Source organism: Opisthocomus hoazin, chromosome 6 (assembly GCF_030867145.1).
Source record: "Opisthocomus hoazin isolate bOpiHoa1 chromosome 6, bOpiHoa1.hap1, whole genome shotgun sequence".
Lineage (NCBI taxonomy): Eukaryota > Metazoa > Chordata > Aves > Opisthocomiformes > Opisthocomidae > Opisthocomus > Opisthocomus hoazin.
This window is the reverse complement of record NC_134419.1, coordinates 74290114-74434292: the sequence shown is the minus strand read 5'-3', so window position 1 is coordinate 74434292 and position 144179 is coordinate 74290114.

The window sequence follows — 144179 nt, the reverse complement described above, 5'->3', positions numbered from 1 at the left end:
AAAAATGCATAGAAGAATGCTTTCATTCCATGTTCATGTTTTCATTCCATGTTCCTGGGACTCAGTGAGGGGAAAAGTTACTTAGAGGTTTTCTCCGGAGCGTTTCTAACCTTTAACATGTTTGAAAATGCACCAGTAACTAAAGCAACTGCCCAAAATGTTTTAATGGTTGCTATAATGTTTCTTTATGTCCCCTGCTGCACTAACCCATAGGCATTTTAATGAGCTTCGTGGAAAAGTCAGCTGACACATAACAGAAAATGATGTTCCTTTTACGGTATTTTATGAGATTAATTTCACAGGAAATTCTGTAGAGTAGAACTCTTTCACTAGTGTACTTTGCTACTTTATAAATAATCTTTGTACATACCTATTCCATCTCTATGCTACACAAGTCCAGAGTAAAATCAGTCTTAAGTCTTCAAGCAGTTTTTTGCACTTCCATACTGTGGCAGATTGGAGGTTGTGCAGCAGTTAATAAGCTAATAAATATAACATGAAAACACATAATACATTCTATCGTTAGCACAAGCTATCAATCCTGTTACAAACAGCTCTTAGAGAATAAAATTAAATCAGTGTTGCTGTCTTATATGTTGTTCATACAATAAGGAAGAGTCCTGCCCTAGGAAGTTTACATCTATTGGCAGGTCAGAGAAGAAACAGGGAAGGATTTATTATGCTGATGCCAGGTATAAAAAGGGCCAATCTGAAAAACATTTTTCATTTAAGTCCTGTTGACTTTCCTAGAAATTGGGATCCTAAAAAAACCTAGCTCTGAATGTTTATCTGAGAATCTGAATTCATCACGGTATTCATCTCACTGCGATTTGTCATCTCGTATGTTGTGTAATCTAAGATGGTCGTTTACACTCCCTTGATAGTCAATGTAGAGAGCACAGCATCTTTGGAGAGGAAGTAATCCTGTCTATTTCTAGTACAGATGTTATGATGGGATAAATTGCTTTATGAGGTCCCTATGTGACATGGTTGAGTATAATGCTATTCAGGAATATGAGAATAAAGGCAGATGAGCAGAAGCTAATTACAATATTTTAAGACTAGTTCTCATGAGGGTTACAATGCTTTCTAATTTGTCATTTTTTTGTGATTTCACTTTTGCTTTGTTTTAAGCTAGTCTGAATATCTGTTAGTAAGGCTTAAAAATAATCATGCTGTGAAATATATTTTAAAATATGTGTGGATTTTATACAATTAATTAATTTAAACCATAAGATTGTTAAACTCTAATCACCTATTTACATGTACAAGATACTATATGCAACCTAGTCTCATGAGTTTGGCCTGAAGAGTGACATTGTATTTGGAAGAGATATTTCAAGCTGACTTACAACTGCTTGAGAGAGAATGCAGTTGAACCTAGAGACTTTCGCTGTAGCACAGATTTTGGCAGATCCCAAGCATTACTAGCTATAAGAAAATGTTAGTTCACAGGTTAAAGGTAATGATTAAACGTCACTGTAAAAGGAGGTAGACTTTTAAAAGAGAGCTAAAATTCTTTTTGAAGATTTTACTTTTTAACATCAGGCAATCCATTCTCTGGCAGGGGCACCATTTCAGTTTTAAATCTCGGGCAATCACTGCTTCTCATAACTTGTTGCTAAGTTCTCAGCCCCTGTTCCTCACCAGGATGCCCAGCTTGCTTCAAATGAACTTGCTTCCTCTATTTAGGAACTCTTTCTTTCAAAATCAATACAACATAAACGTGCAGAGGCACCAGGCAGACTTTTGCAAACAACTTGCCATTTATTAGTCATTTGTAACGTGTTATTTTAGGATCCTTAAATCAGAAGGAAAAAAACAAAATTAAAAATATCTCTCTGCTTTTGACACTGCCTATCTCCTTGTTCTCTTCTTCAAACATTTCAGCTCCCCCTCTGTAATGTTCAAAATGTTTCCCTGGTTTCCTGACATATTAATTCTTTCATTCTGAGTGGCAGTCTTGCTGTTTTCAGAGGTTCTGTTCTTGTCTGCCAAAGGCTAAAAATATGTCTGGTCACCAGTGCATCCAAGGTAATCCTATTCATGTGTTGGTGGTCCTTGAAAAGCCCTTCATTCCAACCTGGCAATGCCTGCAAGTTACCTAATTCCCTTCAATTCTGCTTTTCTAGAATAGAAATTTTCCCTTAGTCCTGACAGCATCAAAGTAAATCGGTAAAATGAGACAATGCAGCAATGTTTAAAAAGATGAATGGGTAGAAGAAACCACATCCATCTTTCATGAAAGTAATGCTAAAATTCACCACCCTGTCCCAAAGCTACTCAAAAATGATGCCGCTGGTTTCAAAGTAATGAATTTTTTTACAGAGCAGCTTGGATTCTTTTGTATTCACACTGCAGGCATCCTTCCTTACTAGCAGGGGGTTATAGACCCCGCTCTGGAGCGGGGTGGTCCAGCGTGGTGCAGTGAGCTGGCAGCGAGGGACACAAACAAGGGCAAGAAAAAAGAAAGTTGTCTTGGCACTGGGATATTAATTCCTGAACCCTAATGCTCAGTATTCAACTTTTACTTAGAAGTGAAAATTTTCTGGTGAAATGTGAGAGGGCCCCGAGCGTGCCCTGCCTGCTCCAGGACAGCGCAGCGGAGGGCTGCCCCTTGCCGCTTGGGGAGATCCCCGACCCCACAGCAGCCAGCCCTGCCCCTGGGAGCTGCTTGGAGATCTACAGCTCCTGCCGCACCGCAGCCGCCCTCGCTGCACCCTGGCAAACTGTGTTCGCACAGCCAAAACCATCTTCCCTTACAGAAGGCAAGAATTTATTGTGTAAAAATGCAATTAAGCGTATAGCTCTGAAGAAAAATAGTTGTAGTACAGCCATAACTAACCATTATCTCTTAGCTCTGATAAATCATTGCAGAAACTAGTGTTAAAAAACTCTTGTAGTATTACCAGAATCACATATTGAACTGACTAAAGGCCCCACATGGTTTCTTCCTGAAGCACTTGCTCCTCACACGTTGGCTTCCTCAGTAGCAGCTCAGGTCTGCAATGTTACAAAGATCAGTCATCCTCCACATGTGAGCTTCTGTTCTGTTCATCCCTTGCCAGGGAGTGAGACTGTGTCAGAAAACATTGGGATCCCACAAAAAATGAATGCGGGTCATGAATTACTGAAGACGAGTATTAATATCTACAGAATGAATAATATATGTTGAGGCAAAGTCTCATTATTTTTCAAATCTCTTTTGTAACTTTACTCAGCTCTTTGCATGTGAAATTATACTCATATAAGCTACTTTACAATCAACTAAATAATATTTTCATAAATCCAAATATTAACTCACCTTTTTTTGACACTTCTGGTTAGTTCCGTGGAACCCACTGTAGCAGGAGTCATTATTTTTCCTGGTGGCCCAGGGACGGGCTTTGAGCATCCCTGAAGTTTTAGACAAAGGAGATTTGAAAAACATTACATTTGGATAATTTACACTTGAAAGGTGTAAATAAATGGAAGGTTAGCCAGGGAGCCATGACAGTCGGTCTAAACTTTTTTGGTGTGCAGCAAGTGCTATTGTGGTGATAGGTACCTGAGGATACTGAGAAGATAACAAGAAGTTGGAAAGAGGGCATCACAGCATGTCAGGAGGTGATAAGGCTGAGTGACAGTACATGTGTTAATAGTGACATTAAAGCTTTTTGCTTTGTCATATACAGCTCTAGAAGCATGACTGTGTGACAGCTTCCCAATGCAGCCCTTTTTGGCTCTTTGTGGAGATATAATCCTCTGAGAAAAACTACCATCACTCTGCATTCAAACATTTGGCAAGGATCCGGTGAAATAAATTTTGGTAAGGGACTAAATTGTGTAGTATTGAATCAGCAGATAAAGAAACACATTTTTAGAACCATATGGGCTAGCAGAGCAGAGCAGGGAAGAAGCTGTCACGTATGAATGTACATTTGTATTAGGCTTTTCCCTACAAATGACATTCTAACATCTGTTTTGAAGAATGTGCACTACATTTTGTAGTGTAACTGCAGTTGTCTAGAAGGTGAAAAACCCAAACCATTCTACGGTTCTGCAGTTCTATGATTCTATGACTGAGCTAGGTGCCCTAAGGTTAGTCTGACTTTGGAAATTCTTCCCAATCGCTTTCTCACACTCAGGTCCAAAGAAGGCCACATAATGTGACCACCACAGATCTGTGAACCACAGGTCCACATTTCTAAAGTAATCAACATGCAAAGGCTGTCCCAAAATTGTCTCAGAGGACAATGACAAAGCCATCTAAGCCTGCTCTGTTACCGAAAGGGACCATCTCATCCTTCCTCTTGATCCTGCTGCCACATAATTACCTTTAAGTTATTGCTAGTGTTATGTAGCTGACAGGGTAAATCCAGTCACTTCACTATTCAAATGAAAGTGAACCATTTAATTTTTGCAGGTTACGTTTTCAGTCTGATGATTCACACAAAACTGCATGAATACTAATGCTTGTTCAAAGAAGCGGGAGGGAACTCACAGCTGGAGGAGGTGAAGTCAGGTAACCCCTTGAGAAGATGAACCCAGTTCTGAAACTGCACCTTGATATTCTCAAAAATTCCTTTCTTCTGAATAGTAAAGCTCTGAAATATTGTGCAGAATACATAGCAGTTTCATATCTACAGATAATTTCAACTAAATAATTTCTAAAGAACATGAGTTTTTAACACAGATTCAATCATTACATCTTTCATTAAAGAAGTGCCCTGTATGACTTCACGTCAGAGCCAGCCATAAAACATACAGCTGCATATTCCATTTCAGGAAGGATTTCAATTTTTGTGTGGCTTGATTACTCTTAAAAAATGTTATGAAAATGGATAATCTTTGATGGAGGTACTAGGTGATTTTGTTTGCATGACTGTGTAGATTCCCTGTAGGATGATCAAAACAAATAAATGCAAGGACCAATATAATTCCCTGAAGTGCATGGAAAAACTGCAAATAATATTTCAAGTAAAATCTTTGCCTCCCAGCCATAATTATGCTGTGGATAAAGAAAAATACAATAGTTCCTCCAGCATGCTCAAGATTTCTGTACTCTGAAAAGAGCTTTGACATACTGCTTCTCTACTGCCAAAGAAATTTTTTAAATTAACTTTTCTTTGTAATTAATGTAAGCACAAAACGCTTCCCCCCTCTGTTTTTAATAGCAAGCTAACTTTAGTTTTGTCTGCTGTCGCTTCTTAAGTATCTAACTTATAAAATGACAAAGTTATTAACTTGCTTCCTGTGGTATAATGATGACTCTAAAAAAATATTAATAAATGCAACACCATGGTGTTCTAGGTTGGTCCACTTTGCTGTTTATCAAATGGAAGTAGATAAATTTATGTAGTCAACTTAGTCCTCAGTAATGCCACTACTCTGTTTTGGTCCCACAAAAATGAGAGTACTTTTTGAGTTACTGGAAGTCAATGCTCTTCAAATCTAGGCAGTTACCTCTATAATAAACGCAACTAATGTGAATTAAGTGTATTGATTTGTGTATCCAACCAGAAGGCTTTGAATAGGTATTAATTTATAATAATTTATTAAACTATACATTTTGTTAATAAATAAAATTCCAGTTACTTTAAGTGTATTAAATTGTGGTTTTACTTTTATGGATTATGGTAGCCCCATATACAGAATACAGAATATTCTCCTGGAATTGAACTGGTGAACTTTGGCTATGCGATTCACTTTCTGTTTCAGTATTAGTATAAAGCACCTTTCATATCTCAATGTCCAAATGGTGTATACACATGTTTACCTCTTCTTCATAATACTTAATTCACATTAGTTGAGTGTAGATTTAGTCTCTTGTAATCCTTGTGAAGTGATCAGACTGTAAAAAGTAGGAAATGCAACCCAAAATAAGGAAGGACAGGTTTTTGTTATTGAAACCAAATCAAAAGCAGACTGCAACAAATCTGGGTATAGCTTTTCTGTATTGCCACACTGCAATGTGTATAGCACCAGTACAAAAGAATTTTAAGGTAAATTAAATAAAACCCTTTTGATGTCTTCAAATGGGAACTCAATGTAATGTTTTAACAGAGGCAGACAAAGAATCCCAGCATTATGTTTAGCATTTAACCAGGTCCTTGAAATGCATGACCTCTAATAATTGTACTGATGTTTGCTTGCTCCCAGTTTGAAAAATCACTCTATACCTTCTGATATATTTTCTCTTTTGTTAAAATTAATGATCCAGCTCTGTAAAGATATTGTTGCAACATGCACTAGTACAGTGGATACATATCTCTCTGAATCAAGATAAATGATCTATAGCATCTGTTTCTAAGCTGCAGATTCTTTTAAGTGGCAGGAATCTGGGACTTTACAGTAGCTAAGCAGAATGGGCAGATCACCTAATCACTGAGATCAGATTTGTGTGTTTGTTTTTTTGCAGTATAAAGGCAAAGCAGCTAAGAAAATACAGCAATTAAGAGATGCTGTTCCTTCAGCTCTGCAGTTCATCTTTCCTAGCACCGTTTCCCCTTTGAATTCCATCTGGATCAGGACTTACTAAGTTGCTAGGAAAATTTTGACTTAGCTCCTCACAGAACAGATCGACTCTTCAGAAATCTCTCTTGATTGCCTGCCTTTGTACATATGACTTCTTCCAATCTCAGTTTCCATTAATCTGGCAATATCTTTTGATGTATCCTTTTGCCAGTTCTTGTACTTTCTTATTTCAAAGACTGCATTGTTTGACATGTAGTCCCTGCTTTTCTTCAGAAACAGTCTAACCGTCGTTTGCTTTTGGGTTGGGGGTTTTTTCTTTGTTTGTTTTGACAGAGAAGCTGTGGCTGCCCCCTCCCTGGCAGTGGTCAAGGCCAGGTTGGATGGGGCTTTGAGCAACCTGGTCTAGTGGAAGGTGTCCCTGCCCATGGCAGGGGGTTGGAACGAGGTGATATGTAAGGTCCCTTCCAACCCAAACCATTCTATGATTCTGTGATTCACTGATTCTAATCTTAATTTCTTGTACATAGTTTTGTTTTGTCATGGCCCTTTTGGGAGGATTCCCACCTACAGTGTGAATTTTAAGTTCTGAATATACTGGTGACTGTTCCATTTTCAGCTATCTCAGCGTCTTCAACTTGATCCTTATGCTCTGCAACTTACTAGAATTCTATATTTAAATATGTATCTTCATGTCCTTTGACACCTTGGAGTAAAATTTATAGCCTTTTTGTTGTTGTTCTTCTTCTCTCTTTTCGACTAACTTGTCAGTTCCACCACAGAGGCTGTCGGGAGCTACACAAACTACATGCATTTTGTGAATTAATGTTTATAAAGACAGGCAGTGGGATGTGATTTTCATTAAAGAAGTTTCATGCTAAATATAAAGTATTTCTGTGTTAAATTGTCCATCAACAAAGAACTAATGCATCAGGAATGACCTTTCCTTGTTCATCTATGCCATCAGTCTTAATTCAGAAACCCAGCAATACCCTTAAACACGATAATTGTGTAGTTACCCTCACGCATAAATCTTAAGTGTAAAAATTAGGCGTATGAGATGAATGATATTTTAGCTTTCAGTTTCCATTCTATCGTATTTTGTTAGGCTAATGAGAAAAAACAGAGGAATAGCTTGTAAATTCAGCGGACGTCATCCTAAGTCCATGCTTAAATTCAAATCAAGGCCAATAAATCTGTGAACAGAAATACCTCACATTTACTTGCTTAATTTTGCAAAAATCTGTGTAGCAGTTTAGCAAAAGCTCATTGTCTGTGTTTGTGTTGTAGGGAGCGTGGGATTGAAATGTCACGGCAGTGTATGAGTAACCTCAGCTCCCACCTCCCAGTATGTATTCTGGGATTCCTCTATCTCTCTGTGATGAAAGAAGGCTGATCATGCTTCCTTACAGAAACACACTTTCCTGAGAAAAGGGACCCAGAAGCAAATGAACCTCCTTAAAACAGCATATAAATGTTGAAGGTCCGTAACATTTGATGTTTCTGCCCTGGAATAATGAGAATTTTTCTTGTAGAGCACCTCCTGAAACGCACTGTACTGCTTCTCAACATGCAGTCCACCAAGGACATTGTGAGCGAGCCAAAGCACAGGCTGTCCACCCAAGGAATCACTGCAAGCATAAATGCCGTCAGCTTAAGGATTGTTACTCCCTCAATGGCTTACTCCAGGTTATGTTAGTAAAACAGAATTTCATTAGTAGAAATCAAGGTGCTGTCCCATGCTGTCACGATTTATGACTTATATTCGGGCAAGCTAACAAGACGCAAAAATAGCTTTAAATCGTATCTGTTTTCCATCCTTAGACCTGGTCAGGAATCAATGTGGATTTTTTTCAGTAATTACAAGTTTGAGTTTAAAAATTGGCCCTAAAACTAGCAGACAACCATCCTTCCTGAAAGGTTGTGCTGACAGCCAGGGACTGGCAGAATGCAACTCGAATACATCCATGCAGAGCAAATTCATGGGAGCCACAGTCCTGAGAACATTCCCTTCCTTTCGAAGTACAGCTAGATAATCTTTCTCTACTGCCCAGTATTTATTCAGTGATTCCTATTTCTGTGCCTGCACCTTTCTTTCTTATCCAAAAAGGAAGGATCTGGCCATGCTTTGTGACCAGATTCAGAAATCATTCCAGAGGTGATGTTTCTAGTTACAGGCATGCTATTTTCATACGTGTATATTGCTGCAGCTATTTCTTTCATCTGCCTTTCCTCCCCCGTAGACTCTACGATGTGTAGTCTTAACTTATAAATTCTGAATGAGTTAGCTGTGGAGCACTGGGCAAATGTTGGCTACAGAGTGACTCTAAGCTGATGCCTAGCGTAATTGCTTTTCACAATAGAACAGCTACACTTTCTCTTTTCAACCCAGAAAGCTTGGCATCCTTCCTTCTCCAGCTGAACCAGCAAGATCAATACAATCATAATTTCACTGATTATCATGTTCTTGTGATTATGAAAGGCTGCATTCTGTGAAACATCAGAACATGACAATCAATGCAAAGAGCTCCCTAAGTATTAGACTGATTCCCCATTTTTCTTTAAGTAAACCAAAACCCATATATTATTTATCTCATTCAATACAAATTCCATTAGATTCTACAGAGTTTGGGCTCTGTCTGCAAATGCAGCTGACTGTGCTTTCCTCGTGTAGATCTGCTAACTCCTACTTTCAGACAGCAGATTTAATCAGTGAAAATAAATTACTTGGGAATTAGCTTCACAGGAAAAGCTGGCTTAAAAATTGATCAATTTTATTGTTTCAGAAAGTTAATAAGTGTACCACTTTTCCCCAAAAGACACATCTCTCAGAGAGATATTAACTGTAATGGAGCAGGTTACATTATTCATATCTTTATAAGATGGGCAAGCTTATCATGATGTGAAATCAGTAAAATAGGTGAACTATGGAGTCTATGGAAGGTGATCTATTGTAATGTACTAGGTAACCTTTACATACATGCCCAAGTGTCTTTGATTAAGGGCTTTTCTTCCATAACTTATGATAAATGCTGGAGTATTAGTATTCATAAGCTTGTTACTGAAGACAGAGAGCATATTCGTAAACAGGAATTGGGCAGTAGCTAGAGAGAGAAAACTTTAAGCTTTCAGGAAAAAAAAATTAAAAATTGCCCATGAAGGAGAAGAAAATAGAGTTAGTTGTAGCAATGCCATTATAAGAGGGTTGTAAAAGCTGATGTAGGAAAAAGCTAATTTATTATAAGACTACTAAATTAAGCAAAGGATGTAACGGGAAAATAGTTGTTTAGTAGTTGAAGTCTGGGGAGTTCCAGCAGCACATAATATAAATAGGGACCCAGTCTGTTAAAAAAAAGATATCCGCTACAACTATGACATTTTTTCCCTCAGATTTTGTGTAGCTAGTGTGTGTAGCATTAATTAGTGCAAAATCATGTTGTTTGCCAAAGATTCATACTCTTTTAAAGAGAGCCCTCCAGGTGTATTTGGAAAAGTTCCACAAACTGATTGCTCATTTCTCTATTTATTCCAGAAACAGAGGTAACCTGAGTGCTGACAATCACTGCATTTGGAAAGTGAATTGATTTAGCTAAGGAAAACAGAACAGAGAGTGAGAGAGATTGAGACTGCAGGAAAACAAGGTCTTTGGACCTGAAATGATGCTAAAAAAATACCTGCAGGACTTACATTCCATTATTTTGCTCAAACATCTGTATGCTGCCTTGTATTTTTTATAGAAGACAGTTAGGGAATAAATATTGATACAAACATCCATATTTTCATGTGAATTTGAATTTTAGAAGCTGATGGAAGAATTAGCTGCTTATTTTCCATTCTCATGTTTATAACTTAAAAGGTTTCAGTTACTCAGACATCAGAAAGAATAACATGGGATATAGGTGATGAATTACTCATCAAAACCAAGGAACAAATATCCCTCAGGATATAAACTTCTTGTCTATGCTGTTCAGCTTTTGCCTTTGGGAAAATGAATGCATTTTCAAAATCTTGAACTGTTTTTTTCAATGATTAATTTGAAAAAAATAATTTCAGCAAGAACCTTGCAAGAGCAAGCCAATATGAACATTTTATTGTGCAATAAAATTTATTCTTTAGCAGAACTTACAGATAATATGTAAAGCCCCATCAAACCGTGTGCTGGAAAAACTTACTCTAGACAGTAGCTGTAAAACCTTCAGTTTGGCTCACATCCTGCTCTTTTTAGTCAGCAACGTAGTAGAGAGAACCTGATTAAGGCAGAAGCTGTTTGCAGCCTCATGTTAAATGCTTTGATATCATTCCAAGCAGCTGTGGTAAGCTGAAATAATGAATTGAGGTCATCTCAGTTGTCCACTCTCCAAAAATCAGAGTCGGTCATTTTCTTCATTAAAACCTGTAATGTTTTCTTCCAGGGCAGAACATATGGTTGGACTTGATGATTGATGGTTGGACTTCATGATCTTAAAGGTCTTTTCCAACCTATGATTCTATGATTCTGTATTACCATTTTAGCTCTCAGCCTCCTCTTCAGTCCCTATGAAAGCATGACAATTCTAGAATATGAAGGTTGATAGTGTTCAGCATTTTGAATCACTGCTGCTCTCCCAGCTATGCAACACATATTATTGCTGTTCCATCAGCTACATTTGGCTTTAAAGTTCTCAGATCCTGTGGCTTCCAGAAACCTGAGATGAGATTTCACATGAAATTCATCCCATGATCAGAGGGGACCTGTTTTGCTAAAACCTCATGCAGAGCCTAATGGCACTACTGGAGAGATTTATTTTGATTTTAACAGCTTTTGTGTTGCATCTCCTACCTATCCTTAGAAGATATCTCATCTTCCTCTTTGGCCAATGGTGGCTCAAGAAACAGCTTCAACATTACTACTCTTGAAATATCAGGGAAACCTATTCCGACACAAATTCCAAAATCTGGGAGTTATTCCTCCAAAATCAACACTTGACTGACTCTTTCTAGTACCAGTCCAAACTGCTGGGTCTTATACAATCCATTAAATTTCTCTTTTCTTGTCATTATAATGGCTTTCTTTTTTATTTTCTGTTCATTATGTATTTATTGTTTAGAAGATAACACTTTAATCTTTCCTTTCCCTCATTTCTAACTGTTCAGTCATGCTTATCCAGCACAAACTTGATTTAATTTCTTAGCAAGGGCCACAGGGAAATTGAGGAGGAGCCCTTCATTAGTCTCTCTTGTAATTATGTTTCTAACTCTGCTTTCTAAAATAGCTCTTAGACACCTTCAGTTCTGGGGCTGTGTTGAATCTGATCAGTGTCTCATTATCTGACATTTTTTTAAAACTGCTGAAACAGATAAACTAGCCTAAGCTGGAGACTGCTGCAATGTGTATGTGTGTCCAGTATTTTTCAGTAGGAAAAGGTGCGAGGAAATGCATTCAGTGGTATGTCCCTTCCAGGATGGATTTGGTTTATTTGAACTTTGTGATACTGCTGCTAGCGGATAATAACCCATACAGATTCAACTACTTATAACAATGTTCAACTCCACTGCATCCATCATAAGAACAGTATATACTTGATTACATAGGAGAGTCAATGTATAAATTTTGATTCAGTTGGCACAAATTTCCAGTCTATCAAATCAGCACTTCTTTCTTTTCTGTGTCTTCCCGTCAAACATAACCCCTTGGAAAGAGGTCTGTTCCCCCTTGATGAGCAAATCCAACTTAGGAAGGTACATCAGGGCAGAAATTCCTCAAAACTGTATGGCTGCATAGGGAAATCACAAGCATTAGCAGTAAATCCCCTTTGCTTTAAGGAAGAGTTCATTGCTGCCCGGAGGAATTCAAATGATAGAAAATGAATAAGAAAATAACCCTCAACAGAAAGCAAATCTGACCTCTTGAACTTCTTTCTCCTGGACTGATGGTGAGTCCCCTTGGTCAATGCCATGAGGGTCCTGAGGAACACACAAGAGTGGCATCCCTCAGGTCTCCACTTGGCCATGGTACAGATTGGATCCCTGTACATTTTTCTGTTCTCAAATGAATGGTCTTTGCTCCCTACACCTATAAAATCTGATGTGACTCTAAAAATGAGGGAGGAGGCAGGGGGTGGTCATCCCTCACATTTCTCTTGGAGCAGGCATCAAAATTGCCATTTATTTTTCTCCCTTTGCAATACTTTCTGTAGTGGCAAATCTACCATTGGAAACTGGATTGAGAGCAGGATTACTTTTTGCCTTGAGGTTAATTCATCAAATAAATAGCACCTATAAAAAAAGATGGTAGCTCCTTAGCCTACTAACTCCAGACTGTACAAAATCCAGCTCCATAAGCAAACCTGAGTGTTGGTGGCTAGTGGCATATAGTAAATGCACAGTACAGCAGTGAGTATACAGGTAGTATCTGCTAGGATTTTCAAATACTCTGTCTTTGCAACTACTTCAGCAATAAACGAGCAGTATCATTTGGCTCCTATTTTCTCCTCTACCTCCTCTGACCCAAACTCTCTGACATCAGGAAATTGTGGGTTAGAGTGACTTAGGTATATCCTAGTTTTTTCTGCTGGAGCTATTCCATAGCATATCAGATTCAATATTCCCTGCGTCTTTGAGATGCTTCTCAGACTCAGATCTCTGCCATGCCCTGAGAGCATTCCAACTCATAGGATGTAAACTCAGTTGTGGATATCTTTATTTCATTCCAAACTAGCGAGTAATTAATTTTTTTCACAAAAGCCTACAGCTATGGCAGATTAAGCCCTCTGCAAAGATTACCTATAGCGCTCCAGGAGCACTTTTCCGGGAGGTAAGGAATGTGGTTTAGACCTTATTTTCACACGTATTAGAGGAAAACCTTCTCTCACACCTCACAGAGATGTTTTAACAAATATGCCACGTAAGCAAAGGGTCCAACGCCTCCTTACAATACTTAACGTGTAACTACACAGAAAAAAATTATTCAAGTGTTCACAATCATGAATGCTAAGAAAGAGAGAACAAAAGCAATGATGTTCCCTTAGTTTTGGCCTCTGCGAGCTAGCTAGCTAGTGGCAGCTCCCTATTGAAATTACTGGCTTTCACCTTCCTATTAAGCACTTCCAGCCCAGGGATCCCAGGAACACTAGGACTCAGGGCTTTTATCAGCACTTCTCTACAGCTTTTCAGGACATCACTTCTGCACTTTCTCCACATGTTCTGATCCTTTACTCTCATGCCACCAGTTCTCTCTCCAAGTCTTATCACTCAATTACCCTTCTTTCCCAGATGCTGCACACATCTGGAACAGGAATGCTAGAAAACTACTGGAATTTGCATCCTACGTGTAGGCTCACATCAACCCTACAAACTACCCTAACTCAGGCGTCAATCCTCAGCTCTTCTTTGACATATCCGAGTGTGTCATCTCTTCCTTTACTTAAGACTTCCCCATTCTCGAGCAGGATCTTACTGCCTTTCGTAAGGAGTACAACAGAATCCAGTACAACGTTTTCCTGTCTCCTATGCTATCATTCTCCATCCTTCCTGCCATGTGCCTCCTCTCCAATTACACCCCTTCCCACCTTTTCAACCAAGTATGAGGGACAACCTGCTGCCCACTACAATCACACATAGTGAGAGACATGATCATCCCACGTGCTGTAACTGGTGGTTTAGCTGCATATAGTCTACTCATTTGTCTCTGTGAGTGAATATAAGCCTCAGCACACCAAGCATGTATTTCAGAATGCTTTTTTCTACTCCACCAGGCAAATGAATGAGACAACTCGACCCAGTTATAGCCAAAAACATGCTACTGTGTTGCTCATGACAAAAATGTAGTAGCCTTTATTCTCAAGGGAGATATCTGGGATTAATTCCTCCCCTTCACCCTGGTCATTTCCTCTTCTTCCACTGGAGGCCTATTATGTCTTTTAGCCAAGTCTCAAACTCCTGTGATGATTCCCATCACCTGGGCCTCTTTGTTTCACCATCTACTCTTCCACATCCTTAAAGGACTCAGGCATCCTGTCAAAATGCTTTTCTAGCTATTGCCTTCTGACTGGTTGGAAATCTTTAAAAATAATTTTCTGATTACCAGTAGAAGCCTCCCTAATTTCCTGCTAATTTATTCATCCAGCACAAAGTAACACTTCATGCCACACAGGTCATAAATATCTTTTGAAATTTGAAAATGATTGTGGAAAGAGAATTTGCATAGCAAGCTCTCCTGAGTATGCTTTGATATTTCAAAATCCAGTGGGGAACACAGGTACCCAAAACATTCAAACAATCCCAGTTCCATAACTAGAGACAAATTTGGATGTCTTCCTTGCTCTGAAAATTCTGAGAAGTACAGTTTAATCTGAGTGTGATTTGTGTCTCTCTCGGGCCAATTCAGCCTTTTCAGCTTTTATTTAGCAATGCAGAGTTTACATCCATTTACAGACATCTCTGGCTTTGGATCAGCAAGACTCAGTTACGAGGTGATTGAATTTATATTCATCATGGAAAGCAATTAAGTAAAAGCAAAGCATGATTAAGCACAAAGAGCAAAATATTAGGATGGAAGAAACAGAAACAGAAATAATGTGAATACCCTGTTCAGTCCCTTGAGTCCTCTTGCCTGCGGCTGTATCTTATCTTTTTTTTACCTAGGAACTGTCCTTACTCTCCTGTTCTTGGCAAAATCCATACTCATGATTTTATCCTGGTGTTAATATATTAGAATTGAATCCCAAGAGCACTACAATGGGATAATATGACATGATATTGTTTTAATCCCAAATGAATTAATTGCAATTACATAGAACAAAATATCAAATAAATTGTAAATATTAGAAAAAATAAAATAACATGATTTTGTTTTTCCTTTTCTGGGAGTTAGTCGTCTGATTTCATTTTTCATCTTGCACAGCACAGTTTTTCTGTCTGTCTGTTTCTACTGTTAGCGTATTGCTATTTTCACAGCCAGGAATATTGCAAAATTCATTACTCAGCTTTTTGCTTGCTTATTAATTTCATAAAATATTACAGTTTTATGGATTATCAATAAAGAAAAAAACTTTTTATTACAAGCATCTTAGAGGAGTTTAAAATAAAGTTATTGCTGTGTAACTTCAACCAAGTGGACTGCATCAATCCATATAGGCTAGAAAACACCTAATAATAAACCAAACCAAATTCCAGAAATATTGTCCTATTTGGCATCTTTTGTGGTCTAGCCAGTACCCGTGGAAAGACAGAGATTGTACCATCTCCCAGCTGCCAAAGCCACAGTGCTAGGACTAGTCCCAGTTTCAAACATAGAGTAACATCGCTGTCTGCATAGTGCAGCAAGAGTTTAAATAGACGGGGTTGTCGGGCACGTTCTTTCAGTGGGACTGTAGGCAGTGGTGCAGGTATCAGGGCTGCTGCTGCATGACCCAAGCCTGCCAGGTGTCACCCAGGAATACAAGCTACTGAGCTCCCCTCAGACAGGACCGTCAACCGGAAAGATGTCCACAAACACTGCGTGAAATTGTGATATAACTTCCCGTGATTAGTTCGAAACAAAAAGGGTGAGATTTTACATCAACGAAGCATTACAAAAGAACTCGAAGTTATTTCAGACAGTAGCAGTAAATGGAGCTGTTTCTGACTTTCTTCTTCCTCCAATCAGCAGGTGCAACTCTAGCAAGAGTATAAACTCTGATTACTTCTTCCTGTACAAACCTGTCCAAGAATAATATTACTGCAGTGGGGTGGGGTCCTGAAACGAGGGTTTATTTGCCAATAAATAGCACATTCAGATCAATGCAAGTCTCTGCACTGGGGGCTCTTGAATCTGCACAAAGGCTTAGTGGAGTCTGCAAATGAATCCCAAGCTTTAGGATCTGAGCAGGGGAGAACCCTGCAGCTGGAGGTCCTCACCAGGACTTCCATCTGACTTCACACATCTCACTCTGGGTACTCCTCTCTTTGGCAAGTCATTATGGTCATGAGTATCATTGTTATTACCCTTGATGCAGAACTTCCAAACAAAAGCTAAAAATATGCTGCTGGATTTAATTTTTGGTGTCTTTTGTCACTTGCATAGGTGTTAAAATTTTTAAAACTATGAGTTTCAAAACATCAGTAGTAAAACTCAGTGCCATTATTACTAATAGAAAGAAATGCAGCATTGCATAGGCAAAATTACTCAAGTGATTTAGGAAAGGCATAGTGCCTCTCTATATCCTCTATATGAAACTGGATTTACTGGAGCAAAGCTGTGGCTGGAGCCCCTGCATACTTCTTGGAGTCTGGAAAAAAGTTTGCCTGAATATGATATAGCAGATGGAGGAGGAGAAGACTCCATGCAAAAACAGTTGATTAAAAGACATTCATAAGATGATAGGGAACTGAATTCATTAAATGTTGCCTGGAGTGCATGTCAGTGAGCTGTTAATATTATTTTAAACAGAAGCATCAAGAAGAGAGCAAGTATTAAATTATAATATATGTGTATTAATGTAAATTATAAAATATTCATTAGCATATGGAAAATTAAAATAAGATAGCATCTAATTAATCTGTTTAACCTCTAAATGACTAATTAATCTCACTAATATAGTCAACATTTGCTGATAGATAACAAATTAACTGCAGTTATTTCCCCTTCCACGTTTAGGGACAGCTGTTAAGTCATAGGAAACATAGACATTTTAGAAGACCGACTTTTCCCTAAGTTTCTACATGGATATTTCTAAGATGTCTTCACGAAGAAGCAGCTAAAGGCAGCGGCTGCCTGGAGTACAGGAAACAAGCCTCGCTGAACAGCAGCATAGATGGGGCAAGTTCAGATTTCATATGGATTTATTACCTTGTTATTTGGGAGGCCTAGAGCCAAAGATATGGCTTAGAGCTTATAAAAGCAAATTGGTTTTCATACTTTTTTTCTTCTATATATTTAACAGCGATTCTTTACCTAGTTTTCTCTCTATACTTCAGCTGTGTTACATTTCCATATGATTGAAGCCCGTGATCTTTCAGTATAGTCCAGTCAGAGAAGAGACATGAGTTAGGATTTCACAGCCCTAATCATTATGTAGCCTGCTACTGTTTGGTAGTGATTATTGAAAAATATGTTGGAACTCCATTAGAAATCTTGTTTGGTCAGTAATTTAAAGATTAGCCATAAAATGCAGTGAGTGCTGAAACACTATATCACAACTCAGCTTACTGAGGTGCCATAAATATGCATGTACCATGGAAAGACCCCTACCCGGTGATTACTTTTTTCAATAGCAGCTCTGTATAAGCATCTTTGAAGAGGAACTGCTGAATCTAAAGAATATTTGAAAACTAGATACAGTATCAAACTTTAAATGTATTCTTATGCACCAACAATTTCACGAACCTCATTCCAGTTTTCCATTCACTGAGTCATTATAGGAAAAGGACCACCTTAGGCAAGAGACTTCAAACTCAAGCATTTTTACCATTTTTCAACATTTTTTTCCTCCTCAAAAATGCTGATTTGGCAAAACAGAGGGGCGATGATAAATTTCACAATTCAAAATACTCTGTAATTCTTTTTGTGTTATAATTGTCCCTAAAACTGCTTGGTGTTCACTGTATGCCTTCAAAAAGCTCTTGATAAAGTTCAGATACATTTTTATTCTGGAGAGTAAATGAAGAAGCAAATTCTGTTAGATGAAATCCAAAATTAATGCCAAAAATTGCCCTCATTTACTATGATATAAATACATTCAGCCGTTTCATTATCCCCAGTGGTGTAAGTAGTGTCCTACTTTGCTCTGGAAGGAATTAATTCCTACACAGCCTGGGAAGTGATTTGGGAGCTTTGAATAGACTGTGCCAGATGCAAAAGCAAAAAGCAGATGGTTGTTGTCTCCTTTAAGAATCAGAGGCTAGGGAAACATTCATGTTCCATCAAAATTATTTTCTTCTCGTGCAAAAAAAAAAGTTACTGCAAGATTAAGCTCTTGATATGTCAACCCTTTCAACACAAACAAAACTTCAAGCAAGTAATATTATCCCTGACTTCAGTGGAATTGTTAGTTTATATGCTTTTTTGGAGCAAAATCTTAGAGATTTTGACATAAGTTTTTCTCTGTGTGAAGAAAACCTGGCTTAGCTAATGTACCCATGTTCTATTCAAAATACAGCCATTAAGACATTTAAATTAAACATGATTGGTCAGCTCTGATTGAAACCTCAGCATTTGTAGAATTTTAATTATAGTACAGTATGTGAAATTCGTATAGAAATTTTGTTAAAGATGAAGTGCTCCAAATCCATGTAATGTCTTTTTCTCCTGCTCTAAATACTCCAGGAAGCTGGAACACTAACTTTGATTAAGCAAATAAAATTGCCTCATTATTGATCTCTCACATAGTTAAAAGAAAGTGGAACCTTCCTCATATCAGCAAATCTGTTCTGCTTTCTCCAGGAAGGGACTATTTTGTGCATCTCTAAAATTATACCGGTTCCAAAGATGAAACTCAGGCAGCTATAGCAAGGCCTAAAGAATCAAAGAGGAAAAATATTTTGCAGAGAAGTCCATCTGTTATCAGTCTAGAGGAGGACTTGTAATTTGTGAAAAACACCAGAGTGCTGTCTGAAAGGGTGCTGCTTATGCTCCATGTTTCCAAACACTACAAGCATTTCCCTTTCATCAGGGAAGCAATTACTAATGCGTTGTGGTCTGCTGTTTAGCAGCAGTGATGCAGCGAGCTACTGACAGAGAAAAACCGGGGCTCATCTATGAAGTCATTTGCTGTCCAGCAGCTCTGGTAAGGAAACTCCAATATACAAGACAAAGCAACTAAGATCTATTATTTCTAATGCGAAGTAAAGCAGAAACAATAAGATAGATTTTGAGAGAATATTAATAGTATTTAAACGTGCAACAAACGGTCATTAATGTGAGAATGCAGCTGTGTGATGCCAACCAAGAGTTTCCCAATACAGATATGAAAAGCAGAACAAATACTTTACGGCAGTGGACTGAGATGGGCTGTCAAATTGGCAATACCTGGAGATGAGTCTCTTACAGAAGCGCGTACACTGCAATTGTTTTCTGTCTTCCACTCTTAATTGAAGAGCTGGAACAAACTCATTGGAAAGGAATTTATTAAAACTTGTAGGAAAAAACTGAGATGTAGGCAAGGGGAAACTGCAGAACAAGGACAGTTTTTTCAAAACTTTTCTTTGTGTGCAATTAGCCTGATGCTAAACTAGCTTGTTTACAAGTATATTTTTTCAAGTTACTTTAATCAGCAACTTCCAAAGCTTCCTAAAAGCAGGAATGCCTAAATACTCATAAATTCCTAATATAACAGGGTTCATTGGGTTGACACTGAGGAGAGAAGAAACAAATCCCAGCTATCCAGACAGGTACTCCAGCTATGCAGACTAAGTATTCATGGCCACACAACTGCAGCCAGAGAGGCGGTTATCACAATAAAGCTTTTCAGCAGAAAAGCATTTAACACGGTCTACAGCTATACCCAGAGCTAAAACCACTGTGCCATATCCCTTCCCTCAGGTGCATCAGTTTTACATGAGGAAAGTTTCAATAACTCCATTGGCCCTGGTTTAAGTGGAACAAGAGTTTCTTGGCATTTTAATATAAGATGCACTGCATTGAAAAGATTTCCCTTTGCAGCTCTTAAATACTGCACCACAACTATAAATATTTGAAAATTCTAGTACCCTCCTGCCCGTGAACAAATAGTGATTTCAACTTGCCAGCACAGTCTGCTATATCTCTGCTCCTGTTGCACCCTGGTATCTATATCAGCCATTCTGGTGCCAAAGTGCAGATCGAGTGGAGAACATAAAAACATTGTGTAACAGTAAGATATTTCACATTTTGCTGCTTTCACATTGGTATAATTTCACTGACATTAGTGTAATTATCTCTGTTTTACTATGGTAAGGGGATACAGAATTGCATGCAACAGACAGATCGGTAGTCTTCAAGTTATAACACAATTCTTTCAAATTAAGCAACAGGCAACTGAAGTCTTTCCTTTCTCGTTTTAGACTGTATGCTTTAATGGCACCTTATAAATATTTATGAAGTTCATTAACAGACATATAATATTTGAGCTTTAATTGTTTAAGGACATTAAAACTTCATTTTAACAGACATAATATAATTTCTGAATTCTTAGTGTACCAGCTCCAGACGTTGCATTTTTAAAACTTAATGGCAATGATGGGTTTTCCATCATGGGGTCAGAGGGTTAGCAAATGTAATTTTCCAGACCCATCTAAAAAATCGTTAGTTCTGTCCCTTGCATATAAAACAAGCTGAGTTATCAGAGTCACAGTTTAACATATGGCAAATCCTTTAGACTCTCATCTTCTATTCCTCAAATAAACTCCTTAAGTTGACAAAACTAATTAAACTAGAACAGCGTGAAGTGATATTGGGAGACTACATTGAAAATCACAAGTGAGGTTAATGCCACATCATACTAACAGTTTCTTTAAACACAAACAGTAATGTGTTTTACTGGACACATTTGGGAACTTGTTCTGCCAGATTCCAAACCACAAGCTGTTTTGTCATCTTTTTTCATTTTTTATTTACAGAATTCTGCTGCCTGATTTACCTGCAGGTACTGCTCTTGAAAGTCAGTGTGTTCTCTTCAATCCTTCATGGGAGAATGGGTCTCAAGTGGTTTAGTTCTTCAGCCGGAGTAGGTGCAAGAACTTTTGACAATTTTGCTCTGTTTCATTTCTGCCAGCAGTTAAAGAAATACATTCTCCGAGTACTTTGGCAAGCTTTTATTGCACCTGGTTTAAAGAGTTTTAGAGGGGTTTTTGCTTCAAAGTGTTGTTTCCACAATAGTAAAACAAAATATAGTCCTTTCTCCCTTTTTTTGTTGTTTTGCAGCACAAAGAGTAACAAAATTTAGCTAGCTCTTATTTCAGTCAAGTTTCAGTGAAGAAACCCTCCCAAAGCGATTCTCTTGCCCTTAAACAAAATCAACAGACATGTTTATCATGATATTCCAGCTGTGTCCCACAGTTTTGCTGTGTTCTGCAGCAGGTGATAGCCTACCCCTGCTAGGATAGCCAAATTCAAAAAATGAATATGCACTGTCATTGGAGAAAAGAACTTGTGCTTCTTTCCAAGGTATATCCTTCAATGTCCTTAGTGGCATTTTTTCTGGACAAATTTTTATTGAAATAAACTATATCCTCTTTAGAACCTTTTAAGACCTGTGGGTCTTAAAAAAAACCCCATGAAAATGTAAAAATTAAAATGTGTGATCAGAAAGATGGCTATATTTGAATAGCATCTAAGACAAATAGAGCTGGTGGTCAGATTATGAATTCTGAAGGATGGCTATATATTCACATACTAATGTTAATTAGTACATTACTAATTAAGATTAGTACATTACTAGTTAACATACAGCCATTAAAATAATCTTATGAAACTAAACCATGTCTGACTAGGTGGACGAGGTAGAGAAAACTCATAAGCAGCCAGTACAATGAAAAGTCTAGGAGAGACCAGGTCTGCGGAGAAGGTTTCAATGGAATGAAATGCACTGAGAGGAAGTTATGTGGTAGTTATGATTACTTTTAAGATCCTAGAAATATTGATTAGAAAGGGTCCCTGGAGATCACCTACTCCAACCTTCCACTAGAAATGGGACCATTGCAAAGAACAGATGGTGTCAGCCATGGCTTTCTCAACCCACATCCCAAAAACCTCCATGGATGGAAATTCCACAACCTTTCTAGGAAATTTTGTTGTGATACCGCACACTGGTGGATCATGCTCTGCTTGAGGGCCACCATGAACCCCATGTCTTTTTCAGCACGACTGTTCCCATCCTATACTGATGCACAGCCTTACTCCACCCCATGTGCAAAATATTTTGGTTGAATTTCACAAGGTTCTCATTGTCCGGGTCCTCAAGACCCCTCTGAACTGAAACTCAACCATTTGGCATGTCTGTTATTCCTCCTCCTTTAGTATCATCCACAATTTTATAGAGGGTACACTATGTTTTTCTAACTACAACTTTCTAAATATGCTGCAATACATGGTTCTCCCTTGCATATAATTTACCCTTGTCATTGTTACAGAGGAAATTCTTTTGCAGTCAGAAACCACGTCACATCTGCCAGGATGATCACAGCTGAGTCAAGATTCCCTCTCAGTACCCAGCCTATGGGCAGAATAAATGTTAAGCCCAAGAAGTTACAGCACTTTAAGAAGTGACACTTTCAGAACACTTTGTTAAGATTTTCTAGAATGAAAAGTAGATATTGCAAAATTAAAAGCAGAGCTAAAAGTTTCCAGGAATTCTTTCAGTTTCTTCATATAATTCATTTAAAATGTAGTAAAACAATAAATAATAATAATAAAAAAATCTAAGAACTCTGTTTCAGTGTCTTCTAGATGAAATTATTTTATTTGCAGTTTAAAGCTGTGTTTGAATTTAGAAACTGTTTAGAAACCGATAAAGTGAAGAGAGTCAAAATATAGAAGTGTCTGGTTAGTTGAAAATCTATTTCTTGCTTTTAAAGGTAAGTTATCCTCAAACTGGTGGATCCACTATTGGTACATGATTAATTCATGACCCAAAACTGAAAGCCTGTCAAGGTATACTTCACAGTTCCAGGAGATGCCTAAGACTCAGAAGTCTTTTATGACCATGGTAGTATCCTCTACCATCTCTCGTTTCATCACTAGTTCTCTGTAATTTTTGTATGTCTGAATATGACTGAATACAAGTCAACAGCGAAATGGCAAATTGTTTCCCTAAATTGTAACAACCCTTCTCAAATTCATGGCAAATTTCTAGTATGATTTTACTGATCCTATACAGATTTCTATATTTGTATCTGTTTCAAACACTGCTCCCACAAGGATTTCAGGGCAACTAGTCCTTGGGAAAGCATGTGAACAAGAATCCTCAAGAAGGAGAAATCCAGGTGTAAAAGACAAAAGCAATGACTGATCTGTAGGCGTTGGAGCTGAGCCCTGTGCCTGTGCCCCACACTTCACAGATACCCCAGTTCCGTTTCTCCGTAGAGCCTGTAATCTCTGGGCCACAAAACTGCCAGCTCTGAAATGACGTAAATCGCATCCTGCTTCTAGATGGCATTATAGCAGCCTTGCTTTCTATACTGAAGGGCCAGCCTAATTCAGAGTGAAGTTTGGCTGACAGATAAGAAATAAACCAAGACAGATACAGTCCTGGAAAGTAACAACCATTATTACTTTAATGGAGCAATTCCAAAAAAAAAGTATTCAGGGGTTACTATAATGGAGCAAGTCCAATAAATGTATTCAGTGGTTGTATTTAATTGAACTCTTAGGATTTGTCTGCATTTGGAAGTTTACCAAAATAGCTAGTCAAGAATAATTACCATGCTAGGCTCTCTAAATCAGTTTTAAAGTGTCTTTTTCATATTTGTTATAACCTATGGTAGAATTGTGCCTGAAGAGCTGTTTTGGAAGAATTTTGTGAGTAGATAAATCCTTGTAATTATGAAAGAGCCACATAATGTAATACACAAGAACCAGGCAATGACCATCCAGCCCAGAAAAGACTCAAATTGGTATTTATCTCTGTCAAAGTAGCTTGGGGTGGACCTGCTGGAGAGCAGCTCTGTGGAGAGGGACCTGGGTGTCCTGGTGGACGACAGGTTAACCATGAGCCAGCAGTGTGCCCTGGCTGCCAAGAAAGCCAATGGGATCCTGGGGTGCATCAAGAAGAGTGTGGCCAGCAGGACGAGGGAGGTTCTCCTTCCCCTCTACACTGCCCTGGTGAGGCCTCATCTGGAGTACTGTGTCCAGTTCTGGGCTCCCCAGTTCAAGAAAGATGAAGAGCTACTGGAGAGAGTCCAGCGGAGGGCTACAAGGATGGTGAGGGGACTGGAGCATCTCCCCTACGAGGAGAGGCTGAGGGAACTGGGCTTGTTCAGCCTGAAGAAGAGAAGGCTGCGAGGGGACCTTATAAATGCCTACAAATATCTGAAGGGTGGGTGTCAGGAGGATGGGGCCAAGCTCTTTTCAGTGGTGCCCAGTGACAGGACAAGGGGCAATGGGCACAAACTGAGGCACAGGAAGTTCCGTCTGAACATGAGGAAGAACTTCTTCCCTCTGAGGGTGACGGAGCACTGGAACAGGCTGCCCAGGGAGGTTGTGGAGTCTCCTTCTCTGGAGATATTCAAGACCCGCCTGGACAAGATCCTGTGCAGCCTACTGTAGGTGACCCTGCTTCGGCAGGGGGTTTGGACTAGATGACCCACAGAGGTCCCTTCCAACCCCTACTATTCTGTGATTCTGTGATTCTGTGATTCTGTGAAGCATGACTAGATTATGCACAATGAAATGTGATTTAAAAGAAAAACTGAGAAGTGGCATCTCACATACCTCAGGTCTCTCGTGAAGGTCTTAAAACCTATGAGCTTTGCTTTAACTACATTTATAAGACTTCATTAATACTTGATAATTACCTTAAGATGACATGGATTTCATTTTATCCACAATCCCTTTCATTCAGTTTGGTTACTAAAGTTCATTTCTCGGCATGTGTTAATTCAAATACCTCAAAGGATTACTATGTTTTGTACTGAGAACATATCCACGTGGCATTTATAGACCATTCTTACACAACTAAGGCAGTGCTATATCAGTGAAAAAAAAATAATCCATGTAGAACCCATCTCTCAATGTCTCCTGAAAACTGAATAACAGAGATCATTGTTGACTTATATTCAGGTGGAAAACTTAGCATAGAAGGACCTACATTTACCTACAGAGACTAAGACCTTTATTCTCTGCTTTGGGATTCACAGGCGTCACAAGTCAGACTGGGCACAGGAAAACACAGTCAAGGCACATTAAGGAAAAAGTCAGCAACTCAAGCCCATTACGAACTTGGCAGAGAAGTATAGGTCTTGCATGTTTATTTCTGCTACTGGATCAGCAAAGGAATAAGAATACTGCACAAGAGAGACAAGAGAAGCACGTACAGGACTCCTTAGAGAATGATGCTTAATAGCCAAAGAATGTTTAACACTGACAAAGCAGCTGAGGGGAACAGGTTTAAAGCATTTTAATCTTTATTTTGACTTGATTTCTTGTAAAGATGTTCAGAAATGTTAGCAAACTAACGCTGAGAAGTGGCAATTATTTTCCAGTTGAAACAAAGTATAAATATGGTGCCTAATCATTAAAGCTCTAAGAAAGACTATACATGAATTCCAATGGAGTCCTGCATATCAAGAAGGCATCCCATTATATCTGGCATAGCAGTAGAGGTCTAAAGAAAAGGGGGTGAACCTAGAGGACCCAGGGAAACTGCAAAATTATTCAGTAGCTCTTTGGACAGAAGTCTATGTCACTCATATGGGTCTTCTGTTCCTGCCTGAGAACATCCAGGGGAGTTCACCCCCTCCCTTGTCCTGGAGATATCCAGGAGTGCTTCGATGGTTGCACTGTCTGGAGACTGTGGCTATGTGGGAAGCAGCATGGAGAAGGCAACAGCAGAACGGGACAGCCAGACAGCTGAGAACAGTCCTACAGATCAGTGAATTTAATAGGCACCTGGATGCTATTTTAGGAAGGAATAAGGAACGGTATCATTCTGTACACACTTTGAGTGCTCTGTCACTGTTTTTATTTTTATTAACACTTTTCATGGCTTGGGGGAGTTTTATAAAATAGCGAAAGGGTGAATTAAATGAAATTTGTGCAGCTCACTATGTCAGTTTAGGGCAATAACACAAGCTAGTTTTAGTCAGGTAATTGCATTGGACTTGTTGGCAGGAAATCACTACACATTACATACCATTATACACACAGTTGAGTCTGATGCTTTGGAGAAGACTAATTGATCTAGTTTTACAAGAAGGTAAATTGATTAATCTGGCATGGTTCACAACATGAAGTCTGGATGCATGTGTCCCTTTTTATGAATAATCACTGGATCCTGTAACACTGCAGGAGTCTGAATGTATGAATAACATTTTGAAAAGAGCAGTGATAATAACAAAGGCCAAACAAGCACTGCCACTTGCTTCTAACAGTCCACTAAAGCTCTTATATAAGAAGTCACCAGTTTCCTTATTATTCTACATATGTTTTCCTCTTTTCCTCAGGAAAATCAAGCCCTGATGAGTAGAGAAAAATGAGAAGTGGAAGTTTGCTAGGAGCTATGGTATTAATTTGCAGTAGCAGGGTCTCTGTTTGCTAAGCACCCCTAGCCCCAAAATGCTGCCCCATTGTCAAACAGTGTAAGCGCCTGCAGCTCGGTTCATTCCAAAACACTGCACCACTACATCTTTAGCACAACTATAAATAAGCCTTGGCTGCTACTTCTTGTTTTTTTTGTAGCTAGTGCAATGAAACTACGCAGTAACAATTCCAACAATGCAAAGGAAGTATTCTCAGCTAGTATCAGTTAGGGTTATTTCACAGAAGGCAATGGACTGAAGCTAGTTTATGGCTCCTGGAGATGGGGATCAAAACAGTGAAACCTGCTGCATGGAGTTACTTAGAGTTATTTGTGAAGTACCCGATCCCCAGAACCTTCTTTTGTGGCTATTAGTCACAATACACTTGTTATCCTGACCTGCTAATAGAGTGGTTGGGAAACGATTTCTCTCCTAGTACAAAATTCTGCCTCATCATTTCATACTATATATTGGTTTACTATTTGCTTTACAGTAAAAGAAATGAAGTCAAGCAAAGCCCACTTTAATATTACACAAACACAGAAATCTACCTTGGAAATCCTGTGGCCCATTATGGTTCTAATCAACAATTCTTTGTATATTTACAGGAGTGGGACTATAGATGTTTGACTTGTTATCACCAATTTTGACCATTACAGCATTCACTCCCAGATGCACAAGTAAGTTCAAATTTTTCAACCTTCCCTTTTTAAAAAATCTAGGTCATCTTGGGAATGGTATCAGAAAATTCTTATCATTTTTGTAGCTGATCCTATTTATAAAATACCAGATAATCACAAGATATGATGAAGATTATGGGATCTATTTGAAAACTAATTGAAAGAGATCCTTTTGTAGACCACATAGCTGACAGAATTCTGTGAGGCAGGTGTTGAGGAAAATGCAGCCTTCGAATTTCAGTGTCATCATAAGAAATTATACTTTGTGAGACTACATACGGACTACCTACTGATAATAATCACTGCCAGGCAGATACGTTCTCAAATGCTGGAAAGGGACATTTTTTCTCTGGCTGCTGAAGAGAAGACTTTGCCTTACGAAGTGCCAACTTCTTTCATCTTTCTTCCACGATATTGGAGTGGCTGGACAATTTGAAAATTTCTTCCTTCTAAATGGGCTGTTGCTTTCATACCCATGTAAGTGCTGAGGGTTTTAGCAAAATAGTGAAGATAAACTGAAGATACTGTGGTATAACATGGTCCTACAGCAGCCATTGAACTGTCTTGAAAATTATAATAAATGAACAGAAGCGATTGTCTTCTACCCTTTTTCTCTTTACTACTCATTTTTCCCTTCCTGGCATTTCTTCATTTCAGAGACAATGTAAAAGTGTACTTTAAGGTTGTAATTTAATTCTCACATTATGCCAATTATACAAATTTAGAGCATTTTTAATAGGTCGTGAACAATTGCACGATAATAATCTGTGCCTATCTGCAAAGATTTTTACATGAAGTCATAGGACATAACAATGTAATTTAAAAAACATGATGACTAAAGTTTTACTGCAAGCATATGTTGCTTAATAAATATATTATGCTCAAAACTCAAATCTATCTTTGGGATTAAGTCCTTCAGCATAGCCAGTCGGTAAGGAATGATCCATGATTTAGGCTAGACAGTAAGATAAATTCAATTGATGCAATTGTTCAGGGTCTTTTATGCTTTACATTGGACAGATCCATAAATGTACCTTCAAATATTTCTTCCTTCTAATGAGAGAAGCAAAGGTAATCCCAAACATATGCAAGGCAAGAACAAAATACTAAACTCAAACTCTGAGGTGAGTTATTGAAATAATAACTTTTAATGAAATAAATTACTGGGATAAATTTTTATTAAAATAAAAACTTTTCAATTTTCTCCAGAGGTATTTCTTCCTTGCATATTTTTGTAACTCAAATTGAGAATATGCTTCCAGCACTCAAGTTAGGATTACATTAATTCCTTCCCAACTCATTCATCTTGCCTGAAATTTTATGAAGAAGTTTAGCAATGGATGCCAGAGTGAACTGTAATTTCAGTTAGAGTCCAAATAGTGCAGCTTGTACAAAATTGTAGCAGAATTTTTACACATTGAATAACATGCCATAGTGTCACTGAGCCACCTCTATTGGTGAAGCACTACCTCAGCTTTGCCAATAGGTACCAGAAGCAGAGTAGCTAAATGATTTGTTTAAAGACAGCAGTGCAAGCCAATGGAGAAATGGGCAAGGAAGTAATTGTATTCATCTCAGGGTCAATTCTGCACTTCCATCTGCAGCCTTCAAACGAATTTTGCAAGACCGAGAACAAAACCACAAAACCAAAATTTTCTACCTGACAAATATGCTGCTAATATAAGAGTCCAGGAAGTGGGAGACAAATGGGAAAATCTTTTTACCCTCAGAAATTAAACTGAAGAATCATAAGAAAAAAAAAAAGAAAGCTAGGTTAAGTTCACTTTGGAATCACAAGTTTCTCAGGTTTGAGTAGACTGATCATTGGATACTGCAACATGGAATGCAAAAAACATAGGCACAGAGGTATGATAAATTTTGAGTCTTAGTGAAAGCTGGGATATAAAGGAACTTGCATATTTCTTTCTTGCTTTTTTCTATTTTAATAAACTTTTCTAAGTGGTATAGATCAAGCTACATTGCTGATACTGTTTTCAGAAAGATTTCAATCCATTACCTTAGGTTGGTTGCTTGCTTTGGAGAACAAAATGTTTTCTGGCAATTGGTTTATTCCTCTTTTTGTAGTGGAAAGTACTTGTATTTGGTTCTTGTAATCTTTTTTGCCTGAAGAGTGACAATGTCAGAAAAACAAAGCTCACACTTATAATGAATGTACCAGTTCACTGGTGATACCTGAGCCCCATTTTTGTGCACAGGGAAACTTTTGTGCATTTTTAAGCTATGCCACACATGTAGAATAATAATAGCCCATTTATTCAGGTTTTACTGACCACAGAATACTAGAAAAATGCTGAGAATAAATTTCCATGAAGTTAAGACTGCCTTCTACAAGTCCTCTTCATACTTTCTGAGGCTTTGGGATTGGTATGCTGGCTGCTCAACTAGTCTCCGAAAGGATGTGTGTGCAAAGCAGCTTTCCTACAGCACTGAGCTTTCTGGCTGACAGTTTCATCTGGAACAGTTCTGTGCCAGAGTGGGCTATTTTTCATTTTGACAAGCAGAAAGGCAAAAGAATACAGTAAATGGAAAACATTCATCTGGCACAAATCTTTAAACGCAGTCACATATCATAGAAATGCATGGTTGGCAGAAGCCTGACGAGGTCACAGAGTCCATGCCCCTGCACCAAGACAGGATCTGTTTTGACTGTCATTAGCGATAAATGTTTCTCAACTCAGCAGCACCAACAACACCAGACCTTGATCATACAGTCCATTCCAAAACTGCCATATCCTCACCATTAGAAAAGGGCTTTTCCTGAACATCAACCTTCAGTCTCTCTTTCTAGAATTTCAGTCGTATTCAGCACGAACAGGAGAACAGACTATTCCTGCACATCTTGCAACATGAAGACTCTGAGAGTCGTTTCTTTAATAGACTGGGGGGGCAGGCGGGTATATACTGGGAAATGCCTGTTTCCTTCAAGTCTTCTTTTCATCAGGATGTCCAAGTCTAATCCGTTTTTTCCCTCACAGACTGTAGTTTCTACACTACTGATCGACCCCCTCACTTTTCTGTAAACTTTCTCTACCTTTCTCGAACTGCAGTGGCCTAAACCAGACCGGGTGGGATCTTGTTTTGGGAACTGGGGCTGCTTAGTCTGGAGAAGAGGAGGCTGAGGGAGGACCTTAACGCTCTCTAGAACTACCTGAAAGGAGGTAGTAGTGAGGTAGGTGTTGGTCTCTTCTCCCAAGTAACTAGCGATAAGACAAGAGGCAATGGCACCAAGTTGCGTCAGGGGAGGTCCAGATTGGATATTAGGAAAAATTTCTTTACTGAGTTGGACTTCATGATCTTAGAGGTCTTTTTCGACCTACGATTCTATGAATTCATGACATATCTTGGTTTTGGTCTGCTCAGAATGTCTGTTACCTTGCCAGAGAGACAGATAGATTTGGGTGACATAGTTTGCTCTTGGAAAATTCACACATCCTATTACACACATGGTTACCTGCCAGGTATTTCACAAAGAGTATGTGATCATTTATTTTGGACTGTCATAGAAATTGAATTTTATCATATATTCTTGGAATTTATTTTCTTAGAATGTAACATTCTTTTCTCCTCTTGCTAGTTTTCTAAAGATAGAAACTGTATTTGCATTTCTTCTCTCCTGAAACACTCTTATTCTCCAGACCCTTTCTACTGTAATTATCTTAATTGCTTGCAGTTAACTGATGCAGAAAAATGTTGAAATATTGCCCTTTTTGGTGTCATGCACTGATAACTTCTGTTCTTCATTGACTAGATCAGCTTTTTCCTTGGTGATCTTTTTACTGTTAAGCTACATCTGAAGTGATTTCTTAATATTTCCTGGTAGTTATATCTTATTTTGCAAATGAACCTGTATCATCTTTGTATGTCTGTTTTATTCTTCATGGCATTTGCTTAATAATCTAGACTTGTTTTTCTTTGCCTCTTTCTTTTCATCTTCGCTGACAGGCCAATAAAGAGTTTATTAGCCTATTCCCATTTCTTTTTCCAAGAACCTAAAAATATTTGTAGAAATACACTAATCACCTTATCTTTAATCCAGCACTTTCCTTTTCAACATTGCCTGTTGCTCCTTCCTCACAGCCTCTTTTACTTACCACCTTATAAAATTTGTACTATGTCTTATCCTACCCAAATTAACACATAATTTCACAAGTGAAGAACAGTCTAATTTACTACAATTTCTTCGATTTCTTTTTCTGGATTATCAAAATCAATATCAAAAAAAAAGAGATGATTCTAACATACTTTCTGCAGAATTACATTACATTTTTCTCTTTTTCCCATTTTACTTCTGTATTTAAGCTGCTCTCTTCTACAAATCTGTTTCCAAATCTTTGTCTTCCATATAATTCAAACCATATGACTGGCCTGGGTCTTATCACTTTTCCCTCAACTTCTTTAATAATGTATGTATTGCATTTTTTATTTTCCTGCTCCAATATGCACTCCTAAACAGAAGTGTAATAAAATTATTTCTTGTTCTTAATGCAGAGTCCTGCTTCAGGCTTCCGTTTTCAGAATATTAGGGCGGAAATTATCCAGAACTCCCACTTCTCTGCAAGTAAACAGATATTTCTTGGGCCTGAGGGTAGTCAAAGTAATACAATTTTGTCATATAGTCTCAAGTACCCTTAAATCAACAACCCATATTGTATTCTTTCTTACTTTTGGATCTCCCATTTGATCAGACACTTGATTATTTTTGATGGGATACTGTAAATAGTTGCATAGAAACATAAAATGAAGATGTGATTGATGCTGCCAACAAATAAGACAAAGCATCACAGACAGAATTTCATGAGTTTACAATAAAAAGAAGCTACTTTTACCTAATTCTCTTCACAAGTAAGATATTTAAACATAATTAACCGTATGTTAATAGCATTCCAATTCAGAAGCAGAAATCCAATGAAAAGAAAAGATACATTCAGCAAGAGGAATACTGAAAAAACACGGTGCAAGGTACAAGGATGTCCCTCTCTTGTGAGTGAGGGGTGATTGGTGAGATGTTGAACAAAAAGCTATTCGTCTGTCTACAGTCTATATTATTTTTGTTATGCTGTTTTATTTAATCTGGCATTATGTACATACTTAGAAATTTACAAAACTGGAATGGGCTGCGATCTTCCTCACCTCTGTGCTTGAGAAGATCATGGAACAGATCCTCCTAGCAGCTACGCTAAGGCATATGGAGGATGGGGGGTGATTAGAGACAGCTGGCATGGCTTCACCAAGGGCAAATCCTGCCTGACCAACCTAGTGACCTTCTATGATGGAGTGACTACATCAGTGGACCAGGGAGGAGCTACGGGTGTCGACTATCTGGACTTCTGTAAGGCCTTTGACACAGCCTCCCACAACACCCTTCTCTCTAAACTGGAAAGAGATGGATTTGATGGGTGAACTCCTCGGTGGATGAGAAATCGGTTGAATGGTCAGAGCCAGAGGGTAGTGGTCAACAGCTCAATGTCCAGAAGTGATGTCCCTCAGGAGTCAGTACTGGGACCAGTGATGTTTAATATCTTCATCAGTGACCTAGCGAAATCAAGCACACCCCCAGAAAGTTTGCAGATGCCATCCAGAGGGACCTGGACAAGCTTGAGAAGTGGGCCCGTGTGAACCTCATGAGGTTCAACAAGGCCAAGGGCAAGGTCCTGCACCTGGGTTGGGGCAACCCCCACTATCAATACAGGCCAGGGGATGAAGGGACTGAGAGAAGCCCTGAGGAGAAAGACTTGCGAGTACTGGGAGATGGAAAGCTGGACATGACCCAGCAGTGTGAGCTGTCAGCCCAGAAGAACAACCGTCCCCTGGGATGCATCCCCAGCAACATGGGCACAGGGCGAGGAAGGGGATTCTGCCCCTCAGATCCGCTCTGGTGAGACCCCCCGGGAGACCTGCGTCCAGCTCTGGAGCCCTCAGCACAGGACAGACCTGGAGCTGTTGGAGCGGGGACCAGAGGAGGCCACAGCAATGATCTGGGGGCTGGAACCCCTCTGCTGGGAGGACAGGCTGAGAGAGTTGGGGTTGTTCAGCTGGAGAAGGGAAGGCTTCAGGGAGATCTCATTGTGGCCTTCCAGTACTTAAAGGGGGCTGGTGAGAAAGATGGGGACAGGCTTTTTAGCAGGGCCTGTCTCAATGGGACAAGGAGTAATGGCTTTAAACTAAAAGAGGGGAGATTCAGACTGGATGTAAGGAAGAAATTGTTTACTCTGAGGGTGGTGAAACCCTGGCATAGGTTGCCCAGAGAGATGGTCGATGCCCCATCCCTGGGAACATTCAAGGCCAGGTTGGACAGGGCTCTGAGCAACCTGATCCAGTTGAAGCTGTCCTTGCTCACTGGGGGGGGTTGGACTAGATGGCCTCTCAAGGTTCCTTCCAACCAAAACCATTCTGTGAGTCTATGATTCTATGATTCCTTAGTATTACGGGTTGTAATTTTGGGAACAGTACCTCAAATCTGATTGCAGCGAATTCTTGGTATTATTTTCCTAGGATAGATTCTGATGATTTCCTCATCCCTGTGTCTTCTCTTTGCCCATATGCTCAGTACCATTATCTTTACAGATTCACCAGCCTTGCTGAGCTCTGAGGCAATTTGTTAAGAACCATGTACAGCCCGTTCTTGCCACACAGCAGCCCCAGATTTTCCTGCTCTCTGCTTATTTATTTCAGAAAGTATTCCAACATATTTCCATACCCTCCACAAGGCCTATCCCAGCTTGATATTGGGTAATTCTCATTTTAGCCCTAAGCTGTTTGGACCATAACACGTCTGTGTAGTTTTTAGTCCTTGCAAAAATGCAGAGACTAAAAATGAGCCCACGCAATATCAACCAGATTCTTCTAGTTAGAAAGAACATTCTTTTCTGCTTTCATCACCTCCAGTCTTGACTATGGATTTATCAAGAGTAAATAGGAATGTGTCATATACATTACCAGTTTGGTGGATGCTTGCGGGTGGGATTAACCAGTGAAAGCATTATTCTGAAGAAAACACATTTAATGCAAGGCTAAATATATTTGTTTCAAAGTGCTATATTAGCAGAAAGGCTTTAAGACGACTAAGCCAGAAAAGTCACTAAGCAATCATCATAAAATCTCACTGACACTAACAAGGGTTGAGAGTTTCACTTGATTAAGGATATCCTGCTACCTTCCACACAGCATAAAGCTGCTGCTTAGAGAAAGCATCGTGGTTTGTGTTTGTTGGCTTTTTTTTGTTTTTCAGAACAAACACCTTAATAGTGTTAATTTATTTTAGCAATGTAAAACATGCATATGGATAATTCCATTTGCAACATCCAGTATTCAGTTTAAACTACTGTCCTTTTCAAGGATAGAGCTTTCCATTTTATGCATGCCAAGAGGCTTGATTAAAAATATAGGAGCTACCTACATTCGTGGGGCACTGGAGGAATCTACTGCAGAACATTTTTGTCACATTTACTAGCTCTTAGCAAGGTGATGAGCTCAGAGAACAAGAGCAGTGTTACTGGAAAAGTGTATTTCTTTATCCCCTGGTCTTTTCCATACTGCCTGTCATGGAAGTTTCTTGGCAATGACTGTTGTTCAGACTTGGCTGTACAGTCAAAGAGGACCCAACACAAGGTCAAAACTTTGACCTTAGCACCTCAGTCTTAAAGAAGTAATAAGAAAACTGCCATCTGCTGATGACTTCATCCCCTCTGCAGTGTACAGCTTCCAATTAGCTGGAGTACTTGTTGTTGTCTTCACCTTGCTTTTGCATGTAGCTAACATGCTCGATATTCGAATGTACTTTCCTGGAAACAAAATCTATTTAGTATTGCCTTTCAGGACACCAGGCTGGATCAGCATCTTAAAGGATACAACAACTGGGAAGCAGTGATTCACTGTACTGCCCATAAACACAGCGTAGAGCTGTGAATTGAAGCGTCTGTGAAAGATGAACCATGCTAACCGTTTCATTTTGCCTACTAAAATATGTGTGAAAGCTTCCAGATTCCTATACCGCAGCTTGAACCCTGGCGCAGAACTAAGTTGTGCTTCTCTGTTTCTCAGTGTATCAACAACATGAATTTGGCTCACTGCTACTGCACTTTTAGAGCTCTCCTCCCCAGGGCATTCACAGTTGTCTCAGAATTCACAAATGTTTCCACGAACAGTGAATTTAAAGTGATATTCCTTGGGAAATCAGACCTCTCTTTTACGAGTACCTTTTATGATGTGAGAAAAAGAACCTTTAAACAGCTCTGAGAATGGGGCTTTTTCACACCAACATCTCACCATCTGCTTGTGCAGTTAATTTCACATTATTTAGTGCCTGTTTAGCAATGACCCTATTTTAGATGTTATTGTGTATTGTGCTAATGTCTGTTGGTTTGCTGCCCTATAAAGTCAAAAAGTCTCACATCTCGGAATGTAACAGTTCTTATCAATTTAATGTTACACTTTTAGAACTGAGAAACAGAAAGAAATGATCAGAACAATCTAGTCCACTATTTCAGTGCTAATGGCAAGACACATGCCAAAAATAGACCAATAACTTATGTTGAAGGTGTTGTCTTTAACCCTTACACAAATAAATGCAGTGCTAGATCAAGTAAATCTTTACACAACTGCACCTAATGCACTTGTCCCACAGGAGAAGTTTCCAGTATCACACACTGCTAAGTGCCAACCTAGAGGGTGTAGAATAATCCACAATAGAAATTTCAGTTCATCGTTCTGAGGTCAGTTCAGCTCCACAAGTCTATCAGCTAGATCTGAGGCTATTCTTATTTTTTTATTATGCTGGGTTGTTGTTATTACAGCTAATTATGTTGGTAAGCCTGTAACCATTGGTAATACCACAAATTCAGGAAAAATCATACTGATACCTACTTGAGAGAACAAAATTCACCTACTGGTCCAGAGTAACCAGCTGAAGTTTCCACTGTAAAATTTCTGCCATCAAACTGAAGAGCAGAATGGTAAATACTTTGCACTGTGTATATATTTTGAAAATGCATTCAAGCCTTTGCACTCATCCTGTGCTTTATAAAGTACAATTCTTCCCATATCTGCAACACTTACTTATATTAAAGCCACGTCTACAAGCCTACATATAGAAAGAATATGATAACAACTCACTTCTGCTATTGACTGAAGCTTTAAAGCTGGTGCATTTTTTGTTATTTGTGAGGTTCTGTTTGATGTTGTTGGCTTATTTGTGCGGTTTTATTTGATGTTATTGGGTTAGTTTGAGTATGTTATAAGTACATTTTCCTTGGTGGCACAATCTGCCCTAGAAATATCAATAATGTAATAGCTGCAGTGAAAGACAGCACATTATTCTTGCAGTACTTATAAAGTAGACACAAATAATTTTTATGTACTATGGTTATATATAAATTATAGATAAAATCATTCTTTTTACTTGCAGAAATATCTAAAAGAACAGACCACACACTGAGGATAGGAACTGTCCTGTCCTGGCCATCTCTCTTCCAGTGAAAAATTACTCTTTATAGTATGTTTTCTCTTGATTTGCCCAGCCCCTAGCTAGGTATCTCTAGTGCCGCAGTTCTCCTTTAGAGATTAATAGGCTTTAGTAGTGAGAAACTTCTAATGGTAGTCACCCAGATTCCCCCTTTCTCCAGTCTATATGAGGACACCTTGATCTATACTGTCCTTCAGAGAGGAAACTGCAGGGCCTCAAGTTGCCTGGCACTCTCTTACTCAGTGCAACAACAGTCAAGCTTTCAATTTGCAAGAAAATAACTTTCCCTATGAAATTCGGCTTTAGCAAGTCTTTTGCTACAGCACGTATGCAAAAACCACGGCAGGGACACCGTTTTGTGTGAATGTTTCTCTGACTGGATACACTGCTTGGAGAGCATTGTTTTTTGGGATGGGAACTCTAGCAATTAATCTTGTCATTAAATCTAAGCGGTGCTTCAGCCTAATGGGATGCCTTTTGCTTGGTACTGTGTACTTATGCAGTAAGACGTCATCCTTACTGCAATTAACATTTATCATTACCAGTGAAACTCTGGAATTCCAGCTACAGGCTAAGACTGTGCTGTTCAAAGCCCTGTAGAGACAAAGAAGACAAAAAGCCCCAGGTAGCATTGTAAACAGACAAAAAGTGGGAATAGGAACGGAAAAAAAGCATTAAAATGATTTATCCAACATCATGCAGCAAGTCAAAGGAACTTTTGTGAATAAGATGCAGGTTTTCTGACAGCAGTGAGTAGACAGTTAAATTACTCTTAAGCACAGGCATGTCTGAAATTTTGAGGACATAATGGAGTCCTCAGATTTCTGCCAGCTGACCATGTTGCCACACAGTGTTTCAGACTTGGGAATTATGTATAATGTCAGATCACTTGGACTGAAGAAAGAATTTGCCTATATTTATCTAACATGTTCTCAGACGCCTCAGCTAACAGAAACTACACAACTTCCCCGGGCAATCTATTGCAGAATTTCACTGGCCTTACTCTTAGAAAAATTTCCTAATTTCTACCAGTCACTATCCAGCTATGGCACAGAAGTTATAAAAGAGGCTTTAATTTCCCCTGTAAATTGTGTAAGACCCCAGAAATCTTATAGCAAGGGATTAAGACAACAGCATCCTTAGTCTGCTATGAAAGAAGATGGCAAAAAAGAGTTTGCTTAGATTAGTCCCTCAAATACTCTAATGTACAATAATATAATAATAATCTGATGCGTGGGTCAGAGGAACTAAATTTTTTAAAACACCTCTCTCATTTGCACAGAAAACATTTATACCAGTAAATAATTAATTACATGAGACTCTCTTGGCAATTTTCACTATAAAATTCATGATTAAATTATATTTCACGTCTTGGGAAATGCAAACAGCTAACCAAGGTCAAGCCAAGTTTCAGCCAGTCCGGGAGGAAATTTGTCATGTATTTGCTAACTGAAAATTATGCTAAACTGCAAAAGCCAGACACTCAAACACTAGCTAGTGAGAGAAAGTAAAATTACCTCCAAGTCAGACCTCGGCCAATTCGGAGAACCCAGAAAAAATTCCAAGTGCTGGCAAGCACAAATTACATGCTCCCTGTGCATTCCTTACATGTAGAGAGTAGGTGTATGACCCTCAAGGGCTCTTGCAGCAATCCCCCTGAGATACTACCAGCTAATACTTCTTAGATGATTTGGTCTAAGTTGCTTATTCAAAGGAAATGCTAGTCTGTGTTCAATAATTAATGTTGGGGTTCTTAACTGTTCTTTGAGATGTGAGTAGAACCGGAAGGAATTTACACGTGCAAATACCACCTGCCCATCCCAACTCCACTGCCTGGAAAACATCTACCCTCTCCACCTCTTTTCTGCTGACCCTGCCCTAGCTGGACCAACGCCGCCAAGAGACTTTGAAACCGCTGAAAAGTAAGGACTTGGCTACAGAGGATCTAGAAGACATTCATCGCCTCACCCCTTCACGGTAGCTCTTAAGATGCCCTGGGGGCAGTTCACCTCTGGAAGTCAATGTTCCCAAATTTCCATAGGCAGCATTGAAATGCTCCAAAGAAATGCCCCAAAAGAAATGGCTACTGAATGCATGCAGATCTGTCGGCTCCAACAGCAACGAGCAGGTCTGGCCAGGCCATTGAAAAAAAGTCAGATGGCTACCCAACATAGCTTGTTCTAGACTTGCATTTTATTTGATGCTATGAGTTAGAAAATATGTTTTTAACCTCTTAAATGACTAGTGAGACTGTGACCTCAGCACAGGACTGCAAGTGTTCCTTTCAGCACAGACCCGTTGTGCTGCTGCTGCAATTCCGAGCCTGCAGAAGGGAGGCTGGAAACGGAGCCGAGTGCCATGGGGGCACTCAGAGCAATTAAGGCGAAGGAACAGCAAACTCACTGGGGACAGAGATAGTCAGGCTGGTTTGATGGAAAATTGTGGCTACGTAATCAATACCAGCCTGAGTGCTGAGAAGCACAAATGGCTGATTATCTGTCACTGGCCAAAATTTTTCGAGAAAACCTGCTGCAGTTATGGATCTGAAGAACTTGTGGCTTTTCAAGACAGAGGGAGAAGCTACCACCAGAAGAACTTCAAGATAATAGGGCTAGTCAAGATAATATTTTTGAAGGAAAGCATCTTCAGATAGTCCCAGTCTGGCTGTACATTCCACAGAGGTATTCACTGCTGCTGATGCTAGCGTTATCTCTAGAATTATACCGATTACCAGCTTTGTTGTGCTAAACAATCGCTTTATTTTGGTAATGCTGGTGTAATTCTAGATTAATTAGCTCAGACTTAATTGGACCTAGGGGAAAAATAAACTGAAAACACACTGACAAACAAGCATGATTTAAACTGTAGAGTTTGTTCTCAGAAATTTGCTAATAGTATATACTGAGTTCTACTATGCCTGATGCTTTCACATTTGAAAAGCAATTTCCTTCCATTTCTTCTGACTCTCTGTGCATAATTTTATGACAGGAAGAGTAAGAAGTTCAAGGAATCTTTAAAAACAAGAAATTATCATGAGTTATCACACTCAGTTCAAACCTAAAAAGAGAGTCTAGCTATGAACCTGAACACCAAAATGTCCTGTCAAGATGTTTTTCAGCTCCAGGGACTGGTTCCAGTTTCTCTCTCCACTCTGCACGTCAGAGTTTGGTAGATGACAACTTTTTCTAATGATCACCTATTACAAATCCACCTCTGAGCAGCTGCCAATAATTACTGCTTGACTATAGTGCTAAGAAGTGGCAAAACTTTTCTCACAGAAATAATTTCAACACATTTTGAAGCGAGTTAAAACTCAACACACTCTTCCTTGTCTGCCTGCCTGCTTCCTTCCCCTACCTCCAAATGCTTCATTTTTTAGGTCAAGGCTTAATTCTGTTAGGAAGGTAAGTTCTCAAATAAGCAAGATAAAAATAAATTACCTGCAATGAATACGCTGGGGCTTTTCAGTGCTTTTTTATTTTTGCTTTTCTACCAAAAGTAAAATTAATTGTCCCACAACGCAATTGCCTTGAGCCTTCTACCTTATGAAACCTCTGTTATTAAGTGGTTCAGTTGTCAGAAGGATTTATTCCCTAATCAATCTTTGCAATCAGATCGTGCAGACTGCCAGATAAACACTTGACTTTAATTCACCTCATTTGATCTTGGTGTGTGTCTGCAGCACCAGCTGCAGCGTGCAGGGAAAGGAACAATGCTCCATCTGTGACACCTTCTTGCATTTCAGCGTTGCAGTTTGGCTTCCTGAGCTAACCACGGGTTTGCTTCCTTCTGCTCTCCCAATTGAGATTTTCACAGTTGCTCTAATTAGTAGTTAGACTTGTTATTAGACTTGGGTTTCTTATGATTTTAACATTCATTGAAGACTAAACAAAAGTAACATGTTAATACTATTTTTCCAGCCAAAGTATTATACTTCATTTTGAAAAGCTCTTACTTTAACTTCAGTTCGTGCTTTCTTTTCACTTTCTTTATTGGTCATTACCTCCTATAAGCATCATCACCTCCCCCCACCCCTGCTTTATGGCACAAACTGTACTATTTCAGTATTCGGCTGTGGGCATTCTGGTTCATCCGTTTTTATGAAGCTTGTGAGAAAACATTTTTAACCCAAGAAAATGTGCTTTGCTCAGGCTGAAACATGAATCAGTGTTTCTTCTCCAGGTCTTTAAGCTCTTCCAACTCAACTGGCCCGTATCAATTTTCTCTCTCCTGACCCTGCAGCTTGCTCTTGAAGTTAATTCCTAAAACTTTATTTCACTTGCAGTTATAGCGTATCTGTTTGAATCCACAAACAAACTTGAAGGCAACTATGTAAGTGCAACCAATGAGTATTGCATGGCTGTTTGCCACATTTTCTTAGTTCAGACATTCTTAGGGGTGGATTAGTGCATAAATATTATTAGAGCTTTGTCTGGTGGAACCACTCAGTGAGTTCAACAATTTAGATTTTGTATAAAAACTCTTTCTAGCTTGAATAAATTTAAAAAATAAAAAACTGAAATTAGAGCTGGATATGCACAGAACCTGAGATGAACCTCAGAGGTACAAACTGTCTTTGCATCAGACTTCTAAAAGCTGGTGCTCCTCCAAGACCAGATGCAATCAAGATGTGGGTGTGATGCTACTGGAAGTGTATGGTTCTCTTTACTTTGAATTGTTTTAGTATATACTCTACCCGTAATTCAGATACAATTTCTTTGAAAACACAGTCATTATGATGATGAACAGTGTAAATATCAGAAGATTTTAAACTACAACATAAATCCTTATCTAATTTCAATATTCTTCATTAGCAGTGTCTCTGTCCTATCTCTAAATCAGCTTCAGTTCTGTATGCAGTGATCACCCATTATCAACATTTTTTATAAACATATATGCCCAGCCCACCATGTCTACTCAAAATTTGTCGAGGCAGTCAGCAAAACTATATCTTTTATTTTCAATTATTCCCACAAAAATAGGTTTACTTCTTTGTAACAAAAGCATGATTTTGGGGCCACCCATGATTTACTACACTGTGAGAAAAACAGACAATAAAAATGTGTTAAAAAACCCTCCAAAATAACTAGAAAATATGATACCAAATGACAGATTTCAATCCTTCACTTTCCAGAGGAAACAGCTAAAGTGCTTTAAAACCCAGAGATTCTGCTGGGATTTAGATTCTGTTTTAAATTCATTGTAAACAACAGTGAGACTTCCACAAATTTTACTCAAGATCAGATACAAGTATGCAAGTACATCCAATTGCATGTATATAACTGATGATCTGTAGAAATGAAAGGAACAAATCATGTACCTCTTCTCCCCAGAGAAATGGAAAAAATAAAGGATTTCTTTTTCTGGACTTCAGCGTTAGTTACTGAACTGTTGGCCCGTCCTACTGGATATTCTGGCAAGATTTCATTACAGGTGCCTCTTCTGCAGGGAGAAACAGTGTTTGCCAATGCTTTCATTATTTCTTCTCACTGAATTTATGTCACTATAAAGGAAATGCATTTCATTTTTATTTTGCAATGAATTTAGTACTTTCAGATTAACAAGGAAGGGACCCAGTTGGCTATCTGTACAATTTTCCATGTGCTCTCTCACACCTTTTGTCACAGCTTAGGCAGACCTTCTGTTTGTGAAGGTATCTCACTTTTTTCTTAACAAGCATCTGTGGCATTTAATCTAGTGCTCTGTCATGTGATTTGAATAGAAACCTTCAGTATAGCTACCTGTGGCCCCGCTGAGCTGTGAAATGAATCAGACACAGGTACCAGCTTTTCTGTCATCAATCAGAAATGCCTCAGTCCCCAAATGCTGACAGCCATAATTTATTTTTCAGGATTTGGGGGAAAAGCGCCACTGAACTTTCCCTTAGGAACCACGGCATAGCCACCAGAAATGAAGAGCCTCAGATATTAAACTGCCCATTTCAGATGCTACTGAGGGGAAGAGGGGAAAGGATGCTGGCTTTCGAACTTCATGGATCTGGAAAAATTTGCTTCCAAGTCGCTGCTTATTATAACGGCCGACAAATGGCAGTGCTGTCTGGGATTGGGATGCCTGGGAGCCGTATGTCTCAGTGATGACTCCTTCAGCCTAAGGGGCTGGAATTCACAAGTGCATTAGCAAGTGAGCAAACCGGCAGGGTTACAGTGAGTAGGCTAAAAACTACAGTCACATGAATAACAAAGCCTTATGAGCTTTCGCCTGGTGCTTGGCCCTGAGCTTCTCTAATTTTAACTTTTAAAAAACTGCAAAAGCAAATTTGAAAGATTACCCAAACCTTCCATTACAATTGCCTGTGGATGCACCATTTTCTTTTAGCTCGCCTCTCCACACCCCTTTGTTTATTAAATCTTTTGAAGCCTCATACTTTGAATCACTAAGAAGAAAAAAGTTAGCTCTGAGGGAACAGAGAGCAAGGTGAGAAAAAAGGTGGGCTGTGTGGTATGATTACGGACCCACGGAGACGTGAGAAATGAGTCACTGTTCACAAAACCAAGTGATTGTAGAGGAATGAGGTAAAACAAAGAGGAGGAGAAGTAGTCAAAAATGTTAGTATGTTAACTGAAATCTGTTGAAAAGCACTACTTTAAAATAAACCCGTTGACGATGCCTCCAAACTAAGTAAGACTATGTAGTAGTGTAATGTTTTAAAATAATTTTTCCCCCACAAAAGCACAGTCATTAGTTGATCACAATCTAGTAAAGAAAATTACCACCAGCAAAATTTGCAGAGGAACCTAAAATTACTACCAATTAACAGAATTCAGATTGCTACTGGCAACAGTATAAATTGAACACAGGGAATATAATGATTACAGCTTCAGCTTTCCAAAAGTTCATGTTAATCCCTTACGTTGCCTCAAACTCTATGTATTGAATGTTTGCTGCTGTTCTTTAATAATCTCAAGCATTTCTTGGTGGTCAGCGGAAAAGGGAATGCACAAGAAAGCTGATATAAGCAGTAGCCTGGTGATTAGCACACCCTCCTGGAAAATGAGAGTGGCTTTGACTCCCTCCTCTGCTGAAGAAGATCAGGCATTGCTTGACAAGTTCTTTAACCATAACACTATTTTACAGAGGGCAAGCATCAATTATTGCTTCCCTCCTTCTCCTTACCCCGTCAGCGCGGTTTTTGAAATAGAGATGTCTATTATAAAAGGTCCAATTGCGTCAGTATGTCAGGATTGCTTAGAGCCAGGCGAGAGCTGTTCAGACACCAGCACCATGCGGACCCCAGCACAACCCTGAGCAGCACGACCAGTGCCTGCCTGCTCACATTGGGCCACTTGTGAACCCATGGCTTTGTTATATTGTCAATCCATAGGAAAAACATCCACATCACTTAGCAGAGAGCTCCCAGATTGCAGTTTGGGCCTCTGTAAAAGAGGATGTCCATTAATTTTAGTCATCTATAAGGGAGGCTCTCAGTCCAGTCTCACTGTCTAGAGTCTATATCCTACCAGTTAAAAGAGATGGACACCCTCAGAGGGCATTACAGCCCTCCAGGGTCCACAGTCTTTCCTAGAATAGGGAGAACCGTCTTCTCAAATTCCTTGTCATTATCTATTGGATACTGATAGATCAAGATAGGGCAAATACCTCCCTGTCAGAGGGCTAAGTACTTATGTAAGATGACTGTCCACCAAAGAGAACTCTGGTTAGAGAGATATCTGGTTTTAGACACCTGAATCCCTCTCTAGATGTCAGCCAGAAAACTTCTGCTTCTCTCCACTCCAACACTCCCTGCACACACGGACGTCCTCTTTGGACAGGAGCTGACAGGGACATAATCCAATATCCGAGATGTACATTTCCACAGGACAATGATCTTTGACATGAAAAGGCGTCAGATCACACCCCGCTGGACACAAAAGTGAAGAAACAGTTTTCTGCGTATTTGATGTTTCTGCTTTAAAGTGGATTTGTAACTGATAATTCCTTTGAGCCCAACATCATAGTGATGAAATCCAGGGGTAAATGAAATGTCATCTGGTAGAGTTCTCCTCTATCAGTAAAAAGAGGTCTGTTCTCATTTGCAGTGAATTGAATGAGAAATATGTTGATGCCTCTGTAGGAGCAGGGTTATTCCCCCAGTCTGGACTATGGCAATACAGAGACTTCCATAGTGGAGCTGCCCCATCAGCTGGTAACTGAAGGCCTGAGTCTCCTTTCTCCCAAGAGACAATAAAATACAAGAAGGTGGGAATGACACAATTGTGGAAAATGTGACTTAAAGAATGCCTGAAAAATCAACTATAAGTGCATCACAGTTGTACGAAGCATTGAAAAACCATTCCAGGCAAATCTTGCAACAATCATAGATGCTCAGTTATGCTTGCACAGCCCTGAGAACTAAATTCAAGCATTAATCAGTTTAAATCTTTGAAACTTTCAGGAATTTTTTGTGTAAACTGTTCATTGCTTCACCAGTAACAGATGTTAACTCATTTTTTAATAGAGAGGGACTTCAAGAATATCCACTGAAAACACAACACTCCCCACTTTTCTCTGTAAGGATATGGATTCTGCTGAGGAAAGAGCTGCTGCAGAACCACACGGCCAGCAGTAATGAATATCTAATCTTGTGAATGCCAACAGAAACCATTTGAAAAATATCTGTCTGTAAATAATTCTGAAAATGATGAAGTGTAGTGGATTTTGTTTTTCTTAAAAATAGAATTGGCAATAGTCCTGTAGCCTTTAAAACCGTACAAATCATTGCGCTGAGAAATGACCTTGTTAGCTCAAAGTTTTTCTGTAAGCTATACGTTAGTGGTGCCACCAGAGACATGATGTCAGGCATCTTTTGTAACTTATTTTTATCTTACAGATTTGAAATGCGGCCACTAGGCATTTAAAAATAATTTTAAAAGAGCCAAAGCAGACATTCACTTGAGCATGTTTCAGTCTACGCAGACAAGAGAATAAAGATTCTTAGTTATATGAAAGGTATAAAATAAATTAGATTAATAATTTGAAAACAAGCGATTTCCTTGTTATTGATGAAAACAGGCATTTAGAAAAGCATGGATTCACTGGAAAATAGCTAATGAGCTAATTAATGCTCCAAGTAGAACACAGTTTAATTAAAATCAATTACTTCACTCTCCTATAAAAAATATAGGTCAGTCTCACATGAAACAAATATCACTGACATCTGCAATGGAAAAGAAAGTGGTCTCAACTGCTTTTTGGGAGAATTTTATACCAGATACATAGACCACATTGCTTTGATCACAGACCTAAGGGCAAAAAAATCCTCTTCTCTGTATCCTCCTTGCACGCTTTGTCATAATCTTATTTTTTAGACTTAATTTAGGTTTCTAGAACAAATTATGCAAATAAAAGTGCATTTTTTTTTTTTTTTTTTTTATGGTGCAGACATGGATCAGTGCACTGTTCTGCAAGGATTAAATCACAGACAACAAAGATTGTAATCCAGGGCAAATCCAGCAGGGTGGCTTAGCATCAGTTTTCTTAATAACCAAGTCACTAATGGAATCTAACCCTGTCTCCTTCATCTCCCCATGCATGGGTTCTTCCCCGTGTTGCTGTCGGATGCAGGCTGCTGCTGAACATTTAACCTGTTGGGTCATGGCAAGTTTGTTCCATCTAGAGAGAACTCAGTACACACAAACACGTAAACAGAGCTGCTAGGAAGCACTTTGTGCTTTCCCCAGTGAAAAAAATCACTTTCTTTTTCCCTGGCATCGCAAGATCTGTGTTCAGTCCTTGCAGTAAAATTCTAAAATTTTGAAACTTAACCTCTTTGTACTTAGACCCAGCTGTAAAAGTTGTTCCAACTTTTAAAAGCCTACACTATTGCACAGCATTTCCTACCGCCGATACTTGTAATGCCATCTAACTTTGAAATATTCGTGGTTAAACTGGCTGCTTCCCCCCATGACACTTATATAGTGTATTCTACACGAGAGATGAAGAGGCTGCCACTCAGCTATGTGTTTATACAGGAATAAGGATGTTTAAGACCACCTTTGCTTTTTCTTACGTTTGTGAACCAGAAGAACCAAAGGGTTCAACAGGGTTATTATGCCTTCATCCTGCATTCAGCCCACTTCTACGTAGCATGAATTTTGCTCCAGGCTTGTAAATAGGTCAGTGAGGCCACAGTGAGGGGAAGTGATCTGCACCCAGTAGAATACCAGCTGATTGCTCATGCCGTGGTACAAGAAGGGAGTCAGAGACAGCGCTGGCATTTTTGTGGTCACAGTCAGCTCCTGGGGCAATGCAGCTCCAAGGACATGCTCCTTATCCACAACGCAGTTGTGCCAGAGTGGGTGCTTATAATTTGCTTTGATCTTTCCAGCTCATTGATATTCAAGAACTTCAAGGATCACAGAAATAAGATGTTTCTTTTTCACTGGATCTGTAAGAGTCAAAGTGGTAGAGAGAGCGTCCCTCCCTCCGTGCAGCTCACCGGGCAGATGGCAGATGAAGTTATATCCATCAGACTCTGACACAGGAAAGCACACAAAGTACACAGAGCAGGCAAAACCTCACTTTTGACATTTCTGCCTCACAAAGAGAATGATTTAAAGTTTCCTTGCGAAGCAGCTAGACAAAAGGCATGGAAGCAGTAATTACAAATGCAGTCTGTGGAAGCCATGTGGGGATGGGATAGGTGATTTGTCTCACTTCAAGTAGTAGGAACAAGGAGAAATCAAATCTCTTTGCACCAAGAGGAAGGTAAGAAATTGGCTGCACAGGAGCATTAGCAGTGCAAACAAAAAGAATGAGCTCAAGCAGATTTTGTTGTTTGACTGCTTGGGTTTACCTTGTGCAAACTGAAATCTCCCCCAGAAGCAGCAGTCTGGATGGTGCCCGAAGGAACTCTTGGAGATACCCTGCTCTGGAGAGAGCACCAGGCACCTTCTGGCACTCTCCAGCACACCACGAGAAAGATGTTTCTGTTTTGACTTATCATTTCTATCTCCAGCTGACACAAGAATGAAATTACAGATCTGCCCTCTCTAGAGCTTCAAACAGACAGAAAACAAAAAGGAATTCAGCAACGGTAAACACGTGACAGAAAATGAGGGGAGGTTGCCCACCTCTGCCTCTATAGGATGTAAAAGTGCTGTTCAACAATTAAAAATAGAACCTGCCATCAAAAACATCTTCCTCCACAGCCCATCCACTAGAAAAGTTTGTCAGGAAGCATCCTTGGGATCAAAACTCTGTCTGCCCTTGCTGCTTTGGTTTAGGAACCTTCCTGGACCACTCTGATCTCAGGGTGTTTGCTGCTGTTCATTATTTAGCCAGAACTAGGCCCACAAAAGTCAGTTCTTTGTGAGGTGTTGTTAGACTCCGATATCTCTGAAGTTGCAAGCCTGAAGTTAGGTATCACAAACTTGTGTAAAAATGGTAAGGCTATTTTAAATGGCAGCTCTTGATGCTGAACATACATATCCAGTTCAGTGTTTGCTCTCAATTTGCCTGCAGGATGCTGCTCTCAGGGGCAGGCGAGGATTGCAATGCATGGGATGCAGACTCAGGAATTAAAATGCCAAAGCTCTGAGCTCTGACATCCAATGTCATTTCATGCCAATTTGTAGCAGCGACTACTGCGATCAGTGTCCCTGTAGAAATGCATGGGCCTTATCTTCACAACACGCATGGGTTTGACTGTAGCAATGACAACAGGGCACGGTCACTAATACTGGATGAGACATTCACACCTTGAAGCCAGAGCATATTTTCCCAGCAATTTGCGAAAGAAGCTATCCTGCCTCAGAGTCTTGCTGTTTTCATCTCACACTAACGTATTCATGGATTCCATGTTTTCAATATGGATTTGAATTCAATTCCAAATTTTTCACCATTCTGTCATTCTGTAGTAGGTACACTAGAGCCAAGACACAGCAGCTCTTGCTTACTTTTACTTTTTAACATACCGGATGTTATTGCAGAATATAGTGACAGGGCTCAAATCTATTTCCCAATTTATAGGTTAAAACCAAACCAGAAAAAACACTAAATTCAGTAAAATTAACCCTGTTTAAAAGATATATAGCGACCTGTATTTTATTTTTCAATGACATAACAAGAGGTCAGTGTCTTTTCTCAAGTTTATTGGCCCACGTGGATAACAGTTGCTGGCTTTCTGACACACGTATCTTAGAAAATTCTACCTTTTCTACAACATGATTTCTTCTAACAAGAAAATGAAAACGTGATCCTTAATCACTCTGCAATAAAAACAAGCAAAAAATCACAGTCCCTTTTGCAAACCTCACATCTTATTAGGCAATACTTTATGAAAATAAAGAAGATAGTATTAATATCAAAGAACACAGTGCTAATAACAGATGATAATATTATAATAATAATAATACTCTTGGCCTCAATTGCTGTGGACCAACATTAGCAAGACACTGAAGATATGAAAACTGTTAACCTGTATTATTTCTCAGGAAAAAAAATAAACCACACAACCAAATCCAATTTCCTATTTGTTCTGCAATCCCTTTCAAGTTAGTAGAATAATTCTTACTTTATACCAATAATAACAGGGAGTTGAGTCAAGCCCACTATCACGAATATCATTCAGTCCATAAAGCAGGGGAATCCATAGCTCAGAAACCAACAAAGATTTATTGCTGCAATGGATCAAGGTTTAAAAAACAAAACAACACCTCTTTTGGCATGATTTGTTGGCTTTAACTTGTTTACTCTGCATTGGCTCTTAGGTGGAACATTTAATGTGTAATTGATTAACAGAGAAGAAATGAAAAAAAAAATGAAAATTTGGCAATATTTTCAAAACTGCAAATAACATCGCACATACATCAGAAATAATCTTTGCTCTTCACCTCTCACAGGAGTGCAGGGGATAACTGCAACCAGCTCCAGCCTGCATCGCAACCGTATCTTCAAATTTCCTCCAAAGTTCCAAATTTTCTCTAGAGCTCAGATTCACCGTTCAGCAGAATTACGTGGTCCCTAATCTAGATTCTCAAATCCTGTTCAAAGCTGTATCCTCACGGCCAGGCATCAGACAGGCTGTTACACCACGGGGGAACAGCACATCTGAGCATCCTCCGGCCACCAACACTCTGCCCGGCTCTCAGCCAGCTCCCCAGATCGCAGCGATACAGGCACCACGCAACTCGCAGAGGAAGTCTGATGCTTGTCAGTATAGCCAGTCTAGGAAAATCTTGGTTAAATTCATTTTTATCAAAAAGAAGCCAAATCTACCAGAAAGAAAAGCATTTACAAGAAAAAAACAGTTTCCATTTATCCACTCTGTTTTCCATTTAGGCCCTTGGAAACAAAAAATTTTTCCTCTCTGGTTTGAAATGATCTTCTCTCTTGATATTTTGGGGCAGTTTTTTAATTATCATTGTTACATATAAGTTAAGTGGTCAAAATCAACATGAAACATTCTGAAATCTTTAAAAAAAAAAAGGCTCTGTTGCCTCAAAGTCTGCCAATAGTTTGGAGATCAATGTTATTTGTCTCTCTGTGAAACATTAGCAATCATTTTCCAATTTAGAAGTCATTTGAAAAAGAGATGCCGAGCTCTATCCATCAGTCACTCTCTGACCAGAGTTTACTTCCCACAGACATAGGTGGTAAAGTCCACTTCTGCTACAGAAAATAATTCTAGGAAATAGGGGAACAAGGATGAAGTCCTATGGTTGGCTCAAATTCATCAAGATATTTAATGAGACTTTTTTTGTACTTTGACTCCCCCATTCTTATCTAGAGCTGCCCCTAATAAAGCATCCGGGATCAGCTTCTAGGCACTATCTGTATTCAGACTTTATACAGATTTATGTGTTTACTCAGCACACTGAAATAACTTGAACTTAACTTGGTTACGTTCTTCTTCAGAAATAAATCTGACTACATCTCCACTTTCAAGCATTTTAGAGGTTAGTAAAATACTTTAGTTAGTTCAGAAAACACCTGTCCTGAATAAATGATGTTCCTCTGATGCATAATGAACGCAACAGCATTCACTATAATGAACCTACCAGGTCTATAAACTGAATGTAGCTGAAATGATTTATTTTCTAACTAGCAATTCATAAATCAAAGCCTAATAGGTCTCCAAATACAGCCTGCATTATAGAGATTATAGCATACATTAATGATATTTAAATACAAGGGCAAGTTCTGTTGCAATTGCTTTTCCATCTGTCATAATTTCTGCTGAAGAGTAGAATATTAATAAATCACAAACCAACCTCAAAACCTTCCCTAAAACGCACAGTCCAAAAGGGTCTTTATCAAGATTAATTTATGGATTCAGTGACCAGACTAAGCAGCGATGCAGAGTGTTTCCTAAACATTGAATTTTACTACCCCCAGTGATGTTTGGGAATGCTATCAGGTTTCCAGGCCTGGTAACAACCCAACATTAGCCTGCATTTCCACTCAGCATGGGCAGTAGTTTGTTCGTTGCAAATTACAGGTTTCTGGACTCAAAGTCCAAAAGTTATTTGATCCCCAACTTGTCCCAGTCTCAGTGAGAACCAGGCATCCAGCACACTTAGGGTCCGAGCCCTATGTTCTGCAGCAAATTACCTGTGTTAATAAACAAATAGTGCACAGGAACACCAGAAAAAGATGAGCCAACGCCTGCTATGTGCTGAGGGTCTTAATTACAATTTTCATTAGTGTTTCAAGCAAAGGACAAGCACTAGCAACTTCTCCAGAAGTCCCTGTTGCAGCTGACACTGGACATCAGATGGTGAAAATTTTTACAAAAGGAAACTTTTGTAAACATTTCAGAAATGCTCTGCTAACTCTCATTACCCCAAGTCGATATTTTGCTTTCTTAAACTGATGGAGTAGGACAGTTAAGGGAGTAGCTATGATTTTTATCCCGAGGAATTGTACATGGCAATTTTCATTTTTCATCTGCACCTTTCTAAAGCTGACATTCTGAAGATGTCTGCAAAACAGGTACTTGAAAGCCATGCAAACCTCAAACTGTCGCATATTTTTGACATTAATCTCATTTAAATGGAATAAAAAAAATCCATTTCAACTTCAAGAAAATCTCTTCATGCAGCAAATATGCGGGGTTTGGGGATATTTTCTGCCTCACAGGGCTCATTCCTAAATTCCTGATGAAATACAGGAAGAGCTTGAGCCATTCCTCATTCCTTTTGGAAAGTTTCCCTCATCTCCACCGATTTAGAAAGGTGAGTCACCAGCTACCTCCCTAGCAAAAGCTAAATTTCCTCAGTGATTTCTTGCGCCTGTAAAAACTCTGTCTGTCCACATGCGGCTTACATAAGGCTGAATGGCTACTGTCCAATTAGCTTTTGGTTATCTAACCCTCTTCCCTGGCGCAGATAAATGATTAAACACTTCCATAATGAACCACCTATATGGTACTCTGACATTTTCACAGCCGTTCCCGTCTTCTGAGCACACCACGCCTCGGCAATCAAGGGGAGAAAACAGTTTTATTCTGAGCGTGGACAGACTGGGTGACAATACCTGCTGCTAAAACTTACCCAGCTATGTGCCAAGATGTTTGTCAGCTTTGGGTGCTATTTTTAATTCAAGTTTTCAGCTATAATTTAGCCAACTTTCAGAGCATTTGCTAAACTGAGCACTTACTCCCATCTCAGGCCATCTCCCTGCTAATCTTCAATAGTTTAAGTTGTATTGCTATCATGGTATCGTAAACCTACTCGGTTCTTAATTTGTGGCTGCAGAGAGCAACAATACTGATGTTAACAGACATCTCTACTGTTGACATACATGGTTTCCACTTTTCTAGATGTAAAAAGTCAGCATTTCAGCTGTGCAGATCTGGAGTGTTGCCTTGGCTACTGATTCCTATCTGCAACACTCCCCTGGGTTCCTCATTAGAGCCCAAGCTTTCCAAAGGATGCACAATTTCATGTTACAGAAAATGCCGCTCCGGTGTGAGTCCAAACCTGTTCAAAATCTGTGTGAGCAATCCTACACAAAATCCTGTCTTTGAATAAAAAAGTATAAAATGGATAATTTCACATATCTATTCACCTTTTATAATTATTCCCATATTTATTTAAATTACTTTGCACATCACTTTGCAGATGAAAAGTATGTGAAGAGATGCAGCAAACATATTGGCCTAATTTGCTTTCTTGTTTTAGACCAGGAGTAACACTACAGAGTTCAATGAAGTCGTTTTTAGTGAACGCCAGTATAGTAAGAAGTAGGCCAAGTACAGGTATATTTTAGTAAAGCCTCTGAGCTCCTAGGCACACAGCAGTAATGATGGTAGTATAAAATGATATGTGAGATTCATTTGCAAAAGAAATTTGAATAAAATATCTGGAAGATATGGAAGATATACAACACAGACAAAAACCAGTTATAATTTTCAACTTCAAAGGATAAGAAGGATGCTTCAAGAGCTGCTTTTTTATTTGTATAATAGCTTCATAAATAACTAAGAGAATACACACTAATACCATATTTTTTTGTATTCATCAAATCTGATTATAATACCAAATTACAAGAGGCCAGAAGTAAAGTAACAGACACCAGGAAACTGCGTGAGAGCCTTAAAGATTCAGAAACCAGACCTGCACTGTCGTATGAAACTCAGCCCTGCTCAGGGGCAAAAGAAATAAAAGAGAACTGACTTCTTAAGAGCTAAATTCTTCAGCAGACAACGTGGATACACCTTGTAGCTGGATCGTTAAAGAGCACCCAGGACAGGACAGATCTGCAACACATTGGTAAATGCACCTCTATTAACAACCTACAAGAGCATAGCAAAAATGTCCTTACCTGTTGCTTGCAAAGATTCTCCTCTTTTAAAAATGTAATGTTGCCACCAATATTTCTTCTCTCAAAGTGCAAGATTATTGTATCAGTCGAAGAGAGACTGCAAAGAGAAGATTGATGATCATGTTAGCACTACAGTAAAGTAACAAAACCTGGCAATAATGCGTAGACAAATTGCTATGACATTATTTTGAATACTGCTGTCCCAAGTTCATTGATTTTCTGCTTTCAAAAAGCATGCATAATTATTTCATTTTCACCTTATTCTTGGCTTATTAAAGTGAATACTTTCACATTAAGAAGGTTGGATCACCTCCTTCAGAGTGTATGGATTGGAAAATAAAAATATCTCAACCTTCATAGTGAATGCATGCCCATATTTTATAGTAATGGTTCATAATGTACATGGGATCTACCCAAATTTATTCTAAGCCACTTTGTTACCACATAGAACTTCAATAAATCATATCTACTAAAATTCCCTTCATTTTATAGTTATTTAGCTTGTGAAGTCAAGCACTCAAAAATTAGATAACAGCTGATTTTCTCTGAAGACACTGAATTTGTTCTTTCTCGTGCGATAAATGAGACAGGGTACTATGAGGGAAATTGTGTGTGATTAGGTACCACATACCTAGGGTATGTGTATATGTTGTGGCACCAGTACACAAATGTGTAAGATGGTGTTTTAAGCATGGATAAGCAACAAAAACTTTAAATACAGCAGGAGCGACGCGTATTGAGCCATATAGACTAACGGGTTGGCAAAATGCCTTAGAACATCATGAAAAGTTGGAGGTTTTCACAAAGACAAACTGGCCACAAATGAAAACTGAGCAATTTATTCTGAATATGACAAAGTTTTTAATCATTAGAACCAGGTGCATTTTTAGAAGTCTCTCTTCTACAAGAGAAGTCAGGACCAATTAAAAAGAAATTTAAGCTGGATCCTGATGCATTTCTGAAGAGACACTAAGCTCTAACCCCGCAGTAGCAAGGACTCGGTATGGTAACAGTGGAGATGTCTTCCAGCCTAGGTCCTGCAATCCTAGATTTCTTCTCCCTTCATTTGTTTGTGCTGTCTTCACATTAGCTCGCTTTCCTCTTGTGCTTTGGAAAAGCATGCGAGTCAAAGTTTTAGTCATATTATGCAGCAAAATGATAATAAAAAGCGAAGGAAGCAGGGTTCAAACATCGGAAAGCCTAGCTGCTAAATATCTTATCTTGATTGCTATCTTTAATTGTTACTATCCATTAAATATATGAATTCATTAACAGCTTTTCAGCAATAAATAATTAATACAAGTGACATAAAGAAAACATGACTGTAACTAACTGCAGAAGACATCCACAGAATCTAACAATTCACAGCAAAAATGCAAATTGAGTCTAAAGAAAACATGACTGTAACTAACTGCAGAAAACATCCACAGAATCTAACAATTCACAGCAAAAATGCAAATTGAGTCTCACATACCAGCACGTGCATGGTCTGATCTACGAGAGCTGCTCTCTCAACTGAACTTGAATCCCTAAGAAGTTTGATTTCATCTGTACAAAGGTTGGGCCCTTCATGCCACCACACAGAAACCACTAAATTAAAACCAACACTTTCAAGACTGTCTGAATGTTATTTATTCAACCCAGATTTCTTGCCCTTGGATCCACTGATGTTTTCTATAACCCTTTTTGTGTATACTGTCCATTTCAAGGTTATTGTTGCTCCCTTACATGCCTACACTCCAGGAATGACATGACCATGCTCTGTCCCTAGAAGATTTTAGCATTTTATGATCTGTTTGCTATTTAGTCATTGCACAGTGTGCTTTCCCCTGGTAGCAGAATCTACAGGTAACAGTCAGTACCAAAGAGGTCCCATAAATATGATGGAGTACATGATTGCTATCGTTGCGTCTTCCAAGCAGAGTGTCAGAACAAGTGCTGAAGACAGGCTCATAGATAACAGGCTCTCTAGGTACATTTTACTACCGTCAAGTGTGACAAATGCTATAAAATCAGCAGCGAACAGCAGGTGCTTACTGGTCTGACACTATCAGTAGAATCCTGGATCACATTCAGCACAGAAGCCTATATTTCATGATAAACTGCTTTTCTTTCATTTTCAGGCTAAACATCTCAGAGAATGTTTCAAATAGAAAATATTCTCCGACACTCCACTAAACATTACTTTAACAGAATAAATACAGTGATCATCCTTGTTAATTACTGTTTTCTCTGACTTCAAGGACCCAAATGTGATTTACCATTGAAACTTTATCTGTTTGCTGCTCTGCCAGAACAATTCCTATTTCATCATCCTGGCTCTGAATTTCACTGCAACACAAATCTTCTCGCGTGCAGAGCTGGAGAGTTCCCCCCCCAAGATTTTCTGGCTAGCAGACCTGCAGCATTCACCCAGGTGCTCGGGGCTGCCTCCAAGCCTCCTGTTTATTTACAAGTAACTCCTGTTCCTATATACCACTGTTCTGACTTCTATTTGCTTTATTTCTCATTGCAAATTTATACATACATGTGTATGTAATTTATTATGTGATTTTTATATCTAAAGACATATACGTATAAATATTACATGGCATAGTATAGAACACTAGAATGCAGATGTAGGTAAAACCAAGATGACCACATTACGACATCTAAATGCACCAGACTAGGCTTGTGTAGCTTACTTCACACAGAACACAATTTCCATCCAAAATCTTACCAATAATTTTTAGTCTTTTAGGCCATTTTTGCTAAGATATTGACTTAAGAAAGTAAAGTTTCACACATGCTTTGTCATACGAAGTATTCTCAGGCCCAATTGCTCTTCTTTGAAACCTGCCTGCACATACAGTATAAAAAAGAACACCACTGCCATTTATCATTTATTTCATGGTCCGCTCCCCAATTTTTTCCTGTTCAGGTGGGATGCAGCCTTTCACAAACAAGTTCTGGAAATCTGCATGCAAGTAAGCTACCGCATTAGCTCCAAGGAGCAGAGGAAGCATGTAATGTGAATGGGATAAAGAATGTGTTTCTCCTGAGAGAAGGGAATTAACAGCCCTCTCTACCCCTCATCCATCAGTCCTGAACAGTTTATATATATACGTATATACGCCTAGCAGCCCAAAGAGAAAGTCAAAGTACAGCAGAAAGCAAAAAAAGACCTAAGTTTGGAAAGTTTGCAAGCCAAAAGCTACAAAATTCAGACCGGTCAGCTGACTTGAAACTAAGATATGTGGGAAAGAGAAACGAAGGAGATAAGACATTCACCTTGTCTAACCCCAGTGAAAGTTTTGCAGAGCACCATGAGAATACGCAACAGCCCAGTGTGGGTTCAACTGTCATGCGACTGAGGTAACGTCATTCCTTTTCCCATAAACCTAAAGCTTCTCTCAAAGAAAGGAAGCTTTTATTTTTTCTCTGGAAAATGATTTCTGAAGATATGGTTTGAGATATTATGGAGAAAAATAGGATTAAAATCTATGTTTGTGAGACTATTTCTGCTCTGACTTTCTTTGATCAGCCTCCAGATCTCTTTCAGAGACTGAAAAGTGTTGAAATAGTTATGATAGTAAAGCAGCCATAGACAGACAGCAGAAACAGCTCCTCCTGTCGGCACACTTCATTGCTACAGGGTGAGTATTTTCCACTGGGGATATAGAGAAGCATTTGTATTTTCCACGGGTAGAAGCTGGCCATTTTCTGCCACTTTGCACAATACTGTAAATCAGTCCTATATTTCTCCGTGTCCTTTCTTTTCATTGCAAAATAAACAAGGAAATCGCTTGCCCAAGGGCAATAAGGTAAGAGTTCAGTTAATTAATGTACTGCATGAAGGGTGCAGGTAGATTTTATACATGATGAAAATGAGGCCTCTTTTCAACTTCTTCCTGCTCATTTATTCATGAGGATAATAGACAGCAAAGCAGCAGTGTATTGCAGTTAGCAGTAAAGTGTAATTCCTTCAGACAAGAACAATTATACAATGGACCAACTGTGAGGTTGCTTCCACTGCAATGTACATAGAGTCCAGGGGAAAGTAAGTTAAAAGCTTGAATGCGATGCCTCCCGAGGCATTCCTCGCAGCTGACAAAAAAATAGAAAAGCTTATATTGCTCGACACTAGGTAGAAGATTTTTTTTAAAAAGAATACCTGATCTTGTACTTCTTTTTCCTGCTAAGCAGTCCTTACTGCCTTGTACATTAAGCACAATGAACCACAGTTCGTACTTACAGCCTCGATCCTCCCTCTCCTGCACACCGCAGCGGCACCACGGTGCTGATGCTGTGCAGACAACAAGGGGAGAGAAAGAACAGAGATGAGAAAAACGCCTTGCTTTAGACAGCAGCACTGGCATTGTTATGTAGTGCATGCCTGAAGTAGAGCCTGGAGTGAGACCGGAGAGAGCTGAGGCTTGCGGGTTACAGTATCCAGCCCTCATGAACAGCCTAAGTCACATCCTCATTTGCTGTGAAATGTTACCAAGTCCCAGTAGGACCATCTGCGCTTTCTAGTTTGTTTTTTTTTTAGGTCAGAGTTGAAACAACTCAGATTCGATTACTTCTGAAATTGAAATCCAACTTTCTATGTGAAGACTTGTTAAAATTCCTGTTTGAATTGATGTCAGAGTAGCTTTCTGTAAGCCTACGTGAACAGTGTTCCCAACTTGATACTACCAGCTCAGATTTGCACAGATGCTTCACTGTCTAGTTTCGTGTTTAATTCTTAAGAGTGGAACAATTTCTTCTATTACCATGATTGCTTTATAATTGCAATTGGTTGAATGAGTTTAAAGCAACCCATGTGATGAAACCACAGGGGCAAGTGTTGATCCTCCGTTCACTGATAGCAGTAGAAAGAGGAGTAACTCCATGAGGTCAGTTAAATCAGGCAGATGAAAAGGAGAGTGCCAGCTGTTTGGACAAACCTGTGGAAGCCTGCCATGTCACAGCATGGTGTCCATGGGACAGGGTTTGCAGAAAATCATGGTGAGAAGGTCCTGGATCTTGGCATAGTTAGACATAACGTGGAATCCCAAACTTGAGTGCAAAGACAGAGGACAACAGAGGGGATTTGGTTCAGGAAACTTAACCAGCCTCTTATTTTTCAGAAGGGAATGTGATGGAAAAAGAAGGTCCTTTGAATAGGACAAAACTTCCAGCGGAGGACATTTGAGGATAAATATGCCTGGAAAAACGCAAGAGCCCATTTGGAAGGTAATGAGAAGCGTAACAGAGTACAACTGTTCATCATGCAGATCTCTCACTGCATTGCTCAAGAGAGATGACGGTGCTTTCTGAGACGAGGAAAGAGAGATAATCTGCTGGTTTTTCACTGCTCTGCGCAATACATATAGGACAGAATACACAGAACGTTGCTGAACCTAGGGAGCAGCTTAGGTTACTTGAAATTTAGAGCTGCTTCAGGGATGCCCAACTTTGTGCTAAGTTATGACAGCTGCTTCAGAGCAATTTTACCAGCAAAGAATGCCCCAGCGCATGTTACTCCTTATCCACCTGTACCTTTTCTGCACTTAATTCCTCCCACCCTATTTCTCATCCTCTCCTTTTATCTTCGCTGTTCTGGAGATTGTGTAGGGAGCTGGTATGAGCCATTATGGAGGCAACAAGACGCCCTAGGGCCCTGAAGTGCTGGTAGCTCCAGAGTAGAACTTTGGGATAGGATATAGCTCCCTTGCCAGAGAGAGCTCTCTCTGGTCCTAAGCACTAAACTGATGCAGTGATTTCTCTCAGGCAACAGATCTATTGCCATTCTGTTCTCTGAATATGTATTTCAGAAAAATCCCATGTTCCTGTAATACCCACAACTCAATGTGTTTGCCAAGTATTTGCTCTGCACTAAAACGCCTATTTGCATGTTCCTTGAGTTAGGTCTGGAACAAACATTTTTAGAGACATGAAAGAACATCAGCAGAACAATATTCTTGCTGCCACCTACAGAAAGCAAGATGAGTCTAGTAATGAGATTGGAAGCACACGGACAGAAAATAACTCAGGGCTAAGGACAGAACCTTCAGAGCCCTTGCAATATCAGACAGCCAACCTGAGTAAAATATTGAGAAATATGTGATTGGCTCGAGAAATAATAACACAGTAGCTCAGAGCTAAAGAGTTATGAAAATTCATAGGGTCAAACTGGTCACATTGTAAGATGTTGTATTTGTAGAGTAGCTGTATCACACAGAGAAGGAGATTTCAGTAATCAAACCCTCACACCTGCTTCAAAGGATCTTAAAAGTTATTTTAAAACACATAGCAACACTTGTTCATTTAAACACAGCACGGCTTCTTGAACTCAGACAGATTTGTAAGACACTAGATACATACTAAGCATTTGATGCAGCACAGTACTGTGAAGAATCTTTGAGATAAATGGAAGATTGGGAGCATATATTTTAACTAAGAAAAAAATATACACTACTGGAATGTCCATAAAACCAAATAAACAGCAGGAGATTTTAAAGTACCGAGCACGTGCGCTAATGTGCATACAGGTGGTACAGCTCTGAGGAAAACACTGAAGAGGTGTGAAGAGAAAAACAAGTAAGCGCACATGAAATATGAAGGTTCTCTGCTTTTCGTGAATATCTGCAATACATCAGTACGGGCAGTGTGGACAAACAATCCAAGAGGATTTCCTGCAAACAACCTGCTCCGAAATCTGAACAGGTTTGAAGTCACACTAATGAATTTGGGCTGATCAAAACCAAACAGAAGTTGGAATAAAACTCCGAAGATCAATTATTAACAGAAATTTGAAATCTTCATGAGAATAGTGCACAACCTGTAAATGAGGACACACACGTTGCTTTTGTCGTGTGTCGTTTAGGAAAGGTAGATTTTTTTTTCCTGGTGTTCAGCTAGGAACTTTGTGAAGAGCAGCCATCTTAAGGGTCAGATTTCTCAGAGTTCATCTCCCAGACGGTTCATATCCCATAAATAAATCCAGACTATTTCTAGAACTGATAGAAACAATTCCAATAAGTGATTTTCTCACTAAAAATATCTTTATTTCTAACGCAGCACAGCTTCTGGACATACATTGGTTTCAGCACCGTTTTTTTCGCTCAGAAGCATTTTTCTGATCTGGGATGGGATTTCTGATCAGAAGAAGTTGCAAAGAAAAAAGTTCCATAGCTGATTTCAGAAAACATGGTTCTGAAGGGGGCAATGGAGATGCTAAAGTTCAGATACAGCAGATCAGTACAACAGTATGCAGCAGTTCTCCCAAGTGGAGAAACAACTGACTGGAGCTGGCAGTGGCACTGTTCAGGTTTACTGTAGATCACTGCATACTAAGGGCCATTTTCTAGACAGGGTAAGATCAAAGCCTCTCCAAAATTTAGCAGACCAATACCATGAAACTTGATTTCCCAAATGAGAACCCTGATATTTGGCCATTCTGGAACAAATATAGGAAAATACTTCCCTAGTTTTTGTGGAATATTTTGAGAAGTCACATTTACACTGGAAATAGAAACTGAAAAAAAGTCAAAGTCCTGAGAGGTACAGTTTAACTATGGCCTCTAAGCTTTTGAAAATCTCTTGGAGCACAAATGTGGTTCAAGGGGGCTCTGCCATGCAATACCTGGGGCTTGGGTGCAGGAGGGAAGCAGGAAGCACAATTTGGTTTCAAATGAATTAGACTTGGAACAAATACAGTAAAAGAATCTGAAATCTGGACACAGTGCCAGCAACAAATAGCCAAAAGAGCATTTAGTTGCTTTCAAATGAATACTAAATACAGGAAATATAATAGTTTGAGTAAAAGACAGCATCTTAAAGACAGTGTCTCAAGAAGCAGCAGATTGATTATACTTACTAACATATACTTACTCTACATACATATACTATATTAAATATACTTCATATATTGTCCTGGCTTACAAATAACTATATTTTCCCCTAACTGACATACAATGCTACTGACTGTAGAAGAAAAGATTTGAAGAACATCTTGAAGATGTTAAGGGATTTTCCTTCTGTTTGCCCTCTATTTCCTTTTCCAGCAGAGGATATGAAAAAATTACGGGGCTTGGGCTGAAAGAAGTTTGCATTTATTTCACAAATCATGTCATTTTCTTTTCTCTTTTTTTGCTTTTCCTTGCCACCTTACTGGGTTTTTTGTACAAAAAGTACTTCGCACGAAAACCAGGAGATATTGATAGTGATTACCAGTTAAAAAGAAAAATCCTACTCTCCCTCATTTTCTCCTCATAAGAAGTAGCCTGTAAACAGCTTTTACTGCATCAAAGAGAGTTTAACAAATCTATGGTTTGGGGCTTTTCTTCCTGCAGGAAAAAACTCCATCCCAATAACAAAGCACTGACAAGAACATGAACCCATCACCCACAAAATATACTTACATCAAAAAAGTGTTATTTTTCTGATCTTTAATAGGTTTTATTATCAGCATTTCATAGCTTGAAAAAACTTCTTTTCTTTGTATTGCATTTTTAGTTAAATACATTTTACAGCAATACCAAGTCAATGCACAAGCTGAAAAATCCACGGATCACAGAAAGAAGGGCATTTGAAACAATCATCTGCCTCCTTTCACAGACCAGAACCACCTTTCATCATTTTAATTCTTCAGAATTTCAAAGAACCTCCACAACAAAATGTCCTTCAAAAGGAGCTTTTGAACTCCCCTGGATGCAGAAATCTGCTCCAGAAGGAGCCCTGGTTGATGTCAGACACCACCTGGGTGCTTAAAATTGCCAGGCCTGGGAGGCAAAGAAAGAAGCATGGATTTAAATCAACTAATTCATTTCTACACTTTAAAAGAAGGAAGCAATGGTGGAACCATGGCAAAACACAAGCAGAATTATGGTTTTCCTGCAGATAACCCAGACTGACAGTGAATTCAGGTACCACGGCTCTTTATTTTGTCTCCAAACCCCATATCATCTCTCAGTGGCGGATCACAGCTCACTCCAGGGTGAAGAATTTAAAATTTTAGCCTGATAATGTCGCACGTATCCATAGCTTCCACACGCACAAATAGGTCCAATTGCCCAACACAGGGTCATCATCACTTACCATCAGCCTCATCGCATCTCATTTTATCTTGTACAGGACATCCCAGTAGCCTTCTTTTCACATTGACTGTGACAGGGAATAGAAGTTCGAGCGATCGGAAGCTTTGGGAGAAGCCTAGCTACACTGAAGCAGCTGGAAATATTGCATTGATTTCACTGGGTTAAGCAAGCTGCTCCCATACTCTCCACAAAAATCACCCAAAAGATCTGTCCCTTCTATCAGTGTGGCTGATATGAGTGGAGTCAAACCACAGAGGAATCTGGCCTCCTGCTTTCTCTTTTATTTAATACCAGACTGATATTTGGGTAGCTGCAAACTCTGCTGCCTGCTTGTATAATTTGGAGTTGTAAACCACTATAATATCAATTATCAGACACATTCCTACTGAGCTGTCTTAGAAATCAAATATCTGCTTTCTGGCATCTAGAACCATCACTGAAAGAGCAACGGAGGCAAGACATGGAAACAACAAAACAAATTTGTCAAAGCATGATCAGAGCACCACAGCTAGCACCTATGTGACGTGAAAGGCAGAGATGTTCCCTGGGAACAAACAGAAAAAGGGCTTCTGAGGCACAAAAGCATTTTTTCTAATGGAAATAAGAGAAAATCTGATCAGAGAGAGACACAGTTTTCATCTACTCTCTTGTCCTATGCAAGTCTAGTCTTGTCCTTGTTTTGATCTGTTCATCCTAACAGAGTGAGCACCGTTAAATTGCTTTGTAAAAATAACTACAATAACAAGTAACAGGAAAGTATAAATTCTCTGTAATACTAAGTAGCCTAATTATGCAAGAAAGAGGGTGCTACAGAATTTGTTCTTTCTCATTGTTTCATTAATTTGGGGTACCTGATCTGGTGATCCTTTGCTAGCTTGTTAAAAAGATACAAACAAAATGAAACCACTTTTTCTGAGGAAACTAAAAAAACTCAGTCAATAAAATAGCCATAATCAGCACTGGCACACATATATCACAAAAACTCATCCTCTTTTGTATTTGGAAAGGTAACACTACGTAACTGAATTCAGCTGAAACCAATTTTTCCAATCTGATATAGCAACAAGAGTCCAATGTAAAAAAAAAAAAAAAAAAAAAAATCTGTCTTCTTGCCCTATATTTTGTTTAACAGGTGCTGCTGTGGCATTTGGTAACTACTGCCCAACACTTCCCAATTGTTCTTAATTTAGAAAAGACCCAAATCCCCTTTTAGTCTACCCTTTGACCTCAGTTTGTCTGTTATCATCTCCTCTTTTGTCTTTTAAATCCTATCAGCGGCAATAAACGTTACCTTGTGCATATTGCTCTCTACTTACAAAAGCGGATCTTACAGCTGGACCTGAGAGCTGAGGTCAATACAAACAGAATGAAGCAACCACAATTGCAAGCAATGTATAAATGTACTGACCCCTAAAATTGCCTATTATTATCCTTTTATTTGCTATCATTTGCTTATTACATATTAAAAATCAGGAAATACTAGGTGCAGCTATTTCCCATTTATCTTCCTAATATTGAAGAATATAATGTTTTTGATACCAAAGTAAATATAAAGCAAAAATTAGGTCCTTCTTTGGGGCAAGCTTGCTGTTTACAGAATCAAGTCTAAAGTTAGTACCCATCAATCAGTATTCTGAAAACTAAAAGTCTTTTTCATAAGTATATAGCTAGAGTTTCTAAGAAACAAAATTTGTGACAGTCTGTACTGTCATGGCACGAACTGAAGCACTCGGAAGCGAGGGAAGAGACAAGAAGGGGTGTCTGTAGTCCTTAAACGGTCCCTGCAATAAGCATACAGAGATAGATTCTGAAAGTCAAACTCCTTGAGCACAAAATTTTACTCCTTTATGCCTGTGAAGTAAGAGTCTGGTTTGAGACAATCACAGTAAGTGAACTTAAAAAAAAATTAACATTAATAAGCACTCTTCTTGCAAAGAGAAAATTTAGAAATTTAGAAAATTTAGCCCTGAAGAGCTGAAGAAGAGCCCAGAAGTTATACAATAGTCATATCAATAAGGTTCCTGACCCTAAATTAAATGTCTTTAGGAGATTGAAGTGCAAAGCAAGTGAAAATAACTCTTTTCATTCTTAACATCATCTGTTAATAATTTAAATTTGTATTTCACATAATAAATCTAGAAAGGCCTGTTCACTGGGAGAGAACTGTTAAGCTAAAACATTAAACAAAGATTAAAAACTTTGATAAAGCGGGGTTTGTTTCAGTAAGCCTGGAATTTCACACTAAGACACAAATTGCAGTTCAAGGGCTTAGCTGAGTTACAAGCAATCTGTGCAAGCTGGTTTTTTTTGGAAAATATTCTGTAAAGCAAATTGTATTTATCTGATCTCTTTCAATTGACTTAAAATCTATGAAAGCAAAAATTTGTTTTAGTGAATAGAGGAGGTCCAGGAAACATCAGTCAGCTTTCTTGTTTGTGATTCTAACCATACTTTTCTTCCAAAATTTTCTAAAAAAGAAATAGCATCTGTTGATTTTCTTCTAAGGCCATGATTAAAATTGAGTTTTATTTGTCTTATTATTTATGTATTTATTATTTATTTATTTTTATTTTATTATTCCTCTGGTTGCTTTCTACTTGTACTTTTGCTACTCTGATTTTTCTCCACTTACCACTGAAACCTGTTCCCTGGAGAACTGGAGGTGGGGTGTGGGAAGGTAAGAGGAGATTGCAAACTATTAAATTCCAGTCGCAGCACTTATACGATGTCAAGTCCTTGGCCTTTTTCATCTATCACTAAGGAGTGACCTATTTAATTGTTTGTTACTTTAATGTAAGTGACATATATCTAGTACGTGTATCGTCTTTAATGACATTTGTGGTTCCCATTGATCAAAAATATACATGCTGGATGCCACCTAAACTCCAGCTTTACATATTAAAAAAAAATATTTATACGGCCTACAGACAACCCTGTGAAATACAATAAGACTGGTGAGACTTGTGCCTAGATAACACCAGATTATGACAATAATAAATTAGTAGCACATAAAAAGAACAATTTAGCAGTTATAAGTAACTGCAACATTCAGGGAGCAGCAATGTGAAATTTGTCACAGTGGTGAATATTTACCTTGCAGTATCAAAGTAGCAGCACTATGATTAAGGTCTTGTTATGGAATTCAAATTTAATAAGAACTTTAACCTTTAGTTTGTTGAAAAAAATACCACTGAAATGGCAAAAAGTCAGAACATAGAATATGAACTTTGAGCTGTATTTTAAACTATATTTTTATGATAGTTTGATGAAAAAATTATTGACACATCAAGTATCATTAAATCTTTTGAATCTTTTAAAATCTTTTTAGGCATTTTTCTTTGTGTTTATTAAAGATGGTTTTGTACAAGTCTGTGCAGGAAATCAAAACCATTTTGAGACATCATCAGCCAAAGTGTGGCTCCGTGGAGGTTTCTTCCTGTAGCAGTAGTTATCCATCAACAGATGGATAACACAACAAAACAGTTGTGTTTTCTGTGCATTTTAGTCTTACTGTGAGTGTCTCATACCATCGTTTTAATTTCTGAGAGCTTAGCTGTGTTAAGATAAAATAATTTCAACAAATGTATGGAAAATTGTGACAGCCATGTCAATGAAATTGCTACCTAAGAATAGAAGAACGATATTAAAGGTGTATAACAAAAAACAAGTTTCTGAACATAGATGTCTTCTGAAGAGTGAAATTAAGGCATTAGTGATCCCATTATAGGCAATACGAACAGGAAGGCATGCCCAGGTCTTTCCTTCTTAGCTTTTATTTGTACGCCTTTAAGCATAGAAACGCTCAGAAATTTTTCAGTATATAGGAACATCATGCCCTAATGTTAACTATAATTAAATAGAGCTTTTGATACTTCATTGTAATTTGTGCTACTACAACGGGCCAGAAACTTGATCTCTAGTTTCTACAATTTAATCAAATAGCACTTGGTAAAGCTAATAGCGCAGTAACACAATTAGAAACGAAAGGGAAATGATGACAATGCTGGAAATTTTGAAGTGATGCAGGGTCCCAGTTGCAGCCCATGTGGAACTAAGTGCTATTCTGTTTTTTTGCACGACCCTACCTTTAGTGTCCTTCATGATTAACAAAAGGGCTTCTGCATTTGATGTCTCTCAGCAGAGAGGAGAGACTCAAATCTCTTTGAATAAAGAGAATAATAGCTTCTTTCTATTAAATATAGTCCCGAAACAGGAGTAGGTGCTAAGGAGAAGAACACCGTGACATTGTGACATTCAATAGCACGACATTGAATTGAGGCAGCATGATGAGATACAGCCCACATACACTGGTCATTGCCACTTTCAGAAATGACAGTAGAAAAAGATATCTAAGATGTATTTTCATCATTCACACTCAATAGAGAACAGTGATCTCAACACCCACATGCCTGACACAGAGCTGGGCGATGACTTGAAGAGATGACAATGGAACAACATCATCTCACACTGAGAAAATAAAATTACTTTTGAAAATGTCATGATTTGAAACAACTATACATTGATTTCTTTGCTACCATGAAACCATGCCTCTACATTTTGTAAATCAAATTAAAAGTGCTACAGCAGAGGTTGCTTTTAGCCGCTAGAACCTATCACTAATTTTAGACCATAGGTCAAATAAAACAACTTCTCAACAAAATATTCATAAGACCTAAATATGCTTTGCTATAGCTTTTGCTTCTGTGGTCCTTTACATCTTTTTTCTCAATACAAGAAAAAGAGAAGTTATTATAAACCAAATGTGGATTTTATGGTCCAAAAAGATGGGGAGAGCCCACTGAGTTGCACAGTCCTAGGAGAAGGCAAGCTGAAAACAATCATTCTCAAAATGTTCTTCAAGAATAAAGTCATTCTAAGCTGCTTCCCCCAGCGCATTTGCCTGGCCGTTGTGTCCTGGCACATTGAAAATGTCAGGCCTCAGCCTGCTCTACAGCTTTGCTCTCTTATCTGCCCACAGTGTATGTGGAAGGAAGAGCTGCAACTTTATAAATGTCGTCTGGGCCATTGTATGGTGGTTTGCACATCTTTCACGCCTGCCCTCTGGTTTGTTATGTAGGTCAAGTAGGGTTCTTGCCCTTTCTTTTCCATGCACCTAGAGCTCATTAACAGCTTGCTTTTAAGCAGTCATTTAGCACCTTTGTTGCTATCTGTATTATCACATTACCAGGGCTTGAATGATGCAGCTGAATCAGGTCCCTGGATCTTGAATAGAGCTGGGACTTACAGTGTCTAGGATGTTAATACAATTTTCCCAGCTTCAGTTAGGTCAAAGACGCTTTATGAAATTGAAGTCTTGGTGTTCTCTGTGGAAGGCATTATTAGGAATAGGTTCAGTCAAGCTTCGATACAAAGCTGTAGGCACTATTAGAGACCTTTCTGGTAGCATAACAAGCTGCTCTGAGGCGTTTGCTCTGACTGGCCCTGTGAGTGATCTGTGAACACCAGTGTTTTATTCTTTTCCTCAAATGCATTTGTAAATCCACTTTTTTCTTGCTCATGTTTCTATTTTCTAGTAACTTACCCTAACGAAACGAGGTGACTTTTGGACATATTTAAAAGAGATTTGATTAAGCCACTAGAAATACCTTCATAAAGCACAGAAACTAGATATCCATTTTCCTCCTTAGACCATGCTTAAATAAAATGGGTCCAATGAAGTCTACAGAATAAATTTCATTCACTTTGACAGATTAAGGGTGGGGACCTTTAATCACTCATCCATCTTGGAAGATATGACACAACCTTACCTATCACATCAAAACCTTAACATGTTAGTACTGTGCATACTTCAAAGCCTTTACAGACCTACACTACCACACAGCAGACAAAAGAAAAGAAACGAAAAGAAAGACAGACTTACTTCAAACTTCAGGCAAGTAAAAAGTCTTGATAGCTCATTTTGTTTGAAAGCAATACAATATGCTTTGTAACTGTGCTAAGCATTTTATGCCGGGGAAACAGCCTTGTACAGCACTTGCTGTAGTCTCTCTGATTTCTTTCCTCTTGACCCAGGTTCATATTTGCAAGGCAGATACTTAAGGGACTGCTCATGTTTCCAAGCTATAAAATGATGTCTGGTTTACAGCAAACATCCATCTTCCTTAAAAATACCTCCTATTCTTCAGCAATATTCCCAATTATTAACTTACGGTAAAGCCTTAAAGCGTTTTGATTGTGCTACAGAACAGCACTGCAAAATTAGTTTCCTAAGAAGATGCCTTCCCATTAGTGAAGTATTTACTATTGCCACTACATGCAATCAGGCCATCATTTATATAAACCTTCCCTTGCAAAACTAGTGTTTGTATTCAGCATCTCTCAAGCTGTTACTGCTGTCACCGTGAAAGTAACAAAATAAAAGTATTCTCTCTTGTTTGTATAGGGATGTAGAGAATGATGCCACATGAGTAGGAGGGACGAATTGTGTGAGATGAATTGCAAAAGAGCTTCCAAAAGCCTGCCTGCATTTGCTGAAAGGACAATCCACACGTATGCTCTGCAGCAGTAAGAAGCATCTACAGCATGCCGCTGAGTGGGACAGTGAGCTCTGAGGTTGTTCTTGTGGTACCTAAAATACTGAAGGCAGAGCTGGGGATCCACTTCTAGTTTTGTCCTTGTCCATCCACTTCGTGCCTCCCGGTTTAGCTAGAGGGGAAGTGTTTGAAGGGGGTGCATGCTACCTCACTGCTGCTGACACTACAGACTCCTACCTGTACAGGCAAGTCCACCCCTCAGGAGTTCCAACCAATCTGTTCCTGCTTCAGGATCAGCTCTGTGCTCGCATGATCTCTGAAACACTTCTTTCACTGATTTAAAAAGAATAAAGGATTTCTTTGCACCCAGTCTATTAAAAAAAAGTTGCAAGAAACTGCAGATTTGGAAATTTCATCTAAAGAAGTTTAAAGGCAGCTGAAATAAGAAAATCCACATTTTGTCTCAAACAAATCTTTCAAGACTGCTTTCAAATATATTACATTTTACAGCCAAACAGAATTTATTTATGTCCTATTAAAAATGGTATTCAAATTTAAACATCTGCAAGGTGTTAAGCATTCTCAGCAAAATTCTCAGTAAGCTCAACTCCCACCAGCTACAGATGGAGAGGAGGGGGCTGAGAAGTACATTGCAAGCCTCATTCTATAGTACATTTAAATTTAATTCCATTTTGATAGGTGTTGTGGTTTGGGGCCACAAAATCACACTCCATATTTAGAAAGCTGACTCTTGCAGCAGCTGAAAGTTACGTTTCAACCTCTCCTGGAGGTCTGTATTTCTGAAGTACTTTGACACTGTGTCTATTTAAGGTCCACAGTATAAAACTCACCATAAAATCCATAAAACCAGGAGGCCACAGTGTAAAGCCTATTAACTTCTCCCTATGTGTTTGACTTGAAAGCAAAGCAGCTTTCAGCTTTGGGCATCTGATGCTATCTTGTGCGAACTGGGTGAATTCTATGTGGGTAAGGCTTTGTGGACAACTAAGATTCATGCAGAACATAGGCTGTTTCTCACTACAAGTCACTGTTTATGGTTTTTATTGGCTAAAAAATTATGTACTCCTGCTAGATTAAACTAGGATTTTAGCCAAAATAAAATGTCAAAATAGAAGCAAACTCTTCTTTAACATATCTTTGAAAAACCATGAGAGCGGTGTCTCAGAAAGAGTCTTATAAAGCTTTGTAAGCTACTAAATTGAAGGAAGAGTTGCTATATAACCTGAAAAACATATTAAAAAAAAAAAAGAAAATACCTTTTCCATCAACTGTTTAAGCAGATAGGACCAATCTAGCCCAATCTAAGACTAGAGCAGTTAGAATATTAACAATGTGGGCAACTTCATTAAGGAGACACACGTGTTTGCACTTAACACAAACTAATGAAGACTGACAATTTCAAGTCACTGTAAACGATGAATCATAACTGTACATATTCCTCTTAGTATTATTTTAGCACTTACCAAGCATGAAACTTTAATATGCATGTACAATACCTAGCACAACTTGAGTCCTGATCCCTGCAAGGGGAAGAAGGTTGCACTCATTAAAAACATAGCAGAATATGAGAGTCTATCCCGCAACATTTGTAGACAACTCCATGAGTTATCCACAAGTTAGAAGCTTTCTAGAGGTTAAAGGAGCAACAGATATCAAAGATTCCGATGTATGACAAGGGTTTAACACACTCATCTACATTCTAAACATCAACACAAAGATGCAAGGGCCAAGCTGCACCTTCCTAGCTCTCAAGATTTTTGGTCTAAGTTCACCTTCACGAATTACTGAGCCGTGGTGCTTTGCATATGTTTTAGGTTTGGGTTGCAGGGGGTTTTTTTTCAGAGTCTTTACTTCTTTGTTTTTGTAAATCTTTTTATTGGACAAAATTACTCCACTGCAATGAGCACAGCATGAATTCAGAAAAAGATCTACATAAAAAAGCCACTTTCTCATTCATATTTTGCCTAGAAACACTACTAATCTATGATTAATAACTTTTAAACTTAATATTATTATGCACCATGTGTTCAGATTCTAGTGACATCTCAGAAGCCAAGGCAGCTTAAATAAATGCTGCACACACAGCATTAAGTAAAAAAAAATCCACTGGCTATAAATCTCAAGATATGGATGAAATATGCTTTATATGATGATAGACAAATCAGACATTACAGTCAGGTCAAAGTTATCACAACAGAACATCTAAAGACTTTAATATTAGGCTTGAGGATACGGTTCAGTTCACTATAAGGGCAATAACAACCTAGGTTTGAGAGGGGTCACTGGAGAACCCAATGGGCTCATTTGCTGTTGCAGTATTTTCTCTTATTATCCTTTAGCTGAAAGTATATTTCACTGTCAAAAAATATAAATATGAAACTTACTAAGCAGCAAACACCAAGAAAACCTTGTCAGAGAACTCACTCTGACTGCTTGGTAGTTGAAAGACATAACCCAAGCTCACTGAGGTTTTAATTACACCCTAGTGTCTATCCACAAACAGTCCAAGATAATGATCTTGATATTTCGAATACCCCAAGTCCATGAAAACAGGTGGCATCAACTATCTAGAAAAGCCATGCTTCAAGGCAACACTTGGGAAAGAATATCTCAGCACATTTCCACTGATTTAATACTATTATTTCTCTGTTCGAATTACAGTAGAGCCTTCAAATTGCAAATGAGATCATAACAAAATAATTGTAATTATTATAACACACAGTGTGCCTCTGCTGCAAAGGGCTTAAAATCATATGTTGAGACAGCACAGAAAGACGAAAATAAAGCAATATATCCTCACTTTAATGATGTAGAATTGAAGCATTTGGGAGTTCAAGTTCACTGCTTGGGTATCACACAGATCTTTGTGCATTGACACCCTCATGCCCCAAAACTCCAGGTTAGTCCCTTTTTCTTTAAAGCCATTACCTGTAGAGCCTTCCAAAGGACTGTACCAGTGTACATTCCCCTCTTAAAGAGCAAATTAAAAAGACAGAGAAGATGTTTGTAGTCTAAACCAGGTATTTTAATAATTTATCTCATTTGTGGTTTGAAAGCGACTAATTAGGCTCTAAGAATCACAAAGAATTACAAGACTATTTTTGCAACTCTAAATGATGGGTTTACACAATTACTTAAAATATCGGTTTACGAAATATAATTTCCTTAGCATGTGTAAGATGGGAAAATTCATAGCAAAACAAACGTACAGTTCTAGCACATGGTTCATTAAATCTTACGCTAAGCTTAAATTATTTTTCAAAGAAAAATGTCCATTACAGCACTAGTTGTTAATTTTAGCTACTGAAGTGATGTATAACAACTCCGGGCAGAATGACAGCAATTGTCTGTACTGCAGTAAAAGCACAGAAGTAATCCGGCATAGCACATCAAGGAAAAATTAAGCGTGGTGAAACAAAATTACTCTAATTTTTTTCAGACTTTATTTATGTGGGTGTTCTTCCCTTGAGCAAATGACAATTTTTCTGTGTAGAGGAATTGGTAAAAATCACAGTGTGAAAAGAGCACTGTGAGTTTGTGGCAAATTCTGTGGTGCTTCCTCTTATCATGTTCACATTCTCTGCAACACGAGTCTCTTTCCTTCCACATACCAAAGACAGGCTGTCCATTTATCAGGAAAAAAAGAAAGAGATTTCTGTTCCCTAGACTCCTCCTCTGTTTAGTGGGAATGTATCCAGTTCACTTTTCTCAGTAGCTCATGGCCAGAAGAGTGATATATATGTCCGCATGTCAGGCCATAAAATATGATTGACTGCAATTTGGGGGCTACCCAAAATATGCTGTCATGCATTCACTTCTGAATCTCAGTGGACAAAAAAATGATTCGTCAGCAATATCGTGTTGGTTCACTTGCCTAAGCTCTTACATGAGATTTCCTATCACCATAACATCTAAATTTGAAAATTTGCTTTTTCAGAGTTTGGCCTATCAAAAATTTGCATCACTTAAGTAACGTCCTTCTCTACCCCCTGACTATTTCCTGTTTTGGGGGATTTTCTCTATTAAAATATTTAATTTGCTAAGAAATCTTTGGATTTTTTTCTTAAACATCCACCTTCTTTTGAACGTATGCTCGTAGTCATAACAGCCCAAAGTGGCCCCTTTCTTTTCAGTTTAAATAAAATGAGCTGATACTTTCTCTGATTTATCTACAAACTCAAAAAAATCTTCATGTGTCAATTACACATCCTACCTATCTATCTAAATAAATGTTTAAGCTACACTTAGACATGTGTTTCAACTGGTATATTTATCTTAGTCCACTTGTGGGAATGATTTAGATTTTTCTGAATCACTTTTTGGTTTAGAGAAGAATATTATTTGCCTCAGATTTAGCATTATTTTCCCTCATATCTGCCAGGCTGAAGATATTACTCTTCAATGACCTATGATGGCTTTCACACTGAGTTTAAAATATTTTACTACTCCAGATATTCAAAAAATTACCTCATTTGAGGATACCCACATTGCTACCCCAGGCTGCGATCATGAATAAGCTGTTCTTTTTGTTGAGATCTCTTACACCCACAGAGTGTTACATGACTGAACCTTTGAAACATCTCAGTTTTGCTTCCAAACATCTCAAATCTTCCTGATTCTCACTTTGAAGCCAGCCCTGTTCCCCTGGGTTCCATACAAGTTGTAATGATTTGGCACCTGATCTTCTCATCTCAGTCATTTAGCTTGTAATGACTCACATGCTGCATTGCATTAAACTAAAACTTTCTAGTAATGGAGATTTTTTCTAAGTGTGTAAATCCCCAAAGCATTTAGAATATTTAAAAATAGTTAAAAGCATAATTAAAAGGAAAAGAAACCGATTATGAACTCTGCACCAACTTCAAAGGAAGAGGAAATAAACCCTAGACATCTAAAAGAAAAATTTACATCGTAAATCCTGGATATCTCCAAATTTAACTGTTACTGCAGAATCTCTTCTGACCAACAAGAATTTTTAAATGTTCAAGCCTGGTGTGTACTATATGTGCACGCATAGTTGAAGGAAGGATAAATTTAAAGAGAAGGTTCAACCAGAGCAGATCTCAGGCAAAAATCCCCAGGATGGAAGGAATGTAGTTCCAGCCACGACTGACGACTTAAGTCTCCAACTAGTAAATCAAGGTCCAGATTGGTATGTAAATGCAGGAGCTATTAGCTTATAATACACAGGTAGCTGACAGGAATAATTTTAGTACCTTTTAAATTATTTTTTTATAGCAGACATTTATTAACAACATAATTATCTGAATACCAAGTCGGTAAAAAGGGGAGAAAAAAACCCCAAACCCCAAGAAAATAAACTTTCAGAGAAAGCAAAAATAATACAGCATGATGATTAGGAAAGTACTTAATTTTCAGGAGATGCTTTGACATCAACGAAAAGAGCAGTGACACCAGAAGCAGTGAGAACCCCATCAATGACTAAGGACAAGTTTTGCAAACTAAGACAAAGCCTTCACAAGACAACAGAACCTCCTAGTGAAATGAGGGTGGCTCCAGGTCTTTCATCGTTCAGTTTGTTTCCTGTACCATATGGTCAAAAATAATAAGCTTCTAACCTGACTCCTTAGTAAGAGAAGAGTTTTGAGAACTAGAAAGAGCGGTCTGGCCATATACAGAGAGTATCCTCCAGGTTCCAGCTCCAGACACCTCCTTTCCACAGAAGGGTTTCAGTAACAAAATCCTTCTTTAGTTTATTTGTAGCAAAGCTCAATTCTTGTAATTTTGCATACAGACTCAGCCTTGTCATACCTACTCATTTTGTCTGACTCTTGCAAGTAGCAAGGAAAAGGAAGAGAAAATTATTGTGGTTCCTTTATTTTAACCATTAAAAATTCTTAGGTGCTGGTAAGCAGTGTAACATGGAGAAAGAGATTTATAGAGATTTGAAAGAGATATAAAAGACCAGTTAATTGCTTATAGAACTGAGAATATTAACCGAGAGAAGATTTTTTGGTTAAGACTGCAGGGATACAAAGAAAACTAGAAACTGCAACTGCAGAGATTGCCCATGGTCTGTAACATGTTTATCACTATTGGGATAGAGTAAGAACGTAGATTTGAACTCGTGCTTGCGTGAAGTACGAAGGCAAATGGTGAAGTAGTTTGTACAGACAGGACACAGTCACAGACTTGCACATTTTTCTGAAAAAGAAAAAGCAAAACAAGAAAAAGAAGTGCAAAATTTTCCTGATACTAATACTACCCATAGAATAATTCCACAAATCTTTCGTCTTGGCAACTATTCCACATGAATGATATGCCCATATTTTCTCAGACCATATCTAGAAGCACTCCTGTTCTAGAGTAAGGACAAGGGAGACACTGTTTGCTCTGTGATTCTTCCCTTGCGCCAAGACGTGGCTTCATCCCTCAGAAAAAGAGCATTTTGCCCCAATTCTCATGCAGGTGTTCCAAGCTGCACTGACAAACACTGGAAAACAGACATTTTATAAAATGAAAGAGCTATAATGTCTCAGTGTTAGTCCCAGAAGGTCAAAGCCTGCCTAGATCCCATGCATGCCTCTCTAGAAACATTTTCATAGAGAAGACAGCTGGAGGCCCTTATTCTGCTTTCTTTCATCTACCCAAGGAGGTAGAGGTTACCCTTCTTCCAAACTAATTATGACTTTTAAGACAACCTTATGATCAGGTACTTTAAACAGTGTAGACCAACTCAACGTTGTGTGCACTCAAACACTCTTTGAAAACAGAGACAGAGCCAGCTTATATTCTGAAGGCTTGGCAGTTGGAGATTTTTGTTCCTTAGTGCACGCACTGACTTGTATACAACTAGCCAAAAGATGAGATTGAGTCATTTCTGCATGCTGTGGTGCTCTGGCATTCAAAACAAATCTGACAAATTTCAGACAGCTTCAAGGTCAGGAGTTCTGACTTTAAAAGGTCTGAATCTTAAAAGATCTACTGCAGCTTAATTCAGAATTTTAGTTTTGTCTATTTTAGGGATCATAGGATGCAGTCTCAGGAGAGTATTCATGCAAAACAAAACCCAAAGGTAAATTCACATACATGAAAATTAGATAAACTCTATATGGTCTAGATTAGCAATCTGTCTATCTGTATTCATCTACAGTCATCTTGCTGACTACAGCACTTGGCATTCTGAATACAAAAGCTAATAATCTGAAATTAAGTTATATTCCAGAAAAAGTCACAAGCAAGGATTTGACACCAGCCTGCAACGACAGAGAGAAGCCAAAACAAGTACAACAACTGTTGAATAGATTTAAATATAAGGGAATGAGAATAGCACACATAATTAACTCAAGGATTTCCAATAGCCTTACTGGGTTTTGCACCAAAATAACGTAAATGTTCTAATTCACTCCTTTTTACTTATGTGACAAGAGTCGTAACAGATATAAAATATAATGCAATTACTGTAACTAAAATTCTTATGTTCAAAATGTACGCTTCATTTAAGCTGAAAGTTCTATATTTAAGTCTAATATTCTCTACGAGGAGTACCTTGAGGATATATGACAAATTCACAAGTCTCTAGATTAGCTTATTTATTTTCATGTCAAAGTCACGCACACAGCAGAATGACAATTCCAAAATCATTTGGATTGAAAGAAGTAATAGCCATTAATAGCATTGCCCTCAAAGTAGATGGAAATTCTTTTTATGATTCTTACATGATCAATGCAGCCTGATATGATGAAAGTGTAAAAATGGCAGTCCAACAGATAAACAATATTGTGCCCTCAAGTTAGTCAGTAGCTGAAACACATGCTTATGTTTTGGAACATGACTGAGCTGAGCCCACACATTTCTGTTTTTAGCATGTGTGATTCCATCAAATATGTTCAAAGTTAAATTTCTGGTTACATTCTGTACTGACACCGATAAAAACTAATTACTGTACTGCAGGTTGGAATATTTGTGCCATTTATACCAGGATAAATCAAGATTAATTTCACCATGATGACGAAGTACCTTCACACTGAAATCTCAACTATCAATACTCTTTAAGTAACAGACAAATCCAAAGCAAGACTTGATGACTGGGAGGCACATGAAGTTTATACCGTAGCTATTTTTAACAATGACACTCTTTAACCATTAGAATACATGACTAAACAATATGACACAGATATCTTTCTGAAACATCTTCCCATTAGGCACAGACTGCTTAATACAGGTGTCACCAGGTAAAACCCCAAACCGTTAAGCAAATACAGTCCTAATCTGATCCCTTCTCATTTAAAAACCATCTAGTGGGAGGACAGACTTTATGCGAATCAACGTTTAGTGAAAAAATGCTGGGATGCACAGAGCATTCCTGCAGGACAGCTGTGGGATCGTGAACCCCAAGGCAGGAGTATGTCCGGTCTGACCTGAGGACACGAGGTCTTTCCCACCCCATTGGGGAATGCCAAGGAGCGAGAGGCCGTACAAGCTTCATCAGCCCAGAATGTTAGTTCAGGTAAATTGCTGTAGTTTTATTGTTGTAAATTCAGCTCAGAAAAGCTATCTTCACAGAGTTTGCAGGCAGCAAATTTTTCATGCTTATGAAGAATAGGCTGAAGGCTCTTTTTTCAGTCCCCTTTCCAGCATCCCTCTTTTCCTCCTCAGGACCTCATCTCATTTGGCTTTTCTGCTTTCCAAGGTCACTATGCTCTGCACAGAACACCACCTTGTTGTTGCCCACTCCGACAGACACAACAGACAATGAGTATACTGTTACATTTCTCCTCATGTATGGAATGAACAAACTAGTTTGTTCCAACTCTTTTTCCTGAAAAATAGGTCTGGAAAGTGTTTTCTGTCCTGTACATTCTGTCACTGAGTTGAATTTTAAGGAAAGGTTATTATGTAATTAAAATTCTCTGTCCCATGTTGTGTTTAACAATTTGGTCATGACTATGAAAATTATTAAAGTAGCAAAATCACAGTTCAATATCTCTAAGGATGACTTGGAAACCCTATTAACATCAGAGAATTTAATGTGTTCTTGTCTCAATGAAAAATACAAGCAATCACATCAATGAGGAATTAACACCAATATTTTAAAAAGTCAAATCAGTTTAAATCAGTCTCTCTGTTTATGAGCAACCTTTCCAAGCACCATAAATGAGTTGGTTCTCAGTGCCAGATTCCAGTTTCACAGATCAAGCAGCATTTTTTAACATTGCTCTGCCAAATTGTCAGGGCTTGATCAACATGCAGCTTTGCAGATGTATAACATCATTGGGACCAGATGTTTGGAAGGAGAATACCTGCGCTCTGCAGATGTCAAGCCATTTGCTCTAAAAGAAAGATCTTTCAACGAACTGCTCCTGATAGCAAAGCTGAAATTACTCGACCTTTTTTTCACATCTAGAGACACACAGGAAAACCTGAGTTGTCCCTAGCTAATTAACTTGTCCTCCAGGCAGGAGTTAATCTGAGCAATTTGTTTCTGTGTGAACATTGGAACATTATTCCACAGTTCACTTAAAAGTAAGTTGATGTTTTTCCACAGATACAGTGGACTCTGACATCAGGTTCTATTAAAAAGTCTCTCTAAGTGGTAACATCATTTTACAAACTCTCTTCATGCCCTTAAATTTCTTACCATGGTCCAGACATGGCATTAAACAATGACTATCTGTAGACTGTTAAGTGATGTATTTTCATATAAGTAGCACTAATATATGTAGCAATAATATGTCACTAATATATATGCCTTTAAAACATCTTTTTAAACATGCAGGTATATATTTAAACCTATACCACAGAGTTTTTACTGTTGAATTCAAATGTACAATGTAACTTTACTGAAGCATGTACTTTTCTCCAGGATTCATCAATTGTTAAAGCAGTAAGGAGAAGTAAATTTACTTTAGGAATAGAACATTGAAAAATGTGCTCATCTAATGGATACTGTTAAGCTAACAGAATTATAGAATCATTTAGGTTGGAAAAGACTTTCAAGATCACCGAGTCCAAGGCTCCCAGTTCCTCTTTCATGAAGACAGGTTTATATTAAGGGAGTTTTTGGTCTGTCAAAGGTGACTAACTTGTTTGCAAATGAGGAAGGCTCGAACTGAAAGGTCACCAAAAGCATTCGTTGAGTTGGTGGCATCCAGTTGGGTTGCTGGGCTGGGCATATAGCAACTTCTGATAGCAACAGAAGGTATTGTATTTAGTACTTTGGCCGTTGGCTTCCCTCTGCCCACTGCTGAAGATTCAGATTAAGGCTGCATCCTCTACACCCACACAGCCTCAGCATCAGACATGACACATGCAGCAAGGGATACATGCCTGAACTATTGCAATTCAGCTAGAGCGCCACAAGCTGATTAACCTCCACTTTGACAATACATCTGCAAAGGTTAGCTTGTCCCTTTGGGACACATCATTTATTAATTCAGTTTTGATGCAGATGGACAGATGAGCATTTAATATAAAAGGTAACAGCTTTGAGCCATAAAATTCAGACCTAGACCTCTCAAGGTTTAGAAAACAGGTGGCAAGATTCACTTTCTGGTATAAACTTGTCTTTAAATATTAAGACTGCAGTTAAGATTTTTCCAAGTTGCCAGAGTTTGATACTTTCTGACCGGGTTCTTCTAGATATTCCATGTGTGGAGGGTGTAATGTTTAATATCAGATTTACTTATTTGATTATATTTGATGTTACTTGGGATTTTTGATTTAGCAGAGTGGTATTGCAATATACTGAAATCACATTGCAAGTGAAAGTTAGCAAGATATAGTAATTACAATACACAGTTCAGTCACAATACCAATGTGAACCCTACTACCAGTCTCTATAATAAGGTCCGCATCACAACACTGAGTGTCCCCAGGAAGGAATACATGGGTTTAAACCAGCTCAAGCCTATTCATATCTTCAAAATTCTTTTGTTTAGTTTTTATGCTGTGTGGGACTGAGCTATATATACATTTACATCACCAGTTGATCCCCTCAACTGACATAGCTGTTTACCTAAAACAAAAGCCACCCACTGGTCTCCTTTGTGTTGAGATAAAGTCAGGTTTCTTCGCAACAGTCATGGTTAGTCACACCGTACGTTATTCTGAGGTTTATGAACACGTCGCCCTTGCCCATCTCCTCTTCTTCCATTGTAAGGGTTTCTTGATGAATCACACAAGCCAACGTGCAATGCTAAGCTTGACAGTCCTTCCAAATTAGGTGGCAGCTTTTAGGTGCATACCAATGTATTACTGCAGTCTGCCAGGACACCTGGTCTACCTGTCCAGTAGATCTGTAAGGAACAAACCAGTACTTTTAAATAATGGACAGTACTTTTTCAAGAGTGACTGTAAACATAAACTTTTATTTGCCTACAGTAGACCACTATCAATAATTGCTGTATTTTACAGAGTTACAGTCCTCTCTAAAGCTCTGCATTTCAGCATCTCATTCTTCTCAGATGGGTGTCTGGAGAGCTTTGAAAGGTCTGCAATGCCTCTCTGCAAACGTCGACACCTACTTGTCCAGATGTGCAAATGGCCACTTACTGAAACCAAATTATTATGTACATTTTCATTCATTTTTGTGATGCTGTTAGGCAAAATGGTAGCACTTTCTAATGGACTGGATAATCACCCCTTGGGGCAAAGCTCTTTGCCTTCCTGCAGTGAAAATGAAAAGCAGTGGGTTTTCCAAACTTACTCAAAGTAACTACTCAGAAAAACCAAAAAAAAAAAAAAAAATAAATTTTTTTTTTTAACTCAAGGTTTATTCAAAGTCTGTCAAATCTCCAACTTGCATGCAACTTACAAAAACCTGGCAGAAATTAATCATCTGTATATGTCTTCTTAATTATTAACCTTTGACATACAGGTGACAGATGTGGCGTAGTAGCCGAGGGGAACTGAAATCACTGTCTCCTTCCCTAATAAAATATATTTTCCAGTGATTCTTACATAGGTCAAGGAAATTAATTCAGTTATACATTAGAATAACATTTTGCTTGCACAAAGTAGTATGATAACTGTTGCATCTTTGAAGGTCAGATTTCCCTGAGAGTTACAGCCATGTAGAAGAAAATATCCTAGACAACTTCTTCCTTCAAAAGATGCAGTGTAAGACAACATTGATTTCTCTTAATCAGCTACTTATGCAGATAGGATTAGGTGTGGACAAGATACACAGAAAGTGGATTTAAGAAGGCTTACATGAATTATTTCGCAAGTGTTTCAGCCAAAAAATCTCCTTCCCTCTTCTCCCATGCTGCCATCTCTGCTCTCAGAATCTTGTTCTGCAGTAAACATCTGCAGCATTCCAATACTTTCACAAGCACTGTATATCAAGCGGCAGAAAAATCCCTGTTGGATTAGGCAACCTTGCATAAGTATTAGTAGCTTTTATATTCTGATACATAGCTGCAGTAGCACCTAGAAATACCAATCATAGCCAAAGTCCTCCTACATGTAAAGTCCTTAGCAGTCTATACACAATCTGTAAGAGACAATCACATCTGTGAAGAACTTAGACTGACAATCAAAACGGAGAATATTGAGGGGGAAAAAAAGTGTTGGAAATATCATCATCCTCATTAACACATGGGAAGTAAAGGCTAGGGTTTAGATGGCATAAAGAAGCTAGGCACGTTCAAGTAGGGTTCCCGCAACATCAAATGTTTTGGCCTCAGTTTGTCCTTAAGTGCTTTAGTTGAGGTCACTAGGAAACAAACGGCTAAGTCAAAAAGAGAACCCAGCTTGTCCACAATCCAGCCATACTTTAACCTTTTTGAGCTGTCATAGCTACCCCTGATGATTTCAGTTGTGTTAACTGCAGGACATCAGAGAGGCTTCAATGGTTGTCCAAATATTCTGCAAGGGTAAGGGCTCTATTCTTTAAGTGCTGCTGCATCTTCACCCCTACTACTCTTTCTCTCCATGCTACGCAAAGGCGCCCAGAAGGAAACTCCATTAATACACTACAACAGCTATGACTGAAAAATGTCTTTCTGTTCCAGAACGACCGTAAGAAGAGGCAAAGATAATGCGATATGCTCAACCAAAAAAAAAACTGCGAGCATGGAAAGTTCCTTGGATGGCTTTGTAAGAAAACCTCACTTGGCAATTGTAATCTTCACAGATTTGACAGGCATCTTAAGAAAAATGCCAATTAATTTACCAGTTTTTATCATATTGAAAAAAATGCTTAAAACTTAAAAGGCTTTAGATTTCTAGCTCTGAAAGAAATAATGCTAATACAATTTCTTCCAAAACAGGATTTCAGTGAATAGGACTATGCTACTGAAAACAAAATTGAGACTCGGCAGCAGTTCTGCTAAAGTAATAAAGATTACTAAGAAAAAAAGAAAACTCTGAAGGTCAGAAAGATTTCTACCAAATACCGTACTTCTTAGTAGGAAAGAAAAAAACACTGATCTTGACATAAATTTATATAGTTAATAACAATTTTCTTGTCTCAACAAACAAACATAAATTTAAGTGCTAAAGCCAGTAAGGTTTAATGTAGGAATTCAAAACAGGTAAGCCCATTTACACTCCTTTATGACATGTAGGTAGACATCAAATAGAATGTAAGCCATCAAGTCAGAAAATACTGTCATGAAAACTAAAAGAAAGCAAAGAATTTCATCTCACTATAGCAGTGTCCCTATTCTAGGCTGCAGATCTCTGATTTCTGTCTTACTTTCAGGAGTCACATTTCCTCTTGGTAACTCTTCAAACGAGAATTTCCAAAAGACATTTGGAGAGAGAATGGAGCGCCTACAAATTTCGTGGCAAGTCAGTTACACCTCTCTTCATCAGTGTGTTCAGTCTCTGCTTCCTTGTAAGTAACATTAAGCTACTGACAGCCTGGTTTAATAAAGATCAGGTGCATTTTGGGAGTGGTGCTTTTTTTCCCCACTACTATCATTTCATGGCCAGAGAGAATTTACTTCTTGCTGGTTTAGATATTATGGAGAATTTGGATCTCAAAAGCAACACAAGCAATTGCAGGACAAGTTTTCCCTAAGTACACAGCCAATTTGCTTTAGATTCCTTATAGAAGTGCCATTTTAGAGATGGAAAGTGTAGTTGTTCTTGTGTGCAGTTCTATTGAGATAATCAACAGTGGTTAATTACGGTGGACTGAGTATTTTTTAATAATATTTGCCAGTGATGAATTCTGCTGAGATATATTCACTCATTTCACACAGACAGATGGAGCCCAAACTGTAACAATATCCACTCACTAGTAAACTAGGCTTAAATTCATTGTAGTCTCCCTGCTGAAAGCGAGTAGCGTGACATAAGCACGTAAGATCTCATCATGTCACATCAATAAAGTGTTTTTTCACCCCACATATTCGGACTGTGGCTGTATGCATCCCCACAGATTGCACCAGTCCAACTGATTAATGTACTATTAGTTTTTTGAGACATTTTAACTTCTTAACTGTGTATATTTGAAGTGAAAGCAGGAAGACTTATAAGTGAATGTCAAAATCTCCCAGACTGGAAATACCTTTACAAAATATTCCATTTAGACACAGGTAAATGTAATTACAAGCTAAGTGATTTTTCTGTATCCCTGCAGCCCAGCTGTCCCAAGGTCAGCCCTGCGGAGACAGCAAGAAGCTGCTGATAAGGACCAGCTGACAAGGCTTCTTTCAAGCTGCATCTGTACCTTTCATCACAGAAGATATTATGAAGAACTAAGCTAGAAAATGCGTAAGATCATAATCACCTCTACAAGCAGTAATTCAAACCACTTCTAAAAAGGAAGAATGTACATTAGACACAACAAAGTAATAGGAAATTTAGGAATTAGAACTTGCTCTCAGGAATTAGGAAACAAGCAAAAGTACTCACAGTCAAGCTCAATACTCTGTCAGCTGGAGAAAAGACACATTATGTTTCTGAAAATCTTTAAGGAAACTACATTCCTGTCTACTACAATTAACAGAATTTGAAAAATTGTAATTATCAGATTTTCCAGTGCCAAAACCACATTCAGACGACCTAAAGTTTAACAATCATCCTTCTGCTTGAAAGCTCCTAGACAGCTTAATTTTTTCACATCAGTTTGTATAAATGTAACTAAATAATTCTGCTGAGTACATACTATTAGGATGCGACATTACAGTAATAATTTGCATTTCTTGAGTCTTATTTGCATTTAGAATCATAGAAAGTTTTGGGTCAGAAGGGACCCCTAGAGGTCATCTAGTCCAACCCCCCTGCAGCGAGCAGGGACACCGCTAACTAGATCAGGTTGTTTTTATGAGAACAATAATTACTGAAAAGGTATTGAAACAGGTTTTGTTTATATTAAAGTAGATTTTGATTATGCTAAATTCAGCTCTCTGCAGCTATACCTTAACTAACACCAACAGGCTATCTCCACAGAATCACAGAATTATGGAGGTTGGAAGGTTTCTCAGGAGGCCATCTTCGTAACCCCCCCTACCCAAAAATGGCCACCAAGAGGCATTTGCCCAGGACCATGTGCAGATGTCTTTTCAATATCTCCAAGAATGTAGTATTTGTTTGTTTATTTTTCCCCACATCTCAGTTACAGACATGTAATTTGAGATCATGTAAAAATAGATCATCACCTTCCAGGTGCATATTAAAACATCCCAAGCAGAATCCCACCACTTGTTCCAATGTGGTTGTCCAAAGATAGCCCTGCTTGATCCTATTCACCCAGCTACATCAAAATTAACTGTTTCTGAATACTGTTTTTGCAGTTTCAGGTGTAGAATATCTCATGAAAGGTAAAATCAGTCAGAAGAAAACATATCCAATGCAAGCATTCATCAAAAACAAAAAAAAAAAAAAAAAAGTGATCCAAATGTTTTTTGAGATTCCAAAATTTCTTTCATGGAGATTTAACAATCCAACAGCTTATGATATTGTGGTTCCCAGACTTCAGTAATAGCACAATATTACAAAACTGCTTTCACCCCTTTCTCTATGCTATCCTGCATGTTTTGGTCCAGCCATGCTTTTCCTCTGCATCCACGTCCCATCTCCCTCAACCACGGCCCTGGCTTGGCACAGGGTTCATTCAATATCTCCATCCCAGGGGCTGCAAGGAAGAGGAGATGCAGGCAAACCACACTTCTCCATCCAGCAACCACCCTCCCTCTCTCAGCAAAGCACCAGGCTAGGGCATGCAGCTGCCCATCTGGTGAAGGATCAGGGGATCTGCAGATCTGGAGGAGAAGGACAGGGGGCAGAAGCTGAGATGCAGCAGAAGTCCTGAAGACAGGTGGAGAAAGGGCAGGCTCCCAGCAACATCTTCCACTGCAATCTCCATCTTGAAAGAAAGTTCCCCTGAAGACCCAGCTTCCAACAACAGAGAATGAGTTTAGTGAGAGAAGAAACCCTAACTATAACCTCCTGCATAGCCCTCTAGCCCTATAAATTCCTCATCCAAAAAAGGTATAATAGTACTGTGACACTTGGGTTTTTTATTATGAATATAACCTCAGATTCAAATGGGTTTGCTTTATTTCATCCTCTATTTCCTCTGTGCCAGAAGTAACATTGCCAGAAGATATCAAAAGGATTATTCAGATGCTGTTACTACTCCTGCTGAAACCAGAAATTTCAAAATTTTCTAATTCATGGCTGCAGTTTGACAGCTGCATTCCTTATTTCAGTTTGTCTTCATAGTCAGAATTGAAGCAAAATTACAATTTTTTTGTTTGAAATTCAGTATTAGACCAAAGTTTAATAAATAAGTTTTGCTTTTGGTCTAAATGTTTTTTGACTGTTTCTACTTATTCTATAATGCATGAAAACAAAATAAATGTCAAAACAACAGAAACACTGAAAGTAGAAAAATGAAAACAGGATATTTCCACTTTTTTCTACAGTATGATTTATTAATGTCACTCCCAGAGAATGCTCGGATGAATAAAATGGCTCTTCCCAATGGAGTGGAGGAAATCTGTTATTAAAAAACCCAAACAAACCATGGAATCTGTGCTAGCAGCATTCACTAATTTTTAAAGCAATGGTAAAATACACAGATAACTTCTTTTCTTTATGTTCTCTACTAGAATTCAGCAATACTTCACTGACATGGGACCTAACTCAGGAATGGACACTACTTCAGCAAAACAATTCTACATTATTTATTTCATGTGCTTAGATAAAGGTGTTATTGAATAAAATTTCAGTAACTTTCTATTTGAAGTTACACAATGAATTTCACTTAAGGAGTAAAGTTCAGTATTACACACTTGTATTTTAGTTTGATTTTCCTTCTGGATATACTTAGGTCATAAAACATTAAACAATCAGAAAGCCAAATTTTCATTCTATTACTTCATCTTCTCCCACATTCAAGACAGAAAGAGAACAATAATTCAATAGCATTACATTTTTTAAATAATGTATTTAACTACACAAGCTAGGTCTTAAATGATTTAGGCATTCTTAAGCGGCAAAATGGTCTTTTCGCTTTTTATCTAGCTGTGATGAAATGAATGCTGATTTTGCAGGAGAAAAAAAAAGTAGAGCAATGCCACTTGATACAGACCTTTCAGGTAAGTACGTGTAGGCTCTGTACCAACCTAATTAAAAACAAGGTAGAAACTGTGCGTTTCATGATGTAAACTGACATGTCCTTTCTACATGCCCAACTGAGGATCACCTTTCTTCACCTACTGAACTGTGAAACTTTTTATAGTTCAATAGAAAAGGGAAAATACAGTTTTAACATTTAAAGTGAAATCTTATTAACTTAGAATCACAATGTGCCTTTATATTAATGAGTGTCCTGTAGCTCAAACATCATTCAAACTTTTAGTCTTTCATTAATTCATCTCACAATTAATTACATGCAATATTTTCCATATCTGCCTTTTTATAGCTTCACTTTACAAAATACCTACAAGTTTATTTATCTGTGTGCACTGCCTGTGTGTCTGGAAACAATATACAGCACCAAATACCACACATTAACCTCACTGTTGTAAAACCTCTTAAGCTATTGCCATGTTAACCCTAGTGCCAGGATACAGACTTCTAACACTGAATGTTCCCTCCTCGTCAAAACACATACGTGATGGGAAAAAAAATTATTTTTCCTTTTCTGTAAACAAGCATTAGACCTTGCATGATGCTAGAGAGACAGCAATTTTCTGCAAATAATACACGGATTTCAGTTGGTGTAACTCGGTCTAACACAAGTGAACTCATGGTAATTAAACCTGTTAGTAGAGTGAAGGATCTGCTCCATAAATTCTACAATGTCTCTTGCTTGATAAATAAACTGAAATAATAGCAATCATGTGACGGAATAGCAATTTACACTTGCCTTTTCACAGCACTTTACACACAGTAATTGCGTCTCTGCAATGGTTCATCACCTTCATTGTAACAACAACAGCCATCACTTCCAGCTCCCATACTCTATCTGCCTAAAAAATGATGTGCACCATGAACACCTCTGAGGTCTCCAATTAATCACGACAATTAATCATGAAACTCAGCACTTTTGCAACAGCTTTCATCCCACAGTGCCTTATAAACGCATTCTAAACACAGGAACAGTGCACTGAGTTAGATGAGAAATAATTACTTTCCTCCATTTAGAGCTAAAATGGAGTTCTGCCAGGGAGAGCTCTGTACAGGACAGTACTTCATCTCCATCCTCCACCCAGCCCATCCTAGCTCACCTCCTGCAATAGGTTAACCCTCCATTGCAAATGGATATGCTCTACGTTTTTCCATTTTCCCCCCAGTCTAACAACACCTAAGCAAATGACTCTTTAGGTACTCACACCAGTTCCTAATGTACCTCATCACTTCAGGTTAGAAATAGCCTCTTATTAAAATGATTGCTTTCTACTGTAGTACACTGAGGTGCTGTTGCAAAGGACCAGTCTTTACCTGCTCTAAAAATGGAATATCATATGGAAAGCAGCAAGATCCTGAGAAAGTGCTTGTTAGAAACAATTCACAAAAGTAAAGTCCTGTGCTATAAAAACAGTGCTGCAGCAAATAGGAGACAAAAGTGCATTGCCCAGAACCGAGAGAAACGTCCAAGGTTTGTTTCTAGGTGTCACCACGATGGACAGTTTTTGATTAACAAATATAATTTGAGAAGTCAAAGTTTTGTTTCAACAGAATTTTGCTACTGGAAAAAGTCAACATTGACAAATTTTTTTTAATTTCCAAATTTGAAGGTGCAAAAGGATTTTTGTTTCACTTTTGCCAAAGTACATGTTATTTCCTGGATTTTTAGTTTTTCCCCTACACATCCAAGTCCTCTCTACTGTCCCTGTCCTGCCCCCAAGAAAAAGGAAATATAAAAAAATCAGCTTGTGGGTTCCCACTAAATTTTGAATATGTTTTGAGAAACCCTTTTGTCTCTTTATTTCAAAACAGGAAAGACAAGACAAAAAATAACAACAAGAAAACAACCCAAGAAAAAAAATAAAAGCAAAAGAATGAAACCTGAAACAAAATCAAGTACCTGAGAACTAAGAGCTTGCCACTGTGCTGAAAAAGCCCTGCTCCATCCGCAGTGGGTCTGATTCTGCTGACCTCAGCTGGAGGTGCCTGAGCTTGTTGTTCTGCCTTGCCACAAGAGCCACCTACCTCCTCCTGCCCGCATGCTGCAAGTGCACGGACTTGCAAACCAGGCATATAGTACATATATAAGTTTTTTGCTCTTTAATTATCATAGAGTAATTAATTCAAAATTTCACCTCAAGATGCTGACTTGCATTGCTTTGGTTAAGTGAGGTCAAAAAGATTCAGAAACTGGGGGAGGGATATTTTCCCAGACCAGCTGCCTTGCTGAACATCTCCAGGCCTACAGCCTTTCAATAGCGGTTACCACTCTCTCTTTGGAAAGAGAAAACCTGTGGAGATGTGTGACTGTGCAGCCCAATATTTTTTATTTTTATGATGGTAAGTGCAGAAAAAGCCTCAAGAAAGAAGTTCACCGTGAATTCAGTGGAATAAAAAGTCTATCAGCCTAGAAACAGCTCTAGGAGCCAGTACGATTCAGACTTCATTCCCAGACATAATGTTTCATCAGTTTTCCCACTCTGCTGCTGGGTATTTATGACGTACTCTTGTTTTCAAACAGCAGTAAATTTTTGTTTACCCCACACGGCCTTTGGGGAGGAAATGAAGGGGGGGTCGGGGGGGTGGAAAGCAGTGCTCTGTGAATTCCCTATCTCTCCCTGCTTGTTGTCCCTCTCTTGCAGCAAGGCATCTGCAGTCTTTCTATGAGTTGCCCACCTGTCTCCAGCCTCCATACATCCTTGTCCCAATAAAACAAATTCTGATAAATAAACCAATATTAATGATATGTATTGATAAGTAAATGATAAGTAAACCTGGTATCACTACAGTCTGGAGAAGGAAGGGATTGAGAGCAGCCCTGAGGAGGAGGACTTGGGGGTACTGGGGGATGAAAAGCTGGACAGGACCCAGAAGTGCGCACTGGCAGCCCAGAAGACCAGCCATATCCTGGGCTGCATCAAGAGAAGCATGGCCAGCAGGGCAAAGGAAGTGCTTCTGCCCTTCTGCTCTGCTCTGGTGAGACCTCCCCAGGAGTCCTGTGTCCAGCTCTGGAGCCCCCAGCACAGGACAGACCTGGACCTGTTGATGCGGGGCCAGAGAAGGCCACAAAAATGATCTGAGGGTTGGAACATCTCTGCTGTGAGGACAGGCTGGGAGAGCTGGGGCTGTTCAGCCTGGAGAAGAGAAGGCTCTGGGTAGACCTTATTGTGGGCTTTCAGTACTTAAAGGGGTCCTATCAGAAAGATGGGGACAATCTTCTTAGCAGGGCCTGTTGCAATAGGACAAAGGGTGATGGTTTTAAACTAAAAGAGGGGAGATTTAGACTGAATATAAAGAAGAGATCTTTTACAGTGAGGGTGCTGAAACCCTAGCACAGGTTGCCCAGAGAGGTGGTGCATGCCCCATCTGTGAAACATTCCAGGCCAGGTTGGACGGAGCTCTGAGCAACCTGATCCAGTTGAAGACATCCCTGCTCATTGCAGGTGGATTGGACTAGATGACCTTTAAATGTCCCTTCCAACCCAAACTATTCTATGATTCTATGATCAAATTAATGTCCTTTTTACATCCAGTCACTGCACTATTAACACTGAGCTCAATGTCAGGCATTATAAGGCAGTGTGATATGCTCGAAGCACAAAAAGCCCCTGAAACAGCAACTCTATTCCATGTAAGACTTCCTCTCTTCCTCACCTTTTTGACGGCATGCTATTTCTCTGCTTTCCCAGCTAAAATCTCATCCAAAGTCTAGCTTCTTCATGTGGCGTTGAAACACCACAAATTGCCTCCAAACTTCAGCACAAAATTCTTATGTGTAGAGTCACAAAAAGCAATGTGAAAAAATCCAGGCAAGGGAAAGAACTAGACATTTTGGAAAAGGAAATATTTGTGACAAAAGGAGTGTTGTCCTTAGCACAAACACTAAATTGAAAGTGGCAGCAGCCAGTAAACATGAAATAGAGAATACAGATAGTGATAGCAATCCAGAAAATTTAAAGGGCAGAGAAGGAGAGGGGAAAAAAAGCAATAATAGTTTAGATAAGAGATCCTTGGTAGAAAGCAATAAGCAATCACAGGGTGTCTGGGAACTAGACAGTGCCAGATGCTACTGTGTGAAATGGAAAATGACAGATGCCAAAAAGCACACAAAAAATGTACCATGCCTAAGTACATGCAAAAACTAAGACGTGCAATTACTTACAGGTAAAGCATTGCTGTGGAGTTAAACATAGTAGCTGAAACAAAGCTTTTTATAGATAAAATGTATTTTACATTGGAGTCTACATTCATACGTATTGTTATGTCCATTGTTCTCCACTGCAGCTGGGGAGGAATAACCCCACATGCCAGTACAGACTGAAGACAGCCTGGCTAGAAAGCAACTCTTCAGAGAAAAACTTGGTGAGTCCTGATGGCCAACTTGAATGTGAGCCAGCAACGTGCCCTTGCAGCAAAGGCAGCCAGCAGCATCCTGGGCTGCATTAGGAAGACCATCACCAGCAGGTCAAGGGAGGTGAACCTTCATCTCTACTCAGCACTGGTGAGACACATCTGGAGTGTTGGGTCTAGTTCTGGGCTCTCCAGTGCGAGAAAGACATGGACAGACTGAAGCAAGTCCGGCAAAGGGCCATGAACGTGATGAAGGGGTGGAGCATCTGAGATAAGAGGAGAGACTGAGTACTGGGACTGTTCAGCCTGGAGAAGAAGTGGCTCAAGGTGCATTTTACCAATGGGAGGGAATAAAGAATACAAAGCCAGACTCTTCTCAGTGGTGCCAGGTGAGAGAACAAGAGGCAATGGGCACAATTTGAAATACAGGAAATTCCACTTAAACATTAGAAACAACATTTTCACTGTGACAGTGGTGAACACTGGCACAGGCTACCCAGAGATGTTGTGGAGACTCCTTTTGTGGAGATACACAAAACCCAGCTGAACATGGTCCCGAGCAACCTGCTTCCACTGACGCTGCTCCGCGCAGGGATGCTGGTCTAGGCGACCTGCAGAGGTGCCTTCCAGCCTCAGCCATTCTGTGGTTTTGTGACTGTTGCTGCCGAGTCCTTCAATCAACAGCCCAGAGTCACCAGTTAGAAAAGCTTTTGAGCAAATACGTAACGGTAATACTCATTTAACACAAGTAGTGCATTCGACACCTGGTGCTTTAGGAGCCTAAATCAAAGCCCAGAAAATTAAACTGAAGTATTTCTTTTGAATTTATAAGGAATAAATTGTGAACAACTCTGCCACAGGAATGAGCCTGTACACGCACTGCATAACAAACATGCAAGGTCTGTCACCATCAATGAGCATGCTCATTTCCTTACTAATATGTGCCACAAATTACAGCTGATCAAACAAAGCCCTGTAGATAAAAAGCTTAATAATTCCTTAACTATATTTAACAAAGCCTTAAAAACTCGAGGAGAAAAAAATAAGTCTAAAGAAATTTAGCAGAATTACAAAGTGATAATGAACATTACAAACTGCAGTAGGACTTGTAGCATAGCAGCTTACAAACACATTCACGTCTTCCAAGATTTTCTTTTAAGTTTAATGCCCTACATAGCTAGATCAAGCAAGAAATACTAAAGCTAAATGACTAAAAACTTTGGTTCAACATCCAAGACTTTAAGAACGCCTCACTCTGAATTTCCTCTGATGATCTGTTCCCCATTTAGCGTTCTATTCAAGAGAATGAATTAGAAATAACAAAACTGGTAGAAATGAGACAGATTCAGGAGGCTTCATCCCACTCCAGCACAGTAACATATCCTTTTCAGGGGCCGAGGTCTTCCCTAGGGTACAAAGACAGAATTACCGCAATTAATAGTGCATACGAATCCAAGAGTGACCAAGAGACCTAAAACTCTGTTGTAGCACTAAAATGAGGAGCAGAGATAAAAATATCCCCTGATTAATTTATAATCTAGTCTATGAGAATTAAATGCTTTCTCTGGATACTGGAAAATCTCAAGGTCATCAGTCTCCACATATCTTCAGAGAATGTAGCATGGGATAACGAGGGCACTGACGGAACATGCTCTCGGGCAGACATTGAGGTTGGACAGCACTCGGAGCAGAACTGGGACCAGGCAAAATCAGAGTCATCTTGGGACTGCTCTGGCTGTTTTTCAGGTCAAAGCATCTGCGGATGTGTGAAAAAGTAATCATTCAATCAACCGTATGAATAGAAAACTGCTGATCCACTGATGTATAAAATGAGCAGTAGCAAGGGTTTGTTTAACAAATAACTGAAAAGAACTTCGTGTTTGCCCACAATATAAACTTCAGAGGGAAAAGAGTTTTGTTACTCAAGTGCTCCACTCATAGTTTTTTCTTAGAGAGAATGGTGATCATTTCACTTGCGGTTTTCCTGAGATTAAAAACAAACACAAAAATTCAGCTACGCATTCTGTTCCTTGGATTGCTTCTAGTGGCTTTAGGAAGGCTCTTTAGAAAGAATCCCAACTTTTTATAACTTTTTTTGTTGGCTTTATCAGTAACAGTAATGTTTTTTGCCTTTGGTACTACATATATATTGTATATGCAGAACAGATCAGATAACTGTTAACTTATTTCCAATTAGTCAATTATAAAAGCCTAAAATCTTTTCTTGGGAAGTGATTCCACCCCTCTCCTCTGCTGAGACCCTGCCTGGATTCCTGCATCCAGCTCTGGAGCCCTCAGCACAAGAAATACATGGACCTGTTGGAGCAGGGCTAGAGGAGGCCACAAAAATGATCCAGGGGATGGAACAGCTCTGCTGTGAGGAAAGGCTGTGAGAGCTGGGGCTGTTCAGCCTGGAGAGGAGAAGGCTCCGGGGAGACCTTATTGAGACCTTCCAGTACCTGAAGGGGCCTGCGAGAGAGCTGGAGGGGGACTCTTTACAAGGGCATGGAGTGATGGGATAAGGGGTAACGGCTTTAAACTGAAAGACAGGAGATTTAGATTAGATAGAAGAAAGAAGTTTTTTGCAGTAAGGGTGGTGAGACACTGGAGCAGGTTGCCCAGAGAAGCTGTGGCTGCCCCCTCCCAGACAGTGCTCAAGGCCAGGCTGGACGGGGCTCTGAGCAATCTGGGCTGGTGGAAGTGGTCCCCACCCACGGCAGGGGGGTTGGAGCAAGATGGTCTATAAGGTCCCTTCCAACACAAATCATTCTAGGATTCTACACTAAGGTCTAAACAATGAAAGCCTGTCAGCATTCTTCAGATAATAATGTATAAGGAAGTAAAAAGGAAGTAAGCGAAAGTATCTGGACTGTGAGAAAACTGAAGCTCCTACAGACAATGAGTATGTGCCATTTGCAAAAAAAAAAAAAGAAAAAAAGAAAAAAACAAAGACACATTTAGGACTTTTTTATTATTGCTATTATTACTGTTGTTGTTATTGTTATTACTATTACTGTTACAAAAATCAAAGATAGTTACAATGTAAACCACATTTTCTTACACAGCCTTTTGTAGTTCACAGAATCACAGAATGGTCGGGGTTGGAAGGGACCTCTGCGGGTCACCCAGTCCAACCCCCTGCCGAAGCAGGGTCACCCAGAGCAGGCTGCACAGGACCTTGTCCAGGCGGGTCTGGAATATCTCCAGAGAAGGAGACTCCACAACCTCTCTGGGCAGCTACAAACCCATCAGGCAACGTCATGAGCCGTATTCAATGCCAGATAATTTAAGGCCTAACTTGTGGCACTGGTAGGTTAATTATTTCAATGAAACATCTTCTATTTCTCCTTTTTATTTATGTGTGCATTCCATGTCTTGGCAGCAAGTAAAAACTCAGCAAATCAACATTATGATTATCTAGACTCAAAATCAAACAGAAAATCTCTCTTGCAGCAGCACTTCTTAACTGAAAGAAAATAACTACTACAACAAATAAAACTGGCAAGAAAAGTTATGACATAGGGATCTTGTCTGTACAATATGCTCTGACTTTGAGAAAACCCAGTCTGTGTGGAAGTAAAACTAAGGAGTTTCAAAATAATCTCTTTTGCCATTTCACAGGCCTAAAGTCTGAGCTCAGACAGGCTGCTCAGATCCTCAAAGTCATGGTTCTGTCAGTCTGTGCTTAAATTTTATACCTCAAAGGCATTCCACAGAAATCACCTGGACTGAAAAAGGCAATGAACCCTATATCAGACTAAGTTATTTTCTTGCCAGAATGTGGGCTTTAGATGGTCAACTTTTCCCTGCCATCACTATCAATTTACATACAGAGCTCCTACTGTTACAGAATGCTAGTTCCCAATCTACAGTTATAAATACTCCTACATTTCTGTCCTACGCTTCAAAAAATCTGCTTATCAATAAAATCACAACTATATAATTCCACAAAACTACACCCTATTTTCTAAGTGTATTTAAGGGCCTGCAGTTCTACCTTAAGTACAAAATCAGTCTGATTCAAGGCATCTATTACTCTAATCCAAGCACTAAGAAGCTTGCTGTGAACACTCTGCTTATTCTCAGTCATTGCCACAAGCCTTTCAGTATTCTATGTATCTGATTTCTTTGGGTCATGTTATCCAAGTCACCTCATGTTATTCAATATGTAGTTTTAGGTTTAAGTTTTTGGGTTTGGTGGGGTTTTTTTTCCTAACAGCTTTTCTAAAAAAAATTGATGTTCATATCTGCTCCCTGAAATAGATTTATAATTTGTTTGAACTCTGTGAGAGGTAAGAACCTTTATTTCTGTTCCTGAATTCTTACCTTTCCAAACCGTAAGAGTTAGAGAATATGCTTCCACGTCCTAATTGATTCCCCATAAAATTCCTATTAGTTACGCTGAGTAGTAAACACTTATAAGCTAATAGAATTGCGCAATGTAATTACAAAAACATTTTAAATAATCATCTACATCTGTCTACCACAATATTCGGTATTACTACAGCTTGCATCATCATAATGCTGAACATCAAATCATTCACGTGCAGTATTGCGCTGGGATCTAAAGTCATTACTTCTGGCTACAGGAAAACTGAAAGCTCTTGGCTTTTTCCAGGGTTATCAAGAACATGAACCAACATAACCCTATTCACTCTGCAGCCACTGAACCTGGACAAGTGCACTCAGAGTGGGAAAGCCTCAGTTCCCACATTTTGAAATATCGCAGTTTTGTGCTACGAGTTCAAAGGGTCCTGCTGGTCTCACATAACAGAAATCTCCCACGAGGACTGGGGCAGTTTTGTGACAGGCCACGATGGCTGGATGTCACCAGATAACACCTGGCAAAAGCCACCCCAACCAAGGGGACATGGAACGGCAAAGAAAAGGAAGGAGGAGCAGCACTGCACATCACAAGAGCTCTACACATGAGGACCAGAAGAAACAGCCCATCCCAACTTATGGGATCAAATGAATGAATGAATCTCACAGGTTTTGTAAACCTTAATCACACTAAATCCTTTGCTAAAGCAACCTTATGAGCAAAGTTACCAGCTGATGACTAAAGTCTGCACAACTGTTCCAAAATTTCAGACCAGCCAAAGAAGAACGTAGAATTACATCCATACGCAACAAACAAGAATGCAAGCTTTCCTATGCGAAAACACTGAGATTGATCATAACATCCATTGCCAGTTGTGTTAATGACCAACTTAGTGTTGTCTGACACCAGAATTATATTTTCTAGACAACATATTTCAAACTCCAGGTTATATTCTCTTGCTCTGCATACACCCAGTTAACTTACAGACGGATAGTGTTGTTTCACCTTCTATATCTAAGGCATAGGAACCTAATGTCCCTTTTGGATACAAGGGATCTACTTCTATATTCCATGTATCAAGCTTTTATATTCATACATGCACACACAGACACACACATACAGTGGAGGAATACTGCATAATACACTAAATAAATCTGCAGAGAAAGAATGCAGCCTACATTAGAGCGCAAACTGAGGGCAAACTGGGCACTCCTTGTCCTTGGTTTTTTTAACTGAAAGAAATATGACTTCAGATTAATGGAAAGCTTGAAACATTTCAAATTTTAACTAATTGGCTCCTTCACATGAAAATCAAATTGTAATTCATTAAACTTTTTTCTCGTAGATTATAATAACCCATTCACATGCTTATATGTACACCCTCATCTGCCAAATGTAACACTTGAATATCAGCGATTTCTCAAATTTTAAGTATTTGACTAAGTTTAACACGATATTTTAACAAAGTGGTTTCAAACCCCAATCATTTTTGTTTGTGGAAAAAATTCTAATGGTGCTATATGAAACAATTACAAATTAATTCATGTTCAAGTTAACTTTTTCAACTTGATTGATGTGCACATTTTACCCGCTTAAAGACTCAGCCCCAATGACTACACTGGGATTTTTACATCAATAAGGCGAAACTGTTTCTTAGTCCAACTCTTTTGCACTCTGAACGTTTTTAAAATCTTAGCTACATATAACTTGCTGACCTTTAAGAAGTTAATATTTCATTTCAATATTTTCAATCAAAGATTTATCTTTACAACACAAAAGTCCTAAATCCATTGAAAATGAAAATTCAGGACAAAAAGATTGGGCAACATGCTGTATCATCAGACCCATTTACCAACAGTTTTATTATAAAATAACCTTTTCCTAAGAAAAGCAAACTTTATTTTGGGTAAAACTTAACTCTTAGACAATACTCTCAGCAAAAATAATTGCTTTTAATATTATTAAATTCAAAATACTATAGCAGTGCTGTGACCAGCCAAAGAATTTGATTCAACCACATTAAATAATTTACTGCAAATTATTAAAATTCTAATCCTTAATTTCTTTGCATTGACTTGGCATTAAGGAAGTATAGTACCAAACTTCATATCCATGCAGACTGTACCAGGAGTGGAGCTTTTCATAAAGCTGTCTCTTCCTGTCATCACATATGAGGATCAAGAGGTCAATTTCTACTTTGAAACACTCCACAATATCAACATTAATCCCTCACATTCAGCTTCCTAAAAAATCAGTTTCATGGTTTGTTTGTTTTTTTTTATGATGGCCATTATAGTAAAAGTGGAAAAAAAAGAAAAATAATGAACCCTGACCTTGCAGTTGGGTGTAAAACTAGATATCTCCCTCAAATCTCTCACTAATACAAATGACTAAGAAAAATAACATAACTTACACCAAAGAATACCTGCTCTAGGTCAAAATAGCTGTTTCTTCATGTTCTGGTTTCACAGGAAAGTTGCCTAGAATGAGAAACCTGAAAAGTCCAAGATGTGTGTACTAAATGAGCTCGGGTTGAACAGTGCTTGCCCCACATGCATCTCTGACTTGGCTGCAAAGTAAAGACACAGAGAGATCTGAACCACCTGAAAATCATCACAATTCGCTCACTTCTCCTTTACAAATATGTATTTTCACATATTTGTATTTCTCTTAGGGTAACAGACATAACATATTCTATACCACCTCTACAGCACGTTGCCAGAACCAGGATTATTGGCAAAGCAGCGAGGTAAATATTTCACTAAACCTGCATGAAGAGTTATGAGAAAAGCTTCAGTTTGAGTTCCTAAGGGTATTCATCTCCTAGAATAATGCCTTTAACTCTTGCCACAAGGTTTATAGAAAAAAGACAGGAAGTTTCACTCATTCAACTGTATGCATTAAACACTGACCTTCTCAAGACAGGAGAGCAGCTTGGCTGATAGTTATAGTCAAGGGCTGAGACTTCCCAAGACCCTTGTGACTAGCAATTGAGTCGCTAGTGAATCTTCACACCCTCAACGTGCAAATTCCCAAATAAGATGAATATTCAGAAGATGCTAACAATTAACCTGCAGGAAACCCAATGCTGGCGGGAGGGGGGCAGGGGCTGACTGAGGTTACGTCTACACTGACAAACATAAACAAGCGTACATTTGGTGCCATATGGCTTCCAGATTGGAGCCAAACGCCCCTTCGCAAGCTCAGGGCACAGGCAAGACAAGTACAGGAAAGTCTGTATCCAATCATATTGACATACTACCCATACACTAAAACTGAGACAAATGCACAGTACCTCTTATAATCTGAATTTAATGATGCCACTCAGACCTGCTCCCTCATGACCCAAGGCAGTGAGAACAGCTAATTGCACAGCTCGATAGCCAAAGCTGCTTGCAGTATAGCCCGATTTCTCCTGCACTGACTTGAGCTTACACATCTGTAATGCACTAAACATAATTATCTGCTAATTTTCCTAAATGAAAAAAATGAATTTAACTTATTGAAGCACAAAATGTTCTACACACCAGCTTGCTAAAGCCGGTTCTACCATAGCTACAAAGCAGCAGTACTCTGTTCTAGTTATGCCTTAACTACTGATGATACATCTTAAGAAGTAAGCTTTTATAAATGTAAGCCTAAAAAATGGCTTTGTGATGTTTGTGGAATCTGTTTTCTTTGTCTTCACTTCCAATAAAATCAGAATTTAAACAAATAAGCGTCCCTTTTGAGGATGTGCGGTGCAGAACCCTATTCCACAAACATTGTAGTCCATCTCTTTACTCATATGAAAGATTCCATCAAAGGCCATGAAACTCCTCACAAGAATACACCACAGATGAAATCTTAATAATTTTTAATCATTATTAACATTATACATAAATATTACAATTAAATGACAGTCATATAGTGATTTGTGAGCAGTAGCCACAGCTAAGGCTTAAAGGAACTACAATGCCTACAGCCGTATGCTGCAAACAGTCCCGTATATTCTGATCCCATATAGGAGCCAGACAGGAAAGCAATCAGGCCTGTTGATCTGCCAGTGACGTGACCCTGTCACGCTGAGTATTCAGAATTACATCTGGACTAGCAGTAGGTGCGTAAGAGAAAGGTTGAAAGTTAATCTGGGTTGATCTACTACTGTCCCATTCATAATGGAGCTCAGCATCTACACAATAGGGCACAAAGTCAGGTATAAATCAGGTGTAATTAGGCTGCAATTGACAGATTTATAGTAGTATACGTGGCATGAACAAACAATTGGGTCTACTAATCTATATAACAAAGCAATGTCTGGTTTGTAGAACCATTTACTTTATGTAAACTTTCCAAAGAAACAAAGATGATCAGTTTAACATGTATTTTATTTTCTGATCTGTATCATTTAACAAGTTGTTTATGTGTTTGTAAGGTTAGTTTTAAAAACTGGAAATTTAACATGCCTTAAAGCTATTTTTTTAATGCATTTGGATTTTTAGTTATTTCCTCAAAGCATGTTGACTTTACATGACTATGTAATTGCTTTACAAATTAATTAACAGAATTAAAATCTACTCTGAAAATGGATTAGTTAGTCATCATTCAGACTTTGAGAGTGCGTCAAGGGAATTCACTGCCTGGGGACTTTGCCACCTTCACAGCTGGATGGATGGGTTATCCTTTCATATAGTGGAATATGAATCTGTTAGGAGAGGTTCCCAAGAACCGTGGGGTCTTTGTAACAGAACACGTCTGGATCAAACAAGACGTAAGAAGGAAGGAAAGCAAAACCATCCTGTTGTGTAACTGAACTGTTCTAGCCCCGCAACATTGATCCTTCAGCCCTTTGCCCCTGTAGCAGACACACAGATGAGTCCAAAGAACAAGAATAACCAAGCTAGAATATCACTTTACATTTCAGGTGGAAAACAGAGCTTTTTTTCCACCTTAGGACTAATCCTTAGGGAGATGGACCACATCCACAGAACTCCTGCTCTAATGCACTGTAGAAAGCAAGCGATATTCATCTTTCTTTAACACAACAGATATCTAAACTCTTGTGTACGCCCTAGGAAATTAAATTAGGAATTGAAATACAGAATTAGCTCTTAAAAAGAACAAAAAACAATTGGCTTATTTAAAGATCACAGGAATTTCCTCACCTTCCTAATAATTTGAAACACTAACCTGTTTTATAACAGTACAAAGTCACCATATCTGCCTCTACCCTTGATTATATTTGTAAGCTTCTCTTTTCTTCTTAGAAGACTGGAAAGATAAACCTTTTAAAAAGGAAGCTTGGATGTCATATATTCACACTCCATACATGTGCATTAGCAGTACCATAACAGAAATCTTTCCTCCGAACAGATTCTTGCATTCTCTCCTCCCTATATATCGCACATAATTTCACGAACAGAGCTGCAGTGGGAATGCTGTTAGGTCATAAATACTGAAAGCTCAGTGTCTCAGTAGATTAGATGTGACTTCTCTTTTTCAAAGGCTCAAAATGAGGAAAAACAAGTCTTTGAGACCTCACATGAAAAGATTCAGTCTCAAAGATAACTCCAAGCAAAGGATACATCGATGGAAATGCTTCTTCTTCTGATGACAGTGGCACTACTGTCACGGTCTACTGAAAGTTCACACTTTTATTTTGATCTAGTTTAAATATTTGGAGGTTTAACCATTTACACTGATTTCTGAATGCAGAAATATAGAGATAGGCTAGGGTTGGGGTTTTTTTGGTTTTACTTTGCAGAATGACAAAAGAAGGTTTCCGCCTCTCTCTCTTCTGCCTCCTGCACAGCATCACACACAAGCAATTCCATCTTTACAGGACTGAGCTGAGACTATATCCCCAGCAGCTGGGTCCAGATGGCCTGTGCTCCGTGTCCCCTGTTGTCCACCAAGGTGTGTAGCAGTGCCACTCCCCCTTAGAACACCAGGTAACCCCTGCAGCCCAGCGCCTGTGATAGCTTCTTGCTGGGCAGAGGGTCTCAGCTCTGGCACCAGTCCCAGCACAGGGCTTGGTCTCCATTTCTCTACATTTTAAAGCTTTTAGATTTCTGCTTTGGTTTGGCTTTGCCCGGGTTGGGGGGAGGAAGGTGTTTGCTCGTAATACATATTCTTTATTCCTCAAACATTCAATAAAGCTCCTTCAGTGCTTTTCACGTTGATTAATCTCACCCACTAGCTCTTTGCATAACTTTGTTTTCTGGGATATGTATACCTGGCTTCATTCTGCAAGTTGCATTAAGTGAATTTTCAATTTCCATTTTGTTTTCTAGTTTAAGAAGTGATTGCTGCTGGCAGCCTCAAGAGATCTAGCAAAGAAAAGCAGTTAAATAGAAATTCAGGGTTCCTACACTAGATTATCTAATGTTACTGGCTCCCGCAAAACAACACCTTTTTTGCTGATCTTACATCTACTTGAAGTTGAATTATCCATTTCTTCTATTTCTCAAACATTAAAGCCAAAACAGCCTGCCTATTGCTTTCTCTGATGCATCCAATGAAATTGTGACAAAGAATTAAAAATAAAAAGAAATGTCATGCTGTTATACTTTGATGCTTGCTTTATCTGTTCCCTAGGAAATTGAAGTCTTCTCTTAATAACGTTCAGAAGCAATTGTAGTTTCTTGTTTTCTTACACTCAACTTTTAATTTGCTGAAAAGGAACTGGAGTTTACAAGAAAATGATCAAAACTACTGTTTCTTTATTTCTAGGGACTACACTGGGTATAACTTTCATTATCACTTCATGCTGATTATCTAGTGCGTTCATTCTGGCCCCATATGCCTTTCATCTCAGCCCATTTTCCTTATTTGTTGGGTTAAGACAAAACTGGTGAGTCATCGTTGCTTCCTACTCTTAATTACTTCCCAGTACTGTCTCCTAGCTTTTCACCCTGACAAATAGGGTATGAACACCTTACTGTCCACACATCTGAAAAGGTCCAAAAGCTGTCACAGAGGCAGATAAAAGCTTAGAAGCAGGAGAAGCAGAGCACTGCATGGCTCTTAAATTGCAGGTATTACTCATCAAGCACAAACCACAGGCAGCCTTCCAGGGAGGTGCCCTGATCCAGCTTTCTTCCTCCAGGATTTTCCCTCCTACCGCCTGGGTTCTTCTCTCCAAATCCCATGCCAGTTCCTGTCATTAGGCCATTGATATTTCACTGGTTAACTTTTTTTGACAAAGTTATTGTTAACCAATCTCCGATCTCCTAGGAGGCAGGATTTTCCCTAATTCCATTTCTTTAACATTTATTTGCTGCCTTTAAAATTTCTTCAGCACTGAATTATAACTTTATCTTCTTCACAAAGCATCTGGGTCTCTCTGATACGCATCCTATCAATCTATGGGTCACCCTTTGGTAGCTGTGACATCTGTGGAGCTATCCATGACCTTTCCGAACATCATAAACCCCTACCTTTATGGTTAGATGGGATGAGGTTCCTGAAAGCACGGGGAGGTATCCCAGTCGCACCCTCCCTTTTTGGTTTTTACTGTTATTTCTAAACAGTGTCAGTACATAATTTCATACCCTACTGTATAATTTTTAGTTTCTCTCCTGTTCCATTTAATACTTTCTTCTTCATATAGTCTGTCATATCTGATGCTCTGTCATACACGTAGTAACACCCACTTTCAGAACAACATTCTGTGGCTATCATTATACGAAACAGCTATTGCATGTCCCTTTGCAGCGAAAACAAATTATTCAGGAACTAGGACTGCTTAAGCTAGAGATTAAAAGACCAAGAGAGAAATCGCAGAGTTCTTATGTTGACTCACAGTGTACAGAAAACCAGGGTAATTTACTCTCCGTATTTCTAATGAACAAGAAATAGGGCAGCATTTTTGCTGAAAACGTAGAAAACTTTTGTTTTTCCCCAAGTGAATACCCTTTGCACAGAATATGCCTAATCCATCATGAAGGTAAATACCTTTCTTCAAAACACTGATTATATCTATTAGTCATGAATACGGAAAGCTATCTATAAAAAAATAGGAGGTCTAACTGTATAGGAAATCTGGCAGGAAATAAAAAGACTGCTCTATGGTAACATTTTTCTCCTTCTTTTTTTTCCTTTAGTGTGAGGTATTACATTCACCCCGACTCAGAAGTGGATTTATTTTCTTAGAGAATACATCAACTTATTTTTTTAAGGAAGTTAGATACATGACTTTGATCTGATTGGGTAATAAAGTCAGGAATAAACTACAAAGGTATACAAATTACCCAACATTAGTAGTTATGAAAGCCTATGTAATCTTTATAAATAAAGCAGCTATATAAAAGGTTTCATTTAAATTGTCTGAAAGACTTGATTTAATACCGCACTGTAGACAAAGTTCCTCTTCTGATTTCACTTCTATTTATTTGTAATTGCACTACCGTGTGAAGAAAGGGTGAGGGTCAACATTTATGTTTACATGTTTTATTCACTCATTTCTAGGATAGTAGATCAATCTTTTGCATTCAGTAGTGATCGTGGTGATGGAGGTCCTGCAGTGACTACTTGTAAGATCATTGCATGAGTCTGGTCTTGCCGTGGATGCAGCGTGGAACTGGTCCAATGCACTTTCTCACCTCTGTGGATATTGTTGAGACCTAACTGCTTTAGGGCTCCTTGGAAATTCCTGGCACAGAACCATAAGTATGCCTGAGTCTACACACTTACAACATTTCATTTAAAACCAACTTTTTTTTTTTTTTTTTTTTTATATTACTATTGAGGCTGCTTATCAGCTAATATACTACCTTTCGACTAATAACCAGCTACTCCATGGTTCTTGTGCAGAGAGAGGGTGAAAGCAGTCTTTCCTTTGCACAGCCTAGTTAAGAGGCAATGAAGAGGGTACGCTTGGGTGGACCTTGCCGAATGCTCTTTTCCCTAGACACAGAGAGCCTTGGAGGCAGGAAGATGGGCTCTTCACCCACCACCCACCAGATCAGCCCAACTGACAGCAGTTTGGCATTCAGAGTGGCAGGAAGCTGTATGCGGGGCTCCCTTTGCCAAGGGATTAAGCTCCCCAGCACTGTTTCATGCTCCGCACGGCACTCCAACAGCATAAGCAGGGCTCGGAAGCTGGCGGCAGCAATATTGCCCCTAGAATACAGCACAGAATTTAGGAGGGCAAAAAGAAATAAGCAAGGGTAACAGATTTTATCTTTCATAAAATGTATAACCAACAGTAAGTGTTGACTTTTTTTCTTTAAACAGGCTTTATAAGGACATGACAGATTCCATCCTCAGTAAAATTAAGAAAAAAAAAAAATTAAGTACCTTCCACAAAAGCGAAAAACAACTCTCACACTGTTCAATAGGGAAACATATTAGAAGAGACCAAGGTCTTTCAGGCAATTATTGTTTTTTTAAAGAGCTGTCTCAGAGCATCTGTGAGTATGCCGAATGCAGTCCTGCCTCCCTTCATCAGCGGTTCTCTTCTTCTGGTTAAGCAACAAAGAGACCATCCGTTCTTCTGCTTGCATAGTTGAACCACAAACTTCACGTAGATTTTTTGGTGAGCTTGGAAATAATAAGTTTACAACTAAGATTATTAACACTTTCTCAGAGTAATTGTTTATGAAAATTACAAAGGTTTTTCCATGATAATTCATTGTTTGTCTATTACCATTCATGACAGTCCGAAAGAAAGCTTTTACAAAGACATTGCTATCTGTTCTTCTTTATCTACAACATTTTTCATAGTTCACCATAGGAGCTGTGGATCCATTCAAACTTGTAAGTACTTCCTCACTAACTACTTCTATCTGGATTTTCATGAAGATATTTATATTAGTAAGGTTGAAAATGTTTAATGATGAGACAAAGAGAGCCTCAATATTTGAAACTCCTTCAAAAAACAGTTTCTTTCAAGATTTTTGTCAAATAAGTGAAGGACACAAAATGCTCAGTTCTCATGAAAAAATCGAGAGTAAAAATTTGCAGCAAATGTTTTCCTATTCTTGAAAGCAATCACGAAAAACAAATACTATTTTCAATCCATACTACTGACAATTATTGGTTGTGCTCTAAGAAGTGTTAAATCTGCTTGTTAAGAGAGACTGAAGCCAAAACTACACCAAAAATATATCTTCACTCACGTTTTTATGCCTGAGAAAAATTACATCCTTAATAGTTAGGCTGCTGCTTCATCAATAAAATTATGAGGTAATTTGATCAAGGACAGATAATCACAAGGCTTATGAGTTAGTTCAAGTGTTCTAATATCAGAAATTTACCTTTTGCAAAGCTAACTAATAGCAGAGAGACCATTAGAAGAGGCATTTCTTTTACAATAAAGAGAAGCTAACTTTCTAGATATAAGCAAGGTAAATAAGAAAGTGAAGGGGTTGGGGATTTTCCCAGCTACACCTAGAAAAATTTTAAATCTTTATCCCTGTTCATTATTTAGGGGGAAAAAAGTGACAATCTTTAGTTAATATATTTAACTTGAAAAGAAAAAGTAAAATTCATTACAAAATCCATGTTTCCACAGTTTGCTTAATATTCTTGCGAGAAATAATTTGGTCCAAGTAGGATGCAATAAATTGCCTCATCTCCTTAATGCCTGTCAAAGCAAGACAGAGTCAGTGCAATCTGTCTTGATCCTACTATCTGAAACCTGCACCAGCCTGTCGCAGGATCTCACAGGACCCTCATTTCTGGAAACGTTCACTCAAGTGCTCAGGTTTGCACATCCAGAGGGACTCCTCACAGGTGTAACTGCCCACATCCCGGGGACCACATGCATACACAGCAACATGCACCTCCCCTCTTGGAAAGAGTCAAAAAGTCAGATAGAGAAGAAGGGAGAGAGCTGTCAACATAGTTTCCTAGGAAATGGATAAGTTCAATTAAAGTCTTAGCACTATGACTAATGACCTTCAAGGTTTAATTTACCACTGGATGTACAGTGCGTGAAAAATATTAATAAAGCCCTTTTCATGCTAATCAGCACCACAGAGTACTTTGTACTTTCTATCCAAATTAGGTTTTTAGCAATCAATTTCCAGAGCCGCTTTAGGAGTTTCTCAATGAAGATGGATGAGAGAAATCCTTACTACTTCTCCTGCTTCAAATGCTGCTCTGGAGCCTGGGTTGGGGTTAGCACTCTGCTTGCCTGCAGGTTATTACAGACTGAGTGGATATCTGCTACCCAAGGCAAATGTGGCAGAGCAGCCTTCCTGTTCAGTGCAATTGCTGTGGGGAAACAAGCAGGAAGAAACTAGGATCGGCACTTGGGACTGAATTATGGAATTTATCCAGAAGTAAGTTCTCAAAAAAGATTGGCCAAATTGCCCACGGATGGGCATTTATAGCTACCTTTTGTTGGAGACCAGGGAGCTGGACACTGCACAATCTATTAAGCTGTTTAACAAAGAAAGGGCTGCACATATCCTGAGCTAAAAACCCACAGCCAAAACTGCCTGGCAGCTGCCCTGCACCATGAACTGCTGTTTCTTCCTCTAACTAGATATAGCAGAGGACCTCAGGTTTTATTAAACAAAGTTACGCATCTCCAGCTGCTCACGTAAAGGCTGCACACTCCTGTCTGCCTGCTAACTTACGGTGGGTACATTGGGCACCTGATCTTACTCTGGAACAGAAATCTGATGAGGATCTGTTATTGAGTCAAGCCTTATCCCACACGCTCACTAGTAACAACCTTGTCTTAGCAATGCAGACAGTGCTGCTGTCCCTCAAGGCAGGATGCAAAAGTATGATTCCAGGTAAAGATGCCCAATTTGCTTTCACAAAATCTCAGTCTAGCCCCTCAGCTTGACTCCCAGACCTCATGGAGGGCTGAAGGCTGTGCCAGACCTCCAAGCGCAATACACAAGAGCCAGGCACTGCAAACTCATCTAGGACAAGGGCATCCAGACTGCAGACCTCTGCAGTTCTGAGGGAGGAACCTCTTTGAGATCACGTACCATATCTGAGAAGTTAGGGCATGCTGGAGAGGCAAACCAAAGTTCTGGTGTCTGACACAGGGTTGTTTTATTTAGCAGCCACAAGGCAAAAGCCAGAAAGAGACATTCTGGTTCAGGACCTGTCACGTAAGTGCTCCCAGCCACTATATTTACAAGACCACTCTCACGCGTGTTCTCTCTGATCCATTGAATCTTGGATTCTTTCAATAACAGAAAAAACAGAACAAGAGAGTCTCAACCGAGAAGGACATGCGCCCATGTACTCCAGTTGGCCAAAACCACACTGATAAGGGTGTTCCCTCAGGAGATGTGCTTCCTGGAGATGTGTTATAAGGAATGTTTTTAAACAGATGTCAGCTTTTTCATAGTTCTCTTTTATTAGTTGTGTTGATATCGGGCAGAAATATTTAGGTTACTGTAACGCTTAGGTCATAGTGATATAGGGCAGAAATGCTTAGGTCATAGTGACATTGTTTAATTTAGGCCTGACTACTTTCTATAAACAATGCATGCCTTTACGCCCTTGAAGAGCAGCTAACAGACTGATAAAAAGGGAATATCCAGCCCAGAAGGCAACGAAAGTTGGTCGACTGCCAAAGAAGCATGAAGTTAACAAAAATCTAGGGTAACTAGGAAAAAGGTAAAAGCAGCAGGGGGAGATCGTGACCACTGACTCAATTCAGAACCAAAAAGACTGCACCCCCACAGCGTGTGAGTATGCATAGTTAAGTGAGGAAGGAGTATACCTTTAAAATAAGCATATAACGTGATGAACCAATCAGAATCTAACGAGTAATTTCTTCGTTTTTGTAAGAGTATATAGTTCTTGTGACTCTGCTAAGCAGCGTGCTAGCTTTGTGGAATTATGACCTAGCACCCATATCTGTGCAAATACGCAGTAAAGACAGTATCTCTGCTCTGCGTGTATATTGGCTTATCACACACTGGGTAAATGATCCCAATTTTGGGACAACAGTGTGGGTCATGTGCCTGTTTTCAGAAGAGGACCTTGGTCTTGCTGTCTAGACAAGTGTTCTCCTGAAGCCCCAGGTGCAATAAGGAAGTTTGGATGAAGGGCAGGATTTAAACCGCTCCCTTACAGTTACTGTTTCCCAAACAATTGCCTTCAGACAGCTCCCAGATCACCACATGCCTTATTTTAAATTTCATGCCAAAGCCCCAAGCCCAGGCACTGAAGGTAGCCTACTGGCCTACACATTGGACACCACTACCATGAGTTTTCCAGCATATCTTTTCTTAGAGCCAACCCTTTACCTTCTTCAAATCAACCTTTTATATTCTTCAGAAGAGAATTAGTGTGATACCAATCTTATAAAGGGCTGGGCCTACTCCTTGAGCCAGAGGCTAACCCTGCTGTGAAAACTAGCAGCAAAAGCTTGAGAAATTGCCAACTGTTGTCTCTAACTCCTTGGGGAGTTGCAAATTACCATTATGTACAGCTGATAGATGCCTCTGCAGGAGTTACCTATCATGAAGCTCAGATTAAAGACTCATTTATATCCTTAACACTAGATGTCTTGCTGATTTGAGTGTCCTTAAATGAAGGATTAATTGCCTTTCCCTTGAATATCTGATTTTGTTCATCAATCTGATTACATCAGATTCCCTGGTCTACAGAACAAAGCTTCATTATAGCCCAACCCCTGCATGCAACTCTATTATCATAAGAGAAATGCCGACTGTGATTTCTGTGGAGCACCATTATTCAAGGTGATTCCAGTTCTCTAACTTCATCCTTCATGTTTGCTTACCACTGCGGCTTACTGTCTGGCAAACAGGGTTTATAACTTTCAGGACAGAAAGGGCAAGCAGCAGTCAACCTCACATAGCATAAAGCTGAAGGTAACCTATCTCAAGACAGGCAGTCAGTATTTATCTTGTGCCTGGTGAGTGGTCACTCACTAAGCGTGGGAACTGGGCTGTTACCCAGCTCAGAACAGAAAAAGATGAGTGTTGTGTAAGATATGCGCTCCAGAGGCCCAACACCTGCCTACTTACCTGCATAGTCTATGAAGTTGTTTAGCAAAGAACTAAAAACCCAAGGTCAGAACTGCCTGGCAGTTACCCTGCACTATGAACTTCTGTTTCTTCCTCTGACTAGCAGTGAACCACAAGTTTAACTGCTGAAACACCACTATTACTTGCTCTTTTCAAAAAAAAAAAAAAAAAACCACTTTCCCCTCCTGTTTGAAGAGAAGCACTCGGCTATAAGTCTGTGCTAAATACTCAGCTTGTGGAGCTTTTTAAAATGGCTGGATAGTGTAGAAGAGCGTCATTACAAGCCAATGCTGGCTTCACTACACATTGGTACTAGAAGGGTGTTGCACTGAGATTCCTGATCAGCAACGGTCCAGATGCACCTTTGGATCTCACATCCCTAAATGCCACCATGGGCAGGATTCAGGGCTGTGGTGATTTATTCACCCTATACCCTGAAAAGGGAAACACAGTGAATAAAGCAACTGAAACTCAGCAGCCTAGGAAATAGGACTTTCTGATGGAAATCATCAGATGTTCATTTCTCATAGTTCCCATGCCCTTCACAACAAACTTACTTCAGTAAGAGACACAAGAAACTAAGGAGATCCTCCCCTTACTTTCCTGGTGCATGGAAACACATTTATTGGAGTGGACTTACTTCAAAATCCAATCATTCTAGACCAGGGATACCTTTTCCTAATGACAGTTCAGCCAGAAGTGTCACATTTCTATGAGAAGATTCCACTGTGAAGAATCAGTGGTCCCAATAAAGTAATTTTGAACAGAACTCCCCAAAAGGAGTTGTTTCAGTGCCAGAATCTTGCATTAACCTGGCCTTTGGTTTAAAAGCAAGTCATAAAAGACCATAAAAATGCATAGGAGAAAGTTAATCTCATTTCAGAAGCGCAAATTGTGCAATTCAACTGGGAGCGCCCTGCCTTTCAAAATAAGCAGCGGTGGGGCTGTGAAAGGGGTTGATTGGCGGCAGAGCAAACGCTGCCCGGCTAAAAGCCAGCATCTCCCCTACGCTGGCTCCTTGGTGCTGCCTTAGGGCAACTCACTGCTCAATCATCTCAGGCTCCCCGTGCATGCTATCAAGAAGAACAGCGGGAACAATTGCCGAGAACCACATGAAGTGAGTGCTGGAAAATATACTGCTGCTCCTTCCTGTGTTAGCCATCCAGTACGGTGCAGAACTGGACACTGCTCAAGTGTCGCCCCTAAAGCATGTCTTTCAGCCCTCCATGCTTCCCCAGATCCCGGTGCCTGGCCAGCCCGGACGTTCAAAGGCTGATTGCAATTATTTTAAGCTCTGTACTAAAGATAAAAAAAAGCTCATCAGAACGCCTCACTGAAAAGCAGGCTGCTTTTAAAAAATTCACATTCATTTTTTCATCACCCGAAAAAAGAAAAAAAGATGTTGTGACATCAGATTTTCCCAGCACCCTTTTCACTTCGAGGCTTTTTTCAGTAGCAAAACTGAAAAGAAAAGGGGTCAACATGGTGGAAAAAAGACAAAGGCAGAATCAACACACCTTCTCCAAAACTTTACAAATAAACAGCTCTCACAAATTCCATGAAATATACTTGCAATTTCTCAGTTTCTTTAACAAAATGCAATTTAAAAGGTTAATTTGACCTGGAGCCAGTATTTTTTAGGAGCTGAGAAAGCTACACCCTATACATGTACCTCCTACCTCCACCTTAACCGTACAGCGCTAAAAATACTTTGCATTTTTAAAAAAGCCTTCTGCTTTTCCAAAGATTTTCACACCCACCTCCAAGTCCCAACACTGTTCAAAATGGTTCAGTTCTATTTTGGGAAATACAGGATTACAGTGTCCTACAGTGATATCTTTATCCAGATCCTAATGAACAACCATGCATAAAAATGTCTTGCCGAGAAGTGGCTACACAGCCCCTGAAATCAGACAACATGACTGTGATAGCTAATATGATGATAAATGGATATTCTGCCTTGGAATCAGTTATTAGTCTACAAGAGTATTGCAGGGAGGTGCATACATAAAGCTGACAAGTACCTGCCAGCGTTAAATGTCACAGGAGCTTCCCAGTATGGACAAAAGGAGTAAGATTTTCCAGAAAAAGATGCATTATTGAAGATGTTAATCTCAGAGAAAAGTCTGCATCTTTCTGCACCTCCATATTATTAGTAGAAGTGTAAAAGGTCAAAAAGAAGGGAAAAAAGGACCATCCAAGGCATGGAAAAGCTTCTTTACAAGAAACAGCTAAGCAGGCTAGGACTTCTCAGCCTGGAGTGGAGTTGTGCAGGGGAGATACAGTGAAAGGCTGCAAAATCTGGAATTACAGAGCTGGAGAGTAGGGGCTGTTTGTGCACAGCCTCTTCAGTACAAGAATGAGGGACATGAGATTGAGCTAGCAGCTGGCAGGTTCAGAACAAACAAAGAGAGGTGGTTCTTTACAAAAACCATAGCTAATCTAGCAACCCCCATGCCGCACGATTTTGTTCACATGAAGAATTGCACATAGGCTCGAGAAAGAGATGGACAGATTCATGGAAGAGAACCAGCTGAAGACTGCTAAACATGCAGACAAATATCTGCTGGGGAGCACGTGAGGGCAAGCTGCCAAGCCTTCAAAGCTTGAAGACAGTTGGAGTTCTGTGTGCCTACCCTGCTCTCCAAGGGACACACTTACGTGGCAGATGCACAGCCATCATGCCTAATAACCCACTTGAATACTTCTATTTTCTCTCCTGGATACCTGTAGAGATGATTAATACCACTGCACACCCAACCTATTTTCCTACTGTGTGGCAGTTGGGATTTTTAAGCATTTAGAAGTCTGTCTGGTCTCTTGCTGGATATCCAGCTTTTATATTAATGCAACATTTGCACTGAAATACAGCACAGCTAGGGGTTCAGCTGCTTTTGAATACTGCATCCCAAATTCCCCAAATTCTGACAAGAAACACAATCTTAATGATAGTTGTCATGTTATTTTATTAGAGTACTTGATGTACAGAACTCTTAAAAGTAAGTACCTGGAATTATAGTCACCACTCTAATTTATGATCTAGGTAACTATAAGAAAAGGACATTTTCTCTTGAAGCTTTTGCCTTTCCCAAAAAATTTCCTCTTCTCCTCTAGGGAACCTAAAGCAATTCAAAATAGTTCTGTTTTATTATTATAAATATGGGGAGCTAGACATTGTGTAACAGCAGACCTACACTTTATCTTGGCTGGCTAACCAATAGACTTATTTATCATCTCATTTAAGTCATCCAAGAGTTCTCCGAAGCACCAAAAATTGCTGCCCTAAGGGCATCTATATCTGCGCAGCTATGAAAAGTGATATAAAGAGCCACAGCTCTCCAGAAAACACATTAACCCCAAGTTTAAAGCCACAAAATAACATCCAACCACGTCCCCTGTCACCCACCTTCCCAGCTGCAGTAGCACAGTGGCCCTGGGCCTCATAAACTGTCCCTTTCCCCAACATGGACAGACAACACTCTCCTCTCAGAAAGCACTTGAAATGCTTAGTGCTAATTAACTATATTGAGCTTGAAATATTGAATACTAATAGCTTTTTTGTAATGTTTAAAGGATGAAGTGCAAGGAGGTAAGCAATTCTGTATAATCAAGTTGAATTTCTTATGTAGCTAATAAAAATAATTGAAGCACAAATAACAGAAAGAAGAAAAAATATTTTCACACAAAATTCAGGAGACTACGGCTTTCTACGAGTCGATTTTGTTCTTTTGTTTATTGACTCCCCCCACCTATTGCATGAGATTTATAGTACACTTTGTACATCCTGTTCCATAATGACAAAATAAATGAACATATTAAAAAACAGTTCTTTATAGAAATGTAAAAATAAGTAATAAACTAGAACAGGAATAATTCTGAGTTATATTTATTTTTAACCTCTATATTTATAGGGAAAGTGAATGACATTTCACATTTAAGCTCCTCACTATCAGAACTACACTGGTTTGTGGCATTTGAGGATCTACCTCACTAAAAAAAGTAGTCTCTATTAAACATCATCCAACTTGATTCTCTTCTCACATGAGCACTGAAGACCTGGTCCAGAAAAATACTCGTACTCATGCCATGAGCATCTCCAGAGCTCTGGTGCTGCGGCTAGAGGCTCTGCAATTCCAGCTGCTGCTAGACACACAGGTGTGTACCAGCTGTCTCACCTGGTGCTACACCTGCTGTAACAACAGCAATATTTTCTAGGGAGAGAAAAACTGATAAAATGATGTTAAGCCAGTGTATGCACAGAATCTCATTGTTAAGTTCAAACAATAAATGTATAACTTTTTGCAAACCACCCTCCAGATAAAGGAAAGCTGAAGAAGTTCTGTTTCCTAAATGTTGATGAACAGTTCCCTAAAGCTGTTTCTCTGCACGTGCTGTGCCTCAAGAATGGTAATGCATGCCAATGACTAACTATTGCTGGAATAAAAAACTACATACACCTATTCTTAGTCCAGCTGCTGGCTTATTTTTGATGTAGTAAGACTGCAACAGTTATAAATTTAGATTAAAATAAAGAAGTTATCATGAAGATCAAATTGAGAAGGCAAAAAAAACAAAAGATATAACAAAAACTTGAACAAATTGTTGGTGCTGCAATTATATTTTTAACAGATGCATTCTGAATCCAATTCCTTCTCTAGTAAGTGTTACCACTGGGAGAGAAGCTTAGGAGTTTTTACAAGTAGAACTAGAGCAAGTCCTAGGAAAGCAGTTCACTATATTATTTGGTCCTACTTCTACCTATTTCATTGCCTATCAGTCTCAAAGCTAAACTCCATGAGAAGTTACTAAAAAAAAGTGGAGACAACAGGACAAAGGAGATATTTGAAGAGAGGTTTTAAACTGCACAATAAACTAAGTGTAGACATTTACAAGGTCTCTGAAAAACTATGAAACCTAGGGAAAATGCATAAAGATATTTGCCTGAGCTTGTAAAATGTGGATGATTGAGGTTGAAACTACAGACAGGACAGAGAAATCATCCAATGTGATACTGAAGGAAAAACTGTTTGAAAAGGTTCTATCCAGACATGCATGGGGTGAGCCAGGGGCTAAGTCTTCAGCTGTTTAAACTTGTTAAAAAGAGGCTCTGTTATAACTCATGCTCTTCACAAGAGAGTTCGCATCCTGTTTAGTAGTGCCGTGGATGCATGTTAAAATTTATTTTATCATATCTTGGCACCTTTCTCTTTGGGCAGCTGACACACCACCTCCTGCACTCTCATTAACTCACCCGTTTCACTCCAGAGAAGCGGTTTCTAATATTTTGTAAGACGCCTGCTTCAAGTTTAATACAGAGAAAATGTGCAAGTCCACAGTATATACCAGAAGACAGGCTCTGTCCCACAGAGCTTGCACTGGCATGAAGTGACAGATAAGTGAAAAAAATTACACTTGGAAGAGCCAAATCAAGAGTGTCGTACTTGCCAGTAGGTAAAAAGAGAGATAACTAGAGAAGTCTGTCTCTGTCTCAACCAGTTTCTCACGCGGAGGGGGAGGAAGAGCAGGAGAAAAGGTCCTCAAAGTAAGAGGCTCACTGATGCTACCCATCAGTGCATGTGTTGAGAATTCCAGTAAGGCAATAAGCTTGCTTTTATTTAACACAAGAACCTATCACTTCAATTTTTTGTGCAAAATGCTTACATACCAAAGATATGGCTGCATAAAGATGTAAATATTTCAAGATGACTGAAGCGTATAGCTATGGCAAATATATAGTTAAGGTGGTTTTATGTGCTGTCATCCCTGTTCCACTCCCCTCTCTGTTCAGACATGTGATTTCCTTTTGATTTTATCATCGTGCAGAAGAGACTCAGCAAAAATCTGTGTCACAAACCTGGAAAAAAAGTCTCTCAAGATCAAGGGTAGCAGGAAATGAGCAGCTGAGACGATCAATGGTTCTTGAACAGGCATTGTCTGTCTGTCGTTCATTACACAAAGTAATCTGAAAGTTGTGTGCTGGATTTTGGAGGGGGGCAGCAAGTGATAACCATTTTAAAAACTTATCTCCACTTGAACAGCCATGTGTTATCTAATTCCTGTGGCTATATAATTCCTGGAGTCCTAAAATTCTGTGTTCGAGTCAGAGTTCAGCACAGAACAGGCCAGTACCACAACGGAGGAGGGGTTGTGTCTGTTCTCCATCTCTCCCGCTGGTTTTCAATGATCGAGTTGCCTCTTCTGGAAACTCTCCTGAGCTCTGCGAGGAGACTCCAACCTCTCCGTATATGTTGGGTAATTATGTACTGCAGTGGGCAATTACTGAAAACATGTTCTACTTCCATGGTTCGAGACCTCAGTCGCTGCAGCGAAAAAATGCCTTTTTGAACTCAATTGTTATTTGTTTCCACAGTGAGCGATAAGTCGTTAGCAACGTGCAAAGCTTTGTCCTCTCAAGGTGTATGATTTTAACTATGGGCAGCCTCTGGAAAACAACGCTAATAAATGTCACAACTAAGTACTCTGTAGAAATTACCACAGATAATATTGTGGCACGCTTTGTTATTTCCACATCAACCACCTCGTTCTTTTCTGTATTTGCATATTTATTAACTACAAAAAGAAGTTATAAGAGCTTCCTTCTAAGAAGCTGCACTGGCATGTTCTTCTGACAAAAACTATTTACATGGTGTCTTGGAGCTGGTACCAGGAACAACCGAGGAACTTCTGTACAAGCTACAGCAAATCTTGTGGCTTAATCCATGGAATATTTTTCTGCCATTGATCTTGGCAAAGCTTCTCTTGGAGGACGTACTTGCTTTGTTGATGGACTATTACTGGCATAGCCCCTGCCACAGTCACAAAAGCAGTTGTAAAAAATTGACTCTGGTTGAATCACAGATCCTGATCACCATCTCTACATGTCCCAAAAAGAGGTGCCCTCTTCTGTGCATTCTGTCAGCATACGTGAGCAACCCATGGGTTGGAAGAAAACTACACAACCAACTAACATGCTTAAAAACCAGACATAAGCACCTCTGAGACATTAACAAACTCAAGTTTGGTACTGCAGTAACACATGTACCCATATCTTGGTTATGTGTAACAACTGAGGAACATGACATGAGGCACTTCCCCTTAGATGCCTCGACATGGAATATCTGTTTTCTTAAAACTTTATGCTAGGCATAGTGGGATTGGTCTCTTCACTGGCCTTTAAACACTGGAATGGTAAACAGAACTGATAATGAATAAAAATAGCAGTAGCTCTTCATGCACATGGTGGGCTTACAGTTGTGGAACATCTTTCTCCTTATTAATAATTAAATCTTGTTCAGTCAAGCTGAGATTATTAAAATGCTTGACATTCAAGCTCCGTAAACACTACCGCATGGCAATCGCCTGGAACAAGTAACCCGAGTGCTACTACTCTCACCTTCCTTTTCTGTTGGGCAGGTCAATAATGCCGAATGAAAAGCCCAGAGGAGGCACAAAATAAGGGAAATCTGTTCACAGTAGTGGGTCAGCGATGCTAGACCTGAGCACCTCCAAAGTCACAAAGGAGAGCAAGCAGAGAGCAAAGCAGATCCTGGCTATAGCTACAGGGTCAACCTTGTTGCTGAGCTCAGTTCAGAGCCTGGGCTCTCGAATGCAATTGATTTTCACTGGGGTCTGTGAAATACAGAGTTCAAAATCGACATCTCCCTAAGCCTGGAGAGTGTTCAGACCCAGGACTCAAGTGCATGACCCACCTGTGACCATCAGAGACTTCAAGCAAATTATGGATCACATACTGGAGACACAAGTGAAGGAAAATAGAAGGCAAAACTGGATCCCAGGAACAGAAAGTCAGGCAGGTGACAGATCACCCTGGCGAATACTTTATTACTGTGTGTAACAGAGACAGAAAGAAACTTAGGTACACTGTTTGCCACTGTCAAATAAACGTGCCCTACTAGAAATCCTGGAATTTTGTTCAGTAGAGACCTTAAAAAAAAAAAAAAATTCTTGAATGGCTTAAAAAAAAAAATCCTGTAAGCTATTCCCCAAGCCTTTAAAATATATTTCCTAATATGTAAATACACAGCTGTCACTATAAGTTGAATGAAGTGATGCGTGTTGAAGTGTTGAAGCCTGAGGATTTCTTTGATTCCTTAAAATATGAGAGCTACTATATTTGTTCTAATGTTTTAGTAATTTAAATCATGAAGAAATCTGGTGGAGAAGAAAATAATTCAGGGATCTATTTTACACAACAATGGGATATTTAGTAGGATTGTTATCCAGCACACTTCAAATGCTTAAAAGCATCAATCTTTAGAGCCAAAAAAATCCGGTTCAGCTAGCACGCGTACATATGCTTTTGACAAATTCCAGTGGCAAGCAGTCACAGAACTTCCTCTGTCTTAACTCTATAATACAGATAATAAGGGGTGATGCAGACAGCTGAAGTACACTGCCCAAAGTCAAACAAAAAAACCCACCAATGCTAAAATAGCAAAAAATATTCCAAATACAGTTTTCATGCCACCCACAGCATCTGTGGAAGTCAACAGGGTCCCCGCTGGGTTTAATGGCCTATTCAAAACAGTAGTACAAAACTCTGTGTTGTCTTTCAAGTGAATTAAATTCTAAAATCATGCAAAAGACCTTTTGTGATAATCCCATCCCTTTCTCCCCTAGGAAATCAGTAGGAGATGCACAGCTTGCTCACACCTATCTTTTCTCCAGGTGCTGCCCTCAAGCTCTGCTCTCCTGCCAGCAACACTTCAGAACAGCCAGGGACACCCATGGCTGTTCCCATCCTCAGTGGTGGGTAGCTCATAATCTTGCCTTGTCATCTCCAATTAAAAATAGTAAACATTGTCTTCTCCTCCTACTTCTTTCCCCTGAATTCCTTCCGCAGTGAAGAGTGATTTTTGACATCCTGCTTCATCTTCCCTAAACTTTATTTAGGGGTCTAAGACTTTGGAGACATGGCAGGATTTCAAGATATAAATGAGGAATGGATGTGTTTAATGTTCTGGCAAAAGTAATGAAATGGTAACAGAGCTTTTTTTTTTTCAGCATTGCCCCAGCTAACTAAATTAATACCATATAAAAATCATAAATCTAGAAGTTTTCTGCTATTAAATTCCCCATCTCCAAGCTCGCTGCATTCAAAAGGACTGGTAGAGCAAGAATCTGATGGCTCAGCAGTGTTGAGGACTCAATTTTGTGTATACTGGTAGCATTCACAGTTTGGGAGCAACATCCTCCCCAGAAGCTATTACAGAGGCATCTAGGGGGAACCGAGTAAATAATAGTTATTGCTCTAGATGTTGTGGTACTTCTAGTGAAGAGTTATAGTGCAGCAGTGCTGAAGGGTAAAGCCTGACAGAACAATAAAGCAAAATGAGTCCATTACCCCAAGTGAAGAAGTCTCTAATTTCTCCCACGTTTTTGTTCAGTTCTGAAAAAGACAGTGAGAGACTAGAAAATGTCTTCTAAACTAGCACTGTCAGCATCAACAACCTTAGGATTTACCCAGTCATTTTCATCCCCAAAGCACTTCACGCACATTAAAGCAGTTAATCCTCGCAGCACTCCGGTGAGCAAAGCTTGTTGCAGTCATCCACTTTACGCCAAGAGAGTAAAGGGTTTTTTTTCTGCAGGCTCACCCACCAACAGACTCAATGCTGACCTCATTCACGGCCCTGGAGGGGCCACGCGGTGGTGTGCCCCTATAGCCATGCTCCCCGACATCACGCTTTGTGGCACAGCCTCTTCCCAGCCCTCAGCACATACCATGGCCCGCGCCAGAGGAAAGACCCACTCCCCAGCTACTTCTTCTACAGCTTCTCCAGTACTAATGCCAGGGAAAAATTGCCTTGCACATCCAATAAGTCTGCACCAAGAGAAATAATGATGCTGGTGTAATGATGCTGGTGTAAGGTGTAGGGAGACGAGAGAAGAGTTAAACCTCTGCCTCTCGCAAAGCCCCCTGAGCCAGTGCCTTATTCTCACGGCTCTTGGCTCAGAGTTGGCAGCGTGGGAGGAGACTGAACATCTGTCTCGGACCAGCTCTGCTGCACGATGATCGCTGTGCCAAAGAGTGGCTGTGAACCGCCCCTCCACAGAGCCTGCCCTGAGCAGCCCGAGGTTCGCCTCCTAATAAACGAACCATCAGAGCCCGTGGGCACTGACCTGCAGGTGGACTACCCATGGTCTCTATGCACGCTTGGGCAGCCTGGAAGACAGAAGGAGGTGGGTTTGGGTTGGGGTTTTGTTTTTCTTCAGATACAGTCAGTGCCAGCAGAAATTCTGTTCCCAGTTCAGAGCTCTCATCGCATCAGCCTCCACGGCTCCATGCTCACGGCAGGCTGTACGCTCTCGTCTCTGGGAAGCCTTGAGCCCTGCTCCCATTTTCACCAGAATCATTTTGCATGTTGTTGAGCTAGCTGTATAACAAGCTTTAGCTAGTTCCTTGGTTAAATGCACAGCTCAAAACCCAAATGCCCAGAGCCTGCCTGGAAGGGAACAGCCCATGCCCTGGTACCCAGGGCAACACAGCTTCACCCGCTCACCAGCATCTGGCAGGGACAGGTCCGTTAGCATGTATGTGGATCACTGCAAGTGTGACATGTCACATCATCTTTGTCAGAAATACGTTCCTAAAATCTTCCTTTCCAGTATATTAGAATAGTACTTAGTGTTAGTGATACAGGCCTTAAGGTGGCAAGGTGAGGCAGAAGCAGCAGGCTTGCAGTTAATCAGAAGTTTCAGGGGTTTTAAAGTTTTATTACAACCCAAGTTAAATTATCCCCCCCCCCCTTTCAGAATTTCTGTTAAGCCAAAAACCCATCCAGATCCCCAGGAAAAGATGCCAAGATACACACCAAGATCCTCCCAAGCTCTGCCAAAGGTTTTGTCTGGAAAGAAGAGCTCTGCCTTGGCTGTGAAGCTGTATTTGCAATCACAGTGCCTTAAAACAAAACATTTGAAGTTCAAACAAGCATTTTGGGATGATGTTTGAATTTTTCAGAAAAATTCAGAACGGGTCCCCTCAGGACACAGGCAGCACTCACTCATTTCTCTTTTCCTGCCTATCCACCTTCGTTCTCCCACACCCTTTAATTTTTAATTTTTTTCTGCTCTCGGGACAGGAGTGGAAGAGCATCTCAGGGCTGATTCTTTCCCTCCCTTCTTTTACTCTGTGTAACCAAACCAACAGCAACTTCAGGACCTTGCAAGACTGAAATAATAATTAACAAGACTGAAACAATAATTAACACAAAGAACTGAAGCACCAAACTAAGAAGCAGGAATGTTTAACACTGTCTGATTCTTGTCTAAAGACAAACAGATTGATTTTTAGGATTCGCCTCCACAGCATTTCAAACTGCAGTAAAGTGACTTCGTTAGTATGAGACATTGACCTAGCAGTCCGAGTAAGACGCCACTGTCACTTAAATTCTGCTGGTTGGGGTATAAAAGCTTATTTTAAATCTCTGTATTCAGACAGCAGTCAATATGTTACTTTGCTTCTATAATTTCACATGAGCTTGTGCACTGAAGACAAACAAATTAAAACCGAAGATATTCACAGTGTGTTGCAAAGGATTAACCCCTTCTGAATTCTGCCCGATTTCTGTACTCACTGGACAAGCAAAGGTTTGCAGAAGACAACATGCAAATGCCAGATAGAGTTTATCCATTCCTTATAGTATGAAGGCCTGAGTTTTTATTACAGTGCATAATAGTACACATAAAGAAATAAAATGCTTAAAATGATATCACCAAATTCTGTATACAGTGATTGACACTGAAGAAAACCACGTGCTTGAGAGATTAACACAATTGAGGGTATGTAAAACAAATGACATAGGAGAGAGAAACCTGATACTGGTTATGCTAGCAATTTTCTTCTCAGATTTTTGTCTACTTCACATTTATTCACTGGATCCGGTTCATCAATGGAAGATGATCTTTAATAGCACACCAGTGGATGAAGCTTCTCTTCCCCTTATTAAAGTTGTGATACGCTGTTCTGTTGTTCACTGTGTATCTGCACGTCCTATATTTTTCGGCAGTCTTATCTGTGACACTGAAGCTGCCTGTTCAAGACTGATAAGAAATTTACTTTGCTGTGGGAGAAAAATTTAAGAGGAAAGAGATAAAACTTGTGGATTTCTGTTCCGCGTCCCTCTCCCCGCCTCACACCACCCCCCCGCCCCGAGTATTGAAGTAGGGGAAAACTTCTGTCTTTAGTACTGAGAATTGTTTCACTTATTTTAAACACACCTTTCCACTAATGTCCAACTAAAAAAAGTCTAAATTCTTTGCTATTCTTAAGCATCTTAACAGAACAACAGTAACAAGCTATTGCCCTAATTCCTCACCTCCCCCTTCCTTAACCACCAGTAACAAACAGGCAGTAAAACCACGCTTAAACTCTCCCATTGAGGCGAGCATCATTTCCTTGGGGTGGACTTGAAGCATAGAGGTGACGGAACCAATTTGGGTGAAGGGACCCTGCAATCAAAACCTTGCCGGCGGCTCCCTCTCTATCGAGTGCTGGGTGTCACCATCGGACACAGCCCTGATGGCGCAGGGGAGAGCTACACGCCAGTCTCACTACAAACATCTGACACGGCAGGAAGTTAAAGCCATTAAAACCAAGGAAAGAAGGACAGACTTTTTTTTCCCCTCCAAACAATTTTTGCTTAATAAAAAGCCAAAAACAGATTTACTATTAAAGGTCTGCTAAGGAACTCCAGTTGGCCAATACATTTTGGAAACAGGAAACAAATTAATTTTAGTAAGAACTTCCATTCAAAAATTGAAATTTAATTTTGATTAAAACTTTCACATTTCATCTCATGTTTGGGTGACAGTACTCACTGAAACTCTTCTTGGATGAAAAAGATACATATTTGGATTTAGGTATTAACCTTTTACATGACAGAAGAACAGAGATGGAGAATGTGATATTTCATATATTTCTCTCAGATGTTCCCATAAAGAATACTGACTTTTTCTGAGTACCTACAATTAAAAAAAAAAAAAAACCTTTGTATGAAATATCAAAGAAATTGCTGCAAACTCAGCTGAATTCCTACATACACACAGACCAATCCTTTTGGTATTCTAGTAAACCATCCTGTAGCTGGTTTATATACGGATTTATCTGCCCAAGAAGGCATACTCCAGAAAGAAAAGCTGTTAACTTTAGCTTGGACTGCAATACCTGGAATGATTAATGTCCTATTGTGATTGTTCAGAAAGTCTGATACTGTAAAATAGACAAAACAATATATAATTACAAGTTTTCTTCCATCTGAGATAAAGCTCCCCTCCAGTCTCCCCATGCAATCCTATCTGTTTCCATTGCAGCTTTTGTTTCCTGCCCAAACATCCAAATTAATCATCTTCTTTCTAAGTGAAAAAAACATTATGAAGATCACCACAAAGCAGAACCTGAGAAATGTCCCCGCTGGCATTTAATTCTCAAGATGGATTCAGCAAATCTCAGCATAAACCACCAAATCCGCTGTGCTAAGCTTTGTGAAATGGACTGCACAAAATATGCAACAACACAACAGAACCACTGCAAACACTCATACATACATTTTTCAAGAAGATACAGTGTAGCTCTCAATCTTGCCAACATTTCTTAAGCTCTCTCACCTGACGACAGCTGAAGAAGTTAAACTAACATACAGCTTGAAGTGAAACCAGCTATTACCATGACCCTGTGTAGTCCACTAAGAACTCTATCATTAGCAATATTCTTCTTTGAAAAGTTTTTGTTAAGCCAAGGAGAAGTTTCAGTTTTAAACGAATACGGACTTTTGCTTTCCTGCTGCACCTGGTCGCGACAGAATACATTTATGACATTGATCTGTTCACTTACTAATCAAAGCATTATGAAGCACAAAAGCTGTCAGAAACTTCAAGTTTTATGTATCTTGTTTTCAACCACAAGTGGTTGAAAGAGAAGGGAATTATGACTTTTTTCCTTCTGTGATGTTTTTTGTTTTGTTTTAAATCAGCCCAAGCAGCGTAATCATTCACTTATGTTTTCTGGAGAGCAGAGTGTGTTTGTCTCAAAGCGTGGTTGAAGCTGAGGAGTATCTCAGCACACACGCTAAGCAGTAGCATGCCAGGAAGAAATGGAGTATTCAGGACATTAAAACTTTCTCAATGTCAAAGATGTTATGGGTTGAAGGGGTATCAAAATTAGCCTCTTACCTACGGGGCAGGTCTAAGGCACTTTGACAGCATAATTTGGGAAGCACACGCTGCTGCTGCTTAGTGCAGAGACAGAGACCTTCTGTCTCTCCTGCAGCCCATCTGGCATCTCCCACAAGCACGGAATTCACTTCTCTAACACAAACAAGTGAATAAACCCTGTGTGTTTCATACTTCACAGAATTTCATTTTAAAGGGAATTGAAAAAAAATAGGAAGGAAGGAATCAGTCTGACTGTTTATACAACAGACTCTGCACTGTTCTTGGTCAGGGCTAATTTCATGCACTGATATCATTATTTGCATGCTTTGCTGATTGGCAATGGAAGAGAGACACTAACTCATACAAATTGAAACTAAGTAAATGAATATGGGTATTTTATCTCCATAAAATAGAATAAATTCAAGTGTTTATTCAGATCAATACTATTATTCTGGCAGTCACACCTCAATGCCTAAATACTGTTATTTGGGAAGAAATCCACATGCATCTTGGTCATCAAGCCAGGATTCCTTTAAACAAAGAAGAAAAGCTAGATTTATTTCCTCCCCCCTCCCTTTTCTTTGAGTGGCAAGCAAATGAGCTGCGCATTCAGCTGCAAAAATAAACCTTGCAAATGTACGAGGTCATCTCGTCTGAGGATGCACTCAGTCATAGGTGCACAGAGGCTCCAAACTTCAGACCAAAGGATTGATTCCCTTCTCATTCAACGCTTTGGAGTCTTGAGACAGAGTCATTAAAGCATTATTTTTGATAGCTGTATCACAAGATTAAGGAACAAATTTACTTATTTATTAAAAGCCTGAATTATTTAAACCAGATTGCTGTGTAAGAAACTTCTTTTTCTTTAAGGAATGAAAAACTTCAGCATTGAGGCTCTCAAAAAGAGCTTGATTCCTATAGAATGCAGAGTAGAGAGCAAATATAAGGGTAGAACAAGGACAAACTTTCTTTTTATGTTCAAAAACCATAATCGTGACTTCTTTAAATTGTCGGCATTTTCATAATTGCTGCAAGCAGGTTACAGGGGCAAAGTACAGAGCAGCCTCTCACCGCAGAGAGTCCACTCACCACACATTCGCATGGCAGAATGAGCTTACGTCTGTGATTACACCCTGAGAGCGTGCTGTAGAGTTTGCTGGTTTATTGGGAGCGTAACAGTGCTCACACAAATTTGCTCATCTTCAGTGAAACAACACATGCAGTCATAGGCCAAGCACTGGACATCTTCAGCTTGTTGGAGAGATCGTGTTCCTTTACAGGATCAAATCCTCTTCCAGGATAATAGATTATCACTCTACTAACCATACTGTAAGCTCTCTGGGGCCTCTCAGCAGGACTCTGCTCAGAGGCATGTGATTAATAGACTTAATAAATGTTTACTTGGCTTTACAAGTCTTCCTAAATCAGAACATACTATATTATCATGAGGCTGTTCCATACAGTTTTGTACAAGATGCTTCATAACAGATAAGGGCAATGATCTTATTCTAGCTATTCCTGGTGGTCAACCAACACCATGAAGGACTAGGTAAAGTCAAGTTATTATGCTATTAAAAGTGTAAAGTGAAATCAGGGGTAAAAGTTTGGTTGGGTAGTTAAAAGTTACAAATATAAAAAAAGATTTAAAAAAACAACATGAAATACCACAAAAAATAACAAACATACACAAGAAATATATATTGAATTTATGCAGAAGTTACTGTTTTGGCTCAGCTTAGCAAAACCTTTATCACACACTCTGCAAATCGCAGCTTAATTGATGTAGTGGGCAAGTCTGAGGCAGTTTCATAGGTAAAAGAATACATTCTTTCTGTATTATAACTAGATCAGTGCTTTGTACCTTAACTCTTTGTGCCATTATATCATTTTCTCTGACTTATTCACATGGTCTTATAACCACCATCATTAAGTGACAACACTTAAAACTTCAGAGCAAGAACATTCAGAGTCATAGCCAAATCTCCTCTATGCTATTTATTTATTTGTTGTCTGCAATGCAATGGCAACTACAATTTTAGTCATCATCATTCTTCTTTTAATGAGGAGGCAGTTTACTGGCAGTAAAGAAGCTAGGAGTAACACGTTCTCAGTGCATGCATCCAAGTCATCTATACTCAGCCTCCCATGGTATAGAAAGACAAAAAAAAAAAGTATGTATAATATTGGACTTCTACCATTTCAGCAAAAATAGCTGTCATTGAATTAAATATTCCCAAGGTGACTGAAAGACAAAGCAACAGCAACGACTGGGTTGAACACCTCAACTGTCACCTTGTTGCAAGGCTCGGTCTTTCACGACAGGCGTTCCACCGCTCTCTTCACAAGCCTCTCTCCCCCTGCAAGGTTACGGTAGCTCTGCCTTGTCCTTCTCGGATCCCCAAGGCCTCGGAGAGCACATGCCAAACACATTCCTGTTTTTATTTGTATCAGCAGGTTTCACACGGCTCATAGTTCAGAGCTGGGCACGCGACAGAAATGAAAATCCAAGATGCTGGGCACAGCATGGCACCGACAGCGTTCCTGGCCATGCTTTGGGTTTGCTGTTTAAGACGGGCCAGGATATTTCATCCCTTTGCCTGAGCCCCAGCCGTCCCAGAGCCCTGTGGCAAGAGGCTGGATGTCTCTGCCAGGGCCAGACTTCCACCCTCTGTGTTGGGCCATCTGCGAAATGGACTCTTACCACTTGGTTTCCAAGATTTCTTGTTGTTTTCTTTTATGTTATGACTTTCAAAAGAGTTTTAAGGAGCCGCAGGTCTAAATCCCAGTCAGATTTCACAGAAAGTTGGGCAAGTTTATCCTTTAAATCTCCTTACAAATCCCAGGCCACATTTTATTACACTTTGTTTCCACAGCTCTGCTTTGTTTTCTGTTGCTTGAGCCCTTTCTTTTCTGGAGTTTCTCATCTTACACAGCCAACTATACGGGGCTTACGAAAAAGAAATATGCTGAGTACAGCTCTGGAGGCTGAGTGTTCACTCCACATGCAGGGCAGCATCTGGAGCGCTTTTATACCAAAGAAGGTAGCTGGGAGAGCCAAACATACAAGAAATAGCAAGTAGTTTCGTTTAAATGAAGACTTTCTAAATCACAATAAGATACCACAGCGCGACAATACAGTTCATCACCCTCCACTGGTTTAAGTGCTGGTTTTAAGGGGCTGCAGCGTGCGAATCTGCAGGACCCAGCCACTCCAGAGACAAATAGGTCTCAGCCCACCTCCTGATGTTTCGGGCTGCCCGTTTCCCACAACAAAAGCTCTTTAGCTTTGAGAAGCAGAGCCTTTGGGACACCATATGCACTGCCTGCCTGGACCCAGGACTGGGTCTCAACCAGCAGCCCTGCCAGACTCGCAGCAGATGCTCTCAGCTTCCCAGCGACAAGCAGCACAAGGTTCTAAGTGCCACCACCATGTTCCTGTGGCTGGCTCCATCACTGGCATGTCTTATCTCCTCAGACCTTTTTCTGTGCTTTTCCCCACCCCTGCTTCCTAATGTGCAGTTTGCCTGTCTTGTCTATAAATCTAAAGCCTTTTGGGGCATATATTTTTCCAACCGCCTATTTGCACTGGCAGAGACCCCAGCTGGGTTCTCCAGGGCCTTAACTTATAATTCCCTGACTGCTTTTTTCTGCTTGAAGCACTCGATTTTTCTGTCAGACAGTGAGCATTTCAGAACATGAATCTGGAAATCTACATACTGCTTTATTACAAAAGTGTTTATGCTTCTACTCCTTCCTTCTTGCAATAGCTGCGTGATGAAATCACAAAGCAAGAATCTTTCATAATAAAATTTGGTGGAGACATGCCTGGAGTATGAAATCAGAAGAAGTCGGCGATGGGAAAAGCTGCCATTAATCATAGCAGGCAGACTGCTCCCCCCCTGACAGCAGAGGCGCAGGTAGAAATAGTCAGTAATTCAGTAACAGCTGCAGTAGCAAGCCAAGAAGAAACATTATGATGCTAGTCACTACATACTCAGCATTATAACTTACCTGCATATCAAATTTGTGAGTGATGGGTACAGAAAAAAAAAAAAAAAAAAAATCATCACACTGAAGCTATCAAGCTGCAACTGCTAATTTGAAGGCTGAAGAGCTCTTGCTTTTAGTTTTACGTGTCTGCAGACAGTGATCTATGGGGTCTCTGACACCCCCTCCCACATCCCCCCCAGTAATCCAGGGAGAAATGCACCACCAGAGAATGATTCACCCCTCCTTATCTCTGGACAGGATGAATTGACTGCTCAAGGGTCTGCTGTTTTCCATTGTCTGTAGAGATGGCTTAGATTAGAAGCCTGACTTTAATATAGCCGTTCCAAACAAAGAAAATTCCTCCAAAGTTCACTCTTCCGTTGAAGTCTTAATTGGATAGGAGACTTTTATGGAATTCATACTATACGGCTAAGCACCACACAATAATTAACTCAAGTTCACCTTCATGTCATGTTACACATTTTATAACACAAGAGAATTGAGGTGCACTCCTCTCCCCTGCCACCAAGATAAGAGATCCCTGAGGAGCAGCAGAACCAGCTCATTCTTTAAGAGAAGCCTTGGGTTGGCATAGAAACCCTGGCTTATTTTCATTTATGTTCATTATCTCTTGCATAGGATTGCCTCCACGTTTTGTTAGGAACTGGGAGTTATGCAGAGTAACAAATTGCTCCTAGTACCCAAATTTCACTAGTTCTCTTCAAAACCTACGTGAAAGCTTGACAACCTTCTTTCACTCATAGGAGAGAATGAAAAGAGATAATTCACTTAAACCCCAGCTTTGGATTGATATAAAATAAATAGTCATAAATCATGATATAGACAAATAAAAACTTTCTTGTTGGAGCAAAATAATTATGCTTGTAGGTTTCTTTTAAACTTCTGATAAAGAGATGAAAGATAATTGTGATTTTTTTTTTTAACAACCCAAAGCAAACCCTAGTACAAAATACAATAAATTTACAACAGAATTGTTTGAAAGTGAACTCTAAATGATATATTTAATTCTGATTTAATCAAGTGAATAATTCTGAATGCAAAGCCTGACCACAGCCATACAGTTCAGAAAATCCCCCAATGGCCTTCATGAATAACCCTGCAGGCCAGAACTATTTAAAAATCAAAATATCAAAAAAAGTTTGACTGCCATGTTATGTGAATTCATGCGGCTGAAAATAATTTTATTGAGAGATAAAATGGTCATAAACATATCATATATCTTCAGGCAAAAAAGTCAGAGCCATAGTTTATAATTATGCAACTTTTCTCTCCAAGGATCTCTGCAACTCTTATTTTCAAACTTTTTTCTTTCTTTGAAAGATTAAAATAATTTGGGAAACAACTAGGTTTCTGGGAGACAAAAATAGTTTTTATTGTCAGTAAAAAAAATCAGTATCACTAGGGTTATAGGAAATCTCTTAAGTGAACCCTCCAGAAAATTTAAGTTAGCAGATGTAAAAGATAAAATACTACCATAAAAAAAAAAAAAAGACATTTTGGACTGAGTCCTTTTATAGTCCATGAAGTACTACTTGTCAGTTAATACTCGTGCATTAATATATGCAGCACACAGCACAGATACATTTGATCCTTTTTCTGGGTCACTTGCAAACCTGAACTGCTAATCTAATAATGAAAATAGTGCCTCACGTCACGCTGTTGCAACAGTTTAAGATTTAGCCCCCCATCATGACAAAGTAGATTTCCATAAAAAAAAAGCCTATATCTTGTTATTAAAGAATCCTTTTATTCCTCACTGTGGGTGGGGAGGGGGAAGAGCCACTGTGTTTTATCTGATACAAATAAGTATGCAAACTGGGCAGCTGAGGGTTATAAGCCTGAGCTCTGATTTTAAAAAAATTGAAACAATTAGCTGATATTATATCTCCAGCATGGACACTAATTCAGTCTCTCCAGAAATAAATCTTACAGACCTGCTTTCAGCAGAAGCCAAGTAAAATAAAAAAACAACTAGAATTATATTATAGGAAATTTTGCTTAATGGCAGAAGTGAATTTGCATTTTATGGCCATTTATATATATTTGTGATACATATAATATGGTATGACCTTCAGAAGTAACAAAATTTACGTTTGCATCTCATCAGAAACCATTTAGCGTGCTGCAGTTTGCTAAGGCACACCGTTACTCCAACCCGTGAAGTAATAAACTTGTCGGTCTTATTTCCCTGAAGCATCCTGACTCCTGGCTGACACTTTGAACAGTACAAACTAATTATCATTGCTCTATAAAAAACAAGACTTACGCAAGGGCAACTTTTTACTAAAGCTTTCTCTTAATGGCTTGACAAACATACATCATTTTTCTTCAGCTGCTTGGAGATATCTTTAGCTGAAATCAGATGAGTTACCACTAGTTTCTCCACTATAACCTTTGCAAGAACAGGGAGCAATATTTCTGTTCACCTTTACACATCAAAATACAGAGCAAAATTCCCACTGCAATAAATCCATGAACGACAATGGGACTAGGCTGCTAAGTGAAAAAATAGCATTACAAGTAGTGTTTCACAATAAATAAATTTTTTTAAATCTCATTTGTAACTTCTTGGCCTAGAGTAATATTGTTAAGCTTCTCATGAGTTATAGCGCGCTTTTTAAATGCAAAGCATTAAGATTATCCGCTCAGCAGGTTAAGACTATCCACTCAAGCTTTGTACCAGTTAAGTACAACAGCTAATCAGAGTTATTTGCCTTTAGAAGGAGACAAATACACAAATGAATTGAGAACTGCAGATTTTATCCAGCTTTACCTCAAATCAAGATTTGTGCTGTTACTAAACAGGATGGTGAATCATATAAAGGACACAGGGGAGGGAGAAACAATAAAATGAGGTGACTATTCCAACACTCATACAGCTTGAAGTGTTCCAAATTGTCTCCTAATTCTTTTGATTAAAATGTTACATCCCACAAAGTACCACAGGTAGACAATCTACCAGTATTCCACCTACTAGCAACGCATAAGGCACAACACCACCTGACATTTTGAAGACCGTATTCTGGTAGCCGAGAAGCGACCTTCTCAAAGTCAGAGACATCTCATTTACATTTTTGCTCTAATTAGAAAACTACAACTCTGATCTGACAAAAGTAAAAGAAAAAAGGAGGTTGGGCATGCATGTGTGCTTTGAAGCATCGTGTGAATCAACCAGGAAACCCTGAAGTGAAGATACAGTGATGAGGAAGAGGTGTTCAGCTCGCCAAGAGAAAGTGCTGTTTAATGTTCCCTTATCAGTCCTAAAATCTGAAATTTGCCTTAAACTGTAGCTGCAAAAAGTTTTCATGCTAAGTATACTCTAAGGCTATTATTTCTTTGAACACAATTTCTTTTTCCAAATTAAAATCCTGATCAGACAATTACAAATTAAGTAATCAGAAATTCTGCCTGAATTAAAAAACATACATATCTTCCCCATTTTAGCTTGCACAAACAAGTTACTGCTGTTCTGGCATGGCATGAATCCACACATGGATCATTCAGATTATGCTTTGGGGTCACCTACAAACATGGAAGACCACGGAGACAGATTGTTTCACCTGTCGATACTCTAGATATTTTTTGACAGAGAATACCAATGAGATGCCAGATTACTTAGGTTCTCCACAGTGGGTATAAAAGATATAGTGCCTTTCTGACAAAGAGCAGAAACATCCAAAAAGTTGATCACATTTGTCAGAACAGCGCGCAAGTGATGGCTGAACACAGTAGACTGTGAGAAGGCACAGCGTTTCAGAGGTAGCTGTGGTAGCAGCTAGGTCCATACACTAAAATTATTTCCTAAATTTTCTTTAAATTTAAGGATCCCCTAGATAAGAAAACTGTTTTTTACCCTTTCTTCTTAAGGTGCCAGATTTAACGTGTAATAAGAGACAAGTGCTAAATCTAGAAACAATCTGGCTGGAGCAACAATATTCAGTGTAAAAAGACATTGATAAAGTACCAAGGGTAGAGAGTAACCAACTGCTTTATTGGAAATTCCCCAAGAAAACATGGAACTGATATGGTCTGTGCATCTCGTTAGGCTCCCTGGCTCCCACAGCAGCAGTGGTGGGAGCTGAAACATCTCACTGATAGTACAGCTCGTTGTTCCAAAGCATGGCTATTACGAGTTGTTTGGTTATTGACATTTATTCGTACACAGCCACAGCAAAAGGCTGAGAAATGAATCATGGTTGGTGATGTTTCAAAAAATAGAAAAGCCAAAGAAAAAAAAAAAGAAAAAAATAATTAACAGTGACTTATGAACCCTCACTTTGTTGTCCTACTTCAAGGAGTTATGGGTGTCTTATTGACATATAAAAAAACACCCCCAAAAAAAGACATGACAACAACAACAAAAAAAAACCCAACACCCACACATGTCTGACTTTGAAGGATTTAAACAGGAGGAAGCCCAAAAGAATAGAGAGTCTTCAGTCTTTACAAATTTTACTGTAGCTGGAGAGATTATTTTAAGTTCAAAACCCCTTGGATAGCTTTTCTTTAAAAGTTAAGAGAAATGCTAAACACAGCCAGGCACTGGTTTGTTACTGCGACTTCTCATGTGCAAGTGTTAATGTCCTCAAAAACCTGACTCACGAAGCCACTACGCATTAGTGCAAATGGTATTTACTTCCTGCAAATCTCTCAAATCACACAAATTTCAAAGATATCAGAACTTGGGGATATGCACCACAGAATGGAACTTAAATAAAATTTAAGTGACAGTGTCCTCGGATTGGTAATCATTGTGCTCCAAGACAGCTCTTGACAGCCTGTAGGACACCATTTGCACCAAGGAAATGGGCACGTGTCTCAACCATGTGCAGAACTGGTAACACAACACAAAGTGAAAAAAATCTAAACATTTCAACATAAAAAAAGCTCTGAAGGTCATTGTTCTGAGAAGCCATCTTTCTCTTGTACTCTGGTAGGAGTTATCTTCAGCTTCCAATAACGTTAGCATTTTTTACGCTCAACCATACATACTGTAACCCCTTAACTTCAGTCAATTAACAAATAACAATTGGTACTTCATGTAATGATCCTGTGTGTCTTGAATGCGACAACGCACCAACAAGCACACAAATTTCACACACACACAGGATGCTAGAATTCTTTCAAAGCCTTAGAAGGAATAAATCACAGAATTTTGCAAAAAGCACTGGGAGGGCTCAGCAAGTCCGCAGGCAGCACTGCAATATTAACTGGTAGCACTGTGTTTGTTCCTTCATAGCTTAACTGAATAATCTTGAGAAGCCCATCTTTCCCCCCTCAAGTTGAAAGTCTTTAGTTGTGTAAAAAATGAAGACAATAACTCTGAGCACCTGTTTTTATGGCAAGTGTTCCATCTTACAGCATTACACTTTATACCAGCTCAGTATTTGCTCATTCAGAAGTTCTTAAGACATGTCAATTTTCTCCTACAAGCCACCAACATTGCCTGGAAGGCAAGACCCAGAGACAGCACTCACGATCTGAGGGGGATAAAAGCAGAAAGGGTAAGGGGAAAACAAGAAAACCCTGCTAATACCAATATAAGTTTGAGGTGGTACTACTCGTTTGGTACATACAAGGTCTGAAAACAGGTAGCTGCAGACTGATGCTCTGCCATCTTTATTGACAGTTATCATAAGAGCTGGGTTTAAGAAGCAGATCCTTAGACACTTCAGGCTGTAGGAAACTGCCAAGCACTGCAGCTGGCGTTGGACCAAGCTCTAAATGCTTTGTTATGCTGACTTTTCGGAGAAGCAGCCTCTCAGTCTGTGTAATGCTGCTGTAATTACCGTCAGGGTGCTCAGCGCAGAGTACTTGCTAAGCCAGGGGGTCTGCCAGAACAGCACTCTCCCTGGGCATCCTTTCGACCCAGGAGTATTTGCATTTGCCAGACTCCAGATTTGTTATTCTTCCAGATGCGTTGCAAGAAAGAGCTCGTAAACAGGGCAGAGGAAATGAAACACACGCAAGTTTACCAGAGGTCAGCCTCAAGCTGGTTAACATTTGGTCTTAACACAATCATATGAAATAACAAAAATTGGATACAGTCAAAATAAAAATCAAAATGAGCAAAACAATTAATGATGTTGAGTATAAGTAAGGTCTTTATCCAGGAAAGAGGATGAGAGAAACATTCCCTCAGCTGCAAGAGCAAGATACGAAAGGTTCAGCCATTTTGGAAGAGTTTTTACCAGAGCCTGATTAATTTGAGATGGACTCTCTCACTTACAGGAGAAAAAGGCAAACAACTAACATTAGATTCACAGAATCACAGAATCACAGAATAGTAGGGGTTGGAAGGGACCTCTGTGGGTCATCTAGTCCAACCCCCCTGCCGAAGCAGGGTCACCTACAGTAGGCCGCACAGGACCCCGTCCAGGCGGGTCTTGAATATCTCCAGAGAAGGAGACTCCACAACCTCCCTGGGCAGCCTGTTCCAGTGCTCCGTCACCCTCAGAGGGAAGAAGTTCCTCCTCATGTTCAGACGGAACTTCCTGTGCCTCAGTTTGTGCCCATTGCCCCTTGTCCTGTCACTGGGCACCACTGAAAAGAGCTTGGCCCCATCCTCCTGACACCCACCCTTCAGATATTTGTAGGCATTTCTAAGGTCCCCTTATATATCCCCCCTATATTCGCTAGTCTTTATGTAGTGGATTTCTTTTTTCTAGTTAAAACGTAATAGCAAAGCCAGGGATAAAAAAAAAAAATTCTTTTAGTCTCCTGACATCTTTCCTTGTGTCCGTTCCATAACAAGGGTTAATGGATCAACAGGCCAAAGACTAGAATACAGCTCACTACTATTACCTTACTCTGCTGATCAAAGCATATACATTGTTTATTTAACAAATAACATCTTTTATTCAATCTGTCAGCATTTGATTTCCTTCTGTAACCAATACAGTTTTCTATAACAAAAAGCAGGCATCTTCTCCCTTAAAGTCATTGTACTGAGAGAACGTTCGTACCTGGTTTGGAACTACGACTAGACAACATCCCTAGATCTGAAAAGCTAACAGATACATGAGCAGAGTCATAATATGAGTTTATTTATATTCTCTTTGCAATGATTTATGTTATAAAATGAAGATTAGATTGTTTTGCAAAAAAAAACATCCACCTCAAATTCAATGCTGAACTATAGGCATAATTTAAAAGCAGAGATCACTCAGGAAAACTACACGTTCTGTACTTTTCGGAAGGTCAGATGTAATGATCCTAATGAAGGCTATCAGACTCTCTTTATTGTTATACTTTAGTTTTTAGGAAACTATGACCTTTCCAAAAGGATGTTCTGTAACAGTTGTTAACACTGTTGTAAAAGTAATCTACAAGACCCAGTAAGACAGTTTTGATTAAAAGATTTTAAAATCTCCTACTTGTAGTTTTATATGGAGATCAGTTTCTTACCTCCACTAGCAAATTCTTACGAGTATTAAAAACCCATACTTCAACCCCATGAGTCCCAGGATCTACAGCGTAACCATAATAGTAACATAGAAACTGTTTTATGCGCTGCTGATGAAGATTACGGCATACTCAATTTGTTCACCAAGCCTTCTTTCTAGATATTGTAATAGTGGTAGTTAAAAAAAGGTGTGTGCAAGTGTACTGTATGCAACTAACAAAATAGCTGGCCTAAAATAGTTGGTGGTACAATATTACAATTTAAACAGAAACCAAAAGTCAACTACAGCTTTGTTTCCAAAGTAAGTTGGTTGTTTCAGACTATCGTTATAGAAAACTGTTGTAGGAGTACACCAAAACTTTCTTTGAAGAGACATCATAACAGAGTCTTCACAATACAGAAGAAATCGTCACAAGGACCATGTGTAACCTCTCTGGAAATGCTAGGTGTCATTTAACAGAGAATCAATCACTTGATTTTTAAAGATACATTTAGCTTCGCTACAAGTCCAGGCAGAAGCATCTTCAAAAAAAATCATCCCCCCTAAAAATAAGCATTGCTCTCCAAAAAATAGCAAACATCTCTTTAAAAAACCCAGACAAACAAACAAAACAAACAAAAAACCCAACACAAAACCAAACGCCCCAAACCAGCAAACACCATTAACACGATGCCTTCCTGGCATCATGCAGGAAGCAGAGATTCTTTGTCTGTGATTCTCAAGAACCTGAATTTCGGACATTTCTCTGCAGTGATGAATACCACGGGCAGTGCACTGCTGCATGGCCGCCGGTACAAACACTGGCACGTAACTGCACTTCTGGTTAGTCAGAGCGCACAGCCTGAATTTCACGCTACTTTTTAATCAGATTTATGCCCACTGACAAAGCTTCCAACATGGCATAAAACCTTCCCACTACAAAGTTAATCCATAAACATTTCTTTAAACAAAGCTTCAACCTTCATAGCCAGTTCTCTCTCTGATCAGAGCTTTGTGTCACGCAGTCACAGCATTTTTGATCCTCCGTCACTGACTGAAAAGCCAGGTTTATCGTACCATCAAACCACAGCTCAACATACTGCTAAGCCTTCCCACCATACAGTTGTCTGAAGTCTGGCTGCTGAAGAAAACACGGTCTGAGTTCCAATTTTTACCTCTTTGATTCCTGTTTTGTACAGAAATCAATTTTCAGCACTAAAATGCTCCCAGCTCATAGACGTGAGCTGCTTAAATAAGGCAGTAGGTAAATCCGTAACAGTTTTCAGACTTTTTGTTGTATTTTTTCCCCACAACTAGGCACGTACTATTTTAAAACAGGGACTGTAAGGAATAGTAATTGTTTTGTTTCAGCAGTTGCTTACACATTTGCATTTCCCAGAGCTCTGATGGCTTTGAGCAGGTGCCAAGAGGAGGGTGAATAGTTTTATTCCTATAATCCTCACTCATTCTTTTGTCAAAATTGTGTTGGAAGTGCTCCCCTGGTACATTATCTGGCTTCTACACTAATAATGCAAAGAAAGAATTTCTCCAAGGTCTAAACTCTTTGTTATCACAACTTTTGCTTTATTTTACTTAGAGGACCGGGTATACACAATTACACCGTCAGGATTATTTGGTGAAACCCTGGCAACAGCTTGCTCAGACAGGTGGTCAATGCCCCATCCCTGGGAACATTCAAGGTCAGGCTGGACAGGGCTCTGAGCAACCTGATCCAGTAGAAAACGTCCCTGCTTACTGCATGGGGGTTGGACTAGCTGGTCTTTAATGATCCCTTCCAACCCAAATCATCCTGTAATTGTAATTCACAGAACTGAAGAGATATCTAATACAACTGATCATCACACCTGTGCAGTCTCCCAGCTTTGAATGCTCTCATTCCCTTCCCAGCCCTCTTGGACCAAAATTTTTCCTTCCCCAAAGCCAGGCAGCACTCTGCAGACCCCAGGAGGCACTGCCCAGGCTCCATTCCAATCACTTCACGCACAACTGCTTCTGTTTCAGCTATAATTTATGTACTCACAGTGTTTTTCCATACTGATGAAGCTATTCCAGTGGCAACCGTGACTTTCTTCAGGCCAAAGCCAATGCAACCAAATCAGAAGATCAGAGAAGTCTACATCTTTCATCAGCAAAACCCAACAGAAGCAAACACATTTCCTCTTTGCCTATCTGCCTAATTCTCTCACACAGCTTTTCAGTGCCCGTTCACAAACCTTCCAAGACTGATGACCTTTCCATTCTTCTGACACATTAGCTGCCCTTCATTCACCAAGCACACTTCACTGGTCACCACAGCACTCCTCCAAGACTGTGGCTGAAAGTCTGAGAAATGGCTTGACGTGCAATACCATTTCACTCTGCAAGGAATGAGTAATAAGACTGCATGGGTGAACAAATTAAAATGCACCTTGTGCCTTTGAAGCACACTTCGAAAAGCACCCTACAGAACCTACAGAATCCCCCTGCTTCCTCAATGAGCTGTTGAACACCAGTCTAAACTTTTCTACACCTGTGACTTACTAAAAATACGTTTGTTAATATTGAATTATCAACTAGTAGCTATTCTGCATACCTCTGCATGGGGGTGCCTTAAGCTTATACAGCAGCATTAATGCTGGGAACTAGCCTGTGACACAAAACCCCCTCCTTTTCAACACACAGATGAGCCCTCTGCAGCTATGCTGCAATTTGGTTATGTTTCAAGTCAACTAGAAGCAGGTATCTGAAGTTTTGAAAGTCGTATTGACAAGTTAACAAACCGAGGAACACTACCTGCTGGATTTTTCTCAGCAAGAGAAGCACAAAACAAGAATCAGAAAAATACCGTGAATAAATCCGTGCTACAGTGGCCACTAGAGATAAGAAACACAGATGTTTGGGGGAATCCCTGCTCTTTTGCAGGTGTTGCTGGGTCAGAGTCCTGAACTATTGCTCTTCCTTTGCTCCCAGATGAGAGCAGCATCCCACAGCTTCCCCTGCAGAGAAAGAGGACCAGTATGTTCTCTTGCTGCCATCTGAAAGCAGAGAAAGATATGCTGAAGCACGTTATTTAAAGCCTTTGTCATCAGTTTATTTTGCCTGGGACCCGAGCTGTACAAACTAGGGTACCTTGCCAGAGCTGCATTGAAATTCAACCGTTGAATAAAAAAAAAAAAAAAAAAAATGACATTGCCAACTAAGCACCTGTATAGACAAAGGAAGCTTGGAGTCATTTAAGGAAAATTGTACACAAATGCCATGGAGATTAGAGCAATATGTTGTTATTTGCATGTGTACTTTAAATATTATTTGAAACAAGGATCTACAGGGCAGAACAAATGTATTGTGCACCAAAGCCAGCTCAAAAGCCGCCAGCAGTTAGTTTTCTTCAATAGTCATTATGCTTTTTCTGTGACAATCAAGCCCTGTGAATATTATGCCTGCTAGCAGATTGTAGTGTATCTCATCTGTAAAGTCCCCAAAGCGTCAGTCTGAGTCTCTGTGCGTGGTATTGCAATTATAATGAGGAATGTTCTGAGTGCGTCAGTCTACCTTCAACCATCTGGAGTGCCTCCTTTATTAAATTTGTTTTCAGTGTTTATACAGTCTCCTGGTAATTAATTCAAGAGATGAAGTAGATTTGTCTCATGTTCAGAAGCCTGTCATTCTTCTGTTTAACAACTTGAAAGATTAAAGACAAAGCAATACATAATTATATCCTGTATATTAATATAGAAAAACGTCAGGCTGTTACCTTAAGAACCAAACACACACAACCCTCACAACAACAAAAAGCTCATAAAAAAACCAACAACATAAATTTTTGATCACTGTATTCGGTATAGAGAAAGGAGATGATATAGTTTTGCCCTCATTAGCGAGGGGTTCCGAATCGGACCTCAGCACAAAGTAAGGTCATCCAGAGAACAGCAAGACTGTCATAGCATCAGACTTTACAACGTATGGTCTGTAGATACATAGCACACAGTATCCCAAAGGAGGAACCACCTATTTGCTTTTCCAGAACGCTGCAGAGATCACAAAGGTGCACAGGCCTTGAAACCCATCTAACTCATTAATACCTGTGGTTTTCGTGTTGTAATTACCAGTACCCCACATAAAGCGTGGAGGCATATTGCATAGGACTGCTAATTGCCCCAAAGGTCTACAGGACTGTGGTTTGAACAGCCAGCAGAATTCCAGGCCTGAATTCTCCCTACAACCAGAAGCTCATTACCTTGCAAAGACAGAATAGCCATTTGGGTGAAAAGAAGGATGTTCAGAGGCTTTTCTTTGTGTGTTTTTCCAGACTGAATTAAATGAACTGAAGTAGTCTCTCCCAACCCTTTACAGGGTTGCCTGAAGAGATATTTCAAAGCTAACCTGTTTCTGCCCTCAACCCTTATTTATAGTTTGGGCTTATGTGGACCATTTGGCTTACTCAGATTTTTTTTTTTTTTTAATGGGCCTTTTTCATGTAATACACTGAGATCTAAATACTAGCTAGGTTAGCTTTGTTTCAATTTAACACTACAAAATACGCATTGATTCAGTGAACTCTATATGTCACAGAAGGTAGCTGGGAAAGAAAAAAAAACACATATATATATGGCTTACTGTTCAAGTATTTCTACACAACCAGAATATAACATAAAGAATATCCCTAAAAGCCAGTGTCTCATGGAGGGCTGAATCAGAGGCAATATTTCCAATAACTCCAGAAGTAACAATATTAAACCTCCGTTTGAATTCTGTCTTACCAAGGAGAACCTCTAAAGCTAAAGCTCAGAACAGCAAAATACCACACACCAAGGAGACAACAGGATTCATTTATTTAAAGCTGGTTTTTCATAACTAGAGTTTTCTTAAAACCAATAAGGTGAATTTATTACAACAGCAAAAATATATCCTTTTAAAAGGCAAATACAATATGAAATGTATGAAATTGAAGAGCTGATGCCACTAATTTTACTAGCCTATGATCAATGCAAGTCTTCTGCAGCATAAAATTGCCTGTTGGAATTCAGAGTCCATTGGCTACTTCGTGAGTAATCAGTGCCACCCATATAAACAGACCCGCTACCAAAGAGGGCACCAAAGTTACAAGACATGCCAGACCTGCGGACTGCAGTAAATCCTTTGTGCGTGTTGTAGCCAAGATGCTTCATGGGGGAAGAGCACAGTTTGGAGACTTCAGTATGAAATATTTAGCATGACAAAAAATGAAGACTAAAGGGTCAAGAAACAATGGAAGGAAGCTATAGATGGATCCCTTTTGACTGGTCTTAAGCACTGAACTATACCTGGCAAAAACATTCTTAAACAGGGAAAAATGATGTAAAGATGGAGTTCTGTGGAAATGCATTCAGGACCTGCTTTTGCTTTGTGATGCTACTGGGCAGCAGAATTACTGCATGCCCGAATCAGACACAAGGCACAACACAGACATATTCAGAAACAGCCCCAAGGAAATAAAACTCAGTCTTCGATTCACTCTAACAAAATACACACGCAGTCCATCAACTGATAAAACTGCCATTTTTATATTCATATAAAAAAGTAAAAAAGCTTATCGTTGTTTTCATACATTCTGTAACTTTTCAAAACTTTGTTTCAGGCCAACTTTGGCTACAATCAGTTTTAGTTCTGGAGTTTTTCCTCAGTGCCTTACTGTAGTTAACTGCTGAAAGTCCACAAGCCTATCCAGTAACGCACTGGAAAAACAGCTACCCGCATCTCACGGAGCATTTGCAAAGCTATCTCTAGTCTCTGTCAAACCAAAGCTATTTCCAGCGGGTTTGGGGACTGGCCCAAGCATCCATCGGTTGTCCAAGGCACCGATGCCTGGACAACCGGCTGGCTGGTCAAGTGGAGGCGCTTCCACCGCACAAGCAGCTCTGAAGCCAGCTCCTGTTGTTCACCTGAAGGCAGACTGCGCTGGGCTGTCAGACCACGGTTACCTTGGGAGCATTCGTGGACGCTCATACAAGTCCAGTGCAACAATGCAGAGAGCAAGCAGAGACCAACCAAGCCCAGTTCTACAGGCCTGCCAGTCCTGGGGAATTTCCCCTTTTTTTATCAGCAGCCATAAAATAGGATGCAGCTGACCTCAGTCAGCTCTACAAAAAACTCTGGTGGACTTCAACAAGGCTCAGCTGGCATTAAACACTGTTAGAAACACCATGCCACGGCTTTATTTTCTCCTGCAGAGCATGACGCCATGTGCCTATCCTGCTTCTCCAGGGAGGAAGCAGAGGCACCTGTGGAACAGCTGTGGCACAGATGTGCCAGCAGCAAGTTCGCAGAAGCCAGATTGCTCCATCACACATGAACAGCAGGGTTACAGTCACCTTCTGCCGTGTGAAGGAGGACCAGAGCTGGCCCTTCCCCACAGCAAAATTCAGCCATTCCCATTGACCAGCACCCTCCAGTCCCAGAACAGCCTCATTTTCCCTTCTTCATCCTCCTTTATCTCACAGGCCAGCCACCCTGTTCATTTATACTGCATCAACGCTTGGTCCCAAAATAAAAAAGGCAAACTCATAGCAGCAGGTTTCGCAGGCCATATCCATTCTCTGACAACTCCTTTCTGTCACAGAACGTCTTTATCTCTTCTCTGTCACTGAAATCAAAGTCACTCCCACCAGCCTCACCATCGCAGCTGTCTCCAGGCCAGATCTCCTAGACCCTCTACAAAACATACTGCCATGGTACTTGTAGACAGAAAGGACATCATCATTAATACAAAGGTTCAGAGAAGGACATCTTCTTTTGCCTTTTCGACACACAAATTTCATATTTGTGTAGCAACAGTAACTTATCCAGAAAAGGGATGGAGGAAGTGATTTCGGACACTTTCTAATGAGATACTTATATACATTTTTAAGAAAGGAAGGAAAAGACAGTACAAATTTCCCCAAAAGAATCTCAGAGCATTGATTTAACAATCTGGGAACTACAGCCTGGACTCTAACTTCTTTCTTTTTCTTCTGCTATCCTTGTTTTGGTGCCTTGCAGCTTCTCAAACATGCTTATCAAGTTTCTCTGTGTTATTCTCTGACTGTGCTTCTAAAAACTCCTCCTCTCTCCATTACCACCTTTGTGACCCAATAAAGTTTCTCAGAAATTAACTGCTATGTTTATGATCATGAAAATGCCAGCATGTTTTAACAGAGAGGCTTTTAACAGAGACTTCACCTCCCTGTGATCAGCCAATGAAAGACAAGTTATATTGAAGTATTTTACTTTGTAGCAATATAATCACACAGCAGTACGGTCACAGACACTTAAGCACTGTAATTGCAGAGCAATCACACTTCACTGTGAACTTCTGGGAAGTTTAGGTTCCAGAAATCCCAGCTGTTGTTTTGGGTTTGGTTTTTTTTCGGGTGCATTTTTTTTTTCCCAGACAAAACCTAAAGAAAGGTAAGCAGAGAATAATTCTTCACATGTAACAGTGTAATAGGAAAAAAACCCTAGTCCAAAAATGTCACAATATTCCCATTTTACCAGACCAAGTAGCTCCAGTTTGCAGCGTTCCGTGGTGCAAACGTGCTGACAGTTTAAGTTCAAGCCCATGCTGCAGAGCAGAATCCTTCCTTCCCAACCGCTGACACACATCCTTCAAACCCACCCCACTTCCACCACAGACAGGAGCATAACACTGAGCAGCAGACAATGCACCCCCCAACAATACCATTTGCACTAGATTAGATTAATTTCATCAGCTTTAGAGATCCTTTTCCCTCTACAGCCTTTTTTCATCCTTAAACAAGTGAAGTCATCGTGGCAAGTACCAGAGCTCATTCATTCTCATTTGCATCTTCGCCAGCCTGTTGTCTCAGCTGCTCTCTGTACCTCGATCGCAGCCTCCCAGGAACCACACCATCATTCAGCTCGCTCTGATCTCTAACGCGGGCATGGCCGTGGCTGAACAACATGCGCTTGCGAGCCTTTGTAACAGCACCCGGCTGCAGAGATTGATATTGCTCAGACTGCTTCTTGTACGTGGATGTCTGGAGCACCACCTCCGCGTCATCTAACCAGCTGCACGTAGCTGCGCCAAATGGAAAGCACGGAGCAAACAGCTATTCAAAAGCTTTAGCAAAAGGCAGCCCAACTGCAGACCAGTTGTATTAGGTCCCTCTTGCCTCTCCCCACCACCATGTTATAAAGTTATCCTATTTTTATACACTACATACAGATAATATCTGCATTTTTCTTTGCTCACTGGGGCCGAGTACTAGGGAAAGCTGCACTGGGCTGAGCAACAAACTCTAAACCATGAGCCCACCAGATCCCAAAGACCAGACTAAGCATGAACAGCTCATTAAAACACAGTGGTTGTTGCTAGATACACAAAAGCGCCTAGAACGGGATTTCCCTTACAAAGCATATCTGCTGTGTGGCTGATAATCTGGTGGGAACAGGCTGCTCTGCAAGGGAAGAGATGGTTTCTAGCTGGTGACATGACCCAGCAGTAGAAGCTGTGCAGCCCCACTACCACGCATCCATTTGACAACAGCATCTGGCCCTTACTTCTCTGGGCCTTATTTTGCCTTTACACAAGTTGCAACTGGAGAAGAGACAGTAATTACGTTCTCTGGAGTGTTGTGAAATGTGACGGATGTTTGCAAAGCACTAGCAGAGCTGAAGATGAAAGGTCTCGTCTTAAGGAAAAGTGCTGGTGATTGGAACCCAGGAGGAGATTCGCTGAACAGCAGCCCCGGCGTGTAACGGGCCCCCAGGGAGTCTATTAGAGAGCCTCACAATTAAAGAAATTCATCACCTTTCTGACTCATGTCACTTATTTGTTTTACTGCATAAGGAAGACCAAGCAAAGGACAGAGAACAAGGAACAGTTCTGATAAATGTTTCCTTTCAAGCCCTGTCAACCCTGGGGAAGCGGGTAATATTTCTCATAGCCTGCGTTACTCACCAAACATCCAATACTTCAACTGCCAACTTGCAACTCGGGTGGAAAGGCAGAGCAGTTGGCAACCAGAGAGCGTGTCGCTGCTTTTAAAAGAATCCAAAGCAGGTGGAATCCATCAGCCCATGGCAGGAACCCACCCAGAGTCACCCATGCCCTCCAGCACGGCGCAGAGGGGCAGCTGTGAGCACCCAGATCCCTTACACAGAGGTGGGAATCCAGGTCCATGCTCCGGGAACAACATCATATAAATTAATAGAATAAATGGCAGTAAAGGAACGGGCTAAGAGGGCTGATGGCTTTGTAAGAAACACATAACCACTGCATGAGCCCTCCCTTGCAGTTGCCCTTACAGAGA